Source organism: Hemicordylus capensis, chromosome 1 (assembly GCF_027244095.1).
Source record: "Hemicordylus capensis ecotype Gifberg chromosome 1, rHemCap1.1.pri, whole genome shotgun sequence".
NCBI classification, from domain to species: Eukaryota; Metazoa; Chordata; class Lepidosauria; order Squamata; family Cordylidae; genus Hemicordylus; species Hemicordylus capensis.
In genome coordinates this window covers 295,365,368-295,487,263 of record NC_069657.1, presented here as the reverse complement: position 1 = coordinate 295,487,263, position 121,896 = coordinate 295,365,368, and the positions used below count along the sequence as shown (strand labels likewise).

At 43.3% G+C, this 121,896-nt stretch overlaps 2 protein-coding genes across 16 annotated transcripts in view; both read right to left on the bottom strand.

The window, feature by feature from the left end:
* Positions 1-662: 662 nt before the first annotated feature.
* Positions 663-105,248, bottom strand: MLIP (muscular LMNA interacting protein). 10 transcript variants are annotated; one of them, XM_053286409.1, is made up of 19 exons: positions 96,401-96,608; positions 95,865-95,949; positions 92,448-92,565; positions 91,287-91,509; positions 53,404-53,502; positions 47,764-48,111; positions 44,168-45,772; positions 34,476-34,547; positions 30,441-30,506; positions 29,368-29,451; positions 29,204-29,263; positions 28,232-28,276; positions 22,613-22,657; positions 17,602-17,727; positions 16,093-16,281; positions 8,694-8,747; positions 5,513-5,675; positions 4,240-4,278; positions 663-1,262 (listed from the first exon to the last, which is right to left on the bottom strand). In XM_053286409.1, exons 4-17 carry the CDS (start codon positions 91,377-91,379, stop codon positions 5,514-5,516), a joined length of 3,048 nt encoding a protein of 1,015 aa, XP_053142384.1. In that variant the 5' UTR covers positions 91,380-91,509; positions 92,448-92,565; positions 95,865-95,949; positions 96,401-96,608; the 3' UTR covers positions 663-1,262; positions 4,240-4,278; position 5,513. The 10 variants fall into 10 exon arrangements, with proteins under 10 accessions (XP_053142384.1, XP_053142386.1, XP_053142385.1 ...); XM_053286411.1 differs by lacking the exon at positions 95,865-95,949; XM_053286410.1 differs by lacking the exons at positions 95,865-95,949; positions 96,401-96,608 and adding an exon at positions 95,538-95,618.
* A 6,266-nt stretch (positions 105,249-111,514) lies between these two features.
* The window catches only part of LRRC1 (leucine rich repeat containing 1), a 150,132-nt gene continuing 139,750 nt past the window's right edge, over positions 111,515-121,896 (bottom strand). For 2 of the 6 annotated variants that reach the window (XM_053286404.1, XM_053286400.1), the window contains exons 16-19: positions 120,780-120,869; positions 120,052-120,129; positions 117,254-117,349; positions 111,515-111,700 (exon numbers count right to left, since the gene is read on the bottom strand). In XM_053286404.1, the coding sequence (XP_053142379.1) occupies positions 111,548-111,700; positions 117,254-117,349; positions 120,052-120,129; positions 120,780-120,869 (417 nt within the window). In that variant the 3' untranslated portion in view covers positions 111,515-111,547. The remainder of the gene's footprint in view (positions 111,701-117,253; positions 117,350-120,051; positions 120,130-120,779; positions 120,870-121,896) is intronic. The other 4 variants (XM_053286401.1, XM_053286402.1, XM_053286403.1 and 1 more) reach the window with 4 other exon arrangements.

Below are 121,896 nucleotides of genomic sequence, written 5' to 3'. Positions count from 1 at the left end.
CTACCTGTAGCCAAAAATTGATGGGACCATAAAATTGAAAAAGTGGTAGAAAATGAAGATGTAAAAATATTATGGGACTTCTGACTACAAACAGACAAACATCTGCCACACAATACACCAGATATAACTGTAGTTGAGAAGAAATAAAATCAAGTTAAAATAATTGGCATAGCAATACCGGGGGATAGCAGAACAGAAGAAAAAGAAATAGAAAAAAATCACAAAATACAGAGATCTACAAATTGAAATTGAAAGGCTGTGGCAGAAAAAGACCAAAATAATGCCAGTGGTACTTGGCGCCCTGGGTGCAATTCCAGAACAACTTGAAGAGCACCTCAACACCATAGGAGCCACAGAAATCACCATCAGCCAATTACAAAAAGCAACTTTACTGGGAACAGCCTATATTCTGCGACGATATCTATAATAACAGCAACAACATTGATAATAAAATTCTGGCATCTCAGGTCCTTGGGAAGGACTCGATGTCTGGATAAAACAAACCAGTCAATAACACCTGTCTGGCTGTGTAAATAAATAAATAAATAAATAATTGTTTTATTATGTGTATTTTTTTAGTTTAATGTAAACAGCCCTGAGACACTTTAGGAAGGGTGGTATATAAATTGAATAAATAAACAAACCTGTTAAATCTACTGGAGGAGAGTAACACCATTCTTTTATTTCAGCAGCATAAGATTTACGATACTGTCAGGGGGAAAAATGATCCATGAATATTGTATGGAAGGAAGAACATTCTAAATGTGGTTGCAGCAATCGTGTGTACACAATTTGACAATGTCTTATAGCAACCATTATTTTTATGTAACTAAGCAGAATATAGTAACAGATAATATAAAACTGTCAATTGTCTGTTCTAAAATGCTTGTAACCGGGATTCAGTAAACATAATAATGATTCATGATAAATGCTTTAAACAATATAGACATGTAGTTAAACTTTATTTCATTGCAAAATGTAAATAGCAATATATTGTGCTGTTTTCTTTGACACATTCATTAAAAGTTCATCAAGCACTTTGGGAGATTGTATAGAACTTTTCCATAGTCATCTGGCATCTTGGGTTGCCATGTTCATTATCACCTTCTGAAAACAATGTTGTGTACTACTGGTATTTTGCAGTGAATAGAGAGGGGCAATTTTAAGTTGCAACATGTCAGCTCACTTTCACAAGGGTTTCATGTCAGCGTTGCACCAGCTGGTAAGTATTCTCTACAATGAGCATCTAATCCTAAGCATGTCTGAAAAAGAAAGAAGCACACATTGATTATATGCACTAGAGCTTCTCATAGCTGGTAAGTAAATCTCTCTCCATTGAAGTTCAATTTGCAGCTGTTAGAATTTATTTATTTATTTATTTATTTCATTTTATATCCCGCTCTTCCTCCAAGGAGCCCAGAGCGGTTTCTCCTCACAACAACCCTGTGAAGTAGGTTAGGCTGAGAGAGAAGTGACTGGCCCAGAGTCACCCAGCAAGCATCATGGCTGAATGGGGATTTGAACTCAGGTCTCCCTGGTCTCTATGGTCTCTCCAGCACTCTAACCACTACACCACGCTGGCTCCGATATGACTGATAATGATCCAAAATTTTATTAATAAATGCATATGAATGCTCGTATACATTTTTGATACATTTTTAATAAGGTACATTCACTACAACAAATTGGTTGAAGACTCATGTAACGTTCTGTGTAAGGTAAAGAGTAGTTTTTTGACCACATCTTCACTGCCTTGAGATATATACTTCAGGAGATGTCTCAGGATATAGAGGAGCAGCATTCCAACCATATTCCAGGATATAGAGAAGGACCATTCCAACCCTGTCCAGCATTTGCATAATCCAATCCCATTCATGTTTAGTCAGAAGTAAACCCCATTGAATTAAATGACCCTTAAGAATGCTACACCACCTTAAGTGGTGCAGCGGGAAAATGCTTGACTAACAAGTAGAAGGTTGCCGGTTCAAATCGCCGCTGCTACTATACTAGGCAGCAGCGATATAGGAAGATGCTGAAAGGTATCATCTCATACAGCGCAGGAGGAGGCAATGGTAAACCCCTCCTGTATTCTACCAAAGAAAACCATACAGGTCTGTGGGCGCCAGGAGTCGAAATTGACTTGATGGCACACTTTACCTTTAAGAATGCTACATCTCTTTTCATCCTAACAGAGACAACACTATTAACACTTGCATGCAACTGGTAAAGAAAGCTTATGCTCTCTCTGTTGGTGAGCTTCTTTCATTCCAGTTGCTTTCTGAATATATAACCAACAATTACACCCCAAATTACATAGTAAGTTTATTGTTGCAGGGTCAAGCTTTTTGACTTTTTGCAAAACTGAGGCTAGTGATACTTGAGGCATGTGACTGCTTCTGAAAGCAACTGCCTTGAATGCTCCTCTCTCTCCTGGTAAATGTGTAGTAAACAAACTGTGTGCCATTATAGCAATCCTGCTTTACTTCATTAGCTGCTATTTGTGAAGTCATCACATCACATTTTGTATATTGGGGGTAGAGAAGATGCAGGGCTCTTTTAAGCGGCAGCCAGGTGTCTCCAATAGCACCTAGTTCTCACCTGAGATTGCTAATAATTGTGGGTTGCCTGGGGAACATTCTTGCTGAACAGTGGAGTATTGGACCACTATTGATAGATTGATAGGACCACTATTGATAGGTGGATGCTGGGCCTGCTGTTGTTTGGTGTTGGATTGGGTGAACAGAGTCCAAACCCAACCTCACAATGAACAATCTAGCTGCACTGCACAAGCCACAATCTTTAATTCTCCTGCAATTTGTAGAATTGATACAACAACTGACCTATATTGTGGCACTAAAGAAATAAGGAATTGGATCTAAACTTACTTGCGCTTGTAGAAGCTCATTCCATAGTGGAAAAAGAGCAGCGCTTATTCAAGGACCCCTTCCATTCACAAAAGGAGCTTCTGTGAGGATCTATCCCAACATTTGTAAAATGTTGCTAAAATCTTCCTATGAGAGAGAGAGAAAATGTCCTCCTCATCCTCCCTCTTTCAAAGATGATGTGATGTTCTGATTCCATTTGTGAGCCATGAAACCCACATTCAAATCTCAGCTCAGCCCTGACCTTGTTCTGTACTGGATGTCCTTAACACAACCCACTATCCTCTTAGCCTCAGTCCAGTCTGCAATCCAGGGATATTAACAGGGGCGTATCTAGGGTGGGGCAGGCAGGGCACATGCCCCGGGTGCCACTTGAAGGGGGGCACCATTTTTTTAAATGATTTTTTTTTTTTTAATGGCTACCAAAAACAAAATGGCCACCACAAATGCTCAAATGTCCTCTGCAAGGCCGTAGTATCTGGGAAAAGTCAAATTCTCCATTTATTTTTAAAACTTATGTAATAGTGATGCTACAATGCATAGTAGAGAATTAGACAGGCACTTCTGTTTAGTTTTCCAAGTAAACCTCCACATAGTATTTGGGTATTTCATGAGCCCCAGCATACTGAAATTTGTAGTTTTCGAGCATTTTTTGGTCCGGCTACATCCACTGCTAAATAGTTTTTGAAATATTAAAAGATTAATGAGCTTGACTTGTATTTTTGAGCTGATATTATGGTAAAGTTATCTGAAAGGTGGGTGTCAGATGTTTGGACAGGAGGCGCAATTTCAATGCTTGCCCTAGGCGCTATTTTCCCTAGATACGCCTCTGGATACTAAAGCTGGCCTGCTCCACAGGTCTATTTGAAACATTCTTGAGATAAATATAAGTGACACATTTTGAATGCTTTAATAAACACACTATAGACATGCTAAGCATTATTAGGAAAGACTTCCACCAACCAGACATGCCAAGTTCATGGCTATGTTAGCCCTGTATGTGCTTCTGACTCTCATTGACTTGGAGGAAAAGAAAAGAACGATACGCAAAGGAATGCATAAGCCAGTCTGCTTCCTACATTGAAATAAGCAGAGAAGCCCCTGTGGGCAGGAGAGCCCTATGAGCTCATTACGCCCCTTTGGATTTCAGGAGCTGAACTGGGGTTAGGCTTTAGTGCATTACGATATGGTAAGATAGTGATGAACCACCAGGAGGGTGTCCAGTCACAAAGATCTATGTCTGATTAACATGACCTAAATGTAATATTCATTAAGCTACAATGCCTCCTATTAATTATCTGAAAGCAAAGGCAACAAATATAGTTTTTAGTTTAATTAGTTAGATTAGACACAATACCTGGGCCAACTCCTCAACCGGACATCTCACAGTGGCAGCCTATGTTGAAAAGACAAGGAAAACTTCAGAAACATAATAATAAGTACACAATACCTCAGCAACCTTGTGGAATTCACTTCTGGATAACACTATTTTGTAATTTTAAAAAGCTTTGGTTTAACGCAAGAGTTAAAGTTCTTACATTTTTCACTCATACTCCAAAAAGGATGGAAATTGCAAGTTAAGTGCACACCCTAACTTCTGCACCATGTAAGTGAAGAAACTTTATAAAGTCTCATATATTATCCTAGCTTTATAAATTAGGCTCCATGCACCCACATGTTGCCTTGTCTTTTAGCTTGACATGATGCATTTCTGCCTGCTGTGCCTGAAAAAAGGCTTCCCCAAGATGTCATAGACAGAAAATCAACAGGCCCACAAGCAGAGAAAGAGTGGGTTTTCTGGATTGCCATTTTTTACCCACTAATAAGTAATTATGGGCTGTTATTGAATACAGTAGAGAATAACTGTTGTAAATTGCCCAGAGACTGAAGTTTGGGGTGCTATACAGATCTGAAAAACTAAAATATAAATAAATGAACCAATAAACAGATAGATAGATAGATAGATAGATAGATAGATAGATAGATAGATAGATAGATGTGGTCTGGTGTTGCAATGTCATTTGGAACTGGATGTTCTCATTTGTGAATAAAAGGTGTTATACAGATCGCTAGACAACTCATAACTATTTTAGCATTCCCGAAGGCAGCCAATAGATGCACCAATTCATTTATGAGAAATAAGCAGTGGAGAATGACTTGACTAGCAAGCCAGAGGTTGCTGGTTCAAATCCCCGCTGGTATGTTTCCCAGACTATGGGAAACACCTATATTGGGCAGCAGCAATATAGGAAGATGCTGAAAGGCATAATCTCATACTGCATGGAAGGTAGCAATGGTAAACCTCTCCTGTATTCTACCAAAGACAACCACGGGGTTGCCAGGAGTCAGCACTGACTCAACGGCACACTTTACCTTTACTTTAAGAAGCCCTTAAAAATAAAGTTTTGATCCACAAGTCCATGTGCATCACCATTTACAGCTTGCATTCTGTATCTTACTCTCATCCAAAGTGTTGGCATTTGAATAATTATGCTGCTCAGGAGAGACTCAACAATCAAACACAAGACTTAATTTTAGTGACAAAGATTCCTTCAGAAATGCCTTGTCAACAGGTTAGAGATCTGTTTGCACAACAGAAGGCATCTCAACAGTAGGCATTAGCTCTGTACCTTAGCAGCTGGATTTTGCAAAAACATCCACCGGCTCCCTGCTAAGAAGTGAGTGAGCTCTGCTGGAAGGGCTCCCATTGTCTCGAAAGTTTCCTTTGCTTAGACTCTTGTTTTCCTGGTGGGGCAGCAGATCGTTCTCATTGTGTACTGGAGCAGAATGAAGCTATAAAATTTGCATTTCAAAATGCCATTATTTTGAGTACAAAGCAGAGACTTTTTGTTTTCCTTGCTTTTGAAAAAGGGAACACTAGTGTTCAGAAGTTAATTGAGACAAAAAGAGAAGGAAGACTGAAAATGCAGAACAAGTTTTCCCTAACTACTTTCTCTTGTTAAAATGGGAACACAGTAGTGTCACATCATCTCTGTCTTCAAAGCCTGCCACTTCCCATACTCATGGCTGACATTTTCTGGCCCTGCAATATCTCAGAGTCTGCGATGGGTGTCCACACCATTCAGTGTTATGTCCTTAGTGTTATGACACAATGGGTGTCCGCAACAGGCAGTCCACACCAATCAGTGTTATGTCCTTCAAAGAGTGGATTTGGAACAGTGGGCTCTATAGAATTATCATAATTGCTTCACTGCAACCAACAAGGGATTGAAAATTCCATATGTCTATAACTTAATTATTACTTACTACTACTAACTAAGATTGGTCTTTGCCACATGTTGATTTACTGCATCTGTAGGCTTCCAGTGGCATCTGGTGGGCCACTGTGTGAAACAGGATGCTGGATGGGATGGGCCTTGGGCCCAATCCAGCAGGGCTGGTCTTATGTTCTTATCTTTTTAAAAGCTCCTGTCTCAGTTAAGGATGGGCTCTTGTGCAAGCTCCAGAGCCCTGCATCTGCTTCTAAAGAAACTCTTCCTCTCTCTTTGCAATTTAAGGTGGTACAGCCAGACAGGGAGAACCTTCCTTGGACTCTTTTAGGAATATTACCTGTCAGTCAGTGCTTTCTTCCTCATCTCTTTTCAAGACCACTTGAGAGTGCTCGTGAAAAGAGATAAGTAAGCTCTGTGGAACAGTGTGGAATTACTGTCCAGGTCAAGAGAGCATTTATTTTGCAAAACTAAATTAGAAAAGTTTGAAATACAACTTGGCCAAGATAATCCAAATTGGACTTCAGTTTTCAAAACCCATTAATCCATTTAGGTTTTCTAAAACAATGCTAAACACAAATGCAAAGACATGCCTTTTAAAGTGGTGACTCTCATTCTTAGCAGGGGAAGAGTAATTGTCCCTATAGAACCCCAGCAATGTGTTTTTCCAGTGGTTGTTGTGGGTCGTGTGTGTGTGTGTGTGTGTGTGTGTGTGTGTGTTTATTTTATAGTTGTGAGGCCTTTGGGGGAAGTGAATCATCTTCTTATGCTTATTTGTTTTCTATGTAAACGTCTTTGTGAACTTGTTGTTGTTGAAAGGCATTATATAAATATTCATAAAGATGATGATAATTAATTTAAGACATCCAGGTATATTTCATGGTTTTTCCATAAACAAGCCAGCAACTAATTTAATTAGTTTTGATTATGTTAATTAGAGCACTGACACTCTGCTTTCAGTTCATGGTCACTACCCCCTTGAGTGAAATTTATATTCCATTCATGATCATTGTAAGAGCATGTGGAGGAGTATGCTTCTAAGTGATACTTCTAAGTGATACTTCAGCTGGTATTTGATAAAAATAATTGTTGAGAAGGGCTGCCTTAAAAATAAAAATAACCGACCCTGCTAGACTGAATTTGTGGCATATCTGACTTTTCAGACACTAATGATGAATATGCTCAGCAACTTCCACCGACAGTCAACAGATGGCACTAGAAGAGGATGGGCCTGGGCCTGGGCCAAGACATTCTGGGAAACAAACCATTGCTAAGAAGCAGCTTCAGCTCATCAAGTGCCCAGAGCTCTTCAGGGCAGACTTGGGGGGATTTAAACGGCGCCATTGCATAAGCCACTCCTTGAAAATGCTAAAACTTGTTTTCATTGACAGAATGAAACCTTGGAATATATACATTTATATTCAAGGTGTGTATGCTGTTAATCCATTTGTCCATCACCGTTAATTAACTACAACTTCCCTTCACACATCTGGGATGCGACAGTAATGTTTCCAGCTCACAGAGCTTTTGTCTTGGGGCTCTTTGTTTACTAAATAACCATCTCCTCAACCCCTGCCGGACCTTTCATTTGCCAAGGGGTATGGCAGCTCCTTTATGGTAAAGTGTATCCAACCTCTGGCTAGTGCGGCCTAGAGAACTGAACTCCCTTTGTTCCTCCTATGAAGAATATACAGTTCCAGACTGACCCTGTTGGAAGTTCAATGAGTAGTTTCTTATTATTAGAAAGCATCTTGGCAATAACTGTTGATAAGAAGAGTTCCAAGCTTGACTAAACTTTAGCACAGGCCTGATCTAGATGGTAGACCATGTTTTTCTGCTTCTGCCTGGAAATATTTTGCTGTTTCGAACTGATAAATAGAAAACAGTTAGTTGGGTAATGGAATATTTCAACATGGAGACAAAAGAAAGGGGGAAAATGACCACAAATGTCCAGTGCATTCACGTGGTGCATAATTCTTGGGGGACTGGTCATGTAATGTGCATAAGCATGTAAAGATTCATTCAAAAGGCAGCGAACAACTATCATCATTAAAATTATAAAAATAATTTCACAGATCTCTGAGAAGTGTGTTTGGTCCCTGAAGTGTGTTTCAGATAAACTGTCCTTGTGGCTTTCAGCTTGAACTGCGGTGATTTCTGAAATAAAGACCTGCTCTTGAGCAAGCTCTTGTCTCTGCCAGAGATTATTAGGGAAATCTATGCCTAAAACTTAGAATCTATCTTCTGATGGTGATGCTTCTCATTGAGTCAAGGCCAAGCTCAGTGTGAACCATCCCTATAGCAACAATAAATCTCTTTCATCCCTTACATTGAAACAGGATCAGTGACAAGACAGAACCCCGTTCTCAAGTGACACACTCAAAGGACAATGAAGCAGCAAATATACTATATTAAACATATAATCGGTGAATGCTGTGAACCCATCAGTTAAATAAAATGCCATTTGTCATCAGCTCCTCATCTACTTGTTTTTGCTCTACAGTGCATCATCAACAACACATCTCAAATTAGCATGCACAACCTTCATTGCATTTAGAAATGAAAAGTGCTGTACCATTACCTCTTTAGAGCTGAGTGCTTCATTTTCCGGAATAGGCACTATCGGATGAGTGGGCTGTAAACAAACGGAAATATCAGGAATATTACAGGGCAGCTTAACCAATCTGGTGGCATATAATGAAAATTGTTTGGTGTACTGGAAAGGAAGGTCAATATACTAAAAATAAATGTTCAGCCTTTACTCCTTCTTTTGATGTCTGATAAACTCCTATTATGACAAGCAAAATGTCCATTGTTATAACAGGTGGTGTGCATGGAGAGTGAGCTAGTATATGACAGAGATCTGGAAATGTGTGTACAGACACACAATGCACTCTGCGGGATCCTCAATGAAGATGGCCAGGTTACCCAGTGATGCCCAGAGGTTTGAGGAGACAGGGTTTTCTCAACAGTATTCCCAGCACTTCACTTTCCTCCCATAGAATTGAATGGGGGAAGCATGCATTCAGGGACATCACTGGGGTGGTTTGGCTTTTAAAGGGTTGATTCATTTCGCAACTCATTCCCCACCTCCCAGCCTTTTTTGTTTTTCATAAAGGATTTTTTAAATTATATGCATGTTCATGCTTTCCCTCTCTCTTGCTTTTGCAGTGATTGCTGCCTTTGGCCACAGCAGAGGTCTTCTATGCAGCTGCCTCTTTCTGGCTACCCTTTTATTTTCCCACAACACCCTGGATGTAGCATCGTTATGGAGTATTGTGGCAGGGGAATTGTGTCTGCCATTTCATTTTATCACAATATTCCGGACCAGTGCTGTGTCCTCTGGAGCTCTGGAAGAAAACAAAATTGCAGTTGCATCAAAAGTATGATGAGTTTCACCAACAGCCACTATTTTCTCCTTGAACCAATGCTGTGTTTAGCGCATTGTAAAAAATAATAATAAATAAAATGGCAGCACTATAAAGTGGCTGCACCCCCATCCCCCAAAACCACATGGGTATTAAAAAAACAACAACAACCCAACAACCAACAACACCTTTTCATTACAGATCACATTTGTTTCAAAATGAATGGGAAACAAATCAAATGTGCCCCATTTGATTTGTTTTCCATTCATTCCAAAGACAGACACCCTTATACTGTATATGCATTTGCTTATGTCAAAAAAAGAACACTCTGTTTTTGTCTGTATAGGCAGAATCACATGAGTGGAAAAGACACAAAAAATCATCTAGTTTCTTACTCTAAGGCACTGTCACATGACATGCTCCCCACTTTGTGGCCGTAAGAAGTTCTGGGACAGCACTATGGGGTTGAGTTTCCTTTGGATGGAAAAGAGTACTGAGGACTTAAGGGGACTTCATAGTATTTGCTTTTGCTTTATTTACAGATTTTCAAAGAAGACTAGACGCAAACAGGCGCTCCTTTCGGAGGCAGCATATCCCCAGACAGCTGGCACAAGTCGGCACCTCAATCGCCACTAACTCTAGCTAGAAAATATCTCTCTCTCTCTCTCTCTCTCTCTCTCTCTCTTTCTCTCTCTCTCTCATCCTTTTTCGACATTATGAAGGAGGGCTTAAAATGAATATTATAGTGAATGTGTGTGGGCCAGAGAAGGAGCCTTTCACCACAGTGCACATTCGTTTGAAGCTCCCTTGTCCATCTGAAAATGTTTACTTGCATGCACACACCTTCTGACATGGTTCCCAGCTATCCAAGCAGGGCCTGCCTACCTACAGTCTGTATGCACACAGGAACTGCTAATTGTCTGAAGGCACACAGAGCAAGAGAGGGCCTGCTGCTGCCGCCGCTGCACTTCTACTGCCCTCTCCGCACACATTCACTCTTCCCTTTTTGAACGTCCGAAGTGTTATGGTTCTCACTCAGGCAGCTAGTTTGTCACAAATTGCTTCACATGTGAGCTGCTGCTAACGAAGACTGCATAGCAGATTCATTAGAACTTTGTTCCTTTAGCATAACAGAATGTGATGTATTTGCTTTTGGTATCTTAATGGCACTGTAGATCACCTGCTGTCACAGCAGTAATCGGGAGACTGCTGAAGCATGTTTGTAATGGGAATTCTTTTCATTCCCAATGAGAGCTCTGTAGCCCTGACTTCAAGATTGATGCAAGTCTACCATTTGGCAACTGGCAAAAAAACATCACAACAAGGCTGCTTTTTGCCCCTCATATCTTTCCTATCTCATTAAATTAGTTTGTTTAATGTCTTATCTCTTTGAACATGGATTTTCTCTAGGTATTTAAGGCATGCTGATTGATTGCATCATGATACAGACACTATATTGTGTGTGCACGTGCATACACATGCATGCATCTTTAAAGTCTGCCAAATGTTTGTTTGTAATGATCTATTGTATTCATTTCTTGGCAAGTTTACCTTACAACTATTTGTAAACCAGTCTCCATCACTCATATAACATGGTGAAGGTTATGCGGAATAGGAGCAGAGGGGGAAAGGACTAATTATTGCTAAAACAATATTTCTTCAAAATAACCATAAGACAATGACATAGGATGTTAGGAGCTTAATATGGTAAAATGTTGCTTTTGCTCCTCAGCTTAGCAATATATATGTATAATACACACAGGGATAGCAGTGGTCAGTGACAGATTAACCTTTTTGCCACCCTTTAAAAAAAAGTATGGTGGCGGGGGGAGAGGAAAGTTCCCCTCCTGCCTCATTCACTTTCTTTCAAAGCCGCAGCTGCGGCAATAGCTGTGGGGAGTGGGGCAAGAGGAAAGTCCCCCTCCACTTAAAAAAAATGCATGATGTAGCTGCTGTGGGGACTGGGAGGGGGAGTGACTGGGTGGTTAAGGGAAAGCTAATTGCCTAAAAGACCACCCACCAGATGGGGTGCGGTGGTGGAGGCTGGCTTCAGGGAGATTGCGGGGGAGAGGAGAGGAGAGTCCCCCCCCCTGCTTTTTTACCTTTAGAAGCCTGCCACTCTGAGCGGCAAGCTTAGCTCCTCCCTCCCTCCTCACCGCCTCCCGCTCTGCTATAGATTGCAGCAGAGCTATAGAGTCTAGAGTGCTGCAGTCCAGAGCTATAGACTCTATAGCTCTGCTGCAGTCTATAGCAGAGTGGGAGGCAGAGCCTCAGCCTGCCTGCATGCAATCACTTAAGAGGCGGCAAGGAGGGACGAAAAAAGTGTCGGAGGGGGACTTTCCTCTCGCCCTTCTCCGCAGCTATTGCTGCAGCCATGACTTTGAAAGAAAATGAAGGAGGCAGGAGGGGGACTTTCCTCTTGCCCCCACTGCTTCTGGCAGAGGCAGAGGCATGGCAAAATTTTACCGCCATAGGAGGATGCCTCCTCTGCCTCTGCGTTAATCCGCCAGTGGCAGTGGGGGGAAATCATGCCCATGAGTCTCATTATATTATTCCATTACCCATTTTGCACAACCATTTCCTTCCTTCTTTAAGACGGGAGGATTGTACAAAATGGGGTGCTTGTGTGTAGTGCCATATAACGTTCCACATAATGTCATATGCCCCAATGGGAGGCATGCAGATATAGAGATTTTCTGCAGCATCATAGTTCAGCAACTGAACCCTGAGCCAGGAAGTCCTGGTTTCAAACCTGGCCTCAGCTGCAACCTTACTAGATGGCCACCAGCTTGGATAGCTTTAAAAGAGGTTAGACAAATTCATGGAAGACAAGTCTATCAGATGGCTAAAGGCTACCACCAAGTTCAGAAGCAGATTGCCTCTGAATACCAGTTGCAGGGAACTTATTTGTGCTGTGGCATTGATTTATATTTTGGCACGGACAATGAGCATTTTTCTAAAAGTAGGACAAACATACTTTGAAATAAATCAGCAAATTAATAAAATGTGCAAAGCCCTTTGAGTCCACTGAAGCACAATGTAAAATGCTATATATTATGTTTTTATGCCTGCTTTTGGACTACAACTCCCATCCTCCTCAGACACAGTAGCCAATAACCAGGGATTATGGGAATCGTAGTCCCTCATCTGCAAGAGGCTTGAAGTGTGCCGCCCTGCTCTCTTACTAGACATATAGAATCCTTAGAATGTTAGTGTGTGAGCCCACCCTCAAGGATCAAACTGCCAGCCTAATACTGCAGTCATATGAAGAGCTGAGCAACTTGCTGAGGGTCACTGTTGCTGGATGTCCTGATATGAGCCAGCTCTAGGTGGGTTTCCAGAGAGCAATAAACGGTGAGATGTTCAGAGCTCTTGTGCCTGATCTTACAAGCCTGATCGTACTCTCTGTACCCATGCTGCAGCAGGCTTCAACACTACTTCCCAGTGCAATCTTATCCTCTATACCAGGGCTGCACAACATTGGCCCTCCAGCTGTTTTTGGACTACAACTCCCATCCTCCTCAGATACAGTGGCCAATAATCAGGGGTTATGGGAACTGTAGTCCCTCATCTGCAGAGGCTTGAAGGGTGCAGCCCTGCTCTGTAAATATGCCAAGAGAGACCTCACACAATTTTTGCAGTGCCACCTGCTGGCCAGTTCTTGCATTTTGAGAAGATCCCATCCTTTCTCCCAGTCACCACAAACATAGCAAATGAAAAGGGGCAGGGTCTTCTCAGAATGCAAGAGCTGGCTGGTAGGAAGTGCTGTGAAGATCGTACAAATTCCTTGCTTGGCATCTGTACTGAGGATAAGATCATGCTAAGAAGTAGCACCGAAGCCCACAGACTGTGCACACTGCGTTTGAAACTTGTGGGAAAGCTTTGCACAACCTAAAGCTATTTTATACTGTTAACTTGAAACTTATTGTAATAGGATAAAGAGGACCCTGTTTTTCACAAGACTAATTTACAAAGGCATTCCCTTGGGAGAATCTTTAAAAACAAGCTTTCAGAATGAAGAACAGCTGTTGAAAAACCACTGGAAATTCCTGCATACCTTCAGCTTGGTACTTTGTAATGCTTATAAATGCTTTGTTGCTCAATGAATTCTGCTCTCTAGCGGTAGAACACACACAATGCACTGCATATTCATAGGTGCTTAATTAAGACATCCCAAAAGACAGCAGAAGGTGCATTTAAAAATACAGCAAAAATTAAAAAATGAAATAATGACTGAGATAATGCCTGGTTCTTTTTAAATGATCTTGAAAGAGGCAGTACTTTCTAAAAATGCCTAGATCTAGGCAAAGATAAAGATGAGATACTAACACCGCTGAATTATTCAGCTACTAGCCCTGCAGCTCCAGGGTATGTACAACTTCTTAATTTTCTGGAAGAACATGTACGTGTCCCATGAATTCCAATGGCATCGGAGCCCACACTTTCCTGGATTGTTTCCATAATCTTTAGTTTCATGTAATCCAATACTGGACATTGATATGACTTATTGCCACAGAACTCCTCCTTCCGTGCCTCCATATTGTGTGGGGATGTCCCCACCCTGCAATTTTCCTAATCCAAACCAGTATCAGCCAATGACATGGAGTAGAAGCAGATAAACGTAACATGTGGTGATGCAATGTCATATACTGCACTCCTAAAACTTTCAGGGAAGGAGAAGAAGCTGCCGTGGGAATGCCATTTTTGGTGGACATTATGGGCCAGTTCAGAAGATATCATTTGAACAGCAGCCCATTGCATGAAAGGCAAGGACATGCTACTCTGGCCTCACCCACCTAATGTATCATCTCAGTTCCTCATAATATGGGGGCAGAATATCCGGGGGCAGCAGACGTTAGGGGTGTGCACGGAACTGACTGGTTCAGTTTGGTTGAAGTCTGAACCGGATTCGAACTGGACTGGGCAATTTTTAAAAAATTTACCCTCTCCAGGGGGTTCCCTGAGGCTGCGGGGGTTGTGGTGTCCGCAGAGGTTCCCCCTCCCCCTGCCAGCCTCCCTTTGGTCCAAAACCAGCCCATTTGGCTGTTTTTCGAACCAGTTTTGGACCAAAGGGAGGCCGGCAGGGGGAGGGGGAACCTCCATAGACATACCCCACCACTTCAGAGAACACCCCTGGAGGGGGTAAGGGTTTTTTTAAAAAGTATTTTAAAAACACACACACACACACAAAAAAAACACCTTGCAACCCCATCCAAACAGGCTGCGGGGGGGGGGGGGGGTGTCGGTCTGGGATCGGACCAAACGGGGTGGGGTGGTTTGATCCCGAACCATTGAACTGAACTGGTTTGACGTCAAACATGTTCACCGTCAAACCTGTTTGCACATCCCTAGCAGAGGTGCATCTAGGTAATTTTAGAGCCCCTCCCGCACAAGTTAAGCATCATCTCCCTACACACACTGTGATACAGGATATTTTTAACAGGTGGGTTCTTGAAGGCACAAACAGCAACTGGATTCACAAGAATGTAAGAATATAAAACAGGTATATTTATGCAAATATGCATTAGCAAAAACATTTCAACACAGAACTTAACATGTTCCCATCCCACATATTTCTTCCCCACTCCCCCCTCTGTCTCTAAAGCAGAGATCACGGTCGAACGCCTGGTACAGCGCGGACCAGCGGCATGGCAACCACACCAACCAGGACAGACTAAAGAGGATTTGGGGGGCCCCAGGGAGTGTGTAGGCCCTGGACTTTGGCCTGGAAGTTCAGGGGTAAGAGTGCCTCTGAGGAGCAGAGCTGTAATAGAGCAGACAGCATCAAAAAACACATTGTGCCCTAAGTCAGGGAGCCACGAAGCATCCAGAGGAGCTCAGCTCCCCTGGCCAGGACTCCTGCCACTGCTGTCGCCACTGCCCTTGGCAGTTGGCCAGGCTCCTGGCTATCGAAGGAAGGCATGCATGTGGCCCATCACTGCCGCCAGCCACCTCCTTCAGTGGCTGATTGGGCTCTACCCATTCTCTTTCCATCGGCCAGGAGCCTGGCTCAAGTGGGATTCATGTGTGAGAGCACGTGCTGCCATGGGGCATGCTGTGGGGAGGGGAGAGGCCATCCATGCAGTAAACAACACTGGCCCACTCTTTCCTCACTAAGACCCCAAGAAGATCCAAACTGGCCCCCAGTTAGATGGCTTAACTACTGCATTTAAATTAGGGACTAGTTCAGTTGCCCTGGTCTCAGGTGATCATGCAAGGAACAGAATGGTGTACTGGGCAGATGCGGCTGGATCAATACCCCCTGCTTCTCCTCACAGAATGGGTCATTTGTCCAAACATGCCCAGTGTCTAATCCCACTATTAGAACAGACAGATTTGTATTCAGTAGATGGCCTTCCACAAATGACTTGTCTCTCAGCCTCAGTTGTTCCAGTGGCATACCGTACCTCACAAGGATGTGAGGATGAATAAGGATTGCAAAGTACTTTATAAATTAGCAGCTTTATCCTAACTTGTCCTTCTTAAATGTAAGCCGATTGCTGCTTAAAAGTTTATTATTACTACTAATAGTTGGTGTTGCTTTTATTTGGCTTGAAACTGTCCCCAAATATGTTTACCACAACATGAATGCTGGGAAGAGAGCTCTCTCACCTTATTATATAAAGCATTGCGACGGTAAGGACTATAAGAATTGTCATGGGTGTCACCAAAGATGGAACTCAAATGGCTGAAAGGTCCAGGAGTTAGAGAGTCAGCATGGGAGATGAACTGTGGATGTAATGGGGACTTAGTAGAAAGGTTCAGTTTAGTATGGGGAAAAGGATGGAAAAGAGATGAGTCCTGGAAGAAAAAAAAGTAAGTAAAGAGAAGGTTAATGGACTAGCAGCTCAAATTGCTTGCCGTTCCAAAGATTAATCATTCACTTGTAACTTCAGTATGGTTTTGTTGATGGTGACTTTAGCAGGTTATGGATGCACAATTTATAATTTGAGAAGACCCTTTTGAAAAGTCTCATCAGTAGGAAATCTGCTCTGTTGCCTCAAATGTTCCTTTTTTGAGTGGACACAATTGTTAGTTATCTGGATGAGGAAGAAAACAATAAATATAGCAGTATTAGGAGTAGGAGACGGATGTCTTGTTTGCAGCATGGAGACCGAGACCTCCTTGTTTCTAGTTCAAACCTGGCCTCTCACCCATGGCTTGTATACTACTGGTGAAATGCATGCAAATCACATATGGCCTTTTGAGAAAAAATGTAGAACATTTGCTGATAATGGAGGCTGCCCCCCTCCCAGGTAATTCTGAAGGATCATGTTACTGTGTATCTAAATCTGGCAGCTTTCCAGGCCACCATATATCTCTTAGTGCCGTGGAATGCTGTCTTCCCCCCTGCCCCACCGCTTTTCTTTTTGCTACAGCAACTTAGACATGGGGTTATGCTTCCTTCCAAAACTGCTGGCTTCCACAGAACATTGGTGTTAGGGACCCACTAGGCTCCGGTGCAATTGGAAAGGTGAGCCCAAATGCACAGCATGACCAGGCAGCTGTGAAATGACTTGATCCCACTGACACAGGGGCGTAACAAGGCTGGAGTGGGCCCAGAGACAAAATTTTAAAATGGGCCCCTCACTGATACACACACACACACACACACACACACACACACACACACACACACACTTACTTCACAATATATAGTCATGTGACTTGCCTCTGGGGGGGGCCTCGAGGCGTGGGGGCCCCCAGGCAGCTGCCTCCCCTTGCCTAATGGTAGTTACGCCCCTGCACTGACAGGTGGTTGCACGGTGCTACTTCCACTAGAAATAATGGAAGTATACCTGCCTGCCTGCCTGCCTGGAAGCTGTTTTGAGCTGTTCCGCAGCTGCCCCATCATGCTAGACCGTCAGGGCTGCCTTTCACATTATGCAGTACTCCTGGCAAGACGCTAATGCACACTTTCCACAGCATGGCATATTGGCCACTATTTGCATTGGGAAGGAAACTGCCACAAATCTATTTGTGGCAAATTTTGACTTTAAAAACAACAACAACAACAACAGAAAAAATGCAGAGTCCCAATAAGCAAAGGAAATCCTTAAAACTGATTCGTAATATAACTTTTAAAAATGTAATGCTGAATTAGGCAAAGAGAAACATTACCTGTTCCATTTGGAGATCACTGGTTTCTTCTAAGTACTTTTTGAATGGGTTTGGTTGGACTGGCTCCTCTTCTTTTAATATTATTTTTGCTTTCACAGTCGTTGGCCGGATGACACCAGGCTTCGTCTAGTTTGGGGGGAAAGAAGTGCAAGATAATTTTTCTCTGTTCATTTAAAAATATCAAAAGCTCTGGAAAAACTCTAATGTTTTATATTGATTTTTCAGTCTTATATATGCAGTGTGTGTGTGTGTGTGTGTGTGTGTGTGTGTGTGTACGTGCTCAGGGGAAAAATTAGTCCTGTGTGCATGTTTTAAAACTATTTAGGGTAGTGAAATCCAAAAGAGAATGCAAGGAGCTCCAAACAGAGTCCAACAGGGCTTTTCTTAAGTCGGTTCTAACCAGCCTCAAGTGGTGCCAAGTAGGGGTGTGCACGGAACCGCCACACTGCGGTCCGGCACTGGGGCGGGGGGTTGCTTTAAGAGCGGCGGGAGGGTTTACTTACCCCCCCACCACTTTCCGCTGTGGCGCCGTAATTTTTAGAGTAATTGGGGGCGCAGGATACCTCCCTGCCGCCCCTTCCCCGCTGCGGCTCTGCAAAACTCCCAGTAATGCTTTGCGCGCACACACATTGTGTGCGCGCTTCACGTCACTGACCAATTACTCTACAAATTACGGCGCCACAGCGGAAAGCGGCGGGAGGGGTAAGTAAACTCTCCCGCCGCTCTTAAAGCGACCCCCCACCCCCAATCCGAACCACCCAGGTCTGTACTGGTCCGGAGGCCTTTTCAATGGCCTCTGTACCAGTCTGGGCCCATTCCTAGTGCCAAGTGCTGCACAGCCTCAGAACTACGGGATCTCCAGTACCCAGGTGTACTTGAGGTTTGTCCACTCAAAACTGTCTATGATGGCACTGGAGAAGGTCATGTCTGTGCAGCACAGATAACAGAGGGTTGGGCTGTTGAGTGATTATTACATTTTCAGCTATTATGTGGGTGAAGGATCCACCAAACAGTATCAGGATCAGAATGATCAGTTTCATATGGTGACTCTTTCTTCTGAATTCATCTTCATGTATTGAAATCTGTCATATCCTGGAGATAAATATTGGAATAATCTGTAGGGAACATCTTTAAACAAATGCTTTACCACACCAAAAATTGTGTTGAAGACTCCCTGTAGTGATCAGCCTCTGATCAGCCCCTCCTCTCCCTTAAAGAGTTAACTGGACGTGAACCCTGTCCTGACTGATAGGCTGGTGAACTCCAGGGCTAAGCCAATCAGCACACCAGATGGGTGGGACCTAGAGAGCCATGAGGAGGAAGAGAAGGGTTCCTTCTCTCACCTCCAGCTAGGCTGGAGGTGAGAGAAGGATGGGCAGAAAAGCTTAGTGAGGAGCAATGGAGTTTTGCTCCCTCATGGTCAAAAGCCAGCCTTGGAGATTTCTCTCATGGAAGGACCTCTGCAGCTCCTTGAAAGACAGGAGGGCAGGAAACCTGAATCCTCATCCAAGATTTGATGAATTCAAGACAAAGGACATCAGGGCGTTGGCTATTAGAAGTTTAGCCTACGGAACAGTCAGATTTTGTATTAGAAACTTATATTTCTTTTGTGTGCTTTGTAAATCCCTGAAATTGTTCTAGGATTGTTTACCTGTAACATAACTAAACTAAGAAACTTAGTTTATGAAATTTATGAGACTTCACCCATCCATCCAGGGCGTTGACAAAGACTCTGTAAGCTTTTTAAAGGTGCATTTGTATTTCCCTACATCCATGTTCTTTGCAACTGAGTAACAACGATTTTTAAAGTGTGCTGCCCCAACATCACCAGGCTGTTTTCTGAAGTATTCTTGTAACCTAATATTTCCTTTACCTGTAACTAAAGGCTGAGAGAGCCTCAGACTGAAGCAGTCTGTAGCATTTTGAATAAAGTTTTTTTTCTTTTTGTTCTTTGCATTTTAAAAGCCTCTCTGAGTGGATTTTTGACTCAGAAGAAAGGGGGCTGGAAGGGGGTATCACTCTCGTGCACACATACACCCCTCAGGAGCTTGACAGCTGTTAGTTTTCTCACCACATGTAAGTTTGCATGTGAAAGGTTTTTGTATGCTTTTCCAGTAGCAAAAGCAGGAGAGTTGCCCTGGGATTTCCACCCAAGCCCAGAGGGGGATTTAAACTCTGTTGATAAGTGGGTAGTGGTGGCAGCCTTAGAACTACCAGACATACAGGAAGGTTTAAAGGGAGATGCCTTTGCGCAGAAAGCATTGAGGGGATGATTCAGTATTTTTCTTCCCCTCATGTGGGCTTGCTCTGAGACAAAGGCTGGTAATCTGTTACACTCCCCATGGTTGCTTTTTCAAAAAAATTTCATTACACAATTTAACATCTAATTCTGGCTCCAGTTGGTTGGAGACTAAGGAAGAAATAGCAGGACCTCTAAGGATAATAAATTTCAGGAGGTCGCTGTAACACCTTATAGCAATGTTTCAATTTTGCCTATGGAAAGTGTTCTATTGAGATGAAAAATAATGTACTTTAAAGTGCTTTTGCTGTCACTGTTCTACCAGTACTGTATTTCATTGTGTTTTTTTATTAGGGGAGAAAACTCAAATTCTAGAAAGCAATAAAAGTCAGTCATTTCATGATGATTCTGAGGGCAATAAAATTTATTTTCATTTTTCAAAAGACTCAAAGATATTGGATAAATACTTTTGAAGGCCTTGGATAAAAATGATTGATTCTCCCTGTTCTTTGGCAAAAAAATTCTTCTTCTCTATAAATGCCAAAGGGAAAAAATAATTATTTTATTTGCTCCTGTGTTTATCGAGCAACAAATTCCATGGACCTTTACCTCTGAGATATAACCTCTTTTATTTATATACATAAAATGTTTTGGTTTTTTAAATGCAGCTGTTTGGTATCTTCAGGCATGCCACAGAAGCCCTATTTGGGCATTATTTTAAAAAGTATAAAGGATGTATTAATGTACAGCCATCCCAAAGTGTGCTGGATGTCCTGCTCTGGAGCATAACTGACCTGCCCACACTCCTCATGGTTAGGGTGGTATTTGTCTGAAGAGGCAGTCATATAACTGTGATGGGTATCCCAGCCTGCCCATCACTGAAATGTCCTCCACCATGGTTATGGAATTTGCTTCTTCAGACAAACACCAGCTTAACTGTGCAGAGCACAGGTGGGTGGGTGTGTGACACTCCAGGGCACACTTTGGGATAGCTCCACTCACGTACAGCCTTTTTAAAATAACATCTGAATGGGGCCAGAGATTCCAGTATTTTCTTAGAAAACACTTTCCTACCTTGTGGTAAAGGAAACATCCAGCCTCACATATGTCAGACGATACTTATAAGGGAAGGTAAGAGATATACTGCCCATTCAGAAGGACAGTAATATAGGCAGGAAGTTATCCAGCCATCTTTGCTTCTGCCCCATCTCCACTTGCCCCCACACAAGGCACTTTGGAGGTAAGGCTGAATTGTGTGTTTTCAACACTATTCAATGTACTGTCTCAGGAGGATGGCCCAGTCATTCGCCATCCGTAATGAAGAAAGGAGCACAAACACTTATACCAGCCAATTGTCCACACACTTTCAAAGCCTATTTTTACACCCATACAGTCTAGAAACTTGATTTAATTATTTTTTTTAAGCTGACATTTTTCAGGATGCTGAATTCTGTCATCACTATTTTCAGCACTGTTTTTTCTAAAGAGCATTAGATTAGCCTATACTTTTCATTTTATTTCCTATCCAACAGGGCTTTGAAGTCAGAGGTGGACCGAGGTTATTCTGGATCCTGGGCCTAAGGTTTTTCAAGCCACCCCACCCCACCCCAACACAGTATTTTTAACATGACCACACTGCCCAGGACAGACTAAAAAGGATTTTGGGGCCCCCAGGGGGTGTGGAGGCCCTGGACTTTGGCCCGGATGTCCAGGGGTAAGAGCGCCACTGTTGAAGTGTATGATGCCTTTTTATAGGGTCCCTCTCATTATTTGTAAATGAAGACAAGGCACTTTAAGATTGTCAGTTGTGGTTGCATTAGTGCTCCACCCCACCCCAGTCAATGCTTTCTGCTTTATTGGCATTAATTGGGGTGCAGACAGAGAGAGGACAGAGAGATTTGTGAAGCATCACCTCACTTAATTTTTGTTTCCGGGGCAGAGGGAGAACAGAGACACTTTGGGGAGAGGGGAGATAGGGGTTATTAGATATGGCAGGCCAAGTTCAGTAAAGTGAGGGAGATCTGCAGCTCTACCCTAAAAAGATTTCTGAATGTTGCTTTGCAGTTAATAAAATGATGCAACCTTAATGCTCAGTTGCCAGACTGAGAGCAAGGCATGATGTTGTGGTTCGATTTAATTCATGGAACTGAATTCTTATGACGTTCTCAATAAGGGGAAGTTAACAACTGGCTGGCTGAATGCATACAATTCCTCACAAAACATTTCAGCAGAGTTCTTGTTCAATCTCTCAACAGGCAAACCATGCCCCAGGGTCAAGAGCACAACCAGATCTTCTGTGCTGTCTGCTGTCTGCATGCAGAACTTTGAAATGCCAGACTGTGCTGCTGCCCATGTGAGCACTATGGTGCTATGTTGCCTTGCCCTCTTCACAGCATGGAAGAGTTTCAATCAGGGCCAGTCAAAGGCTCTAGAAAGTTACCGTCAGATACCAAAACGCCAACACTGGCCCCCTGGCATGAATCCCAGGGCTCCTGGGCTTGGCCCAGATGCCGATTCTCTCTTTTCATCAAAGGACTAGTAGTAGTCATAGTAGTAGTAGTAGTAGTAGTAACAACAACAACTATTTAGAGTCTCTGACTGGGTGAGGAGATGCTACATAAATGTAGGTTTCATTCAGACCCAGTTATTTAATTTCATCTTGAGCAATGAGATTCATCTGAAGAACTTTGATTCTAAATAAGATTCTCCTAGGATTCCTCTGAAGTAGTGAAAAAGCTATTGCTTTACATGTTGAATTGGCTACACACATACCCTTTGACTCTCAGTCACTGTAGGTGCCAATAAGTTGAGGTTCGCCTGCAACAAAATATGTTCACTATCAGATCAAGTAGAGCAATCTATGTCTTTCAGTCCTATAATATTAAGAGGAATGGAACTGAAAGAGTGCAGAGCACAGAGTGCAAAGTCTGGTAGTGCAGAGTACTGAGGGTTTTTTTGGGGGGGGGGGTTGTTTGTTTGTTTAAACAGTCTTGTTTGGGGTAAGAAGTATGAACAGATGGAGCTTTTAAAAAACCCTCAAAGAGAGATTAAGGGTCAGATTTGTTTTCATTAAAATAAATTGGAAACAACCCCTCACAATAAAGACCTTTAGAGAAGCAAGTCGCAAATCAAAACTACTTCTACCAGGAATGAGAAGGACAGCAAAATATGTCTCATTTGCCTGCATATTAAATTTGTGAGGGAATGAATCAGTGTAAATGTTTAATATCCATCAACTTAAACATTCCTGAGATTCTGATGATGTTACACTCAATACCAAACTCTGCTTTTTCTGCAACTGCACAGGATAAAGTTTGAGGATGGCAGCACATAATGTCCATGGATTAATATTTCTCCTTATTAATGGCAAAGTGAATCCAAGCATACCCGGAGACTGTCTCCCCCACCCAGCCACCCACCCACCCAGTGATGCAAAATACCAGGCCTGGATCTCATGCTTAAAATACACATTACACAGAGTTCTGATATTCTTTCATCTGCAAGCTGGGCCAGGCTCAGGGGCACCCCATTGACGAGGTGAGGTGATGGCTGCAGGCAGTGCCTCCGTGACGGAGCAGTGAGTGCGAGCATCTAGATTATAAAGCAAGATAGGTGATCTGCTGAGCTGACAGGGGGAAAGCAAGTGACAACCCACCACATAGTTCTTGCCAGTAGACTGTGTGAGGAGCAACCCAGGACTACACCCAGAAAAATGCTGGTGGCACAAAGTCTCTCCTCTCATAGCTTTTATGCACTTTATGCAGCAAACACATTTGGTGCAGCTATACCAGTGTTCTACCACGATTGTCCGCAATAAACATACCAAGTGGAAACAATGGAAATAGGTGTGCCATTTTAAGTAGCTGTGCTTGCACAACCCTGCCATTTGCACAGCACTGCTGGGGCGCCTGTCACATGTGCAGCAGCGACAGCAGTGCTGTGTTATGATCCTAGGAACATGTTGCACATCATGTCGGCCAACATGTTTACTGTGGGAAATGCAGCGAATGATTGCCACATGATCTCAGTTTTATTCAAGAAAATGGGGGCAAACGCTAGCAACATCAATGATGTGCAATGATTGCCGAATTAAACTATTCCCTCAGCCAAAGGCTGTAGAGATTTCAACATGAACTAGATAACATGGAAGAAGCTTTTGAGTCCTGATACACTGATGAGATCTGAGCTGTCAGTGGCTGACCAGGAAAGAGATTTTTGGGTCATGGGTGGACAGCTCATTGAAAGTGTCAACTCAGTACCCAGCAGCTGTGAAAAGGGCAAATTCCATACTAGAGATCATTAGGAAGGGGGTTGAAAATAAAAATACGAATATTATTATGCCCTTATACAAATATATGGTGCAGTCACATTTGGAGTACTGCATACAGTTCTGGTCGCCATATCTTAAGAAGATCTTAAGAAGATTTTAGAACTGGAGAAGGTGCAGAAGAGGACAACCAAGATGATCAGGGGCCTAGAGCACCTTCCTTGTTTGTTTGTTTGCTTGCTTGCTTATTTACCACCTTTCTCCAAAATCTCTAGGCGATTCACAAAACCAAACGCAATAAAAACAAAATAAAACAAACTATTAAAACAGCAATTAAAAAATTTAAAACATTCAAAGATTACAGCAATTAAAAAAATTAACACATTCAGAGATTACTAAAAGTCTGACTTAAAAGATGTGTCTTAAGGGCTCTTGTGAAGGCTGATAAAGATGTTAAACCATGAATGTCTATAGGGAGGGCATTCGACAGTCCAGGAGCGACTATAGAGAAGGCCCACTCCTGAGTCACCGCCATATGAGATGATGGTATACGGAGATGTACCTCTTTCAATGATCTTGATGTGTGGTGAAGATCTTGCAGAAGAAGGCACTCTCCCAGGTAACCCAGTCCTAAGCCATTTAGGGTGTAAAGGTAATTACCAGCACTTTGAATTTTGCCCAGAAACCTATTTGCATCCAGTGTAAACAGGCATAACATGTTATCTCCGAGACAACCCAGAAATCAATCTAGCCACTGTATTTTGAACCAAATGAAGTTTCAGAACTACGTACAAAGGCAGCCCCACATAGAGCACATTGCAGTAGTCAAGCCTAGAGGTTACCAGAGAGCGCCCCACAGTTCTGAGATCATTATCTTCAAAGAACAGACACAGCTGTCATATCAACGAAATTGATAGAAAGCGTTCCCAGCCATAGTCTCAGCCTGAGAAACCAGAGTGAGGTCTGGGTATGAATCACTCTCAAGCTACATACCTGTTCCTTCAGAGAGAAGGCAATCCCATCCAGAACAGGAAGATCTATCACATCCCTCAAATGACTCCTTACCATGAGTACCTCCATCTTGCTTGGATTCAGCTTGAATGTCATCCAGTTCTTTACTGACTGTGGGCAGGCATTTAGGGGGGCCATGCCATTTTCTGATGACGATGACATGGAGAAATATATTTGGGTGCCATCAGCATATTGATAACACCCTGTTCCAAACCTCCTGATGATCTCACCCAGCAGTTTCATGTAGAAGTTAAAAAGCATCAGAGATAGGTTGGAGCCCTGAGGGACATTGTACAATAGCTCTCATTTCAGAGAGCAACACCATATGAAATCTACCTGAGATATAGAAACGGAACCATTGCAAAGCAATGCCACCTATTCCCAAATCCCCTAAGCAACCAGAAGGATACCATGGTTGATAGTAATGAAAGCCACAGAAAGGTCCAAAAGAACCAACAGAGTCATACTCCCTCTGTCCATTCCCTGGTATAGATCATCCATCAGGCTGACCAAGGCTGTCTCCACCCCACAGTCCACTCTAAAGCCAGTTTTAAATGGATCTAGATAATGAGTATCATCCAAAACTGCCTGGAGTTGAGGCAAGGCTACTGCATCTGGGGCATTTTAGTTTGAAAAAGAGGCGACTGCGGGGAGACATGATAGTGTTGTATAAAACGATGCATGAAGTAGCAAGACTGGACAGAGAGAAACTGTTCTTCACCTCTCACATCACTAGAACCAGGGGTCATGCCATGAAAGAATTAGCAATATATTTTTATTTTTTGGATTCATACCAAATTTTGCATTCTAGTCTAACACACATGGAAACTAAAGGCCAAGCTGGATGTAACATGGAAGTTATTTGGCACTTTCACCATCTTTTACTGTCTCATAAAGCAGCCACCAGGGGGAGCAGTTTTGATTGGGACTGTGGCACGGGAGGAAGGTTACCTCTTTCTGGTTGCAGATTGCCTGACTTAAATCTCGTAGCTTTGCGGGAGAGTGATTTGGATGGGGCAGGGTGAACGAATTTGACTCCCTCTCCAACTGTCCCATTGTAAAAAAAATTGTGAAATAATTGGTATCAGGCGCTTCAAACACAAAGCCCCTATATCGTGTCCAATTCAGCCCTAATGTTCAATGGAATTGTCTGTTTATTGATAATACATTCACACTAAATTAATTTTTACCATTTCTGCTACACTCCAGATCCCTTCAAAGTCAGTTGCAGACAGAAGTAAGTGCTTCTGCTCCTGTCTTTTTAAATCTTCTCTGCCAGTGTAAATTAATCCTGCTATTATTCAATCCCTTTGGAAAGTACCAGCACAGTAGGTTCAGGGGAGAGCAGGAGCAAGGCCCCATCAGGAGCTTTCCCAGACAGCCGGCTTTATCAGGGTTTTTCTGCTAGGCTTTACTGCCAGTTTGAGGTTGCTCCCCAAAACCAACGCAACAAATGGATTTTTTAACCCCAGATATAAATCGGGCTATACTCTAATGTACGATGAAAAACCCAAATTGTGTGTGAAGTGCTCCCTGGTGTCTCACAAAGACTTCAGGGTAAATTGGGCTGAGATATGAATGCACTCCCTCCATTCCGGAGGAGTTGCGAATTAACAGCTGGGTGTGAAAAACTTCCAGGGCATTGCATGCCTCCTAGAAAAGATACTGGTGTGCTTTTTAGATATGTCTGAATTGTTCAGTGAATCTACAGTTAGGTTTCACTCTGTACTAGAGTACTGTATGTTGAAACTAAGGCAGATTGTAGTATCTGCAATCTTCACTTAGTGTAATTGTTACCAGGCCCATAGCGTGGTGTATACGTGCCACACCAAAAAATTATCTTTCCGCTCCAGCCTCACTGAGTGTTTTCACTGAACATTTTATAACCTGCCTCCCCTGACTTCTGCAATCTCCCCCACCCCCACTCTTTTTTTTCTTTTTAGGCTGGTTACAGGCCTGATTGTTACTCAGTGAAAGTGCTTTGTTAGGAACTCATGCAATGTTTGTGTTTGCCTGGAATTATTGTATGTGAATACCACAAATGATCTTACACACTGCAGTATGAGCTGTTAGCAAGTTGGGGAACCTTTGCTTGTGAACTGTGCTTGGCACCTTTTTACTTGCTCAACACAGCGCATGAATTTGAATGTGACTGGCAAATGAATGAATGATTTTCTATCTTACTCTAAGAAAATGACCTTGGTAGACCTGGGAATGAAGTTGTCTTAATCCTGTGCTCATGTGGCCTAATCAAGGTAAAGGAGGGAAAAGTACAACTGGTACCTGCTGGCATCGTCTTCCCAGTGGAAGTATTCCAACTAAGCTTGAAGAGGTCTGCTACAAATGTTTGCTCTTGGAAATGCTATGACAGAGTAGAGATGAGCAATAAGATTTAATGGCCCAGTTGCTAATGCCATCTATCTTCGCTCTCCAGAGAAACGTTTCTGTCATTTACTTTGGGAGGCATAAATGTTATTTCCACTACAGTGAGTAAAGTGATTTGAATAATCTTGTTACTAAAAAATATAAGATGTTATGGTCAGTGCTTTATTCCTAAGAGAAAGAAATGCTGGCATTCAAGCCTGCCTAGAAACACCACCTCCAGATCTGGAAGTCCTTTTCCCTACTCCCTAATTATATGCGGAGACTTGCTGTAGTTACCCCAGGGATGAGGAAAATGCACTCTGTATCTGCCCAGAAATTCTTCCCTCTATTCTTACTTGATATTATTGCAGATGTGAGAGCAGCAGGGAACACTAGCCCCCTCCTCATCATATAAGTCTCTTACAATGCATTGGGCAGAAAATCTTAAACTGGAGAAACAGCAAATTAACCAAGAATTGACTTTAGTTACTGATCCACCTAGAATGGGAGTTTTCAAGGCCTTCAGGAGATCATAGAGACTCAGCCACTCACATAGACCTCTGCTACAAAAGTGAAATTGTTCCCTCCAGTTCTCTCACATGGCCTGTCTCATCCTGCATCCTTCTCAACTTACCTCTTAAAGAGGGAAAACACAGAACACATGTCCCACGGCTGAGCCTTGCCACTGAAAACAGATGTCAGGACTGAACTCAAACACATATCAAACCCACCGTTACGATGGTACTTACAAATTTTGTTTTCCGTCCACCTGGTCTCTGGGAAGCTGTAGATATCTATAAGCAAATAATACAAGCAGCAAGGGTTAGACAGTTTGGGCATGGGTGGGCAAGCATGCGCAAATACACACACCCCCCCCAAGTGACTTGCTCCCCACATACGCACACTTTTTTTTTTCAGAAATGTAATACATGGGACATAGTTTGCCCACCCATAAATGTACATTACCCCTTTTTTGCACCCCTGCCCCAATTTTCTTTATGGTGCTCCACTATTTAGTGTGCATGTACCATTATGCTGGGGGTGGGGGGGTTGTGTGAAATTCCAACAGTCCAGCACTTTCCCCAGGAACAGACATATACAAGTTTTGGAGGGAGAGGACTGATGCAAGCATCACTCCCCCGCTCCTCCTCCATGCCTGGTCCACTGCACAAAGAAGCCTTCAGCACAAGGACACTGAAGGCTTCTTGCAGACCCACAAAGCCCCACTAAAAGTAAAGGAGGGCTGTACGTCATGTAAGAGCCACTATGTTCAGTGCAAGTACAGATATACACTTCCTGTCTGTACCCTGCATTTGAGGGGTTCTGTACCCAGGTTCAGTTTTAAATTGAACACCTGTATAGTCATTCACACAGACACATGAACATGTGTACAGATACCATTGCACAGATACGTTGTATTGTCTAAATGGGGCTTAAGGTGAAATCTGTTTCTTTATCACACATTAGCTTGTTTAGAATGCAGTTCCATTCATACAGTGCTATAAAAACCAGGAAAACCTGGAGGAACAAGAAGAGGAAAAAAGTTATCTTCCTGTCTATTATGCTTTTTTAAAGAGGAAAAAGAAGGGTCACAATGCTTATTAACTGTTTTTGAACATGGTTGGTTGGTTGTAGTATTTTAAACCAAAGAAAGCTATTGACCCCTGTGCCTGGGTTAGATTGCATGTACCGAATATACACAAGCAATAATATTCTCTTACTTTGCCTATATCTGAATCCAGTACACTCTGCAAAGAGCTTGGAGAAGAATCACATCGGCGCTAAAAGAAAATAAAAGTTGAAAATTGCAGTTGCTCAGTTATAGAAACTGAGTGGGTGGGTGGGTGGACTATAAAAGCAAAATACTTTAGCTGTACTTGTGTACCATAGACAGGGGGTCCTGTAAGACTTGATCAATAGCAGCACAGAGCTCTTCAGTTTGTTGCCTCAGCTGGGCAGGGGAGCACACCTACAAGGGGTTGAAAAAGAAAGGATCAGCTTTATTCTCAACATCCTAAAGGCAACGTTCACATTATCTCTTATTTTCCACATGGTCTATTTCTCTTACTACTGGGAATGGATTGTACCATGATTATTGCATTGCATGTCCTGCCTTGATGATCCCTTCTCTTCTGAGGTCTTTTGCGCAGTCTGTAGCTCCCTGTTAAACTTACTCTTGTGCTCTTTTACGAAGTGCAAATTCCCTTGTGTAATCAATTGCCATGCCCTTGGGAAACCCAAGAGATGGGTTTCCCTCCTCCATTCATTCTCTGCTCCTTCTCCATATTTCCTGCAGTTTCGTCTTTCTGTCCTTTCCATCTTCTCACCTCCGTTTTAACTCAGGGCAGGATGCAGACAAGCATGCCCACTGTTGTGTGCCAATGGACACTCCATAATGTTAAGCACTTGGGTTGTTCTTTTTTTTTTTTTAACACAATAGCATAAGTCCCTAATGGACATCTTGATGCAGTGCCCCCCCCCCCCCACAACAGAAGTGGCTGGTGAGGCTGACAGCAGAGAAAGGCACCTTTAAAAATAAATTAGCTGATGCTTACCGGTATTACTGCAGCACGTCGAAACTCTCTCAAGCAGCGGCGCTCTTCCCGGTATCCCAGATACCAGGCAGAACACCGCTGTTTGAGAAAGTGTACAAGTGCTGTGATAATGCTGGCAAGCAGCTGCTAATTTATTTTTAAAGGTGCCTTTGGTTGGACAATGTTTAGACTGCCTGTTTGTTTTTTTAAAGTTACTTTATTGTTTTTAAATTGATCAGCCACCTTGAGACCATTGTAGTGAAAGTCAGGACACACATTTAAGGATAGAGTGAAATAAATAAACTCAAGCATTTATCCACTATGGGACAAGTCTGAATTTAAAAAGATAGTACAAACAGAGACATAAGCAGAAATGATGTGGAATGCTGTGGAGGATTAATGATCGTGAGATTCTTAGAATCACCTCTGAATGTGTATCCAAATCTGAGTCCTCACCCACTCCTTCCATCTTGGTTGGTTCATCAAGTGCCTAGAGATCAATTCAAATTATTTTGAGATCAGAGTAGGACTGAAAACAATAAAATAATACTAATAAGTTAGTAACTATAATAGACACACAATTTGTGATGCTTTCCATTCTTTCATTTTATTTCCATCATTATATACAAACCTGGAGATGGCCCTCCGGCTGGCTAAATATCATACATGAACCAACTCCCCTGCCCCCAAACCAGCTTCTGGTTTTAGAGGCTCAAACCCTGTGATTAAACTCACCCTATGAATTTAAGAGTATGTGCATTTCCCCCACATTTATTTTGATTTTCCAGCCTCCCTTGTTATATAAAGCTGATTTTTCTCAGCCAAGGTGGCTTAGAGTCAAGACAGATTCTTTAAGCACAACCCAAGAGAGTGGAAATATCCGTTTAGATTTCTGATCATTGGCCATGCTGCATTTCTGGCGCAGTGTGCCCTCCTGTCCTCTAGAGGGCGCACACACACTGATGCTTTGCTTTCTCCTAAAGCAAAAAGCACTCCTAAGTAGTGAATGATTCCCATGATTACTTCAGGAGCTTTTTCAGAAGGTGACTTTGCCTCAGTGTTACTTTGGGAGAATGGATGTGTGTTCACATATTGGCCAGATTTACCCCAAAGTCCATGTGATATTTCAGAGAGTACCCATGATTCAGGTTTCCCCCTGCATATTAAAACCTAGCCCAATATATGTCCAGGGTAAAAAAAAAAAAAATCTTCTTTTTGCAGAATATCTGTTAAGCCCCGAACTCGCAGTAAAGACTCACGGTAAACCCACGGTAAAGTCTGCTGTCTGAAAAAGCTCAAGTCATCACAGCGCATCACACATACTTCTTATCTCTAGGTCACATGTTCAAAACACATACTCAGACAGGACAAAAATTAAGTCAAAACAGACTTATTGATCACCGTGGCTTGCAGCCATAGTGAAGACAATACACTTCTTTGGAATCTGGCAGTCTTATCCATCAGATGCTGTTTCACCTGTTATATCAGTGGAGAGGCAAGATAAGCAGCACATGCTAAAATTCTTGTTATTCCCAACTGCTAAATAAACAGACAGGCTTGATTTTGGCTTGGAGATCTTTTGTTTTGACACAGCAAGCTTAATTATCCCAATATCCTGATCCTCAAGACTCAAGGGCAAAGGAGGAAACAGACAGAACAGCCATTCAGAAAAGTTATGTTGCATCTTCAGTGTTTAACTCTGCTTTACATGTGTGTGTCTGTGTGTGTTAGATGTAATAAGGAAGGAATAAAGCCACCCATTCAAAGCTAACAGGAGTGGCAGCATTTTTCTATGCTTCATAAATAATTCTGTTAGCATAATGATGATATCAATTAATACACAAGCAAAAGCCTTGCACAATCAGCTCTCTGTGCCCTATAGAAAATAGCTACCTAGCTGTAACTCATTAGCAACACTGTGAGACCAAAGAAAATCTCTGTATAGCAGACAGAAAGTCCTTAGCAGCAGAGGATGACCTCTAGGATGCAAATAGCATATACAATTTCTCTAAGAATGATTCCAGTACCTTGCTCTGATGTTGTCTTTGCTAAATCCATAGCACTGGATATTTAAATGTTTCAAGGCTACCAAACTAGCATTCTATGCAAGTGCTACATTGATTATTCCAACTGTACACAGTACATTCACTGTTACTTTGCTCATAGTTCTCACACATTCCACAAGTGACTTGCGACTGGTTGATCCAGTTGTTGGAAAGGAAAGGTTGTGCCACCAAGTCGGTGTCGACTCCTGGAGACCACAGAGCCAAATGATTGTCTTGGTAGAATACAGGAGTGGTTTACCATTGCCTTGTCCTGTGCAATATGAGATGATGCCTTTCAGCACCTTCCTATATCGCTGCTGTCCGATAGAGGAGTTTCCCATATTCTGGGAAACACACTAGCGAGGATTCGAACCAACAGCCTCCTGCTCTCTAGGCAGGTTGCTTCCCCACTGTGCCATTATGTGGTTGATCCAGTGGTACTGCAACAAAAACAGCTTATTTTATGCAATAGATAGCCTTTTCATTGGAATGGATCTACTACAGACAACAATGGGTGTTTCTAGACACCAAAACACTCTGAAAAGTTCTTACCACCTCCCCAGGGCATTCAGATGATGTCATTGGCCATCACACAGTTTCACAGTGCTATCTGTGGGCCATTGGCTGCCAATCTGTATATCTCTTTCAATCTCTTTCAGCAACTGAGGAATCATTTACAATGGAACATTGATTACACAAAGAGTCACAGCTAGGATGTGCATAAAACCAGTTTTGCCAGTTTGGTTTGAATCCACACTGAATTTGAACCGATCCAGCTCCATTTTTTATTCTGGTCAAACCAGACAGTCCAGTACGACTGCTGAACTGATTCAAACCAGTTCAGAGCAATACTGGTAAAGGGAAATCCAGTAGGATCCCCCTTTACCAGTAAAGGGGCAGTGGGGCTTCCCTAAACCTAGAGGGGATGGGAGGGGAGTCATTTAGTACTTACAAGTACTAGTGGTGGTGGCGGCTGCAAGGGAAGCAAGTGGGGGCAGCGGTGACTCCCCTCACTCCCGTCCTCCTCCCCCAGTGTAGCCAGGGCTTCTGGCAGCCTGGTTCGAGCCTTCTCCATCCTAGTTCAGGCCTCTGCACATACTTGGAGGACACCAGCAGCCCTGGCTACTCTGAAGGAGGCCAGTGGTGGTGGTGTGGAACTGCCGCAACCCCCACTGCAATCCCCGCCACTGCCCCTGCGGCTACCACCGCCAATACTTGCAAGTGTTAAATGATTTCCCTCCTTACCCCTCTAGGTTTAAGGAAGCCCCCCGGTCCTTTACTGGTAGAGGGAAATCCTCATTGGATTTCCCTTTACCACCAGAGTTCCAAACTTGTTCAGTTTGAACTCGGATCAGCCAAGGCCGGCCAGGTTTGACCATGAACCTGTCAAACCGAGCCGGTTCAATGTCCAGCCTGGCTCAAACGGAGGCAGCTCGCACACCCTTAGTCACAGCAGTCTCTAGGTAAGTTGAAAGTAGTGGCTTCAGATGTCTATGAAAGTATCCTTACTTCTACTATTACTATTACTATGCATATTTATATACCAATTTTCAACAAAAGTTCTCAAAATGGTTTATACATGAATTAAAATAAAATAGTTCCCATTCCAAGGCAGACAGCAGCAAAAACCACTGAAGTAATGCTGTGCTGGGGCTGGTAGGGATAGTTGCTCTCTCTCTGTGCTAACTATAAGAGAATCACCACTTTATAAGATGCCTCTCTGTTCAGTTCTCAGGAGCCTTACAAAAAGATTTTGAAAGCGAATTCATACCCATCTGATGTCAGCCAGTCAATTCAGTTTATTGCTTGGCCAATAAAGTTAATTACAAAATTAACACACAAAAAGCACAGCATTCTCAGGCCATGCTGCCAAGCTGGCAGCCGTGACACACGGACACTCTCAAACAATGCCACAAAGCCAGATAGTGGTGGCAGGTGTAGGGCTGAAAAGAAGTGGTGCATCCCAGTGTGACAAGGAAGGGTAGCAGCAGTGGGCAGTGGGATAGCACCCATTGTGATGAGACAACCACTTTACTCGGCCTCATAGAAGGGTCACCCATGTTTGCCTTCAGCTACTACATTGCTGGACCCAGAAGGAAAGGGTTAAAACACTCCTCTACCCACTTTGGTCTTAATCCAGAACAGGCCCTGTGCAGTTATGTGTATTTAAAAACAGACAAGCAGTTCCCAGCAACACAATAGGCATCTCATCTAGCTTGGTCAGTTCTTATTGAGGCCTGGTGGACCATCACACGACTACTGGGCTGCATTTAGCTTTTGCGGTCAAAAGTTAGGAAGGCTTGAAGGAGAAGCCAGTCTACAACTTGAACTATTTCTACAGGCAACTCTTCATTGTGAAATTAACACTAAGATTTCAATATATTTCAACATTTATACATTCTGAGCAAACTAACCTTCTGCTCCAGGAGGAGTGTGTTTGTAGGGATTGCAGCAAAAGCCTTGTAGCTTGTCTTGATCTTGTGTGACTACAAATTGGAACCAAAAAGAAGAGAGACTGAGAAGAAGAAACATATGATGCCATCAAAGATAGTTCATTTAATTCCTACTATAACTGTTGTTAGTTCTAACAGGAATTACATAGAATATATCACATCTATTTCAAAAATAGTACTTCAATACATTATATACATACATATGTTTCACATCGAAATCTCAATGAAGTCATTTGTATATGAGAGTGCACATTGTGCTTATTTCAGGGACTGGATTCACACCTGCATATACACAGCAAATATAATCCATGCAAGCCACATGATGAAATATTTCCTTTTGCCTACACAGGCAACAGGGCCAGCAATGAAGGCAACTCAAGTTAGGTACCAGTGAGGATCATTTTTGCAGATCAACCAAGAGAACTTCTGCCTTCAAGTTACTTGGCACTAACCTTGATCCAACCTGGTATTTTGGTAACAATACAAATGTAACCGAGAAGAGAGGGAGGGGAAACTCACTGACGAGTGTTTGTGCCTCTTCTCTATTTCTTGATTGCACCTGCCTTTCCCAGCTCTATTTACAAATCAGTTTAAGGACCAGAGTTGATTAACCCAATCTAATGGGAGCTTTTGGTCCACTCAATTTCATTCGTAAGATAACCCAAGCATAAAAGTGATTTCTGAGATCCTTACCCTGGGTATACTCTTGTAATTTTCTTGGCATGTGTGCAGTCTAGACTACCAGTTTAACAATGTGCTAGTCCTTCTCCCCTCATACAAAGAGCTTCATTTTAGTAAATTTGTAAAATATGGGATAGCATATCTGCCCCCTGATTCCCCTCTTGGTAGTGCCAATAGCATGATTTAACTAGATGGTCTTAAGAACATAAGAACAGCGTTGCTGGATCAGGCCCAAGGCCTATCTAGGCCAGCATCCTGTTTCACACAGTGGGGAACCCACAGGCAGGAGCTAAGGGCATGCCCTCTCTCCTGCTGTTGCTCCCCTGCAACTGGTACTGAGAGGCATCATGCCTCCGAGGCTGGAGATGGCCCACAGCCACCAAATTAGTAGCCACTGATAGACCTGTCCTCCATGAATTTGTCTAAGCCCCCTTTAAAGCCATCCAAGCTGGTTGCTATCACCACGTCCAATGGCAAGGAATTCCATAGATTAATTATGTGCTCTGTGAAAGAGTCCTTTCTTGTGTTGCCTAAATTTCCTGACCTTCAGTTTCATGGGATGACCCCTGGTTCTAGTGTTGTGTGTGAGAGAGAAAATTATCTCTGTCCACTCTCTCCACTCCATGCATAATTTTATATACCTCAATCATATCTCCCCTCAGTCGCCTCTTTTCCAAAGTAAACAGCCTCAGATGCTGTAAACTAGCCTCATAAGGAAGGTACTCCTGGCCCCTGATCATCTTGGTTGTCCTATACTGCACCTTCTGAAAGGCTGTCAAGTTTCTTAAAATATGTAGTGGTATCAGATGGACTCTAACAGAGATTGAGGGCAGTCCCACCTCCATTCTTAGAAGCGCAACAGGGGTACCTGGGGAAAGGCCCCAAATTTCCCTAAGGAAATTATTCTGGACTATTCCTAATTTCTCACTCACTTTCACATTCCACCCCCAAATCTCTGCCTCATACAAAAGCTGCAGAATTACTTTGCCCTGAAATATTTTGAGTGCAGGAGCTATTAATTGACCCCCTCTGGAGAAGAAGAATTTTTAAATGACCCCACTGTACTTCGTGCAATTAATAAGGCTGCATTAAGATAGGCTATCTTAAGATTTCTGAAAGGAGACACCCAAATATTTAAAGGAGGGGCATTGCTCTATTTGCTGAGTATTAATTGTCCATCTGTATTTGATTCTACTGGTACCAAGAACTACCACTTTTGTTTTATTGTAGTTGATCCTCAACTTCTCTTTGCAATAATTTGCCCATCTGCCGATTCATAATCAGCATTCATCTAAGCCTGATCTCGACACAAGATATAAGTGCCATATCATCAGCATACATCAAGATCAAGACTTTGAGCTCATGAAATGAGGGCAAGAAGAATTTCTGAGACTCCATGTCCTGTCCTATATCACTGATAGAGATATGGTACTGCTAAATAAAAAGGGAGCCAATAGACAGCCCTATTAGACTCCTCTGTTTAAAAAAATGAGGTTGGATAGTGATCCTTGTCAGCCCTCTCTCACCCTGGCCATGAGATGAGAGTGCAGTTCAATCAGTAACCTGAGAAGCCATCAGTCAATGTCAGTCCTCTTAAGCTTTTCCTGCAATCAATAGTGTCAAAAGCTTAATTGTAAACTGCCCTGAAACATTTTGGAAGGGCGGTATATAAATCAAATAAATAAATAAATAAATAAATAAATAAATAAATAAATAAATAAATAAATAATAAAAGCTGACAAAAGGAAGTGAGGATGTGGACAAGCTGCTTGGGGCAGTGAGGCCTACCACCTGTTCTCCGGATCCTTGCCTGATTTGGCTGCTTCTATCTAGCAGGGAGATTGTTGGAGATGGCCTAGTTAATATCATAAATGCATTGCTGAGGGAGGGGAGGGTGCCCCCTTGTTTGAAGGAGGAATTGATTAGACCACTCCTAAAGAAGCCTTCTCTGGATCCCTTAGTGATGGACAGTTACAGGCCAATCTCCCTTGGTTGGGCAAGGTGATTGAGAGAGTGGTGGCCAACCAGCTCCAGGCAGTCTTGGAGGAAACTGATTCTCTAGATCCATTTCAAACTGGCTTTAGGGCTGGCTATGGGGTTGAGACAGCTTTGGTCAGCCTGATGGATGACCTTTACTGGGGAATCGTCAGAGGGAGTGTGACTCTGCTGGTTCTTCTGGATCTCTCTGCAGCGTTCGATACCATCGACCATGGTATCCTTCTGGATTGCCTGGGGGAGTTAGGGATAGGGGGCACTGCTTTGCAGTGGTTCCACTCCTATCTCTCGGGTAGATTCCAGATGGTGGAGCTTGGTAACAGTTGCTCCTCAAAATGGGAGCTGTTATATGGAGTCCCCCAGGGCTCCATTCTGTCACCAATGCTTTTAACCGCTGGGTGAGGTCATCAGGCGATTTGGTGCTGGGTGTTATCAGTATGCTGATGACACCCAAATCTACTTCTCCTTTTCATCTTCAGGAAATAGCACTCATTCTCTAAATGCCTGCCTACAGGCAGTAATGGGCTGGATGAGGGAGAACAAATTGAAGCTGAATCCAAGCAAGACGGAGGTGCTCATTGTGGGGGCTCAGAATCTGAGGGATGAGTTAGATCTCCCTGTGCTGGATGGGGTTACACTCCCCCAGAAGGAGCAGGTGCGCAGCTTGGGAGTATTCCTGGACCTAGGCCTCACTCTGGTATCTCAGGTGGAGGCCATGGCCAGGAGTGCTTTCTATCAGCTTCAGCTGATTAGACAGCTGCGTCCATTCCTCGAAGAGGATGACCTCAAAACAGTGGTGCATCAGCTGGTAACCTCCCGGCTTGACTACTGCAATGCGCTCTGCGTAGGGCTGCCTTTGTACGTAGTCCGGAAACTTCAGTTAGTTCAGAATGCGGCAGCCAGATTGGTCTCTGGGGCAACCCAGAGAGACCATATTATGCCTGTTTTGAAACAGCTACACTGGCTGCTGATATGTTTCCAGACAAAATACAAAGTGCTGGTTATTACCTTTAAAGCCCTGAACGGCTTAGGTCCGAGTTATCTAAGAGAGCGCCTTCTTCTACATGATCCCCAACACACATTAAGTTCATCTGAGGAGGTCCATCTCCAGTTGCCAGCGGTTCGTCTGGTGGCGACACAGAGGCGGGCCTTCTCTGTAGCTGCTCCTGGGCTATGGAATGCACTCCCAGCAGAAATTCATAATTTGAGATCATTGCTGTCCTTCAAGAGAGCCCTTAAAACCTACCTATTTGGCCTGGCCTTCCAGAGTTTTAAATGATTAACTGTTTTAAACTGTTGCCCTGATTTTCAGGGCTTTTAGCTGTTTTATTGTGTTTTAATAGTTTGATTTTAATTGTTAATTAGTTTTAATTGTTTTTATCATGTTGTGAACCACCCTGAGCCATTTTGGAAGGGCGGTATATAAATCTAATAGATAGATAGATAGATAGATAGATAGATAGGTCAATAAATGCAACATAAAGGTGATCAAAGCCTTTAATGATCAAAGCCTTCAAGGTGATACACTGATCTATTGTGCTGTGACCCCTATGGAAACCTGCCTGCTTTGGGTGAAACAGTTTCATCATATCTGCCCAATCCTCCAACTTGTTTAAAAAATGTCGTGTATAATTTGGAGGATACATCCAAGAGGTAGAGTTGTGTGAGCCAGCCATTTGGCCAGCTCGGTTCGAATCTGGACTGGATTCAAACCGGCCCAACCCAGTCTGGGCTCGGCCAAACTGGGGTCCAATCCAGTTTGGCCATTGAGCTGGCTGAGCCAGCTTGTGGGCTGGCTCGGGGCATGTACTTGCAAAGAGGAGTCTGGCTAGCATTCCCCTTGGCCAGAAGTCCCTCTCCCTCTTACAAAGAGCTACATTTTAGGTTGCTTCTGACAAAAGAGCTACATTTTAGGTTGCTTCTGACAAAAGATGACACACCAATTTTGCACCCCTGCCTTTCCCCTTCCTCTCTTTCTCTTCTGATTTTCTTCCCTAGCATCCTGGGAAATTTAGTTAACAGTGTCAAACTACAGAAACTCTCAAGGGACAAATTTAAAACATTTATAAGGAGTCAACAAGAGCCATAAATGTTTGGCAGCTGTTTTGTTAGCATTGTACTGAATCAGGTCAGTCATAATAAACATGACATCATAATGTGTTTGTTTTATTTTATAATCTCTTGTTTTCCTTCCTGCTGTCTGAATACATGCTTGCCAATGTTCCTTTCAACAAGCTGATCTCTTCAAAATTTGGCTCTAATGAGAGGTTCTGCATTCACAATTCATGAGAGCAATTTTCAAAATATCAATTTCATACAATTAAAGTGTCAGTGAGAGACGTACAATAAACATACTTGTGTGCAAATTAGCCTTTAGAGTCACCTCAGATCAAACATGTAGTTCTGCTGTTGATTTTTCTCACAAACATACATACAAGGGGAATTATGATTATTGACAATAGTTATATATGATTTTTCAACAAAAAAATGTTCTCAAAGTGTTTTTCATCTCAAAAGGAATGAGTAAATGGTACCCTACCACAAAAGTGTTGGGAATTCTCTCTGGTAAGAGATACCCTTCTATTACAGCAGAGTGCACAGAGGCCAAACACAGCAGAGTCTGCCTAGGCATGTGTGTATGCTGAGAGTAAATGAAACTTGGAGCCAGTTCATAGTTTCAAATCAATATAAGGAGTCTTTATTGGTGAACTCCATTCTAGATAGTAAAGTGGAGAGATAGGATCTCTAATCTATCTATGTAGCTGGATGCAAAGGGATGGTTTCTGTATCTCTGCACACATGGTGCAGGGAGAGAGGAGCATGGGTGTTGCAAAGGGGAAGAAAGGGGAAGAGGAAGAGAGGAAGGAAGGCAAGCAGGCAGGCAGGAAGTCCCTGAGGGTAGCAATCCATATATCAAAGGGATAGATATGAGCCCCTGGTGGCGCAGTGGTAAAACTGCTGCCCTGTAACCAGAAGTTTACAAGTTCGATCCTGACCAGGGGCTCAAGGTTGACTCAGCCTCCCATCCTTCCGAGGTCGGTAAAATGAGTACCCAGAATGTTGGGGGCAATATGCTAAATCATTGTAAACCGCTTAGAGAACTCTGGCTATAAAGCGGTATATAAATGTAAGTGCTATTGCTATTGCTATAGTATCAGAGCAGTAGAGAAGGGATGACCAATGTCTTGATCCCTCTAGCCCTCTGACTCACTAGTCTGTCCCCCTCTGTCATTGAGAATGAGACAGCGCAGAGTCCTTCACTTCCAACAAAAAGGGTCTCCAATCTAAGAAGGAACACAACAGAGATAGCCTGGGAGGGATGGGTTTACTAGGGACATTTGCTCTCCCTCTGCTAAATGTAAAAGAACAACCATTTTGAAAGGTGCCTCTTTGTCCAGTTAGCAAATTTAGGGTAAACTGCTGGGGTGGGCAATGAGTAAGTGTTTCTACAAATCCACATATTCAGGATTCACAGTAAGGAAGCATCAAAATGTAGAAAGAATAGAAGAGGAAGTGTGAATTTGCAACCATTTATTTGTCCAGAATGCTGTTAATTCCCTGCCTGATTGGGCTATTTAGCTCAATGTTGCCAACACTGCAATGCCAAAAGCAGCAGGGTGAGAGGGAAGCATACAAAACAGAAACAAAGACTGGCTATTTGGTTTTTCAAAATGCAGCTTTTGCACATATGAGCAAAGGAAGCAGTCTTATACCAAGCCAGACCATTGTTCCATCTCGCTCAGGCACCTTTTAAAGTGGTGATTCTCATATCTTTAGTGGGGGAGAGCAACTGTCCCTATTGAGTCCCAGCACAAAATTCCTTCAGTGCTGATTGTTGCTGGGGTCCACCTTATATATATTTTTTCTTTTTTAAATTGTGAGCCCTTTGGGGGAAAGGAACCCTTTTCTTTTTTAATGTAAACCACTTTGGGAGCGATTGAAAAGCGGTGTGTGCGTGTGTGTGTGTACTTTCATAATTGCATTGTCTACACTGACTGGCATCAGCTCTCCAAGGTTTCAGGCCCTATTTAGAGATGCCAGGGATTGAACGTGGGATCTTCTGCATGTCAAGCAAATGCCCTAGCACTGAGCTGCAGTTTTCACCTACTGACTGGGTGGGTATGTTAAAATTTAAAGTGATGTAGGCAATTTCTTGAACTAAGCTATCATTAGGTGTGAGATAGGTCGAAGCAGCATGTCCAACCTCACCTGATGGGGGCAGTGATGATTCCTACTAGTCCAAACAAGGGCCAGCTAGATTAGCACAGGCAGCGTAGATGGTGAAACACAACATGGGAATCCATGAGATAGGCTCCTTTTTAGTCTCTTTCCAGCAATAAGAGAGTAACATCACCTTGAGTTCCCTCCCCACCCCCCTCAATCTCACACTTGGGAAGGATAGCTTGAAAACATTCATTGCAGGCTTTCAGTTGAGACCATGAGGCTGTTCTCACGAGCAGCCAAGACCGGGCTAGGGTAACTAAGCCCGTGCTTGGCTGCCGGTGGGAACCGGCCGGGAGCCAACTGGCTCCCAGCAGTGCCTCAGCAGCAAACCCGCCTAGGGAGTCTGCCTCTTAAATGAGGTTAAGGGAGCGAGCATTCCCTTACCCCATTTATTTGACTGTGTGTCAACGCCAGCTGCTTTCAGCCAGTGATGGGTGCCTGAGCATCTCTGGGGGCATCCCCACAATGCTCTGCGGACTAGTGCAGTGCATTGTGGGATTTCTAGGGGCCAGGATTACACATCCTGGCCCCTGCGCTGCCAGGGGCAGGGGTGTGACCAGCACACCCAGCACCAACAAGATGATCATCTGCGCGGGAGGTAAGCTTTCCAAGCCTTCCTCCCCACCCGGCCACCCTCACACTTGACCATGAGAAAGGTCCCAATATCTTTATAAACTTTATTGAGAGCATGATAACATGCCAAGGATTGCTTGCCTTCCCCTGCCCTTTTCACCCTGTTGGCAGAGCCCTAGTCCTTGTCCTGAAATAAACAGGCTGTCACTGAGAATATCTGGTGGTGCATCACCCCCCATCATCTTGCTGTTCTTAATCTTGCAGAGGAAGTCTTGAAAGCTGATGGTGATGATGGTTAGAAAACGAGGTTAGCTTCGGAGCAGCTGCTAAATGGCTGTAGCTATCCAGTTTCAATATGGCAAACGAACGCAATTGTTGCCAAATGGCTAAAACTTTAAGACATTGAGGGTCTATGATATTTTGTGTCATTTTGTTGATGCGGGGATCACTCCCAAATCAAAATACCTGGAAAAACATGTTGTGAGTAGGTAGTACATTAATCTTACCACATCCAGAGTAATACACTACAGCCTTGATCGGCAGCTAGTTTGCCGGGGGTGGGGCACGGGGGAGATGGGCCAAGGCCCCCAGAGTGCTCCGCTATTAAGCCCCCTCTTCTTTCACTACAGTGTTGGCAACAGGGGGCCACACACCCTCCAGCTACCACAATTTGCTCCTAAGTCTATAGTTGTTGAAGCTTTACACTAGTTATTTGTATCCTTGTTATTTCGATTGGGCCACCCATGTCCAGGGTGCTTTACAAAGAATGAGAGGACATGCCTCTGTCCCAAGGGGCATGCCGTCTAGATATACAAGGGAGTTGACAGCAGAAAAGAAGGGAAATGGAGGCAGAGGTAAGCGGAGGAAGAACATGCAATCATTTCAATGACACATTCTTAAGCTTAGTTAGAGCAGAGAAAGGTGGCTAGGGGCTTGTGCCAAAAGCTTCATGGAAAAGATGGAATATGTAGACCTGATGTGTGAGAAAGCCTTGAGCTACTTTATATATTCCTTTTACAAAAATCGATAGGGGTGTGCGAGTGTGTATAAAAGAAACAGAGATGCCTGCTGTGTGCCTGCAAAACCAATTTAAGCGGCATATACAAATAGCATACAATCTTATCTTCCTCATCCCTTGTAACAGTGGGGTGAAAACAAGAGCAGCATACCTAGAATTATTAACCTTCTTTAATCAGATGCTTTTTGCTTGCACACTTTATCACAAAAAGAGCATCTGTAAGGAGATCTGTAAGGAGAGCTGATTATATGTAAATATTTATAACCAGTAATACAACTGCTGCATTTTAAATTGGAGTTAATTAAAACTGGTCTCTGGAATCAACCGCAATGTCAGTCCCCAACAAAAATAAGAATTATTCATTGACAATGTCTGTAAACCATCTCATTGTTTATGCAAGCTTAGATTGCATTGCAATCAACGAGACTGAAATGTGGGATTGCGGCCCATACACTACAGCACGTGGTTCAGAAAACACAGCCACAAAATCAACACGTATATTCTGAAATGAATTAATCCAGTACGGATGCCCTCCCTGGTTCTTTCTTCTCACTGACAAACCAATGCAGATTAGAACGGTTATTCTGCTACAAACAAAAAAATGAAGGAAGAGCTGGGAGGGAATTCTCCCTTTTAAACTAATCAGATTGTGTGCCTTTAAATAAAGTTAGAACTTTATAAGCATGCTAAAGAGTAATCATTCAATGTTAAATGTCTTGAAATTGAAGTCTTATAAGTAGCTACTTCTGCAACTTGTTAGTCACATGCGAGTTGAAAACCTATAAATACAATGACCATTCCAGAAGTTCATGTACACCCAGATTCACATCCTTTGCGCATGTGCGGATCCCCATTAATTTCTGGAGAAATGCAATTTATATATGCAAAAGAATGCTGATATCGTTTCCATCCACCGGAAAAAAATGGGGAATCGTTCTGGTCAAAAAAGCTTCCCACATGCATCGAAGCCATTGTTCTACATGTAGGCAGCCCTTCTTCCCAAAGCACATCCTTGAACACATTGCTAGGCAAGGTAATGATGCTTTTGCAATTTACATTTTTCTTCCCCTGTGCTGATAACAAATAAAAATAGGCACCACTTTCCTGGACCACTGAAGACAAGAGAAATAAAAGAACAGAAGCAAGCAAGCAATTGGAGTACCTTGGGAGTCTTATTGTCAGGGTCAGAAGGCAGAGAGAAAGAAAGGGGTGAAGTCAGCTCCCTGGATCTTGACAGCAGTGAGCAAGGTGAGTGTGCCATGGGAGGAGATCTAGGCTGGGTTACGGTTGGAGTCCTCGGTCTTGAAGAGGCAGGGCAAGCTCTGTAGCTTGAGTGAACTGAGGAGGAATTAATCTGTGTTGAAAGGGGCTTAACATTATAGTTTGGACGTGAAGGTGAGGTGGCATCTGTATGAGAAAAAGGCCAGTGAGCTGAAGGAGCTGGTGAATGGGTATTTGAGTTTTTAACAGAGACTTTTGGCAGTCGTTCTCTTGATTTAGAAGTTGGGTGTTTTAAGGCTGGTGAAAGAGAAGAGCCTTTTTCTGAAGTGGGGGAGCGTGTGTTCCTTTGGTTAGGAGCAGGAGAAGACACTGGGAAGGACGTGGCAGTAAACGTGGGAGAGTAGCTATGTACCCTCTTGGACTTCTCAGGCCCTCGGGTTCTGTGGGCAGGAGAACAGACCCCTTTGGAGGTTATTAGAGAAGAAGCATTCCTTGGGGCATGGGGAGGTAAGGAAAAACTGGGCAGTTTGGGCTGTAATAGAGGAGACACCACAGTTTTTCTATAGGAAGAAATGGTGGGTGACAAAGGGCGTAATTTGTCAGGAGAACATGCCCGGGCATCAAGGTGCCATTTAGGGGACAGGGACCTGATTCCAAGAGTAGGACTAGACTTTGAGTACCGGTCCATGTGATTTGGCGTAGTAGAAAATACTGAAAGGTGAACTTCATCTTGGCCTGGAGAATCAGCCCTAATGCTAAAACTTGAGACACATTTCTTGGGAATTGGAGGGGTTGTTTTAAACTTCTGGTCTGTTGTGGGGGTTGAAGAGCCTAAAGAACTGGGAGACAATGTGGCAGGACAAGAGTCAGGAGAAAATGGCCTTTTGGGAGAAGATGCTGACTTCAGAATAGCAGTCAAAAGGGAGAGCCTGGTTGGCACAGGAGATCTAATTCCAGACTTCAGAAGGTTTCCACTAGATGACGTTTGGCTACAGGGGTAGTTTATGCTACATATGGTTGAGGAAGAACCATGAAAAGGAGAAGAAAGAGGCTGTGGACTAGGAGATAATAAGTGTGTTGTGATATTCATAGGGACTGCAGACAACACAGTAAATCTCTTGGAAGGAGGAGGAGAAAGAGCCTGAGGGGAGGAGCTCTGGAGACTAGCTGCTGAACTGGGAGCCTGTGGAGGTGAGTCATTATTTGGTAAAAGTGACCAATTGGGTTCTGATATTTTGTGAAGATTGCCAGCCTGGAGACTACTGGGTAACTGTGCACTGTCTGAAAGGCTGTGAAATGGGAAGGGAGGTCTTTTCGTTATGGAAGAAGGTGAACTGTAAGAAGCAGTAGACTGTATATAGGTAGACGACTGCTGTATAGAGGATCCATTGGAAGACTGCCATTGGCTATGGGATTCCTGCAGAGAAGAGGCTTGATGGAGAGAAGGAGCTGAATCAGGCTCTACTTTCAGGATAGTTGGAGAAAGTAAACAGGTAACAGGAGACTTATGGGAAAGATGACCAGAGGTAGACAGAGGAGAAGTTAACTGGAGGGGAACAAAAGAAAAAGAGATGTTATTCCATTGCAGAGTAGAATCCAAGGTACTGTCAAAATTATGGATCTTACCTGCACATTCCATGACATTTGTTAGTAAACACTGTGATTTAACAGCATAACACCTTTTTAAAATCATCAATGTTACATAGTATGGTGTTGCTAAGTGATTACCATTTTGCATTAAACAATCTGTGAACATAACTTATTTGTTGATGTTCAGTTTTATTTACATTTTTAAAAAGGTATCGGGTTTTATATGTTCCATGCTAATTTGTTTCATACCTTCACAAAAATAAGAAACATTAGCAATGTCATTGGTAGCTAGCCCATATAAAGCAAAAGATGCCCAAAGTTCTGTATTTTTAATAGGCAAATTCTGAAATTTTGATTACATGAGCAGACACTTTATATAAGATGGAATTGCAAGTTGAGCTAATAGCTGCAATGCTCTTCATGTACAGAAATCAATGGACATATATAAGCATAGCTCTGTATGGGACTGCAGACTCTGGGTACATTTTTTAGTCCCATTTGGCCTACGTTTTCCCATTTTCTCTTATGAAAACAAAGGCAGCTTTATGCAATTCTCTAACAGCAAGTGCACTGGAATACTGTATAACTATATAGGCAGTGCAGCAAAATGCAGGCAGTTCAGCACCACCCATGCTGCTGCATGTGTCCCAAGCATTGCCTGCACTGTTGCATGTCCAGCGCTGACTTAAAATTGTGAAATCGAACATGATTGGGCCAATTTGGACAATATGTCATCCACCAACCCCAGCACACACAATAGTACTGTGTGCACACAGTACTAGCACACAGTACTTTTAACCATCTAGCGGGCTGGAGCACCTTTCCCTAATCGCATGAGGGGGCAGTTGAACAGCTCTGCTCTTCTGCATGTGCTACAAATGCTCGTTTAATGCCTCACCACAATATTAGAGAAATTAATAGAATCCTGAAATCTGTGTTAAGAACCAAAAGACAGCCAGCAAGGACAAGAAGCAGAGATGAACTAACAAAACAATTCAGCAGAGATTCCAGAGTGTGACACAAGCTTGTCACACTCCTTCTACTTTTATCCCACAGCAACTCTTAGGGTAAGACAGAGACTACCAATTAGAACTTTTAGATTTAGGTGCATTCAAAGTGAATTGTATTTTTATGTATATTTTTGAACCTATAACTGCAAAGATTTTTTTAGGTTGAGCACAACTAAAAACATGCATAGAAGCCCACAGACATGATTATTACTCAGTCGAGTCCATTTCATTTATTACAATTCCAGCCTGCTTGTCTCAATTACGAGACAAGTTCTTGCTGTCTTAGAGGCAGCTTGCGAATCCTCAGCACAACTCCAAATGGACCTCCAAAAGTCAGAGCAAGTGCTTCACACTTGTCAGAATTGCTATACAGAGGCCAGTTTTATGCAGGAAATTGTGCAGATCCCATATGTGGATATTAACATGTGATGACCCTGCATATTTGTACATTCTTCTGTTTGCACATACTGAGAACCAACTGACACATGGCAGTCTTCATGTGGGATTATTTTGCACATGGAACTAGGCTTTGTAGGATTTCTAGGGAATCCTGTAACATGTAAAACAGCTCTGTGTAGAATGGTCAGTAAGGGAAAATACTGCTTCAGCCATAATAAAGCAAACAATTATGCTAATATTCTACACTGGTTTTCATAGCTGCAGAGCCTCACCATACATACAAAGATGTTGTAGTGGACTAAAAATTTTGCCCCATGCCCTTTGCCATTTTTTTCACTACACCAGCCTCCATCACATAGCTCTTGTTAGCTATAGAGGTTCACAAAATATAATTCATAATGCAGTGGGCAATACACAGAAATGTAACCAAGAGCAATACAGATGAGCAGAACTCTAGAGAGATGACACCCCCCCCCTCTCTCTCTCTCACACACACACACACACACACACACACATACACACACACAAATTGTTATACCTGAGATGGTTGTTGTTGACTGGCAGGATTGTGGGGAAGTTCAGTATGTGATAGCTGTGGATCAATCATCTCTCTTCTTGATTTGCCACTGGTAGACATGTATGGTGTATCTAAAATCTTGGATCTTTCTTGCCCATAGCTATTGCCTACAGTCGCTTTTTTGTCTTCATCTGAGTCCGTAATAAAGACAAATTCAGCTTTGAAAAGGTCATTTGCCTCCATTCTCCCTTTGATTGTGTTAGGCTCTTTGGGCTGGAAATGTACGTGGCTACTCTTTGTGCAACTGGTAGCTTCACCGTTTCCCTTGTTTCCGCTTCTTAAGGCCTGGCTTTCGGAAACCGCTTCAGCCTATAAACAAAGAATTTAATATTATACCAGTGCTGCTTAGACATTGGCTCCAGCAGCTAACCCTACAGCAAATAAAAGAACACGATGCCTAAGGCCTTGGGCATTAGGAAAGAATGGGAGTGTCAAAAGAAAAGAAGGGGGGGGTATCGTTTAAGTAATGTGGTTTCCACTGTTAGCATCACCATCTTTCATTAGCACACTGTCTGATGCATGTGGCCCGATACAAGGGAAGACATTTTGCCCTTTCTAGCTGCAGATGAGAGAAAAACCAGATAAATGATTCACATGATATCAAGAGCAATACAGAATTGGGGCAGAGGTAGGTGCAGTCGAGCAGAAAGGACTATGAGGCCCTTTTAAACCAGGCGTGATAAAGAGCGGATTCTGACTGTGGGATACACAAAAACAAACAATGGCTCCCATGATTATCAGAGGGACAAATCTGGGGCAAAGCCCCATAAACATCAAAGGAACAAAAGGGCTTCAAACCAGAACATTCTCTGAGCAAACAAAACCAAAGGATTTGCTGTTGGGGAGCTTGACTGTACTTGCTAAATGTAAGCATTTTCATACAAAGAATCATTGTTTGTTACAGGGATTCATTTCTGGTACTCCACACTCTGGTCTTTAACCCCTCCAGTGCCAAAAAGAGGCACGCTGTCATTCCAGAACTAGAGGGTGGAGACTGTCTCCTACACTCTACAGACCTAGGCCTGGTTCAAGCATAATTCAAAGCCATAGTTTAGCATGACAGGTCCAAGCTACAGTGAACTTTGATCTTGCACGCTGCCCAATTCCATTCTCTGCATGAAAGGAGAATTAAAGCTTCTATTTATGGTTTGGAAGAAACCTCGGTTACTCATTTTATCTGAACACAGGAAGCTGCTTTGTTCAAATCACATTTAGTTTAGAAAATCTGGATTTTGAAACATGGTTAGGAACATAGGAAGCTGCCATATACTGAGTCAGACCATTGGTCTAGCTAGCTCAGTATCGTCTTCACAGATTGGCAGTGGCTTCTCCAAGGTTGCAGGCAGGGACGTAGCAAGGTTGGTGTGGGCCCTGACACAAGATTTTAAAATCCACCCCCCTCACTGAAGCTCAGCTCATGAGGTAAAGAAATCTTTAATGAGGCTAAATAGTGGTAACAAAAAGCACAGTTAAATTATAGATATAGATATAGAGATAGATATGGATATAGATCTCTCTCTCTCTCTCTCTCTCTCTCTCTCTCTCTCTCTCACACACACACACACACACACACACACATAGATATATAGAGAGAGAGAGAGCACCAGCACGGTGTAGTGGTTAGAGTGCTGGACTAGGACCAGAGAGACCCGAGTTCAAATCCCCATTCAGCCATGAAACTAGCTGGGTGACTCTAGGCCAGTCAATTCTCTCTCAGCCTAACCTACTTCACAGGGTTGTTGTGAGGAGAAACTTAAGTATGTAGTACACTGCTCTGGGCTCCTTGGAGGAAGAGCAGGATATAAAATGTAAAAAAATATATATATAGAGAGAGATATAGATATAGATATAGATATCTATATTTTAAAAAAACACCTATGTGCCACAATAGAACATCATCCTAATTTTTTTTTTAAAAAGGTTTTGTAAATTGTGGACGATGCAAGTCATTTACTGGTACTAGAGAAAGACAAGTATTTATTCCTGTTAGATTTGAATTGGCATTTTGTGTAAATGAAGTATTCTTTAAAAGGATGATTTCTATAGTCAGTATATATATTCCATAAATGCATAGAAAACAGAGATTCCCACAGAAAAAGAAACATGTTAGCCCTCTGTAATATTTCAGATAAAACCTGTCACTTTTAGAATTATAAATATTATTGGAAATTAAATACGAACTCATTAAGGTGAGAGAGAAAGGAACGGGAAGATACAATAAATGCCAACTAAACCATTGACCTGAGTTTGAAATGTAATGAAGTCTTCGCTTGTACCTTCGGGAGGGCAGGGAGGAAGTTGCTAATGCCCCATTAACAGCTATAATATCCTGGTTTTCCTAACTGTTTCACATTAAAAGCCATTACTTTTTACTAACCTAACTCAGGGGCGGGGAGGGGGAATATAGTGTCAAAAATAACCCTGAAGTTCTGTCAGGAGACAAAAGAATAGGTCCTCTATTACTTTTAAAAGTTCACACGCCGCTGCCTCTGTTAAAATGCTGAGAACAGCCATACACAGACCATGTTGTTGCCTCTCCCTGCCCCCCACAAATTATCCACTTGATGAAAATGCAAATGCAAGGATGAAATGCAAATAAACTGGAGGCTCTCTTGAATGCAGTAATGGCTTTTGTTAAAGCACAGTTCCAGGTGTCCCTTTTGGCTGTGGCAGCAGCACCAAGCCCCCTCAACTCTCCCACACCTCGAGAAAAAGGAGGAAGGAGCCTGCCAGAGCCAGCGCTCACCTGAGGAGTCAGGCTCCATGTCTCTCCTCCTCCTCAGCACACAGCAGCCAGCAGCTGCCCTCCCTGCCTACGAACAAAGCAGTGGCCAGACACTTAAACCAGCAGCAAGGTGGGAAGCCGGGAACAGTGGCCTCGATAAACGGGGCGTGGGCATCCCTCACACACAGCAATCTCTCTTGCTTGCTCACCCAGCTGATGCCAGTTGATGCGCCTTTCTGCTTCCACGTGCAGAGGGCTCTGACACATCACGTGTCCATCCGCCAGCCAATGAGAGCCCTGAACGACGCCAGAGGAGGCAAGCTGGATGGGGCCAGGACAGGGTCGGGAAGGAGGAGCAAAAGGAAGATGGAAAAGGAGGGAGGAGACTCAAGAGAGAAGCGAAGGAATACCTCCATAACACCAAAGGAAGGGTGGGTGCTGGGGAGCCGAGACGATGATCATGTGACTTGCCTCTGGGGGTCCCTTGAGGCAACGGGCCCGAAGACAAATGTCTCTCCTTACCTAATAGTAGTTACGCCCCTGGCTGCAGGCAGGAATCTCTCTCAGCCCTATCTTGGAGAAGCCAGTGAGGGAACTTGGAACCTTCTGCTCTTCCCAGAGCAGCTCCATCCCCTAAAGGGAATATCTTGCAGTGCTCACACTTCTAGTCTCCCATTCATATGCAACCAAGGCAGACCCTGCTCCGATAAGGGGACAAGTCATGCTTGCTACCATAAGACCAGCTCTCCTCTCTGATGTGCAATATAGAGTGCGTGAGTGAGTGAGTGTGTATATTAAATGTAGTTTGTTCAAACCATAGTTTGTTCCCATATTTGACTGAAACAGGAAACTCAGTTTGTTCTAAACTGGAAACATAACATTTAAATCTCCTGCCCTCACATACAAAAGAGAAAAGAAAGAGCAGCTATGGCTTGTATCCATAACCCTAAACCTTATTTGCATGTTACATCCAAAATGGTGTATTTTTGTGATTGGGGTATTTATGTGATCTTTGCCTTTATTTAACTTTCCTTTCTGCTTGCAGCTTCTGCACAACAGGTTCTTCCCCACATTGCTTCCTGCACTCTTCTTCTATGTATGTCATATGCTCAGACTGTCCCTATTTATTCAGTTGCATGATGCGAGTTGCAGTCCAACAACCTCTGAAGAGCCTCAAGTTGGCTACCCCTGCACTCAGTCATGGATAAGTGCTAGGTGAACCAGCCTAAGGGAGCCAGAGGCTCACATACACTCCCCACTCCTCATATCTCACCAGAACGAAGGGCTGAGAAACCTCTTCACTTGAATAACAAACCACAGCTCCCTTTTATGGCACTCTGGTTTGTTAACCGACCATAATCAGAACAAGGCAAGGTATTCAAACCAAGATCAAATGATGCTCTGATTTCCTGGCTTGTTGTAATTAGTCAGTTATAAATCCAAAGTTCCCCAAGTTCATTCATAACAGGGGCTTGTGGTTTGTTCTTCAAGTGAAAGCCAGCGTGGTGTAGTGGTTAGAGTGCTGGACTAGGACTGGGGAGACCTGAGTTCAAATCCCCATTCAGCCATCATACTAGCTGGGTGACTCTGGGCCAGTCACTTCTCTCTCAGCCTAACCTACTTCACAGGGTTGTTGTGAAAGAGAAACTTAAGTATGTAGTACACTGCTCTGGGCTCCTTGGAGGAAGAGCGGGATATGAAATGTTTTTTTAAAAAAAAGTAAAATAAAAGCAAAAGCTTTCACTCTCTTAGGTGAAAGCAAATAGGAGAGGGGAAGCACACAAGCCTATGGCTCCCTTGTGCTTATTTATGTTGTGCTAAGCCATGGTTTAGCATTATGTCTGAACCAAGCCAGTGTGTAAGAGCTGAGGTTCAGACAGCAATCCTTGGTATGAGAACAAGAGTGTCACAAATAAATGCCTGTTTTCATCTAGGGAACACTAGGAGGTACAGTATGTTGTTGTGTTTGTTTCCTGTTGTGCCTCCGGGCTCATATACCCCTTGTCCACCATGCTCCTCTTATTCTTTGCCCTGCCTAACAATGCCTTTTAGGGCTGGTTTCCCCAGAACATGACTCTTGGACAACATTTCGCGCTACCTTTTTATGCAACGCCTTGGCTTGGCCAGTCTCTCCTAAAACTAAAGAACCCTTTGCTTGCTCATCAGCCCTCACCTCTTGCCTGGGCGCTTCTCAGAGGCATCTGGTGGGCCACTGTGAGAATCAGAATGCTGGACTAGAGAGGCCTTGGGCCTGATCCAGCAGGGCCTTTCTTATGTGGGTCTTATGGCCGTCGGCCTGCTTCCACAACCACACTCCTAACAATACAGACTTTCTCTGCAAGCCCTGATCCTTCCAGGAAGGGTGGCACTACCCCTTTTCCAAAATGTAAAAAGAGTGCAATAAAATAGGCTGCATGACAATGGCAGGCTCCCCTTCCGCCTTCGCATACTGCTCATGATACCGTGCATAAGGAACCACATGCATATGCCTGCAGATATGAAGGGCTCCCACTCTATGCAACTGGGGGCCCTTCAGAAAATGGACTTGCACAGGAAAGGGGAGGGGTTTGTTCACCATGCTGCTTCTCTCATAAACAGGCACATTTATTGAACTATGTCTGAATGTCTGAACAGGGCTACTATGTTTCTCATACTGTACTCACTCTTAGAAGTGAAAGTTTTCTAACAACAAATGGAAAGGGAGGGACACCACCTAATTCAAAACAATCCAGAATACTCTTCCCCCCTCCCATATTTACGATATATAAAAAAACATCATATGAATTACTATGATTTACTATATTTTTAAAAAAGTATAAAAAGGTGAGTGTCCTGCTCTGTTTCTTGCAATTGCTTGGCTGCTCTGCAACCCTTACCTGAACTGTTGTCACATCATCAGCAATGCAGAACTGAGTGGGCAGTTTTCCAAATGAAGGAACAAATGTGAATCTCAGGAATCCAGATTCAGAAGGAATCTACAATATAAATATAATATAGGTTAACAAAGACAACACATACTACTGCTTTATGGCCCAGCCACCCCATGCCCATTTCACTGCAGCAAATCATTTTCTCTGAAGAATCAGTGTAGGCGCCTTTCACATGGACATTTTTCTGTTGACCTTTTCAAGTCTATTTTTACTTCTTCTGTCAACCCAGGTTGAATAGGTTGGCCCTGCCCATGGGTGAAATAGCCAGAATATGTCCACAAACGTCTTCCTGTGGGCGTTGCCTTTTAGTAGATGTCCTACTGGTGGCCACACAGGAGATGTCCAATTGGTAGCCACTAGGGATGTGCAAAATGATTTGGGTACAAAACTATTTGTACTCAAATCTGGCTGATTCAGGTGATTTGTGGACAAAACAAATCATCCCTGTGCTCAGTTGCCCAGATTCGGGTGCAAATCACCTCAGATTCGGACCCCAAAAATTCAGAGATTCAGATCTCCATTTTTTGGCCAAGATGGGTTGGGTGGTAATGCCCAATGGGTGGAAGCTACCACCCACATGGGCAAAGGGATGATTTTTAAAGAATTTTTGAAGTTGGCACGTCTTTAAGCTTTTTCCCATAGGGAATAATGGGGATTCCAGCAGCCTTACAACTACACATGGGAGGTACCAGGGTGGCCCAGAGTGGGTTGTGGTGGGTGGTAGTGCCCAATGGGTGCAAGGAAGCTACTACACATATTTCAAAGGAATTGGGCCAAGGGGTGATTTTTAAAAGATTGTTGAAGTTCATGTGTCTTTAAGTATTTATAGGGAATAATGGAAATTTCATCCACCTTAGTTTATAACTCCCAAGGGGGTGGGCACCAGGGTCACCCAGAGCGGGTTGTGGTTGGTGGTAGTGCCAAATCGGTGCAAGGAAGCTACCACCCAGATTTCAAAAAAATTGGGCAAAGGGGTTTGTTTGTGTTTTTTTGGTTTTTTTAAAAAATGAAGTTGGCATGTCTTTGTGGCAGATTTGGGACAGAAAAGGGAGTCCGGGGGCAGAAGAGTGGGTCAGGTCATAGTGCCCCAATGAGTGCCTGCTACCACACAGATTTCAAATAAATTGGTGAAAGGGGTGATCTGAAGTTTGCATGTCTTTAAGCTCCCCCCCCAAGGAATAATGGGGTATTTCAGCAGCCCCATAACTCTACCTGAGGGGCACCAGGGTGGCCCAGAGTGGGTTGTGGTGTAGTGCACTTAGGGTGCCAACCACCCCCAGAATGACAACCCCATTGGGCACTGGGTTTTGTTGTTTTCAATGTCTGAGGTGTTCTGAGAGTAGATTCTCTGGTAGGAAATGAGTGGATTCTCACTTGAACCCTCGGGTTGAACTTGAAGTGATTTTTGAAGCTGGTCTGAAAATACTGGTCCTGCTAAAGACCTAATATAATTCATGATTATTATATTTATTCATGGGGCGGGGGGGCACAAAATGAAAGCCAAGGCACACTAATCAGCTCACGATAAGTAATATGTGATGGCTTCCCTTTGCTGAACTAAAGTCTTTCAAAAAGTGAAAATTCACAGTATTATATTATATTATATTATATTATATTATATTATATTATATTATATTATATTATATTATATTATATTATATTATATTATACACACACATACACCATTGGATGCGTTTGCAATTTGCAGAACCATTTTACAAGATATGACTCCTTAAAACATCTTTATCAGTTTAAAGGTAAAGGTAAAGTGTGCCATCAAGTCAATTTCGACTCCTGGCGCCCACAGAGCCCTCTGGGTTTTTTTGGTAGAATACAGGAAGGGTTTACCATTGCCTCCTTCCATGCAGTGTGAGATGATGGCCTTTCAGCATCTTCCTATGTCACTGCTGCCCAATATATTACCATCAGGGATTCGAACCTGCAACCTTCTGCTTGTTAGTCAAACATTTCCCCGCTCTGCCACTTAGCCACTGGCATATTAGAAATTGGTTAAACAGAGATTTTTCAAATAAAGGTTGCAAATAGATACTTTCACTACCCCTTAAAAGATGACAATTTCACCATTTATCCAACATGATTAGATCCAATTCAAAAAAGCTCTACAATTTAGCAGAAGGTAACTCAATTATCAAACATTAAACATTTACGTTTTATTCAGAGTTATCAGGGAAACTTTGATGAAGGGGAATTATCCACCTCCAAAACTTCACACGTGTCACACTAAAACAGAACCTTTCCAGACTCTAAATACATGTGTGGAGAGTTGCCATACAGATACTATAAGATTCTTCTGCAGGGCATTTTCCAGATTATTCTCTGCAACATGTTCGCAACGTGTCCGCTAAGTGCCTCTCCAAATTGCCCGTGCTTCGACATCACGGCCGCTGCACTGTTAGCAGGGTGCCATCCATATTTCCGATGCATTGTTTCTAATTTTATTGATGCGTTTCAGCCCTATAACGTGGTAAATGTGTTGCAGTAAAGTTAAGTAGCTGTATTTTCCCATTTTTAGGAGGCTTGTTCCATAGTTTGTGCATTGCAATGTAGTGTAGTGTGGACAGTGAAGTGAGTGGGTGGACAGGGACGGAAGGAAGGACAGAAGGAAGGATGGAAGGAAGGAGGGAGGGGGACAAGCTTGGGGTGGAGGGGAGCCACAGAATGGGGTGTGTGTGGGGGTGTGGGGGTGTGTTCAGCCTCTGGAAAGAGCCCCACCTTCTGCCTGCCTGCCTCCTTCTTCCGCAATCTTGTTTACTGCAAGGAAACGGGACTCCCCCGCACACACACACTTTGTTTACAGCAAGGAAGCCCAATGTGAATCATTCACCAGCAAGCCTGCAAACTGTTCTCAATGCCATGTGATGTGGAGGTCTCATCCTGCAGTTCAAGGATTTGTTAATATCTAAAACCCCTCTCCGTATATGATTTGTTTGTTTGTTTGTTTTTTGCTCAAGTTCTTGTGCAAATGCACAATCACTTTTTGTTTTCTTAATATAAAGGCAATAAAGGATTGCAGTTTGCGCCATGGTGCTCCCCCTAGTGGTAGTTTTGCACAAAGCACCCAGGGAATCTGCTATCTTCTATCTATATAATTAATTCTCTTAGCCAACCGGATTCATGGCAGAACTTTTGGCAGAAGTTCCGGAGCGGCAGGGAGTTTGGTGGGCGGTGAGGTGGCAGCGACGGGCCCAGCCACGTTGGGGAGGCAGCACCGGCAGGCCTGGCTACATTAGGGATGTGGTGTGGCAGCGGTGGGGAGGTGGCAGCAGGGAGTTTGGGCGGGCGGTGAGGCGGGGATGGGCTTAGCCATGTTGGGGAGGTGGTGGCAGCGGTCCTGGCCATGGTGGGGAGGTGGTGGCGGTGGGCCCGGACACGTTGACGAGGTGGCAGCGGCGAAGAGGCAACAGTGGCGGGCCTGACCCGGCCGCCAGTTTGAGGAGGCAGCTGGGCCACCAGGAAGAGGAGGTGGTGGAAGGAGGGGAAGGGATGGGCCAGCTTGAAAGCCGGCCAGAAACTGCAGGTTGGGAGCTGGGGGAGAAGCGGGCTGGCCGGCTAGCACAGACGCCCCGGGGGAAGAGTCAGGGAGAACTAGGGGCGCAGACGCTCTGCACAGGGTCTGCTAGTTTATTTTTATTTTTAATTTTTATTTTATTAAAACATTTTTATACCACCCAAAACTTACGTCTCTTGGCAATTTACAACAAAATAAAAACAAAATAAAACATTCATTAAGACAAAAATGGGGGGGGGCACACACATTACAACAATGTAAAAATTTAAAATAATATTTTGAAGCAGCATTAAAACTAATTAAAACAACATTAATTAAAAGCCTGGGTGAAGAGATGTGTTTTTAAAGACTTTTTAAAAGCTATCAGAGATGGGGAGGCTCTTATTTCACTAGGGAGCTTATTCCAAAGCCTCAGGGCAGCAACGGAGAAGTCCCATCCCTGAGTGGCCACCAGACGAGCCGGTGACAGTTGCAGACGGACCTCTCCAGCAGATCTCAGTGGGTGGTGGGGTTCATGCCGAAGAAGGCGTTCCCTTCAGTACCCAGGGCCCAAACTGTTTAGGGCTTTATAGGTTATAACCAGCACCTTGTATTTTGCCTGGAAACATATCGGCAGCCAGTGTACCTCCTTCAATTCAGGAGTTATATGGTATCTCCGAGATGACCCAGAGACCAGCCTGGCTGCCGCATTCTGGACCAGCTGTAGTTTTCGGACTACGTACAAGGGCAGCCCCACATAGAGCGCATTACAGTAATCCAGTCTGGAGGTTACCAGCAGATGTATCACTGTTTTGAGGTCGTTCACCTCAAGAAACGGATGCAGCTGGCATATCAGCCGAAGCTGATAGAAGGCACTTCTGGCCACCGCCTCAACCTGGGACACCAGGGAGAGGCTCGGATCCAGAAGGACCCCCAGACTGTGTACCTGTTCCTTCTGGGGAAGTGTGACCCCATCCAGAACAGGCAGATCAAAATCATCTTTCGAGTTCCGACCCCACACAATGAGTACCTCCGTCTTAGTCGGATTCAGTCTCAGTTTGTTATCCCTCATCCAGCCCATCACCGACTCCAGGCAGGCATTTAGGGAGGCTATGCCCTCTCCCGATGATGCTGACATGGAGAAATAGATTTGGGTGTCATCAGCATACTGGTAGCACCCAGCACCAAATCTCCTGATGATCTCTCCCAGTGGTTTCATGTAGATATTAAACAACATTGGAGACAATATGGAGCCCTGGGGAACACCATACAACTAGTTGGTGCTAGTTGTGTTTTTTTAAACTTCCTCACGTCATTCCCTCCTGCCATTTTGCTTGTCGCTTCTTACCCCACCCGCTCTCTGGGTTTTGGTTTGTTAGTTCCTGCAGCAGAATGGAATTGGGTGACAACATGGTAGTGGAGGTGAGCAATATAGGGGGTAGGAGTGGCAGCAAGGGTGGCCCTCCACAGCCCCATAGCTCACAACCTTCAGACATGGACACCCAATAGTGGCGATGCCCCTGTTTCGTGGGCCAGAACTGTTACCCTCATGTTAGCTGATACAGGGGCATAACTATAATTGGGCAAGGGGAGACAGTTGTCTGGGGGCCTACTGCCTTGGGGGGGGGAATAGGCAAGTCACATGACTGACCCCCAGCCGCGCACCCACCCGGGCTTCCTTCAGTTGTATTCATCCTCCAAAATCGATGTGAGTGTTAAGAACTGGAGCTACCAGAACAGCATGTCTTTCTCTGGTACCATTAAATGACTTGCATCGTCCACAATTCACAAAACCTTTATAAAAATAATTTAGGATAATATTCTATTGTGGCACATAGGTAGGTAGATGGATAGATAGATAGATAGATAGATAGATAGATAGATAGATAGATAGATAGATGATAGATAGATTTTACTATGCTTTTTGTTACGACTTTCAGCCTCATTTAAGATTTCTTTACTTCACGAGCTGAGCTTCAGTGGAGGGGCGGGCATTTTAAAATCTTGTCTCTAGGCCCACTCCAACCTTGCAATGCCCCTGAGCTGATATAAGGGTGATACACCTATCTCTTGTATTACTCCTTTACTGCCATCATACCTCCTCCTGTCTTCCAATGATAACTAAACCACAGCTTCCCGTTACATAGGACCTTGAGGAATTGTGACTTCTTCAAATCACACAAACCTGGATCAAACCACAGATTCAGGACAGGGTAGAGGCATATGGTTGTCCCATGTCATTTTGCTGAATCAGGCCATCACGTAGCTATTTTGAAAGGGAACACCATTGTTTGAAAGGATAATCTGTAAACCAGAGCATAGACCAGTTTACAAAATCTGCACACAATGCATCTTGCATTCTTGCCACAGGAAAAGCGGATTCTATTAAGGATAATCCCTGCAAAATGGACAAAATGTTCTCTCTTATGGTAGCTCTCATTTAGCAGTGAAAAAGCAACTGATCATATCCAGTCCTAGCAGAATGTCTTTCCAGTGGCCATTTGCAGGTGTCTCCCTTGTATTTTCTGTTCAGACTGTGAGCCCTTTTGGGACAGGGAACCATTTTCTTATTCTTCTTTCACTCCTCTTGCTTTGCGAACATTGTGTTGAAAAACAATATACAAATGAATAATCATAATTCCTACAGGATCTTTTGAGCTCATAGAATTTCTTCTGACAGTGCCAACACAGAGAATCATTTGGTGGGAATATATTGTCTATAATTTCTGAGCTTGATCAATGAATAATGACAGACAAGAATCTAGGATCCTGCTCACAAACCTACACAGGAAAAATTGAATTGTCTATTATCTTTATTTGCTAGCTGCGTGTGAGGACACTTCAAAACTCAAAGCTGTGAGTCAGTGCTGTATTTTGCAAAATACAGCAAAAACATTACTTTAGAACTGGTCTTCAGTCTCACTGAGTTGTTTATAGAGTGAAAAGGTATTTGGTGATGATCTAATCCAGTTTCCTTCGTCTCAGATGGGATAGCCTATATCTCTAGAATCTCTATGCCTACAATATGTATGTTAGAACAGTCAAAGGAGATTCCTTTTCAGCTTCTTTAACTGCTCATTTAATACTCCCAACTTGTAAGAAATAATTCCCCGCATATTGAAAACTAGTGAGGCTAGAATTCTTTTCCCTAAGGAACTAGTTTTCTACTAAGAGGGAGCTTTTTATGTGGAGAAACAATTGATAATTTGGGATGTTTGATGCCGCTCTTAACACTGCATACATCAGAATTCAACTGATCGGGCAGAGGGGGGGATTGCATACATCTGGACTTGCTTGCAGATTTGGAATTCTACAACTGGCTAAAGATTTCACAGGTCTGACAGTGTATAATCTTACAGGCTCATCCATATGGCTCGAATCATGTCATCAGAAGAAGTTAAGCAGCATTCCCAATCCTCAAAAAATTGGAGGACAGCAAGGTGCCCCTGCACCTAATCCATGCTGACACAGGGACAAGAATCCCACAAGGCTAGTTTATCATCGTTGCCACAGGGAATATTCTGAAGAAATAACTGTCTTTCTGTGGGAAATTTTAGTCACCCACGGTATGCTACAGGCTTAAATCAAGAGCAAAGGCAGCCGCCATCCAGATGATGAACTCTTTGTTTTCATGGGGCCTGCATCTGCAAAAATGTAACTAGGGATCAGGCGTCCAAGACAACAAAACTTTTTATAAGCTTTTTTTCAAGACTGACTCTCTTTTTGACTTCCTAACAGCAATACAACAGGTAAGGACAAACCTTCAGCATGTCTACTGGGAAGTAAGTCCTATTGAGTTCCGTGGGCTTCATTCCTAGGAGTATGCTTATGATTTCCACCTTAAGACCAATTTTTTCTACTAGAAGTAACAATATCATTATCTAATTTTTAAAAAATGAATAGCAAAATGGTATAGAGCAGGTTTCCAGTCAGAGAATAAGGTCATTCACACGACCAGGCAGGCAGGTTAGCGGGCAGGGAAAGCGTTAACCTTCCTCCCAGAAAGGCATTTGACCTTGCTGGGAGTGTGGACTGCGCTCCCAGATGATCTGTGCTGCATGGGTGCCGTGCGGAGTTCTTGAGACCAAGATTTTATTTATTATTATTTATTATTAAAACTTTTATACCGCCCTTCCAAAAGGCTCAGGGCGGTTTACATTAAAATGTCACATTACCTTAAGATGATGCATCCCAGCCTCCGGAGAGCCCACAATGCATCATGCAACATGCGCAATGCCATAGGCGATTCCCCCGGGAGACAGGTGCTCTAGGCCCCCATTTCTGTGTGTGGTCGGAATGGAAGCCCCCCCAAGCTTGCACATAAGTAGGAAGCCAGGGTTAAAGGAGTGCTCACCCCCTTAACCTTAGTTAAAAGCCAGGCTAAGAAGTGGGGCGAGGCAGTGCTGCCCCACCATGATAGCAATAGCAATAGCACTTACATTTATATACCGCTCTATAGCCGCAGCTCTCTAAGCGGTTTACAATGATTTAGCATATTGCCCCCAACATTCTGGGTACTCATTTTACCGACCTCGGAAGGATGGAAGGCTGAGTCAACCTTGAGCCCCTGGTCAGGATCGAACTTGTAACCTTCTGGTTACAGGGCAGCAGTTTTACCACTGCGCCACCAGGGGCTCTGGACCCAATCCCAGCAGTTCTCATGCACAGCCTAACAGGCTGGGCTTCCTGAGCCTGGGTTAGGCTGCACATGAGAACAGCCTCAATAATTAGAACAGTTTCAACCTCTCATTATAGTTCAAATTTTCATACCTGTTTTCTGTAAAGTAAGTTTTGAGAAGAGCTTCCTTTCACATCTCTTGCCCCAGAAAGTTCTCCATGGCTGATGGTTGGAAGATGCCCCCTCCCACCGCCAGCCCCAAGACCTGAACGACACACAGCTAATCAGCACAGAAGCCTTTGAGAAATAATATATCTTCAACTCCTTAAATGAATGCTCTAGAGATTCCTTTAATAGGATATTCTGGGAGTAGGCAGTTTGTGTGGGCACAGGAAGAATTTTGGATATAAAGACTCAAATTGTTCAACCATCCAGTTATTAAAATGTTACAGTGACTGCACCGTAATTTCAATGAATGATTTCTATTAAGCAAAAAAAATTTATACTGAAGTACTAAGATACTTAAATCTTAAAATGTTTATTTTCTTAATATTAATTTCTGCATAAATTGCAGAGTACAATGAATATGCTTATTCCATCCTGGAGAGTTTTAGATGTGACTTTAGTTAATTCTGTCCAATATACATCCAAATGACTAAACTGGAATTGTTTATGCCTTATCACACTCTCGGTGTGTGTGTGTGTGTGTGTGTGTGTGATCTCTCTGGGTAATCTGAGTGCCCGTGGGAGTTTTTTGCCAGGGTAAAAAGCAACTCAATCAGGATCCCCATAGATTGGGACCATGGCAGAGGTTAGGGTTCAAGCCCCCTACTCCCTCCCACACACTGTGGTCCTGATCCATGGGGAGGGGATCTATCTGGCTGCTGTGGACTAAAAATAAACTATGCCCAGCGTGCTTTAAACATCACCTGTAGTTTGACACTCAGCTACACAGATCATCACATCGGCATAGGGACTTCAGTGCATTCAATGGGTTGAGCTACCCACAAAGTCTTCCCTGGTTCAGTCCAATGGTGGAAAAACCTTGTGGGCTTCAAGTGTATACTGGAGCTCACAGTCTGATAACTGCAGTGTATATAAATGTGCATTTATGTGTGTGTGTGTGTGTTTGTGTATTCTATATTCCTGAAGTCTACATCAGGAGCTGAGTTTTTCTCCTGTTTCCAAGCTCATATATACAGTTGCTCATAAGTCGGAAAGCATCTACCCAACTATTAGCTAGAAGCCAGAAGATAAACGGCATAGTGCCACCTGCATTAAAATCCATAAAGCAACTGTGTTTGGGTTGCTGTGGAGAATAGACAACAAGAGATAGGGATGTGCTAGCTGGCTCAATTCAAACCATGGTTCAAAACAAACTGTATCAGTTTGGCCAGTCCAAGTTCGAACTGGACTGGCCCTCAAAGGGATCAAACACCAAACTGGGCTGAACCGGTTTGCAGACCTGTTCGGTTATGTCCTTCTAAAGGAAAATCTGGCGAGGATTCCTGTTTATAAGTAAAGAGGGACATTCCCTAATGTTAACGCCAGGAGGGGGATGGGATGAGAGAAAGGTACCTTATTCCAGGTACATCAACAGCAGTGGCTTCTCCAAACTGCCCATCAGCCTTCCAAATGACAGCCCAGGCTGGCTGCAGCCAGGTTTGGGCCTCCACACATCCAAGTTAGAACTGGACGAAGCCTGGTTCTAAACAAAACAGTTTGGTTATATACTTGTAAAGGAAATTCAACAAGGATTCCCTTTACAAGTAAAGAGAAGCATTCCCTAATGATAAAGGTAGCTTATTCCAGGTGCGCTGGTGGCAGGGTCTACTCCAAGTCTCCCGCCAGCCTCCCAAAGGACAGCCCAGACCAGCTGTGGCCCAGTTTGGGCCTCCATGCATGCATGGAGGCCATTTTCGTGACATCCAAACATGCACAGCCATTTGCATCATCACACAAATGGGCTCTGTGCATGTGCAGAGCTCACACAAATGGCCTCTGCACATGTGGATGAGAGAAAGGTACCTTATTCCAGGCCATGGCAGAGATATTGGCAGCAGTGGGGGGCAGTGGCAGGGGCTCCTCCAAGCCCCCCTGGCCTCCTGAATGACAGCCCGAACCAGGCCACAGCTGGCCCAGACTGTCATTTGGGAGGCGGGGGGCGGGGCTTGGATTAGCCCCTGCCCTGCCCCCCCTCCACCACCGATGTCTCTGCCACCATGGCCTGGAATAAGGTACCTATCTCTCATCCATCCCAGCTTTAGGATTGGGGAATGCCCCTCTTTATTTGTAAAGGGGGATCCTTGCTGGATTCCCGTTTACAAGTATATAACCAAACTGGCCCGCCAATCTCATTATTAAAATGTTACAGTGACTGCACCATGATGTCAATGAACCAGTTCAGCCTGGTTCGGTGTTCAAATCAGACCAGACCCGACTCGGCCGGACCTCAAACCTGACCGGGCCGGTTTGAATCTGGTTCAAACTCGAACCAAACTGGCAAAACTGGCAGCACGGACATCCCTCCCAGGAGAAGGGGGAGCATGTTGAGTTTTGAGGCAGCGGCAGTTTTCGAACAGGAAATATGTGGACATTTGTAAACATACAAACTAGCCAGCATCCAAACAGAAATGAGGGGCTGCTCTCCTTACAGATTGAGAAAGACACAAGCAGTAGTGGATTCAGTCCCCAGTAGTTAAGGGAGGGGTTTTCAACCTTGGGTCTCCAGATGTTGCTGGATAACAACTACCATCATTTGCAGCCACAAGTGAGATTATGGAAGCAGGAGCATGGGGACGATGGAACAAGAGGGATGAGCAGCTACACCTGATTTCTGACCATAAGAACCCAGAAATTTCACCACTGTCAGTTTGGCATTATGCTAACCCAACATTTAATTGGGACTGATAATCTAGGATTGGATCTTAGGTTGCATAGCTCGGTTAAATGGCTGCCAACCTGAAATCAGCAAAACATTTCCAAGTTCTTATTCTTGAAAATGGAGTCATGAGATTGCTCTGAAACACGTCTACAAGGCCCAGGCTACACAGGGTCTTACAAAAAGGAAACCTACTAGGTTTTGACACCAAGTAAAATCTTAACGTATCTCTAAAAACTAGATGGCTTCAAGGAATTTGCACCAGACCATGACAGCAATATGCAATCTTTAAAGAAAAATGAGTTTATAATAAATTATTTATCGTGAAATCAGAAATGTAAATACAGTCCCTTGCCAACCACGGGTTCTACCAACCGCGGTTTTGAGTATATGTGAATAGGAAATGGGGCAGTTCTTGCCAACCGAGACCCGAGTTTCTGTGGTTGGCAAGTTTTTTTTAGTGAGGGGGGTATTCCCCCCCCAAGATTTTTTTTGGGGGGTTAGAGGTTGGATCAGCTAATTCCTCTTGGTGACCCTGCTGTCCCTTGCCAATTTAAAATGCCTTTGAGTGATTGGGGGGGCGGGGGGGGTTCAAAAAAATTTCCAGAGGTTTGATCTGCTCATTCTTCTTGGTGACTCTTGGCAATATTACAGGATTTTTTTGGTGATTTTTTTTTTAGCATTTGAGGGGTAGTATTTTCTTGGTATTTTTAATGTCTTTTTGCAGTCATGTTTCTCCTACCCCCCTGTTTCCCATAGACTTTAATGCCTCACCAACTGCAAATTTGCCAACAGCCAGGTTTGCCAACAGTGAGCTTTTGTCAGAACGGAACCCTAGCAGTTGGAGCGGGATGACTGTATGCTAGTACAATCCTCACTTATTGTGCACAACAATACATGTGGTGCTGCTTACTGGAAAGCATCCAACATTTGAAACAACAGGTGAATTCTTCCCTCCCAGCTGTAATGGAAAGGACATCTTACCATAGCTCACCAACATAACATGGAGAATCTCCATGTACCCATCTGATGTGTACAGACTCTCCACATTATGCCACTCACCTACATGGTACAGCATTCCTATTTATTATAGGTGGGGATACAGAATTTACTACCAGGGTGCCAATTTTGCAAACTGATGAGAAACACAACATATTATCTGGTCCTTAAAGGAGCTCAATTGTACTGTCTTTTATGAAAGACTAGTGCCTACACCAGACATGTTTTCCTCTGGGACTGGATCTTTTCCCACCAGTCTTCCAGACCTGAAATAGCAGATGGACCCTGTAGCTCTCTCTCTCTCTCTCTCTCTCTCTCTCTCTCTCTCTCTCTCTCTCTCTCTCTCACACACACACACACACACACACACACACACACACACACACACTCTCACGTAATATAGTCCAATTTGGGTAACCAATGTCATTAAAGATGAGGATAAGAAGCAATAAGGAGAGGAGGAATGGTATATTTCGGGGTAGGTGGAGGGAACCCATTTGCCTTGAGCCCTCTTTGGTCTCCTTGTGGGAGCTTCTTCCTTGAAATGTTACCCCATATGACTGAGATATATGTCTCTATATCAAGCACCCATGTGGTGGGATAGATCAAATTGATTATTGTTATCCAATCAACACCCTCCCTCATTAGGGGCTGCCCCTAATTGCTTACACACACACACAGAGCGCAACTGCATGAGATAGCAACCCACACATGAATGCTCAAGTGTGTAAAGGGGGCCTTTATCTTGTTGACAACTTTAGCCTTTGAAACAAAACAAAAAATATGTAGAGAGGAAGAGCTATCCAAGGTACTAACCCGAGCTTGTACACTGCTTTACAGCTTCCACACTTTTGATCAAGCATTTGACATATCTAACAAAGAACACTAATAACCTGCATTTCTCATTTATGGCTGAGAACAGACCAAAGTAATTTGTTACTTTGGGATACTGCCTCAATGAGAAACCAAAATGTCATCAAGTAAGGACTTCAGCTTGTTTCTCCCAAAGCTGCATGTATGTTAGGAAAAGCCATAGCTTTAAATAAATAAATAAATAAATAAATAAATAAATAAATAAATAAATAAATGCTAGTTTCACTGCTATTTTCATCTGAAGCTTTTTGGACTTGGTTGTAGATATTAATTGTTTTATTATAAGCTGCTTCAAAAAGTTTTTGAAGAAGTGGGCTATATATCAGGTTGATGGAGCAAGCAGACTTGGCCAAATATAAACTACGCCAAAATAATTTCACACAAAAATTATCCCAAATTGTACATACTTTTTAATAATTGCAATTTGGTTATATATTAGTTTGAAGCATGAATTCTAGTACCCTCTTCCATTTAGACTATCTCCAGCTTGCTCTCAAGCTTGGTCCTACCCAGAACTCCATATATGCTATGGAGTGGACCCAGATTTCCTGTGTTCATGGGCTTGCCCATTTACTTCAATGAAAGGAACATATGAACATAAAAACGGCCTTATCTGAGTCAGGCTGCTGGACTGGTTCACCTAGCTCAGTATTCTCTATACTGAGTGGAAGCAGCTCTTCAGTATTTCTGAGATGGGTCTTTACCAGTCCTACTTGGGTTTGAACCTGGGACCTTATTTTTATGTGCATGCAGAACAGGTACATGGAGCTGTCCTAAATTAAAATGAATGGGAATACTCTTGTAGACAGTGAGCCCTACATACACACAACAGAGCTCTTTCCCACAATAGGGCTCTAGTCTGAGGGAGCTCTTCTTGTCCTCTGCTCTTTTGAATTAATTTTACTTTATTTACCGAAATGGAGGAGGAGAAAGGTCAAAGAGTCTGTGAAAGTAATTCTGAATGTTTCTGAAAGTTTTAAAATATTAGTACTGCCAAAGGTCAAATGAAAGCATTCACTTGTTGGATTCCTCCATTTAAACTAGTCCGCTAACTCTGATTAAAGTTGTTTTTGAAGTGTTGTCTAGCTAAAGCTTGTTGACTATTTCTACTCTAGTTTGGTCATTTTCTAAAATAATGCTTACTATATCAGTAGTTAAATAGGCCACATTAAATTCTGTAATTCTATGAGGAGGAATTCGAAGTGCAGCAGTAAAAGCTATTAAAGTGGAAAGGAGTAATTTAAGAAGCAAGTTTCCAAAAACTGAAAATGGAGGCAGACTTGACTTTGTAACCCTTCTACATACATGCTTAGGGCTAAATCCAGCATAACACTTTGTGCTCACCAAAACATCCCTTTGAGAGAACACTCAGGACTTAAAAGTCTTTTTTCATTTGATGCTAACAACCATTCAACTGAGCTGAACACATTTACACAGGCAGTAGGCTATTTGAATTTTGGGGTGGGTTTTTGTGTTTGTTTGGTTTGGTTATGCTAGTTTTAGAAAAGCCATTAACAAACAAGTACCTGATGCAGAAGAGAAAATGACTTTCCTCTTCTGAAGTGACAGGAACAATTACCATGTTTGCACAGATTCATGTTTCTTATACATGTATATACCTAGTTGTGTATCTAAGGACAACTAAATTTATTCTAGGGAAATTACTTTACAAGTGGGGGGATTACAGGGATACTAGGGGAACATTTTCCCTGCTGCAGAAGTTTTTCCTTCTGACCAATCAGGGAAGCAGGCAGTTATCCATCTGGTAGAGTGGTTTAGGTTGACTAGTACCAAGCTAGCAGGCATGAAAAACAGGGATGTGCATGAACCATCTGACTGCCAGTTTGGTGGCAGCAGTGGGGAGTTACAGTTAAGGGACCAGGAAGGTGCTCTAGCCCCCACCACCACCACCGTGTTTCCCCCACTGGCACTGTGCCCAAAATTGTGGTGCGGGGCAGCAGTGTACCTTCTTGCCGCCTCGGTTTTCATCAGAGCAGAAGTGGCTGGTGCATGTGAGTGCCACTTCCGGTCTGACGTTTACGTGCATTGATTTTGGGCACAGTGCCAGTGGGGGAAATGGGGCGGGGGGTGTAAAAGCACCCTCCTGGTCCCTTAAAGATAACCACCACCCAGCTGCTGAACCATCTGAACCACCAGACCTCTGAACCAGTTCGGCAGTCCAGAAAAGGACCGCCGAACTGGTTCAGGCACATCATGAATCAGGATAGTAAAGCATCACCACTTAGTAACCCAGAGAGGTACACAGTGTCAGAATGCAAAGAGTTTTCAAAAGAAAAAAACTATGGCATTCTTCACATGCAAAGCAGCAAGTAAGGATGGGAGAGCTGCCAGTTCCCACTTTTCCAGTCTAAAGCTGGAAATGCAAGGCAGATAATGCTGGTCCCCTACTTCAGCCCGACATTGGGCTGATTCAGATGAAAGGCATTGTGCAACCCTACAGGCAATAACGTTTGAGCTGCTGATATGAACAAGCACAAAGGACATGATGTCATGATGTTGGAACATCCTTTAATTGTGTGAGAGAGGAGATAATCTGGATCACCCCTCTACATGCACTGGAGGTCAAGCCGGTTCACTCTCGAGCTGGCCCGGCCCTGTGAGCCAAACCCCACTGGATGGCTCAGAGCCAGTTCCAGGATTCTAAGGTGTTTAAAAAAAAAAAAAAAGGACTCACTGCCAAGTCTGGGGATGCTTCCACAGCCATGCTGATGAGGGTGTATCTCTGCCATCTTCCTCTCCCAGAACCAGCCTTCCCCTGCTCGTTTTGGCCTGTTTTCAGGCTCTTCCAACCCTTTCTCCAGTGCTGGTGGAGATTTGGAGGCCACTGCATGTGTGGCCTGGCCATTTGCATGGCCTGGGGAGACAGGGCGCATGAGCAGCAGCCTCCAAAATGGCCTCCGATACCGGAGGTAGGGCTGGAATGAGCCAAACAAAAGGTCCAAGGGCCTTTAAAGAGTGGGGGAGGGGAGGCAGAAACACCCCTGTGGCCACGGCAGCCCCCCCCCCAGACCTGGAGGGCAGTTCTTTTAAAAAAATTAAACCTTAGAATCCCCGAATTCAAGCCGAGGGTCTGTTTGGGAGGGGCACAAAACTGAACATGCCCAGTTCGGTTCAAGTCCAGTTTGGACTCAAGCCGAGCAAACCGGTTTTGTGCTCACCCCTACTGCAAAGCTCCATTTAAACATTCAGATGATCACGCACGATTAAAGGACATGTTGAGAAACTCATCAGCACATTGTTTAGTTACAACGGGGAGGACATGTTCTAGTGTGGCCCTGCCTTAATTGCACATAGTACAGCCAATTATTGTGAGAGGAGAAACGGAGGATTAATTATGAAAAAACAAAGGTGGTAGTCTTCGGCAGCAAAAACATTAAGCACAGGTGGTCAATCAATGCTCAACTAATAGAGCAATGCTCTTCTTTTAGGTACAGGAGGACCTCTTTAATTGTGGGACCGGTACTTGTAGTTTCGCTTATCTGCAGTTGGGTAATTGGCACCCGACCTCAAAATAGGAGTTTCAAGTAGCAAAAAGGGGTTAAATCCACATATCTGCAGATCAGAGGCAGCTGGAGATGACTATGGATGTCATTTCCGGCAGTCATTTTGGGCATCGGAGCCATTTTGTGGCTCGTTTTGTTTTTTAAAAGTCCAAAAATCATGATTTTTCTTGGGGGGCGGGATTGATTTTGGTGCCTATGGGTGGCATTGCTGGAGTGCCGGAGGACCGCAGACCACAGTAGAGCACTTTATTTTGTCTTTCCCCCCCATTTTGGCCCATTTTTAGCACAGTTTCCCAGCCTCCAGTTTCCCAGCCTCCAGTAATGCAATCCCAGCGATTGCATTGACTGCAATGACCCAGTACTTACAGTTTCCTTAACCCTATTCCTTATGTTAGGAACCTTATTCCTAACCTTATTCTGTTCCTTATGAGAACAGAACCCCCACAAATACAGAGATTTTCAGATACAGAGATACACCTGTATTTGGGTGTTTCTTCCATAAGACTCTTGTATGGAAGGCGCACCTTACCATTGCTCTAACAACTGCCCAACGCTCTGTGGGGGCTATTTTAAACTTTTGCTATTCCAAAGGATGGCAGTTAATAGCTCCTGCACTCAAAATATTCCAGGACAAGGTGATATCACAGATGCTGTATGGTGCTGAGGTCTGGGGATGGGATGAGAACGTTACTGCTCAGCTGGGAATAGTTCAAAACCATTTCCTAAGGAAAATTCTTGGTTTGCCCCAGGGTACTCCTGCTGCTTATCTAAGAATGGAGGTAGGGCTGCCCTCAATACCCATTAGAGTACATCTGGCATTGCTAATGTATTTTAATAAATTAGACAGTGTCCTTGGACATCATTTAGTTAAATCCTGCTACTTGTATTATATGGGTGGGAATCATAGCACAAACTTGCAGTCCTGTATTTTGCAACTGTATTCCTTGCCCTTGGAAGAGGAACTTAAATCTTGGAGCAGAGGAAACATCAGCAATTGGCTCCTTGAGCGGGATGCTAGCCGACACCCTGCTGTGGTGCAGTCCTCAAAGTTTTCATCTTGGTACTGCCAATATAAGAAACATAGAAGTTTCTTGCAGTACCTGGTTAAGTTCACCTGTGCACCACCGAGGAAGGCATTTACCATCTTATGCCTTCAAACCATGCCTACAGCACATCTTGAAAGTAGATTTTGCAAACTCCTAGTGGAGCAGCATCTTTGCCCATGTGGTTCAGGACAAGTGGAGGGCATTATCCGATGTTATCCAAAACAGCGCAATACAGTCACCGGATATTGAGCATTGGTTGTTATAGTGGAGTTGAAGGCTGTTCCATGAGAGGGAGGGAAAGTGGAGGTGACACAGTTAGGCCACTTGTGAGAAAAATGAAAGACGACAGACAGAAAGCAAAAGCTGGGAGACCCTAGGGTAAAACTGATCAGCAATCTCACATCTGGAAGCAGACAGGTCTGAGTGCTTAGGCCAGTTATAGGAATTTCAGATAAAAGAAAAGGCAAGTCAAAGGGGGAATTCCAGAGGCTCAAAAGATATTTATTATTTATTTATTTATTTATTTGATTTCTATACCACCCTTCCAAAAGTGGCTCAGGGTGGTAGGAGGGCAGGCATGCTAATATTTGGTATGGAGGGTCATGGGAGCAGGGTGAGTGAATCAAGACTACCAGGTGTGGATCAGCACTACCAGGTGTGATTTACTGAACTAGACATGCCAGTTCAGTCAATGGTCAGGAGTTGCTATGACTGTATCAGGGTGGAGTCAGGTTGGTCCATTAGGATTCTGTATTGTCCCAGGTCTCTTGCTTGCTAGGATAGCAGTTTGGCCCCATCAGAAGTGTAAGAGTTCTGGGTACATCCCTACCTATCCCAGGCTCAAAGCACAAAACCTCAACCTATGTGAGCATCTTGCTTGCCTGAAAGTGAGACCATCCCTCAAAAAATAAGTCCTGGTGCATACAACAACCGTCTACGAGGCGAAGGTAGAAGCTAAATTCCAAAATGAGGGAAGTTCTCTGGCAACAGAGCACACACAGCAGGGCAACTTTCAACGTTCACTATACCACCAACCAGTGTTCCTTCTAACAGGGATTCCCAGATGTTGTTGACTACAATGCCCATAATCCCTAGCCAAAGGCCATTGCAGCTGGGGATGCTGGGAGTTGTAGTGAACATCTGGAAATCCCTGTTAGGATGAACAGTCCTACCAACTTAAGTGGTTTTCCCTTTACAGAAAGCTGGAATTGCAATTTGTGAAGAGGCTATAGCCCTCCTTGGAGATTCCCAGGCTTCCCTCCCTGGACAGGAGGCAATAAATCTATCTACATATAGTGTAGAAATGTTCATTGCTACAGGGCAGAGCTAACATTATCATGCTGCCTACTGAGGGCAGAAATTGGTTGGCTTTGTATTTCCTTGCTTTGGGAAATTTAAAATTGAGCTTTATGATATGTAACGTAAGTGATGTCACTTATTTGAAGACTCTTCAGTGAATGCCGACTTCCTTAGTACGGCTGCTGTGTCAGTTCAGTCAACTAGAGTGAGTCATGCAATAGTTGTTGTGACTGGTATCAAGTTCTGCCACTATTCTTAGAGTTCCACACCCTACGGTGGAAGGTGTACATGCTATACTGTTGATTACTCATATTGATGACCCAGTGGGTAACATCAAGACAACATTCGGTTTCTACTTTTCCAGTTTCAGCAAACAACCCTGCTCCATTCCTGGAAACAAAGCAATAAATAAATAAATAAATAAATAGACAAAATATCTGAGTGATGCAGATTGCTGTTTGCTTCTCTTAAATATTAGACTAGGAAGATAAGTATATAGAATGTAAACTGGCAGGTTCCAGTAGCTTTCTGCCACAACACTTCACAAAACTCATTTGGGAACCAAGCCAAAGGTACTTCTGGATTTCACAAGATGGGGCATAATCCGCTTGAAACTTACTTTACAATGGGAGAGGTTTTATACATGTTGGTTAATTCCAGCTGTTAAAATCTATGAAACCTAGACATGCTTCAGGGATCATCCACATACTGTACAGTGAATATCAGCCATCTTGAGTGCATTTGCTCCTTGATAAACCAGTTCTTTTGGCCTTAGCCAATCTTCTGTTATTTGTCCACAGCCAACTGCCTATGTTTACTCAGAGGCAGCTTGTGCATTTCGGCTCAGAAGTAACTGTATCCAATTGGGAAAGTGTGCATAGAATTTGCAACTATTGTTATTATCTGTCAAGGAGCAAATACATTCAGGTTTTGGTCCATTTGAGGGGCTTGGTAGAAATATTACCTACTCCTTGTTTAAAAAAAAAAAAGGTCTAATGGTCATGAGCAGCATACTTGAAGGAGAGAAAAAATGAGACACTGACCATGGTTCTTTAGCAATACTGTGGCATTGCACTAATATGGATTGTACTGAACTGTACAGCTGTTTATTTGAATATCTGTGAATAAACTCTGGGTATGAACATTTATTAGAATGAATTATACAACCACTTTAAAGAAAACAAGTAATCCAGTAACTCTACAATGCACTGTTTATAATCCAGAGTGCAGTATTAACGTTCTGGCCAAGGCTAGGGATCTGCGTCTCTTGAATACATCCCGAAAGGAGGTGTGTCATATTTCAAGGAATGACTCCTGCGTCTCCCTCGGCAGTCATGTGAGAAGAACAGGACAGCCTGTTTGCCTCTGAATCTCTGAATGTGCTAAAACCTCCCATGCTGTAAAATGAAAGGACAGGACATTCTGGTGTATGTCTACCGCATGGGAAGAGTGGCCTATTGGGACTACAGCATGGGAAGAGTTTGCACATTCAGAGACGTGTGCATAAAGTACAACTAGATAGTCTTTTCCTCCAAATCAGAAGCCACAGTTAACAGTGGCTGACACCTAGATTAATTTTTTTTATTATTATTAATTTATTCAATTTCTATACCACCCTTCCAAAATGGCTCAGGACAGTTTACCCCTGAGTAGTCCTACTGAATTACCCCTGAGCATTGCATTAACTCTTGAGTAGCCCTATTGAAATTAGTCTTGGAGTAATTTCAGAGCCTAGATGTCAGCCAGTGTTTTTAAGACTTTGCCCAAACATTTGGCTTGTGAATGCAGAATAATCCAGCCAAAGAGAAACATTTTTAAGTCCCATTGATTTGCAAGTGTTCTGTATGAGCTTAAATCCTCTCTGTTGAAATTAATGAAATATAGATGTATTTTAACTTTGGCTGATTTGTGCCCATCGGTTCAACCCAATGAGAGAGAGAGAAAGAGAGAGAGAAAGAGCGCATGCATGCTTGCACACCATCTCATTCTTCTCATTTTGTGTCAGGGAGGATCTTTGCCCTTCTGCAGAATGACAAGAATATTCTCCTGAAATTTTCCTGGAAAATATTAAGTTATTTTAATTCAAGATAATGGATTCTAGATATTTCTATATTTTTCCTCCTGAGACTATAACTATTTTGTTTCATTAAGTTTAAAGTGGTATTTAATGTTTCTTATACTTGATGTAGGGAATGGCTGTGATTGTGAACCACCTTGTGAATACTTTGATCAAAAGGAGGGATATAAATTAAATAAATATTTCTATGCGGCTATGCTGCTCCTAAATATTCTTAATTCTGCTTCTAGGTGAAGTACAATGTGCACAATCTTTTTGTTAGGGGTAACTAAAATCAGTTACAGTATTAAGATCTTTCAAAATGGCAGGATACTAATTATTGCACTGCTCGGGAAGTTTTGGCTGATTCTTATTGCTCTGTATTTTCCATCATAGCCTCCAGAGCAAACCACTTGAAAGCTGGGTTTGATCAAACATGTACTCGTTCCCTTTAGTCACCATGCTTTTAGCAAGCTTCAAAATGCATGTTTATCAAAACCTTGGTAGTCTCTGAGCCAAATACAGGTCAGAACTCTCATTACACCAGCATGTAATGAAATGACAAAATCAGAGGCGTATCTAGGGAAAATAGCGCCTAGGGCAAGCACTGAAATTGCACCCCCTGTCCAAGCATCTGATACCCATCTTTCAGATAACTTTACTATAATATCAGCTGAAAAATATAAGTCAAGCTCATTAATCTTTTAAAATTTCAAAAACTATTTAGCAGTGGACGTAGCCAGACCAAAAAATGATAGAAAACTACAAATTTCAGTATGCTGGGGTTCATGAAATACCCAAATATTATGTGGAGGTGTACTTGGAAAACTAAACAGAAGTGCCTGTCTAATTCTCTACTATGCACTGTAGCATCACTATTACATCAGTTTTAAAAATAAATGGAGAATTTGACTTTTCCCAGATACTCTGAAAATAATTAAAGGATATGCAGAGTAAACTGTGTCACTGCTTGGAATATATTCTAGTCTTTCAGAAAGACAGTTAAAATGAGAGAAAGAGAGCAAGAAACTCCCAGTGGGCCTTAATACTAAGGATTTCACACTGATTCAAAGACAAACTCACCATTAATAACCATATTATTAAAACACCACATTTAACTCACTTATCATAAGAAGCAAATTAAGAGCAAATGAATACAATCCTAGCTCATAAGCTTCAGCTCAGTATTCACAAGCCCTGATTCTCTATACATAGTGCCAAACTAAATATGTGTACAGTGACTTATATTATATTAAATTATTATTTTTTACCTGTAGCCCCTTTGGGGAGCTTCCTATAGGCTGTGGGGGGGGGGTCTGCAAAGGTTACCTCTCCCACCGCTAGCCTCTAGGGCCTCGCAGAGACCATTTGAGCATGTGCAGTGGCTATTTTTTAAAATAATTGTTCTTTTTAAAAAATGGCTGCTGAAAACAAAATGGCCACTGTGCATGCTCAAATGGCCTCTGTGAGGCCTGGCACGGCCTAGGGCCTCACAGAGGCCATTTGAGCATGTGCAGTGGCCATTTTGTTTTTAGTGGCAATTTTTTTAAAAAAAAATAATTAATTTTAAGAATTGGCGCCCAGGGCACGTGCCCTGCCTGCCCTACCCTAGATACGCCCCTGGACAAAATGGATCCAGCTGTCCATTCTCTAAGGACCCTGAGTCCCTGCATATTGGAATACAATTCCCACCACCAGTCACAGTGGCCTATTGTGACTAAGGATGATGGGAGTTGTAGCCCAGCGATATCTGGGGACCCAAGGTTGGGAACTGGAATACTGTAGAACTGGGAAAGGTGCAGAAGAGGGCAACCAAGATGATCTGGGGCCAAGAGAACCTTCCTTATGAAGCAAGGCTATAGCATCTGAGGCTCTTTACCTTGGAAAAGAGATGACCAAGGGGAGACATGATCAACATAGATGTAACTATAGGGGGGCAGGGGGGCACGTGCCCCGGGTGCCACTTGGCAGGGGGCACCAAAAAGTGCCCCCACCGATTTGCTGGAATTTTTTTTTTGGCAGAGCAGTCCCCCTCCCCCAGTCCTGGCGCACACCCCCCCATTGGCATTGCTCATCCAGCACTGGGCGCCGTGGCGTCTTCGTAGTCCAAGTCTCTGACTCTCACTCCCCGGCACGCCCCGCCGCCCCGCGACCAGTAGCGCATACGTCGAGAGGAGGACACACACCAGAGCAAACTTCCTGAACAACTCCCTCTTCTGAACAACTTCCTGAACGCCCGAACCAGTTCCCCTTTTTGCTCATTCAAGTCCTTCCTCCCCTATAATCTAACCACGTTTTAACTGAAAAGGTTCAGGGAGGGGGAGATGGGGGGATGTGGAACCTTGGGTTCCACATCCCCCCATCTCTCCCTTCCTGGACTTTTTCACTATGTAATGCAAGCTAATTTAATTATATGTCATCATCAAAATGGATTAGCTGTTTCAGCCCATCAGGAAAGTCTAAACCTCCACCGATTTAATTAACCAGACTGAAAATCAGATGAACAGAGAATGTTTTAATGAAAGGTGGTATATAAATTTAACAATAAGTAAAACTATCATTAGGAGCAATTAGCGATTACTTAAACATTGGTGCTGCCAAGCAATTTGTAAATAAAACTAGAAGCCCTTTGAAAATAAGCTGGAATTAATTGTAGGTTGGGCAGGGGGTGAAAGTATATACTTCTAAACATTTATTGTTACATTTATATACCACATTTCATTAAAAACAACCCCAAAGTGGTTTGGTTTTAGTCATGGATTTTAATTTTAATTGCTCTTTTTGTCAATGTGATGAAGATTAGTTAAATCTGAGTGGTCTTAGGCAACCAATGTTGCATCTGAAATGCCATTTCATTTTTTATTGTCATAAATACTCTCCAACCAATTTAAATAGCAAAGGTGTATATTATCGCTTTATTCAATTGCAGGGAATCTCAAAAAAGCAGGATTTGCAACTAAGGCAGTGCATATCTTCTCTAAAATGGCCCTTTTATAGTTTTTCTAACTTTGAAATCGTAACATAAAACAAAGCATAAATGCATAAATGCTTCCCCCTCCATTTGAAACCTTTTCTGGTGTAAATAGCGTGCGGTTTTGGAAAAGGGGAGTCTTTCTTTAACAGCGGGAGAATAAGGAGTCTTTAGCACTATCACCCTAGTCCCTCGAATTACTTTGGAGTCCTTGGTTTTCATTTTGTTAAAATACAGTCACTCACAAGGGAAAGTCAGGAACAGAACCAGGGCGTGAGGGAGGGGCATCATAATCATAATAATCATCATTGCATCATAATTCTGATGTTTGAGATACAAGCCAACTTCACAGGGTTGTTGTGAGGGAAAACCTAAGTATGTAGTGCATTTTGAAATTTTTGGTAATTTTTGTAATTTTTAAAATTTTTAAAATAAAAGTTTTCTGAAACATGTGTGTCAGTCAGATGTATGTTGGGGGGGCGGCGGTAGGGGGGTGGGGCGCAATTTCAGTGCTTGCCCCGGGCGCCGTTTTCCCTAGTTACACCTCTGATGAGCAAGGTGTATAAAATTATGCATGGAGTGGAGAGGGTGGACAGAGAGAAATTTTTCTCCCTCTCTCACAACACTAGAACCAGGGGTCACCCGATGAAACTGAAGGTTGGGAAATTTAGGACCAACAAGTGGAAGTACTTTTTCCACACAGTGCATAATTAATCTATGGAAGTCTCTGCCATGGGATATGGTGATGGCCACTAGCTTGGATGGCTTTAAAAGGGGCTTAGACAAATTCATGGTGGACAGGTCTATCAATGGCTACTAGTCTGGTGGCTGTGGGCCATCTCCAGCCTTAGAGGCACAATGCCTCTCAATACCAGTTTCAGGGGAGCAACAGCAGGAGAGAGGGCATGCACATACTGCTTGCCTGTGGGCTCCCCTGAGGCATCTGTTGGGCCACTGTGTGAAACAAGATGCTGGACTAGATGGGCCTTGTGCCTGATCCAGCAGGGCTGTTCTTATGTAACCCTATAAAGTGGGTAATGAGAGAGTGGATGGGTGTGTCTCTTTTTGCACTTCCAGAGTAATGTCCAAAAGGGAAGATATGTGAGCTCTACATGCATTTGATGCTCATGCATAAGTGGTTTCTCACCTCAGATGTTTCACTGGAAGCATGAAACACAGATACCTGAGTCACCCATGCATCCAGGCCCAATACACCTTCTTCATGTCTGAATCCATCAGAAGAGGAGTGGATGGGCCCCATTGTTATTTTCTATTAATGAATTCTCATTCACTCCCTCTGCATCATCATACATTCCAGGTTTTTCCACATCACATTCCTGATTCCTTCATCTCTCTCTCTCTCAGTGAATGCCCAAATGCATACCCAGGCTCCACCTGAGAAGACATCACACAAAAAATCAGTGCATGGTTAAACTCTGGCTCCAACCTGGCTCAATGTGCTTTCAAAATTCAACAGTGGACCAGTTCAGATGAACCTGAATCCTTCTCTACACACAAGGGGCATGGTGAATGTAGAGGAGCAATTTGGATGAACACCCCTCACACACAATTAAAGGATGTGTCAGGTTGCTGTGGCTCATCATTTAGAGACATTGGAGAAAGCATCTTCAAGCTGTGCCCCGCCCCCATCCTCCTTGTATGTAGTGGAAGATGTTCATCTGACCCAGCATAGAGAGAATTTCCTGCTTAGTAGGTCAGCCTACAACATCCCAGTACAAATTAGAAGCATTCGCTCTTCTTTGTCTCTGTGCATTAAACAGAAAAGCAATGGCCATTGCCATCACCTTCCGCAAAGGGTGGTGGTGCTACATTAGGTCAGAGCACCTCATTCTATCATCCACTAGAAATAAGATACAGTGGCCTCTAGTTGTTAATGAATCAAGTTGCAACATATCTATCACCTCATCAAAGTTCGTTGCCAGCTGATAGTATGTCAGAGAAATATCAGTTCAAGCAAGCCAAGAGTGTCTGCTGCATTCCTAAACTCTGCCAGAAAGACTCAACATCTTTAAGGAAGGTCAGTGCTGTTGCCTCCATATCAACAATGAGAGGCTGATATTAAAAGTAGAGAAGTGCAAATCAATTCGAGTCAAACCAATCTGAGGTCAAATTGGGGTGATTCAAGTGATTCGAACTCAAATCAAATTGCCCCTAAAATAAAGGGCCTGATTAGCATTCAAATTGAATCAGCCCTGATTAACTGGGTGCTGCTTGGAATTTTTTAAAATTTGGATATCTTATTCTTGCTTGTAGCCACCCTCAGTGGCTTTAATAACTGGGGCGCCATGCTGATTCCCCCCCCCAGTTGTTTTTTTTAATGGTACCAGCAACCCCCATGGCCACAGTAATCCCTTGCCCTTTGCCTTCCTTTGACTTGCCCCATTGTTCCTCGGCCCCCTCAAAAAAAACCACCCCCAAATAAAGCCTGGTTATATGTGTGTGTGGGGGATTTAACTTTTCTACTTCTGTGTGTACACCACAGTGCTACAAATATTGCTGTGTGTGGCACACAGAGCATAAATAGACCACCCCTGGGTTCACACACCCTTAAAGGTGCTTCTTCTCCCTCTGCATCAGAGTTAGGGCTTTCTTTCTTTTTTTAAACCAAAGATGTCTGGGATGGTGAGCAGCACGGTCAGGGGCAGAGTGACTGGGGTGATGCTGCTGGTCATGGTGGGTGACAGTGAGAGGGGTCTACTCCCCAGGAGCCTGGTCCTGCATCGCAGCCACCTGTGGCTGCTGAGGTAGAATGCAGGGGTGTGGTCCTCCCATGGAAGAAGCTCCAGGGAAGAAGCTCTTGCACGGCAGTGGAGGAGGAGTTGTCATCGGCTGTTAGCTCTCTCCATCCACCCCAATCCCCATTGGCACTACGGCCTCCCCCACCCCTTGGCTGAGACTGAGGAAGATCAGGAACTACTTCCACTTTCTGGACTTTCTCAGCCCCAAAAGGCAGTGGTGGTGGTGGCCCCCAGAATGAACCAGCAGCCCCAGTACCACCACTTGCACCCAAATGGCCCCGGTCCAATAACAGCCTGGTGTGGAACCACTTTGAGCCTCATCATGATAACGCTTACCATGCTGCCTGCATCCACTGCAGGCAATCGGTCAGCAGGGGTAAGGACCCTAAGCATCTTATGACAACAGGGATGTTTCAGACCTTGCAATGGCATCACTTGGGGGTCCATTCACCAGCAGTAGGTGTGGTGTGCCCTTGACTAGTGGTGAGGTACCTGCTCCTGTTCCTAAGCAAAGGAAGTTGCCTACGCAGTGGGTGCAGTCAATGGGCAAGTGGTCTGGTTGCCCAAATCCTCATGGCCATTGGGGAGATGCTTACTTTGGATGCCCAGCTATTCCAGGTGATGGAGAACACCAGCTTCCACCAGCTGCTCTGGTTGTTTGCCCCAACTACAACATCCACTTACACACCACCTTTAGCAGCCAGGGAGGTGGCCTTCCCTATACCAGGTGTGCATGGAGGCCTCATCGGGCATCTGACACCAGCACTTTACTGCAGATCTGTCCCAGTGGGAGTCACACTGCTTTCTTGTCCCTCAAAGCACACTTGTTGGGGCAGGAGAGCAAGCGGACATCTGCTGCTGTTGGCCTAGCCAGCACCTCCCACACAGCAAAGCACAGGTTGGCTGTGCTGCATGTGAAGGTGCTGACCACACAGTAGATGAGCTGTCGGTGGCCATGGATTACCAGGTGATGGATGTTCTGTCCGGACAGCCAAACCTTTTCCAAGGGTTCACCAACAATACTGCCAACATAACAAAGGCAGCTGAGCAGGGTCAGTTTGTTTCTTCCCACTGCATACTCTGAACCAGATCATGTGGGATGAGCTTGGCCTTCCTGGAGCTGCAGCCAGGTGGGACATCCCCACTGTAGGAGCTGGGCATCATCCTGCTGCTGCCATGGCTGCTCTTGTGGAGAGGTGCTGCAAGCTAGCAGTTTCCTTCCACCCAAGTGGAAAGGGTAGGTAGATCCTCAAGGAGAGGCAACTTGAGCTCTGCCTACCTGAACACCTGATCCTTCAAGATGTTTCGACATGGTAGAACTCCACCTTTCATTTGCTTCAGCACCTGCGGGAGCCCTGGCAAGGAAGTGTGGCTTGGAAGTGTATGACCTACCCAACCAGGAATGGGCACTCCTTTCTGAGGTTGTCTTGGCATGTGAGCCAAGATGATAGAGATGATAGACTGATAGATGAGATGATAGACTGTTGTCCTGACCCATGTGTCAGGCTGTCAGCCATATCACAGGACCAATCTGCCCCCATGTTATCCAGACACAGGCTGGCTGGCAGGGATGTACACTGGAGAAGAAAGAAGACTTGTTCTTATGGTAAGAATTAGGATGTGAGTTTGACAAACTTGGCTGGCTCAAGGGCTTGCCCCCGGCTTGCCCTTGAGCTGAACCAGACCCAGTTCAGCTCAAACTTGAGCTGAACCCCTCCCCTCACCAGCCGGTCCGGGGGTTCTAGCAAACATGTTTTGTTTTTTAGAAACTCACCACAGCTGCAGGAGGTTCCTCCAGCTGGTCTTCTCCCTTTCCCCACCAGCCTCACCCCCCACCCCCAGTCTCCAATTGGCCTGGTTCTGGCAGTTTTAGTCCATTTTTACCCATTCTGGGCCTTTTCACACTGGCAGCCATTTTGGAAGCCGCTGCGCATGCGCACTGGCCATCTGCATTACCCTGGTCAATTGTGGGATCATAAAGGCAGAGATAAACAGGAAAGAAAAAGAGATCCTAACTGACTCCCTCTACTCCCAATGCCCCTAGTGGTCATTAGGTTTCTGGTGTAAAAGGTCAACGCCATATGGAGCTGGATCTCCAACATTATTATGCTCACTTTGAATTCAGAGAATTCAGCATTAAGTTCCAAAAATCTGGTTTTGATTTGTCTGAACTTAATTTTTCTCTGAACTTAAACACAAAGCAAGTATTTAAGAAGAAAAGTGATTGTTGAATGCCTAGGCACAGTTCCTAGTATGCACTGCTGATGCCTTTATCAGGATGTCCAGAGACTTTTAAGCATCCATAAAAAGGGCAACTTTTTTAGCATGACATTGCTCTTGATATATGACATGAGTGGATTTGAAGAGGAGCTCAAACCCATCTATGTGTCCTGACCCAGGTCTAACAAGGCAACAGTTGGAGGCAGAGCTTGAAGAAGAAGGTGTTTGGAGGGAGCCAGGAGCCCCGCCCCCACCCCTTCCTGGAACACAGAGTGGTTCGGATATAAAACAGGTTTCTGACTTGGCCTTCTCCTCCTGAGTAGATGCCATTAGAAGGGAGGCACCAAATGGCCAGGCAAGGATTTTGCTTGGTGTTCAGCACTGGCACAGTCACCGCTGCTTCTGGGGTTGTCGGGACAATGGACAGGGTTCAGAGGACAAAATAGGAGCCTTTCTAGGGCACCAGATCCCCAGAACTCCAGCACTCCTCTAAGGGAGCTGCTGCAGGAGGAGCAAACTCTGCCTGCTCAGGGTCCATTGGCTCTAGGAGGCTTTTTCAGTAAGTCCAAGGACCTTGGTTGAGCCATTTTTCTCCTCCTCTGAGAAGGTCTCCAGTGGGTCCTGTCATCAGTTATTTCTGAATGAAGCTTGTCACTCCTCGGGGGGAAAGGGGAGATGCCTTTGAAGTTACTTGATGCAACATCAGATATGATTTCAATGCTATGCCATTGTCTCAAGCCAAATGAGAGTCAGTGTAGTGCTGCTGCTGGACTTGGCTCTGGATTCAAATCCTAGTTTAGGCTGGAACTTGTTAACCTTATTCAGACATTATGTTGCATATGTGCACAGACACCAGTAAATGTACTACTGTACGCTCCTTGCACATGTCTGAATAATTGTGCATGAGTACAGATCTGTATGTGCATACACTGTACACAAAATGTATGTGTGTGGAACATAATGTGTGAAAAGGAATATATTATAATTACTGGCTCTGTCCAGCAGATACAATCTGCAAGCAGATGGTCAATAGTCCTCATGGAGTAACAAACATCTAGACCATATCAATCTCTCTCCACACACTTGGCCAGTAAAAACATTGTATATGAAGCAGCATACAGAGTCTTCTACAGCTCCCACATGAATCTCTAGATCAGCTGACCTTTTTTGTCACCATTCTCCACCCTATACAATGAATCAAGGACTGACATCCAGACTAATGAAGTGTGGTGCAGTTAATGCTGAGCTGGTGCTATAGGGGATGGAAGATTTTCATTTATCTCCCCTTTTCCCTAAAGCCAACTGCTGAAAATATGACCCTGAAGGCTGCACAACTCTTGAGGACAAATTTTTGGAACTCACAGTCTCCTTCAGAGAAGGGGAAATGGACATAAATTGCCCATCCCCTGTAGCCAGTGCACCATCGCCACACGTGAATTCCATTAGGCTGGATGTCGGCCAGGAATATCTTACAGGATTGTGGTGCAGAAGAATAAGATATAGACTGCAAAGCACTTTGCAGTCTGAATTTAAATTTCTCATGGTTAAAGTGCTGCAATTAAATCTACCTGGGGCTGCCTTTGAAGAGAGTTCAGAAACCTAAGCTGGTCCCAAATGCTGCAGTCAGACTCTTAAATGAAGACTTGCAGCACAGAATAGCTGAAGCAGTTTTCAACCACATTGCTTGCCAGTTTGTCCAGGCAAGCAATATCAAAGCGCTAGTGCTTATTACCTGTAAAGTCCTACATGATCATAGGCCAAGAGCCCAGCCTTCCAGTCATGGAAAAAATCTCTTCATGCTTACAGCATGTTTACAGCAGTGTTTGCAAACACTAAGATTATTCAGTGCAGAGGTGAGGCTTCTGAACACACCAGCACCGAGGCCAGGCTTGTGGGTGCACTCTTGGGATGCTGTATGCAGGTGTAGCACCTTTTAAAAAAAAATCTCATTTTTTTAAAAAAAAAATGAGGGCTCATGATATATGAAAGGCCATGAAGATGAGTTTTGTCTCATCTGTCCAAAGGACATTTTCCCAGAAGCATTGTGGCCTGTCAATATGCATTTTAGCAAATTCCAGTCTGGCTTTTTAATGACAAAACTGGAGCTTTTTGGCAAGTCACATCAGCTCTATGTCCACAGATGAAAAATTAGGCTTTCAAAGAAAAGAACACCATACCTGCTGTGAAACATAGAGGAAGCTCGGTTATGTTTTGGGGCTGCTTTGCTGTGTCTGGCACGGGGTGCCTTGAATCTGTGAAATGAAATCTCAATGAAATCTCAAGACTATCAAGACATTCTGGAGCAAAATGTACTGCCCAGTGTCAGAAAGCTCTGTCTCAGTCACAGGTCACGGATCCTCCAATAGGATAATGACCCAAAATACACAGCTAAAAGCACCCAAGAATGGCTAAGGACAAAACATTGGACTGTTTTGGCCTTCTATGGACCCTGATTTGAATCCTATTGAACATCTATGGAAAGAAGTGAAACATTCAGTCTGGAGAAGGCACCCTTCAAACCAGACACAGCTGGAGCAGTTTGCTCAGGAAGAGTGGGCCAAACTACCTGTTGACAGGTGCAGAAGTCTCATTGAGAGCTATAGGAATGGCTTGATTGCAGTGATTGCCTCTAAAGGTTGTGCAACAAAATATTAGGTTAAGGGTCCCACCATTTTTATCCATGCCATTTTCTTTTGTGTTATTATTTGAAATATTCTGTTGCATCAAAACCCTAAAGCAAAGTCTGGTTTTTGTTAAATGCAGAATAAACAATGATGGGTGCCAATTACGTTTGTCAGTTTCAAGTTATTTCAGAGACAATTGTGGGCTCTTCTTTTTTCGTGGAGGGGTACCAACACATTTGTCCACATGTGTATGCTTAATTTCACCAGCTGCACCCCACAGCTCCCAATTTAAATTGCCTGGGACAAAGGTTTGACTTTTCCCTGCCCATGTAATCCACATAATACAGCCACATTCTACAATCCCACCCCAGAACATAGTGGGGTTACTCACTGCTGTGATTTAGTAAATACACATACACACACACACGGCCAAACACCCTGTTTAACGACTAATTTAGTCCCAAGGGGTAGTCTCCTTCTCTCCCAATCCAGAGATTTGCTGCAGCATCAAATATATGTTTAGAATAAGAGACACATATATACTCACTGCTGGCCCAGCCCAACATGATGCTGCCCTCATGTTGTGGTGACGCCCAGCAGCGATTCCATCATGAATGTTTCGGACTGAGGTGCCAGACAGTAACGTGATCTCTAAGAGCAGTCTATTTCCATTCCTCCCTGTGGGTATTATATTGGCAAGGGAGCCTGACATTTAGGTATGTGAAACACAGTGCACAGAGAAGACGGAAAATATTTTTACTGCATGGACTGTATGTAATAAATGTCAGGCTGAAGATATGGTACTTTAAGTCCATCTCCCTTTAATCTGACCATCTTATCAGTCGTCATCCTCCTCTTGCTTTGCCAAAGAAACATGATTGCAAAAAGATTCTGTTTGGCAAAGCTGACTCTCACAGCAGTTTCAGCAACAACACTTTTTGGAATCTAAAAGCAGAAGGGGAGGAACTCTTTTTTGAGGGGAAAACAGTAGACTGTTATGACTGTTACCAACAAGGGTATCCTCTAGCCTTGTTCATGGGCACTGCTGACCTTGGTCTTGCCTGACATCTCATTTAGTAACTGGGAAATAAGGTGTTGTCGGAAATATTCAGGTTTATATTCTAAATATAAATTTACTAAATTTACTAAATTTGTGAATTTTCTTTTAAGCCCTGAATTATTTGCCCACAACCACAGGAAGCCAGTTGTCTTGTCAACCACACACAGCCTGGCAAAAAGCCTGTTAATAGTATGTGATGTCAACTTAAGATCTAGTTGGATAAAGGCCCAGTTCACAAGAATAGGAAAAGGAAAACCACCATTTTCCTTCAGGAGAACACATTTCTTCAAGAGAAGTGCATAGAGAAGAGGTGCTATTATATCAGTTGTTGCATTAGCCCCATTCAGACATTGTGAAAAAGGAGCTCCAAAAGCTTACCAAAAGTCCCATGCAGTAAGCATGAGTCCATGCAGAAGTCTGATCAATCACTCAACTCTCCTGATGCATCCATCCCTCACGCTTACAGTGTTCAGCTGAAGAGGTGAATGCTGTAAGCATGATGGTGGGTGCTTTCGTGATCATTAAAGCACCAAGCATGGAAGTGCCCATCATCACGCTTACAGCATTTGACTCTTCAGAGGAATCCTGTTAGCATGAGGTCCATGTTGGGAGAGCTGGATGGTTGATGTGCAGGGTGGGACTTCCAGAAGCTTTTGAAGGCTGTACCTGAGCACAGCCTCCTTTATACTTCTTTATTTTTTATTTCAAAGCTTTTTCAATGACCTTCTTTAATGCACAATAAAAGCTTAAACGTTTAAAAGTTTAAAAACATTCAAAAGTTTAAAATTGAAAAAATAAACCACAGATGTATGAAAATAGCAAACATTTCGAAGTAAGTCATCATCCTCAGTGCTATACTAAGGTGGCTGAGTTTTGTTCTTAAATACAACTCCACACCATGATTCAGCTAAAGAACTGAAGGCAATCGACCAATCCTGTGCAGCTCCCAATATCACATACAGGGGGGAAATTATTTATTTATTTATTCAGTATATTTATTTATTTATTCAGTATTTATTTATTCAGTATTTATTTATTTATTCAGTATACCACCCTTCCTAAAATGGTTCAGAGCATTTTACATTAAGAACACACACATAATACAATAATTTTTTTTTAAAAAAAAACACCATTTAAACCAGATTAAGATTAAAATTTAAACTAGATGACATCAAAAGCCAGGCTAAAAAAAATGGGTATTTAAGGCTCTTCTGAACGCCTCCAAGGAAGATAATCCTCTTATGACCACAGGGAGTGTGTTCGACAACCCAGGAGCGACAACTGAGAAGGCCAGATCCCAGGTCGCCACAAGATGAACTGGTGGCACTCAAAGATGGACCCCTCCTGATGATCTCAATGAGCAGAGGGATCTTGTAGAGAAAGGCCCTCTCTCAGGTTACCCAGACCTAAGCCAATAAGGGCTTTAAAGGTAATAACAAGCACTTTGTATTTTGCCCAGAAATATATTGCCAGCTAGGGATGTGCACGAACCGGTTCACAGGCCATGTTGGAGGCCTGCAAACCGGTTCATTTGTCTGGTGGTCTAGCGAACCGCCAGCGGGGGGGGGCTGCTTTAAGGGCGGGGGGTTGTACTTACCCCTCCCGCCGCTTTCCCCCCTCTGGCGCTCCAGTTTTTGGCAAAATGTTCGGGGCAGCAGCGTTCCTCCCTGTCGCCCCTGCCCCCTTGTTCTCCAAAACCAGAAGTAACATGGGCCCATGCACCTGCCGCCGCTGCACGTGTCACGCATGTCACTGTGACATGTGCGGTGCACACGGAGGCGGCAGGCGCATGCGCCCGTGTTACTTCCGGTTTTGGAGAACAAGAAGGGGGCAGGCGCGACAGGGAGGAACACTGCCACCCTGAACATTTTGCCAAAAACTGGAGCACCGTGTGGGGGGGAGCAGTGGGAGGGGTAAATACAACCACCCCGCTCTTAAAGCAACCCCCCTGGCATCGGACCGCAGCTCCGCGGTCCGTGCACATTACTATTGACAGCCAGTACAACTGTTTAAGAACAGGCATGTGATCTCTCCGGGATACCCCAGAGACCAATCTGGCTGCCGCATTTTGAACTAACTGAAGTTTCTGAACTATATACAAAGGCTGCCCTAAATAGAGCTCATTGCAGCAGTTGAACCTGTAGGTTACCAGTTGGTGTAGCCGTTTTCAGTTCATTCTCGGCAAGGGATGAGCAGCAGAGTTGTCAAATCAGTCACAGTTGTTAAAAAGCACCCCTGACCACTGCCTCAACCTGATAGCAATAATGCCTGATTGGGCCTATAATCTCCATGAACAAATGTTCTGAAGGTGGAAAGAGGGAAAACACAGTGACAATTTCTATAGCCAGTGTCTCTCATGATCATGTGTGGTATGCCATTGGTGATCATCTCAGTCCAATGTTATGCAGGTAATAATAGTTCAGGTGTTTCCTAGAGCATCCCCCTTCTTCCACATGATGATGCACATCCAAAGGAGACAAAATCCTGGTTCAAATGGAGTTCACTGTTTACATGCTCCTGTACATTAGGAGGCTTCTGGCAGCATTCCAGACAGAAGCTGGAAACCTTCACTCAAGAGGAGTACAATGCAGTTGAAGGAAAAGATGTGCCTGAATATTAGAGGTAAGACAGTGCATGAAAATGGTGCTATCCTTTAGTATTAATTTATATCATTTCTAATTATTTCACTACCAATTACTTCCTAACTCAGCTGTATTTGTGAAGCATTGTGCATGAGATGAGAGGATAGTTTTGTTGGTGGATGGCCCACTCACAAATGGAAGTCATCACTCATTACTAGCAGTGATGAACACTGATGTGGGAACCAACCTTTCATCAACACATTTTGAATTTTGTCAGAGTATTAAATCATGAGCCACCTAATGGCAAAGCGGAAAAGTAACTTGCCTAGTGAGCAAGAGGTTGCCGGTTCGAAGAATCCCTGCTGGTATGTTTCCCAGACTATGGGAAACACCTATATTGGCAGCAGCAATATAGGAAGATGCTAAAAGGCATCATCTCATACTGTGTGGGAGATGGCAATGGTAAACCCCTCCTGTATTCTACCAAAGACAATCATGGGGCTCTGTGGTCTCTAGGAGTTGACACCGACTGGACGACACAACTTTACCTTTACTTTATTAAACGTGACCTCACCAAATTGCTTAATAGTGTACTTTCCAGAAAACATTACTCAAAAATGGTTTTAGGTAATGTTTGTTAAAATGGCATGGGTAATCCCCTCCCCCCCCAAAAGTACTATTAACCTCCCAGACTCTGTTTTTTTAATTGTGCAATGGCAAAACTGCCACACAAAGAAGAAGTTTGAGGGATCCTATACTGATGCCCAGTAAGCCCCTGCCCAATTTCACCTGGAGGCAAGGCCACCACACCAAGTGACTGCAAAGGGGAGGGGAATCTGAAAGCACAGCAACTACCGTGAGCCAGCAACCTGCTCCTAACAGGACCCTCGCTTTAAGGGACATAGCTAGGGAAGTTCCCATGAAAACCCTCCCCTTGAACAAGGGGAGACAAATGTCCCTGAAGGGGGGAGGGGCAGGGGCTGCTGGCTGGGTGATAACTCATTCTTGATGTTGTATGAATATATGAGTGACTGTAAGTAGCTTGGTATGTGGGGGTGGGGAGAGAGAGAGAGAGAAATTGTCTGCATGTGTGGGGAGTGTGTGATAATATTTGCATACAAGCAAAGGAAAGGTCATGCTGAGAATAATTTGCTTTTCATCATGTCTTTACTGTCATCTAGAGCAAAGCGACTGGGGGAAGAAGTAGAAGGCAGGGGCGCCATCTTCCTTTCTTGTCCTAGGCCCCACTCCAACCTTGCTACACCCATTAGCAATGCCCCCTTTGTATCTGGTTACTTTGTCTTAGTCTTATCAATGTTCCTTTCACATGTGAAAAGCATCATGTGAATGAGATTTACATCTTCCTATGCAAATCAGAGCTGAACTAGGAAAAAAAAATCATTCACCATCAAACCAAACTTTTCATGGTCTAAACAGAACCAACCCAAGAAAGTAAATCGTTTGATTCCCTGCATAAGTTGTTGCAGCTCACAAAGCCAAAAAACAAAACCCAGATCCTGACAACCAGCCATCAAGTAAACATTAAATCCAAAGAGGGTTTCTCAGTCCGTCCTATGGGTGGCAATGGCCTTATTCCTGGGTCACTGGGTTAATTAGCCTCTGTGTAAGGAGCAGTGTAGAACAAGATGATAAGGGAGAAGGTAATCTTTAGGCCAACCAATATAGACAACACTGTGTCACTGGACTCCTTTAGTGAAGCATGTGCTTTGCATGGTTATGGATAGATGGTTTTATTCACTGCAGTGGGGTGGAGAATGGAATGAAGAAAATTAAAAGCAAATAAAAACTAGGAAATTGTCACTGTGGAGTAGTAATAAAAACTGGTGCCTCGATAGTATTGCCTTCGTACTCTATTTCTAATTTGTCACTTCGTACAAATGACTGCCAGCTTTTATTTTAAAAAATACAGCTTATCCATTTCAGGGTCAAGGGTAACGTGGCGCCTTTATGCCAGTAGGGAAATAGCTTTTGGCATAAGTAAATGCCATGTATCATTCTGGAGCTGTATTCAATAAACATTGCAAACAAAAGTGAAACAGTGATTCTTCAGCTTCTTCTCCTCAAGTTCTGCTCATTATTCATTATCAAACATATATAGCACACAGTTATAAAACTTCCAGAAACTGTAGAATCAGCTTTTAAAAAAATACTTCATAATGAGATCTTTATTTGATCATTTTAGCAAAAACAAACCATGTACTGTAAAATACAGAAATGCCTCTAACATCCCATCATTCCCACTGAAAGATAATTGCATAATTAATTTCAACAAACTGTTATTGAACCTGTTAATCTCCAAGGTCACTGACTTGAGGAAGTATCAAAATAGTAACGGGAATGTCTTTGCTATGTGGGAGCTACTTTGCTTTTCTTCCTTGCCTTGAACTCCAAGTTAGTCAATTGTTCTAAGGTAAAACACATCCTACCTTCAGCTTTTCCTTCCAGAAAATGTCTCTTGTTGAGGTTTCTCTCTCCTGTTTTCCTAACTCCATCTCCATGAAAGAGACAGGCTCAGGCCCCGTGAAGAAGTCACTTAAACTGGCTACATGTTAGACACCACCACAGTACATACTCAAGCTGTGAGACAGAACTGTATCAGGCTGTCCGGGTGATAATTTCTTGTTAGCTAGGGGTTTCCATTTATAGACTTAGAAAATGCACAAATAGAAGCCCGGCGGGAAGGCAGGCAACTGGCTTCAGATAACAATAAATACCATGTTGGCATCAAATATAAGTAATGCATAAGTTGATTAACATGAGCTCTATCAGCACAACAGGATTTTACTACCTGGGACTCATGAAATAAGCTCTGCTGAAGGATTCTCTGGTGAAACTGGAAGAATCGTGAAGGTACATGCTTGAGATAAAGGTCCACCACCATCAATCAAATGCCACCTTGTAGCTTCATTCTGATTGCTGTTGCTGTCATATGGGATATGTGCACATCTAGAATGCCTGTCTCCCAACTACTCTTTCAAGTTCAGAAGGCAGAATGGGGATACAAGGGCTTCCTGCAGGGAAATTGAAGGCAAGTGTAATCATGCAACAGTGGAGTCCTCTTAAAGTGCTGTCAAAAACCCCACACCCTTTAAAAAAAAAATTAGGTGAGTTGAAACAGGTTTGGACTGTTTTCAAGGGCACCTTCTGAAAAGCAAACCCTGTTAAAGGTTCAGGACATCGGGTGCATTGATCCAGAGGGTTGCACAGTACTAGCAAAAACTTCCCCATATCATAGGCATGACTGGCCTGCTATAGAGGCTGGATGGGCAGCCACCTTAAGTGGCAAATTGGCAGAGGCGGCAGACTGCCCTCGGGCTGTCTCCACCAGCCTGCAGCTTCCCCCCACAAACCTTATCTGGCCCACTCACTGCCAGAGCTCTGCTCTCATCCCACTTCAGGCATTTGCAAAAAACCAAAGGGAAAAGTTGCACAAGGGTGGAAGTGGAGAGCAGAGCTCTAGGCTAGAGTGGAGATGCCAGAAAATGCTGGAGTAGATTTTTATAAAATCAGTAGCAGAAGAGAAGGAGGGTGGCAACTGTGCCAGTTCACCATCTAGTATGTTAAGGAGGAAGGTGGAAGACGGGAGACCTGCCAGGGTGGCAGAGGGGAGCAACATACTGTAGAGCCAGCCAGTGTGGTGTAGTGGTTAGAGTACTGGACTAGGACTGGGGAGACCCGAGTTCAAATCCCCATTCAGCCATGATACTTCCTGGGTGACTCTGGGCTGGTCACTTCTCTCTCAGCCTAACCTACTTCACAGGGCTGTGAGGATAAATATAACCCTGTACACTGCCCTTATACATTCACTATAAATGTAGTGAATACAATAATAAGCAAGCAAGCAAGCAGGATTGTGGCCATATTAGTCAGTGAGTAACAAAGCAAAGATCCTTTCATACCTTACAATGCTATGGCTGCTAATATACCCACATACACCCATTAAGCTTACCTTTTATTTATGTGTTATTACAATCAGAATGAAAATCTTCCATGTGGTTACTTCCCTGCAAGCTGTGTTAATTTATCCATGCAAATACATTGATTGCAGTTTCATGAAGGCAGGGGGCCTATCAAAAGAGCATTTTGAAGTGACTACAAGTGTGGTGCTGAACAAAGCCAAAGTCATCTATCTATCTATCTGAAACATTTAATATACCGCCCACTCCAAAGACAAAAACATGCAAACAAGGCAACATTAAAAATTACATTCTAAATTAAAAACTAAAGTAACAAACAAAAAACAAATAGGTAAACTACAGGGCAAAAGCCTGGTGAAAAAGAAAAGTCTTCAATAGAGATTTGAAGATCAATAAGGAAGGGGCTAAACGAATCTGGAGGGGAAGAGAGTTCCAAAGAAGTGGAGCAGCAACCGAAAAGGCCCTTTCACTGGTCCGAGAGCCCCAAACCACTTGGAAATCAGGGACCGACAAGAGGGCCATCTGTGATGATCTAACCGGATGGGATGTAACTGGATGGGAGAGGCAGGTCTGTAGGTAGACAGGCTCCAAGCTCCGCAAGGCTTTGAAGCTCAGAACCAGGGCCTAATTAAAACTTTCCAAGGTAGTGAACAGAGGAACAAGATTCATTCTCAAGGTGCTCATCTCTGATTATTTGGCCAGATATACAAATGAGATGTATGTTCTCTCATCAGGGGTGGATTAATCTTTTTGCCGCCCTAGGCAGCCAATGATTTGCTGCCCCCGGGACAAGATTAAGGGGGCTTGGGGGGAGGGAGGGAAAATTCTGTTTTTTACCTTTAAAATTGCCACTGTGTAGTGGCAGAGGCTCCGCCCACCTCCTAAAAGATCAGAAGAGGTGGGGTCGGGCACTGAAGGACGGCGGCAAAAGAGGTGCACACACAAGCCCGACTTACTTGCAAATTACACAGAGAGGGTGATTTCGGGCCTCTGCGCATGCGCACACATATAGACAAGTCAAGAAACCAGAGCAACATTTGAAAACCAATGCCTGCATCTGTACAATTCTCTGGATAATGCCAGGTACTTAAAGGTGGCCCTTAGAAGAAGTTAAATTTTGAACAGATTGTATTTTCATAGCAGGGCAATGCCTCATTTTTTAAAAAAGATCACAGTTGCACACTTAAAACTAAAAATAAATTAAGGAGTGTTGACTGAGAAGAGTTAACTGTCCCCACTGCCACACACACTTTGCAAGGAGTGGGAACTTACTAATAAGTAAGGAAAACGTGGGTGCCACAGTTCCACTCAGGAATGGTGCCACTCAGGAATGCTGTGTGACTGAACAAGCAGCAACTATTTAAAGCAGTAACAAACCTAAAAGCAGAAGTCACTTTAAGGTGAAGAAGCAATCTACTAATTAAAGAGCCAGTTATAAGGAAAAGTGGGGCCTTTGCTGAACAAGACATCCTTCAGAAAAATATATATTCAGATCTTGTACATGTGGATGGCCATTCTATGATTTTTAGAGAGAATATAGCACTTAGTTATATTTTTAGAGGGAATATAGCACTAACCCCTGCTAACTTGGCAAAGAGGCACCTTTTAACGTGGTGATTCTCTTTATTTAGCAGGGGGAGAGTAACTGGCCCTATCCACCCCTAGCATAGTACCTCCAGTGACTGTTGCTGGTGTCTATCTTGTGTTTCTTTTTAGATTGCGGGCCCTTTGGGGATAGGGATCCATCTTATTTATTTGTTATTTCTCTGTGTAAACCGCCCTGAGCCATTTTTGGAAGAAATAGAAATCTAATAAATAATAAATAATAAGTTCTGTATGGAACCATCATTTTAATTCTAATTTCAGATAATTGCATAAAAACAATTTTATTGCAATATTGCAGCAGTGCCAAAGAGCCCTAGCATGGAAACAATCTAAATCTAAGTCTTATGAATAAACAGAATGAATATTCTTCCTATTACCCTTTCCTCTGCCTCCCTCCTGTCCCTCTTTTGCCCCTCCTGTGGTGAATTTTAGAGCATTGTGGCAGTGACCTATAATCTGGTAAAGCACTATGCACCATAAAAATAAATAATGTTTAATTTTAAGCATGAGAACAGACTCCATTAAAATCTTAACACCACCAAACCTTAAATCCCTTAATTACAAAGTGTCCCATTCCTTTGCATTTGCATGACCCAGAATGAAACGTTTGAGAGCAGGTGCATAAAATATCAGTATATACAAAGCCTTTCACCCAGCATAGGACACAGGCTCCGATGTCTAGTTAGCTATAGAAGAATAACCTGGCGGCAGTTCATGGCTGATAAAGTCAGGAGTCCAATATTAGCAACTCTGCTGGGTGGGGGCCCATTCCCTGGCTCTGCTAGAGATTCCAAGGTTCACAACAACAACACACCCACTGGTTGCTACACCAACTAGAGCTATGCTGCCTTGGAAGTGATTCACAGCAATGCTTTGGGAAGCAGCTAGCAGCAAGCACTGCAGCAGAGGCATGTCCACTAGCAAGAACAACCTCTCTATGAATGTTACCACACACACACATATCACACACACACACACACACACACCACAAATTAAGTCCTGTATTTCTGTCCAGGCTGGCGACTGGCTTGCTGGTGCTAATGAGGTGTGGTGAGGCTGCCTCCTCAAGTGGCCTGTTAGCAGAGGTGATAAAGGGCTCCCTGTATTCACTGTCTGCATTGGTCACCTCACCACATTTCTGATAACTCTTTCTCCTTCCACTCTCTGGCTTTTGAAAATGCAGAGGGCAGGGGCCAAGCAGTGGAAGGAAGTGTGGAAGAGTAGGATCGCCTTCTCCAAGTCAGAGTACAGTAAAAGAGGAGGAGAAGGCAAAGTGATGAAAGCAGAAGCAGCAAGAATGGGAAGGGAAATGAAGGGAAGGGAAGAAGGAAGAGAAAGCTTCCCCTCTGTTGGCAGGGAATGGGAGGAAGAGTACTACAAAGTGGTATGGTGTGAGGCAGGGCCACACCACAGTGCCTCAGGCATGGTTTAGCTTTGAGCCAGACAGATTTTTCTACAGACAAGAATAAGGTTCAGGTGATATATCAGCTCAGAAAACAACGTAGGACAGACTTTACATTAGAGGAGCAATGTGGAGGTCTGTTTCCCCAGTTCCATCCCGTAGTGTCCTGCTAATTGGAATCATGTGCAAGATGCTGACATCATTTGATCATGTGACAGCATTGGCCTAAGATGCAGTAATCACATGGCTGCCACCATCAGGTTCAGCTCACCTCAGCTTGCTTTCTACACATGCAAGGCCCAAGAAACTTGATCTCTTTGAATATCCACCCATGTCCCACTATTCAAAGCACAGCTCACAAACTTTTAACCTGTTTTTTATAGTATTTCTCTGCTTGTTGCTAACAGGTGGGCCTTGTTATTTGCAGCAGTTCAATTCTCACCTATAGGCACGAATACGGAAACCACAAATAACGAAACCTTGAGTCAATGGGAATTGGGCGGGGGGAGCGGTTAGGTTCCTTGAGCCTAAAAAAGAGAGAGAGAAAGGGGATCAAGCATAGTACCTTGCTTTCCAGGCCTCCAGCTCTCCAGAAAGCCCCCCAAAACCTGCAAATCCTCCAAATTTGAGATTTTTTCCCCCAAAAATAGGATTCATTTAAAGAGTCACAAAATGGCTCTGTTCTGCAAAATGAGTGCCGGAAATAACACTGGAAAACATTTCCAACCATTCAAGAGCAGGGCAAAGGTGGATTTTGCCTATTTTTCAAACTGCAGATAAAGAAACTGGGTCTCTATGACCCAACTGTGGATACGTGATATGCGATGCCGGGATATGCGAGTAACAAGGGCCACCTGTCATTTGCTTTGCTGTTTTTTTAAAAAATGCTCTGAAGTCTAAAATTACATGCTTAGAGATGTGTTTAAGGCAGGCACATCCTCACTCCCCTCTTTTAAAAACAAAAAATTTCAATTTTACCTCACCCTCCGCTTGCTGTGAGGTAGGGTTGCTACAGACGAGCGAGGTAGGCCTGGAGGAGGTTTGTGAGACCAGTGTGCTCAATTATATCTCTGCCCCTGCTGCTGCTGCTACTACAAATATTTGAACTACAGCTCTGGACCAGAAGATGGCTTGGCTGGTGCCAAGCCAATAGCCAAGCTGAATGATACAGCTTAACCCTCTTCATGTACAGAAAGTGCACAGTCAGTGCTAATAATATGGACCAAGATGGAACATGGTCTGACTCTGTATAAGGCACCTTTTAACATGGTGATTCTCTTTATTTAGCAGGGGGAGAGTAACTGGCCCTATCCAGCCCCAGCACAGCATCCCTCCAGTGACTGTTGCTGGTGTCTTTCTGATGTTTCTTTTTAGATTGTGAGACCTTTGTGGGGAGGGATCTATCTTATTTATTTATTATTTCTCTGTGTAAACTGCCCTGGGCCATTTTTGGAAGGGTGGTATAGAAATCAAATCGAATAAATAATAATAATAATATGTTAATGAGGGAGGCCAGAGTTACCTCTTCAGACATACGTAAAAGCCTTTTTATTCTTTCCCTAGCATTTTTAAAACTAACATGGTAAATTTTGAGACCATACAATACTTTTATTTTTCTCTTTTACTACTATGGATTTTCTGTTTTGGTTGTTTTATATTAATTGGGTGCCTTGCGGGCAGAAGGTAAGGGTTTTGGTCACACAGATGCCCCCTGCAGCTCCGCCTGATAAGATGAAGAATAAGGTAAAGTTGTGCCATCGAGTCGGTGTCAACTCCTGGAGACCACAGAGCACTGTGGTTTTCTTTAGTAGAATACAGGAGGGGGTTACCCTTGTCTCCCACACAGTGTGAGATGATGCCTTTCAACATCTTCCTATATCACTGCTGCCCAATATAGCTGTTTCCCATAGTCTGGGAAACATACCACATTAACCCCTGCTAACTTGGCAAAGAGGCACCTTTTAACATGGTGATTCTCTTTATTTAGCAGGGAGAGAGCAACTGGCCCTATCCACCCCCAGCACAGTACCTCCAGTGACTGTTGCTGGTGTCTGTCTTGTGTTTCTTTTTAGACTGTGAGCCCTTTGGGGACAGGGATCCATCTTATTTATTTATTATTTCTCTGTGTAAGCCACCCTGAGCCATTTTTGGATGGGTGGTATAGAAATCAAATAAATAATAAATAATAATAATAATAATACCAGCGGCGATTCGAAACAACAGCCTCTTGCTCACTAGACAAGTTATTTCCCCGTTGCACCATTAGGTGGCAAGATGAAGAATAACTTCCCCAAAATCTTGGAGATATTTGCTTAGATATTCCGAGATGTTAAATAACCAGAGGCAATCTGCGACAATAATACATTGAAGAAAACTTTTTACTGTTTACATTTTACATCACCTATTTAATATCTGAGCTATTTCCTTACAAGGTCCCTAGATAAGAGAAAAGTGTCTGCCTTCTTATAAAACTGTGCTAGTGCTAAGACCATGTTAATTTGCTCAACTGAGCAACAGAAGCAGACTCTGCATTAGAGAGAGCTCGCTTCTTGGAAATCTGGGAGTACAGGGTGCTTTCCAGTCTGCACAGGAGGAAGTGAGTTAAAACCCGACAGCTAGCCCTTACGTTTGGAAGCCAGTTAGAATGAGCTCTTCAGATATTATACCACTTCCTCCTTCACTGAGACTTTGAGGGGAGAGAGAGAAAGAAGAGAGCCAGCGTGGTGTAGTGGTTAGAGTGCTGGACTAGGACCAGGGTGACCCGAGTTCAAATCCCCATTCAGCCACGATACTAGCTGGGTGACTCTGGGCCAGTCACTTCTCTCTCAGCCTAACCTACTTCACAGGGTTGTTGTGAGGAGAAACTCAAGTATGTAGTACACCACCCTGGGATCCTTGGAGGAAGAGCAGGATATAAAATATAAATAAATAAATAAATAAAATAAAGGAGGAGGAGAGAAAGCAATCCCCGCTCCTGGATCTGCACACAGGGCACTTCCCTGAAAAGAGGAGGAGGGGGTGGGTGATTGACAGCTTTCCTTCACCTCCTCCCTTCCCCTCATTGAATTTGCACATGGGCAGCGGACTTGTGGGGGAGGGGGAATGGTGATTGACATGCACACACCTCTAAAAGCAAGCTACACTTCTACAGCTGCAATCCTGTTTATTAAAAATTTATTGTATAGCGCCTACTCCAAAGACTTTTTAATTTAATTTTATTTTATTTTATTTTATTTTATTTATATACTGCCCTTCCAAAAATGGCACAGGGCATTTACAAAAATGACTCTAGGCAGTGAACAACAACAATACTGATAACAATTAAAAATAAAAATAAATAGGTTTTTTTAAAAAATTAAAGGGCAAAAGCCTGGCAAAACAACTAAGGAGGGAATCCTTAGGAGTCCTATGCACTCGTACTTAGGAGAAAGCCCATTGAACTAAATCATTTACTTCTGAGTAATCCCAGCAAGCCTGCAAATTATTCCCTAAGCTGAGAAAAACAGCTACTATTTCGCGATGCACAGACAACGGGTTAAGCCTGAAACATCAAGATAAGATCAGAAAAGGGCTGTGGCTATGCGAACTGGCACCCTCCTGTCCCCGGTTGCAAGATGGTGTCAAAACCCAGATCAAAAGAAGGCTGCAAGACTGCAAGCCTATACATCGTGAAGGGGCCATCTGGGAAAGTCCCTAGTTGTGTACAAATAGCCTGGGCAGGTTTGCCAGCTCTGAAGCTATTACTGGAGATTTCCCCCTCAATATTTTTCACAGCATCACATCATTAAAAGTTTTAGGATTGCTTTCAATAGTTATCAGAGATTGATGCCAGTTCCTAGAGGCTCCAGGCCAGTCCTGCAGGGGTGTCAACCTGAAGCCTAGGAGAACTGCCAAGATAAACAGATGGCTAAAGAGGCAGAAACAAGACAATCTCTTTCAGGGGAATGATCTAAGAACAACAGCTTATCCCAATGCTTCCTTGAAACTCAGCTGATTGTTATTAAACCTCCCTGTAAATCCTTAGGGCTGAACTAGCTGCAACACAGAAGGGCCAGAAGTAGGATTTCCCTGGAAGCAGAAGTAGGATTTCCTACAAGCAGGCAAACATCTGCCACACAATACACCAGATATCACTGTAGTCGAGAAGAAAGAAAAACAAGTTAAAATAATCGACATAGCAATACCAGGGGATAGCAGAATAGAAGAAAAAGCACTAGAAAAAATCACCAAATACAAAGATCTACAAATTGAAATTGAAAGGCTGTGGCAGAAAAAGACCAAAATAATCCCAGTGGTAATTGGCACCCTGGGTGCAGTTCCAAAAGACCTTGAAGAGCACCTCAACACCATAGGGGCCACAGAAATCACCATCAGCCAATTACAAAAACAGCTTTACTGGGAACAGCCTATATTCTGCGACGATATCTATAACAACAGCAAAAACTTTGACAATAAAATTCTGGCATCCCAGGTCCTTGGGAAGGACTTGATGTCTGGATAAAACAAACCAGTCAATAACACCTGTCTGACTGTGTAAATAATAATAATAATAATAATAATAATAATAATTATTATTATTATTATTATTATTATTATTATTATTATTTCCCCCAGTGAGGCACTACCTTGGCGTGGTTGTGGGGCTTGCGTGCTTTGAGGAAGGTGAGAGCTATGCCAGAGGTCCAACCATACTGGACAGGTCTCACCAGAGGAGCCAGACAAAGAGTGCCTCTCCCATCAACAATATGGTGCGATGTAACTTAATACATCTATACCGGATCGGTCATCACCCGGGTCAACAAGGACCGCACCAGGTGCTGGAGTCCTTGGACATCTGGTGGCAAGTGGGCAACAGGACTCAAGATCTTCAGTTGAGCAACCAGGGCTGGAGACTGCAAGGTTACTGGAAGAAACATCGCTTAACCGAAAAAAATATACGAAAAATGTCAACAAGGAAATAATGATCTGCTATGACAAGTCTAGTCCACCTAGAAGAGGTTATTTAAAAAGAATGTACCAAATTTGGAAAGAGAAGCATCCAGATACAGAAATAACAGAACAAAGGCTAGCAGAGCAGAGAAGATTCATAATAAGAAATAAAGTATTCACAGGAGTTGAGCTGGAAGAACTGCAAAGAGCAACACAGACTCAAGATATGGAAGAAGAATAACCACCAACTGAAGCAGTTGCTCAGGCGCAGGTGGAGGAGGTTTTGGAAATCGAGGATGCCACTATTGCTGAACTGTTTCAAAATCAAAACCGGGCAACCTCCCCTTTGCCTTCACCTCAAAAACCCAAATGCCATTTAACAGAAAAGCAACAAGAACTAAAGCAAAAAATAACTGAGCACATGAACCAAACAACCACCAGGGTTCGACTTCCAGCTCTAAAAACAGTTGCCAAAAAACAATTTACTCAGGCATTAAAAGATGTCAATGCTGCACTTGCAGAAATAACAACCAATAATTTGCAAGAAACAAACCAACTAATGTAGAGTGCAGCAACAATAACAACACAAGAGCTTGGATATAAGATCAATGGACCTGTAAAAAAAGAAAGCAGTACATCACCTAAATGGAAGATTAGATTAGAAAATAACATCTCCAGGCTCAATCAGATGCTAGTAAATTGAAAGATATGAAAGACAAGAAGCTGAAGAATGAAAACACCAAACAATATCTTATCCAAAAACACCACCTAGATTCAAGGAAAATTAGAGAAGTCCTGGAAATAATAAAGCAGCAAATAACAGCAGTGTCAAAGAAGATTAGCAGGTATGAAGCCAGAATCAAACAACACAGGCAGAATCTCCAATTCCAGTCGAATCAGAGACGTTTCTACCAAAGCATAGAAGGAGAAACTGCAAGAAACATAGAAACACCAAATAAAGAAGAAACAGTGCAATTCTGGGGGAAATTATGGGTCAATCCAATAGATTATAATAAAAAAGCAGGCTGGATGAAAGAGGTCAAAAAATGTAACCAACAAATGCAAGATCTAATCATAACACCAGAATTAATAAGTGAAAGAGCAAAGAAAATTAAAAATTGGACTGCGCCAGGCGACGATGAACTGCATGGTTTTTGGCTTAAACACCTAACAAGCCTTCATAAACAACTATCAAAACAGTTCAATCACATTTTGCAAGGAGCTGATATTGAACAATGGCTAACAACTGGGAAAACTCATCTCATCATGAAAGACCCAGCAAAAGGTGCACTTCCAAGTAATTCTAGACTGATAACCTGCCAGCCAACCATGTTCAAATTATTAACTGGAATAATAGCAGATGAAGTGATGCAACACTTATTAACTAACAAACAGCTTCCAGTTGAACAGAAAGGAAATTGCCCGAACACCAGAGGCACAAAAGACCAGCTGCTGATTGACAAAATGATTTTAGAAAATTGCAAGAGAAGAAAAACCAATCTAAGTGTTGCATGGATTGACTACAAGAAAGCCTTCGATTCATTGCCTCACACATGGATACTAAAATGTTTAGAAACAACTGGTGTCAGCAAAAACATTCAGATATTTATTTAAAAAGCAATGAGCATGTGGAGTACACAGTTAACAATCAATGGCGAGACACTTGGACAGGTTAACATTAGAAGAGGCATTTTCCAAGGGGACTCACTATCCTCTCTGTTGTTTGTAATCACCATGACCCCACTTTCACAAATACTAAACAAAACAGGCCTTGGATACCAAACATCTAAAACATCAAGTCAAATAAACCATCTGCTGTACATGGACAATCTGAAGTTGTATGGAAAGTCCCAGTCAGAAATCAAATCACTGCTAAACACTGTCCGTATATTCAGTAGCGATATAGCAATGGAGTTTGGACTAGACAAGTGTGCTGCATTAATAATGAACAGAGGGAAAATAAGAAAAACAGAAGGAATAGAACTGCCCAATGGAAGCAAGATCAAGAACCTGGAAGAGAAAGAACATTACAAATACTTGGGCATTCTCCAGGCGGATAACATTGCACACACTGAAGTTAAAAGAAAAATGGGGAGTGAATACATCAGGAGAGTTAGAAAAATCCTCAAGTCCAAACTCAGTGGCGGGAACACCATACAAGCCATAAACACCTGGGCTATACCTGTTATCAGATACACTGCAGGAATAATAGACTGGACCCAGGCAGAGCTGGAGACGCTAGATCGTAAGACCAGGAAAATCATGACCATCAATCATGCCCTGCACCCTCGCAGTGATGTAGATAGGCTATACCTCCCTTGCAGCTCAGATGGAAGAGGAATGCTGCAAGTCCATCAAACACTAGAGGAGGAGAAAAGAGGCCTTGAAGAATATTTAAGGGACAGTGAAGAAGATGCACTTAAAATGGTCAATAACGAGAAACGATTCAACATCAATGAAACAAAGCAGGCCTACAAGAAAGAACAAGTCAAGAACCGAGCAGAAAAATGGAAAAATAAGCCCCTGCATGGTCAATATTTGCACAATATAAGTGGAAAATCAGACATCACCAAGATCTGACAATGGCTTAAGAATGGCAACTTGAAGAAAGAAACAGGGGGTTTAATACTGGCTGCACAAGAACAGGCACTAAGAACAAATGCAATAAGAGCAAAAGTCGAAAAATACACAACAAACAGCAAGTGCTGCCTTTGTAAAGAAGCAGATGAAACCGTGGACCACCTAATCAGCTGTTGTAAAAAGATCGCACATACTGACTACAAACAAAGGCATGACAAAGGTAGCAGGGATTATACACTAGGAAAATTGGCGGGACTATAAAATTGAAAAAGTTGAAGAAAATGAAGATGTAAAAATATTATGGGACTTCCAACTACAAACAGATAAACTTCTGCCACACAATACACCAGATATAATTGTAGTCGAGAAGAAAGAAAAACAAGTTAAAACAATAGACATAGCAATACCAGGGGATAGCAGAATAGAAGAAAAAGGACTAGAAAAAATCACACAATACAAAGATCTACAAATTGAAATTGAAAGGCTGTGGCAGAAAAAGACCAAAATAATCCCAGTGGTAATTGGCGCCCTGGGTGCAGTTCCAAAAGACCTTGAAGAGCACCTCAACACCGTAGGGGCCACAGAAATCACCATCAGCCAATGACAAAAAGCAGCTTTACTGGGAACAGCCTATATTCTGCGACGATATCTATAACAACAACATTGACAATAAAATTCAGCCATCCTAGGTCCTTGGGAAGGACTCGATGTCTGAATAAAACAAACCAGTCAATAACACCTGTCTGACTGTGTAAACAAGAAATAAATAATAATTATTATTAAATTTTTAAAATGTAAAAACATCACAGAAGACCCTCTTTCAGTTTGGAGACACAGTGCTGGGGAAAGGAGTGGTTACCCTTTCACTACACACACACTCACTCACACAGAGTGCACACATGTGTACATACACACACATATGCACACAAACTCATCCAATAGATTGTCCCCAAAGCTATGGGGGACAAATAGCAGCTTCTAGAGGTGCACCTAGGTAATTTTGGAGCCTGGACCTAGAGGCCTTTGGAGGCCCCGCTGCTCACCTGAAAATTAAGCATCATCATGCTTGGTCAGGTGACCACACCACACAGGACAGAGGATTTGGGGTCCCCCAGGGCTGTGGAGGAAGTTCAGGGGTAAGAGCTCCTCTGACTGCTTGAAGAGCGTGCCATTTAATTTAGGGAAATAGGGAGAAGGGTTGACTGCATACATATCCTTGCCACAGTCCCAACCTGAATTGGGGGATTTTGAAAAACAACAACATACTAGTTTGTTCACAGATCTCCCGTATCATGTCTAATTTGAATTAAGTGGTTGTTCTCACCCCTAACAGACAAAGTTTGTTGTCTTCAGATGAAAATGCTGTTCCTACTGGCCAGTTATTCCACTGCCAGAGCTTACACATAACAAAAACGAAACACCTAGGTATGTAGCTCAACTCTCCTGGATTGTGTGCTCTCAGTATAATAAGGCAAGTATATTTGCTTTATACTGAGAACGAGTTTTCACTGTGGTGATAAAGCTGGGCCTGAGTTGCTAGACCATTTCAGACTGGTCGCGGGGTGTGTGTGCAACAGAGACAGTGTGTGTGCGAAAGAGAGAGAGAGAGTGTTCCCATCTGAAGTTTTACATCCCAGACACTTCAGGGAGAACTGGCCCAGTACTGTCCAGCAGAAGAGAGGTGCCAGGGCTCAGAATACTTAGAAATCTTACTAACCTAACCAGGAAGCAGGACTGGTGCCAATAATCAACATGCTTGGACCCAAAGGCCCACTACTGGTTCCTGGGACCACCTCTGTGTTATAGTAACACAGGTGGAAGAGCAACACTCTATAGGGGGAAGAGCAACTATCTCAAGGCTCGGTAGGCCCCTTTCCAAGGCCCCTTGAAGGCTGGTGGTGTCTTTGCCAGGAAGCCCTGTTCTCAAAGTCCTGAGGCTAGTATTTGGTTAGCATGAAGGAAGAGCTGTCCAAATATTCAGAGACTTTTCCTTTTTATTACATCACAATCACATGGTTCAAAACATGGTCTCGGGCTGAGGCCTGATGACCTTCTGCAGAAATTAAGCCCTTCATACAATTGTATCCAGATGGAAATGAAACACTCCGAGTTTGCCTGCTGTTATCGTCAGAGTTCTTACCTTTCAGCTGACATGGAATCTGAGGGCGAGGGGGAAGTTCATCTTGCGAGGGATCACAGTCCACATTCCTATAACAGCAACTGCTGCTGTCACTCCATGGACAATACTGCTTGCTCTGTAAATGCCAGATACTATAGAGGAAGATGAGATAAGGCACATGAAAAGAGAAAACATTACACACAGGATGGCAGACCACATATTAGGCTCACCTCTAGAGAGCAGAAGCACAGGAACTGCTGAGTGGCAGATAGTTGCAATATATATTTCAGAGAGAAGCCACTATGGCTTTATGCCAAGCCTTCATGGTGGCTGAAAGATTTCCCAGTGTGAAATATGCATGTGTTTGTTACCACCTGATGATTAAAAGGCAGAATAGTGTGCAAACAAAGGAAGCAGTTTGAGCATATTTCAGTGCAAGAGGCCATACCAAAACGGAGAGTGTTACCAGACAGCCTCTCCCCCACACCCTGCTCCTATTTAGGAAATTCTGGCTTCCTGCAGAAGGCAATGGAAACAAAACATGAACAGGCATTTGGTGCCAGGAGGGAACTAGCCTCTGCTTGGATTAAACAGCAGTGTCATGCAAAGACTAAACCAGCACAAAAATTGCCAGGCAAAAGGTGATGCACCCCACACTGAAGCTTGTGCATTCTTAGTGAAGCAGGAGTTTCTGACACAGCAAATGGCCTTTAACATTATGGATTCCTTGAGGTTAAAGAGCCTCTGAACCATCAAAGCACACAGGAATGCAATCAGATGGAAGTCCTGCATCAGTTATGCCCATTTGGCACAACAGGACCCTTTTGTTCTGTGTTTCCTCTGAATAGCCAACACCACACCCACACACACCCTCTTAAAGTCCAAGACCTGGAAATTCCCCTTTGTGTACTCAAACCTAATGTTTTCCCACCTTTAGGACTCTGCAGAGGACAGGACCCTGTAAAATATCATGTCCCCCAGATACAGGTGTGCAAGTTCCTGGGAGACATATTTGCCGTCGAGGGAGTTTGGTGGCACAAGTTGCTTACTACTGCCCCAGTGCATACAGCCCCCTACCTGGCTGTATGCACTGTATTCTATAGCCGTTTCCCCCTAAGTTCCTAAGATGAGTCACTGGGTTGCCTTGAACATTCCTAAGACTGTTGTGAGGGACTTGACTGCCCTGGACATTTGGAACACGGATTCTTTGAGTCACTGTCTGCATGGGCTTGCCACAGATTATCCTTTTGCCTGACAACCTCTAGACTCACAAGTGAAGTCTTAGAGCCCTTGAGGTTTGGCCATTCCGGTGAGGGTTGAAACCTTTGCCTGACTGCCTGGGAATCCCATGGTTCCCGTTTCCTAGCTGTGACCATGTGGAAGGCCACAGATCTTTAACTAGAGATAACTAGAGATAATTTATATACCAAGGTGGTATACAAATTAGATAGATAGATAGATAGATAGATAGATAGATAGATAGATAGATAGATAGATAGACAGAGCAACACCAGCACCTTGTTGCCTCTCCTTGCCCTTGCTTTGGCAACACTTTTGTGGTATGCCCCAAATCTTCCAGTATAGGGAAGTCATCCCTTTTGGCATCACACATGAAACAGCCTTTATGCTGTCCTCTACTGCTGCGGGGTGTATTTCTGCAACATGTAAAAGCTTTCTTTGTGGTTGTTGGAAAGAGGGCATTTCTGATTCCCAATGTTTCTCTGCAAAAATAAAAATAATGGGTAGTAGTCTGGGAAGATACCTTCTCCTACCCTGCCTAGACCCCCGTCTAGCATCTCTAACCATAAGGAGAGGAGCTGGTCTTGTGGTAGCAAGCATGTCTTGTCTCCTTAGCTAAGCAGGGTCTACCCAGGTTGCATATGAATGGGAGACTACATGTGAGCTCTGCAAGATATTCCCCTCAGGGGATGGAGCAGCTCTGGGAAGAGCTTCTAGGTTCCAAGTTTCCTCCCTGGCATCTCCAAGATAGGGCTGAGAGAGATTCCTGCCTACAACCTTGGAGAAGCCACTGCCAGTCTGTGAAGACAATACTGAACTAGATAGACCAATGGTCTGATTCAGTATATGGCAGCTTCCTATGTTCCATAAGACTCTTTGCAGATAGACAGGATCTTAGGCCTATGTAAAGTCTTCTATTAACACAGGTAGTCACCATGGTTAAAGTTGTTGGAAGTGAAGGACTTTGCACTGTCTTTTGTCTCAAAGACAGGAGAACAGACTAGTGAGTCAGAGGGCTAGAGGGTCAAGACATTGGTCATCCCTTCTCTACTGCTCTGACACTATCCCTTTGGAATGTAGATTGCTACTCTTAGGGACTAACTTCCTTCCTTCCTGCTTTGCACTTCCCCTTCCCTTCTCTTCCTGTTCCTTGCCCCAAGCTCCTTTCCCCTCCACCATGTGTGCAGAGATGCAGAATCCATCTGCATCCAGCTAGATAGATAGATTAGAGATCCTAACTCCTCACTTTCCTATCTAGAATGGAGTTCTCTAATAAATATCACTTATATTGATTTGAAACTATGAACTGGCTCCAAGTTACTTTACTCTCAGTATACACGCATGCCTAACTAAATTCCGCTGTGTTGTGCCTCTGTGCACTCTGCTATAATGAAAAAAGGTTTCTCTTACCAGAGAGAATTCCCAACAAAACTAAAGTAAAGTAGCACCGTCGACACCTGATGACCACAGAGCCATGTGGTTTTCTTTGGTAGAATACAGGAGGGGTTTACCATTGCCATCTCCCTCCCGTGCAGTATGAGATGGTGCCTTTCAGCACCTTCCTACATCACTGCTGCCCAATATAGGTGTTTCCCATAATCTGGGAAACATACCAGCAGGGACAAACCAGCAACCTCTTGCTCCCTAGGCAAGTTACTTCCCTGCTGCATCATGTACCCACAAATTAACTAACCTACCTTGATTAAATGCCTGTTCTGAAGTAAACTGCAATATGCTTGTGCATTGTCTTGATTGTACAGAAGATCAAAATTTAACAAAATGCCACAGAAGAGAAAAGGACAAAATTATGCTTAGGTTTATTTTTGCGTGTTGTTTTGTATTCTGAATGAAGTAAGGAAATAGCAGCATTAGCACATTCTCTAGCAATTTTGTGGTTCTTGAATTAATGAAAATTAGTTCCACTCTCATTTCTACAATCACTTCACTTCAGAAATAGTTTTAAAATGATGGGGAAAATGGTGAAGGGCAAACAGCGAGAGAGGAAAAGAGCTTTTCTCATCTTTTGTGTTTTTAATCTTTTCACAATTGCCAAGAATGATTTGCCAACAGAAAAACAGCACTGTTCTAAGAAGTGTCAGAATGCTATTCTGTCCCTGCAAGTCTTTTAAGACAACAAATGCGATGAATATTTAATATAACACTTTTCAACAAACTCTCCCAAAGCGGTTTACATAGATACAGTATAAATAAATAAAGATGGCTCCCTGCCTCCAAAGGGCTCACAATCTAAAAAAGAAACAAAAGACAGACACCAGCAACAGCCACTGGAGGGATGCTGTGCTGGGGATAGAGAGGGCCAGTTGCTCTCCCTCTGCTAAATAAAGAGAATCACTTTCAAAAGGTGCCCTTTTTCTCAGTTTGGAATGTCAGCTTTTGGTAGCCGAGTCCAGTCACTTAAGGTAAAGGCTAATTTCTATAGCAGCTGGCACTGTCACTACTTGTGTCCTTCCAGAAACTGTGGACCGCAAACCTTAAGTTATTCAACTCTCTTTTAATACTGTGGAATGTACATACGTGCCTTCCCACCCACACATTAATGTGCATACAGCATCTTTACCTTCCAAACAAGGCTTATGTTATAATTATCTATAACAATGTGTGATGCCAAATAGTCTTGATGATTTAATTAACAGTATTCAAGAGAACATATCCGCTCTGTTATTTATCATCCCAGTCTTGCACGTGGGGAAAAACATAAGGTTCAACCTTCTGGTGAAGGGAAGACTTAGCTTTTTAATACAAATAAAAACAAAGGAATCAATTGAATTTGTTTGAAAGCTACTTCTAAAATCCACTGAAATGTTCAGCCACAGATAAAAGAAGATGTCCCATAGCCCCAGTTCATAGCTCTAAAGTGCTTTAGGCAGTCACAAAAAACACCATACGAGAAATGCTCAGAAATGCTTGTAGAAATGCAAAGCTCTGGTCCAATCCTTTTCTTGCCATCTTCCCGTGAATGATAATAAACTAGGCTTGTTGAATTTGGGGTTTTGAAAGGCCTTTTTCGACACCAGCTGCAACATGCCTTGAAGTTACACACCCATCAGCAAGGAGTACAGGTTGAAAATATTTCCCTCCCCTGACAGAGGATGAGAGGCTAGAAGAACCCGGGAGCTTTCCAGATTACACACTACAACAGTTTCACTACGTATCTGCTAAGTGTGCTTCCATATTACCTGTGTTGTGACACTGTAGTGCCGGTGCAAAGTACCATTCACATATCTGACGCCTTCTTTCAGGTTTTATCTTTGCGTTCCAGTGCTTCAACGTTGCATGCACACTGCAAAACAATAGCTGTATTTTGCCAATTTAGGAGGGTTGTCCTGCTGTTTCCATGGTGTAATGTGGTATAATGTGGAGGGTTCATTCAGCAATTTGACATTTCAATATCTTAATCTCCTCTCAGCTTTTGAAACTATGCTTTTTTAAAAAGAAAATGTCTTGGGTGTTCTTGTGCAAAGCTGCAATGGTGCACCAGTGCAATTTCCTTTTTATTTCCTTTTTGCTCCATTCTCTCAATGTTAAACCCATTTTGCTTATATTTCTTTTTCTATTTATTTCTGTTCTTCCTTTCCTCTTTCAGCCTCAGCCAGTGAGTTTTTTAATTAGTTTAAAAACTAATTGTCAGCCATGGCAAGGAATAGTTAAGTTTGCGCAAACTAGAAAAGACTGCTCCCCCTGCTGGTGGATTTTTGCAAAGCCACCAATACATTTTTTTAAGCCTCATGACATCATCATTCCCTACCTCTTCTGTGACTTCATTGGCCCAAAATGGGGCAGTAGGGGAGAACAGAGAGCACATCTTACAGGGAATGGTCCCTGCCTGGGAAGACACATTGTTATGGGTGGCAGTACTAATGGCCACAGCTGTACCACAAACTACTACTAAGAGAGGAGAGCTGGCCTTGTGGTAGCAAGCATGACTTGTCCCCATAGCTAAGCAGGGTCTGCCCTGGTTGCATATGAATGGGAGACTTGATGTGTGAGCCCTGCAAGAGATTCCCCTCAGGGAATGAAGCTGCTCTGGAAAGAGCAGAAGGTTTCAAGTTCCCTCCCTGGCTTGTCCAAGATAGGGCTGAGAGAGATTCCTGCCTGCAACCTTGGAGAAGCCGCTGCCAGTCTGTGAAGACGATACTGAGCTAGATAGACTAATGGTCTGCCTCAGTAAATGGCAGTTTCCTATGTTTTTTTCCTACTTCCAAATGACTTCCACCCTTTATTTACCTTTTTAATATGATCCTACGAAGCCGAAGCATTTTACACCGCCTCCAACCGCTGTAGAGCTCTCAGTCTGGAAAGTGCCTTGGAAAGAATCATTTAGACTATGCTGTACTCAGGTGGGTTAGAATGCTGGGTGCCTGAATGGTGATAAGCATTATGTGTACACTTGCTTCTACACCCCTGCCCTTCCTGTCTGAACTGTGCATTTGTAAATTGCATTTAAAATGCTGTGGTTCTCTTATCTCCAGAGGAAACTGGTCCTGCATGGGCCGTAATGAATTTATAACAGTTAAGAAAAAGGGAATGCAAAATCATATTGTTCAGGACTCACAGTTAAGTTTCCTCTAAAAGAAACATGCCTCATAATTGTTAAATGTGGTCTCCTTTATATTGCTGAAGTGGGTTGTATACTTGCCCACTGAAAAAACCACCAGTAATTGGTTAGCCTGGAGAATAATATTTTATTCAGGATAAAGCTAACCATAACAGTTAACATTTAAATCGAAGAACTTTTAGTAAAGATGGAACTTTGGCATAATACAAAGATGATGTATTATGAGGTGAAACAACAAAGGGAAAATCCATTTGCAAAACCCTATAAAAATAAGTTATCTGTATGACAATATAGCTCATATTAAAATGCACTTAAAGTGATCTTCTGAATCTCTTCATTGGTAATTTGCCCATAAGTAATTGTTTGCAGTTGACTCTTGAGTTTTCAGCTTCATAAATCCCAGCCCAAGTAAAAGTTCAAAGCAAATGGATTGTAACACTTGTAGATTTATCTTACCAAGGGAAATTCAACTCCACTTGATCCATTAAGCTATGAATAAAGCAGAGCAGTTTGTGAACAAAATGCAGAGCTAGGTGGCCAGATTTGGCTTTAAAAAAGCCAAATTCTGGCTTACAGCCCATTTGACCCACAAGTATACCCCTTAGGTCTGGCAACTCTGAAAAGCAGAAAAACAAGAAACACCATGACAATCTCTTTTTTTTTTTCTAAAAAGGATATTTTATTAAGGAGGGTAAAAAGCATTGTTTAAACAGTCTGAATAGAGATGGCCTTCTGTATTCTCTGTCTCCTCAGGCTCAAAGTAATCAGGGTCTTGTGTCAACTGGTCAGTGTCTTCATCGGAAGTGGAAGGGCGTGTTAAGATGATTCGAGGTATCTTGGGGACAATGGAAGAGTGCACAGAATTAAAAGAGAAAAGAGGCGATTTACGCAAGAGAAAGTAAAGTAAAGAAAGTAAAGCTGAGATGAATTAGCTCTCAAAAACACTCTTAATTTTTTTCCTTTGCAAATTTTGATATCAAATATTTTCTAGTCTTTGAATGCTCTCCAAATGCTGGGCCTCTTTATTTCACACCCAGTGGACATTGGGCAGCATTTACAGCACACTTTACATGCAGTGATACTTGGTACTGGACATATGGCACACTGGGGGCCAGTTTGGAGGTACTGTGAATGGCCCCTCTTTAGTCTGCAGGTACATGCATATTCTCCCCTCCAGGAGCATAGCAGGACCGCTGGCGGCCTGTGTACGGCCACCGCCGCGCGTCCCCGCTGACCCCGCCCCTGCATCTGACGTCAGACATGGGGACGTGGTCTGGCTGAACGGAGCTTGGAGGCTCCGTTTGGCTGAAAGACCTTCAGTTAGTCTTTAACTGCCGAAGGGGCCACATGGCCCCTTCGGCAGTTAAACGAAGGCTGGTGTTGCTTTTGCAGCCCATCCCAGGAGTGGCTCTTCCCTGCAGGGAAGAGCCGCTCCTGGGCTGTGTTGCGAAGGCAGGACCAGTCTTTTAGCTACTGAAGGAGCCAAGCGGCCCCTTCAGGAGCTACTTAGGCTGGCGCTGCGTTCGCAGCTTTGCCCAAACTCTTATCCCTGTCCCACTCATTGCCTCCAGATTGGCCCTATTGCCAGGCCTGATCTGTGCAGTGTGCTTGGCTGCCTCCAGATACAGACGTCTCAAGGTCAGACTTTCTTTATATTTTGCCCGGCTCCCAGATCCTTGTTTAGTGCTTGGGTCCCCACTCTTGCATTTATTTATTTCATCACCCCTCGCTCTCTCCCTCACCCCCCACTCTCTCAAATCCAAAGCTGTTCTCCAAGACCATTTCTCTGGTCTGCCTTGAGTAGACCTAATTCCAATTTCAAGCTTAGCCTCTTCATGAGCTTCAATTCAGTCCTATTGGTTTGTTAGTGTGGCTAATTTTGTGAGTTAATATTGTGCTATTGCTAATCAAGATTTCTTTCCTGTGCCCGCAAACACCTAAATAAACCTGATTCTATTTTTGAACTTCAAACTCTCTGTCAGTCATTTCTGCGACTGAGAAGCTTTGCACAAATTAATTCTACAATGGACTGTTCACTTTAGTTTTGCTAGTTCCCCACACAAGCCCAAATGTATTCAGGGGTGTTTGCCAATTCCCCCAGGAGCAGCAGCATTAACAAAATATAGATAATTCCTCCACATTGCAAAAGAAAGCGCTCAACCAGGAGCGGCTCTTCCCTGCTTTTGCAGGGAAGAGCCGCTCCTCCTGGCTGGCACTGCAAATGCAGTGCCAGCCTTTGTTTAGCTCCCAAAGGGGCCCTGCGGCCCCGCTTGGGAGCTAAACTACCACCCCCGCGTCTGATGTCAGATGCGGGGGCGTGTCAGGGCCGCGAATGGCATCTCCTGATTGGGCAGGGCCTGGGTTCTTTGAACCCGTTCGCCCAATAATAGCTCCGCCCCTGCTCCCCTCACCTGGAATGCTGTTGCCTAATCATACAGGAGAGTGGCAGTTCATCATCTGCCATGCAGTTTTAATACTACAGCAGTAATAAAAGCACATGATTAGGAGATGGGGGGTGGGACATGTACATGCACATAATCCTCCCAAATGCAATTAAAGGGGCCAGTCAAAGTATCATCTGAACCAGTCCAATGGTATATCACAGTGTTTGTCAATCTTCTTGTCATCAGGAAATAAATATGGAGGATAAATTGTTACCGGGCTAGCTTGTTTGAGGCCTCCCAGGATCACCTCTCCACCTGTTTTGGAGCTACTGGCTTGTAGTTTCCACTTTTGCCTTTTCAGAATTCACGAGATCATGGGCTTACCATTTGGTTCACATGAGCTAACTCATGGGGTAGGTCACCTGGCACATAAGCCTGGGAAAAGGTGGCTCTGGGTCCAGGTTTAACCTGAGACTGCAGGACTATCCCTGTGCTCACCTCTCTGATTGCCTTTCAGGTGGGGAAGCCGAAGTAGACAGGTGTTAATTAAGCACTATTCTTCTAAAAGAACTAGCCAAATACTCTCCCCCTGTGCTGGCATCAGATCGTTCAACCCTATCACCTTCCCAGGAAGGGATAGATAAGAGGTAATAAGCTCATCTCCTTCTCTAACAAAAGTGCTAATGGGAAGCAAGCTTGTTAAACATTCCTAAGTCACTCCCAAGGTTTTCTAGAAACATGAGATAAGCTCTGATGCTCCATTTCACTTTGCCCTACAGAGGTTCCTTAACCAATTCACCTCATTGTGTTGGTAGAAGCACACCCAGCAAACTTGAACAGGATAAGGGTGTACTCCTTTGTCTATCTCAGGGGTGCACAACTCATATGCCTCACTGGGCTGGAACCAACCATGTCTTGGTGTGCAGGAGCCGAGATCAAATTTCAGCACATTAATTATTACATTAAAATAAATTAAATAAAAATATTAATGAATATGAGGAGGGTTGGAGTCAGGGGGAAAGGCGAGGGCAAAGAGGAATTATGTCAGTGGGCTCCAGCCCTGGGGAAGATCTGCTCTTAAGCAGCCAACTTGATTCAGCAGCTGCTGGTGGTCAGCAGGATATACCAAGAACTCTTCATATCTCCTGCTGTTGCAGCAGGATAGTCCTATCTGTGGGCCAGCAAAAAAGACTCTCCAAGGCAGAGCTGGCCCCTGGGCCTTACATTGTGCAGGCCTGGTCTATCCCTATTGTTGCCTTTGTCAACAGAAAGGTTTGGTCAGCAGGCTGCCTCAGGGCAAGATGCTGTCTGTTTCTAATCAATCAGTGTGTCCCCTTCCACCGGTTGTGTGTTTGTATGTTTGGGCATTAGCTGCTACACCATCTTGCTTTGCCCAAACTCTTATCCCTGTCCCACTCATTGCCTCCAGATTGGCCCTATTGCCAGGCCTGATCTGTGCAGTGTGCTTGGCTGCCTCCAGATACAGATGTCTCAAGGTCAGACTTTCTTTATATTTTGCCCGGCTCCCAGATCCTTGTTTAGTGCTTGGGTCCCCACTCTTGCATTCATTTATTTCATCACCCCTCGCTCTCTCCCTCACCCCCCACTCTCTCAAATCCTAAGCTGTTCTCCAAGACCATTTCTCTGGTCAGCCTTGAGTAGACCTAATTCCAATTTCAAGCTTAGCCTCTTCATGAGCTTCAATTCAGTCCTATTGGTTTGTTAGTGTGGCTAATTCTGTGAGTTAATATTGTGCTATTGCTAATCAAAATTTCTTTCCTGTGCCCGCAAACCCCTAAATAAACCTGATTCTATTTTTGAACTTCAAACTCTCTATCGGTCATTTCTGCGACTGAGAAGCTTTGCACAAATTAATTCTACAATGGACTGTTCACTTTAGTTTTCCTAGTTCCCCACACAAGCCCAAATGTATTCAGGGGTGTTTGCCAATTCCCCCAGGAGCAGCAGCATTAACAAAATATAGATAATTCCTCCACATTGCAAAAGATTCTAGGGCACATTCTAGGATGCACACTCAGTTCACTCACATGGGGCAATGTTTGTCCTTACCAGCACCTAGTTTGAATCAAGTGTGCTTTTGAACACTTCCAACAATCCCTTGGGGCTCTTAATTGCCAAATAGGATTAGCTGCAGAGAACAGTTATTCTGCTCACTGAGGATCCCCATACTCTTTCCAAAAAAGGGGAGGGGAGCCAGGTTTCCTGGGAAGATACTTTGAAAATCACTGCTCAGCCATTTGTGGCTGGGGATTATGGGAGTTGTAGTCCTACATTTGGGGACCTAAGGTTGGGAAGCCCTACTCCAGGGTACCTTTCCCCAAAATACTTTGCCTATACATAACCATGTTTTGCCAGGCAAGTATCCCAGGCAATTTTAGTTTCCCAAAACAAGTAAATTCAGCCAATGCTTTGTGACAGACCTGAACTTGACACTTTACCAAGAGCAGCCATTATCCACACCCTAAGCCCTGCTAACTGGCCAAGAGACCGCTTTTAAAGCAGTGGCACTTGTCTGTTTAGTAGGAGTAGAGCCACAGCACAGCATCTCTCCAGTGGCTGTAGCTGGTGGCTGTCTCCCTCTTTCTTTTTCGATTGTGAGCTCTTTGGGGACCAAGGACCATTTTCCTCATTCCTTTTTGTTGAAAAGCACAACCCTACCGATTCCAGATGGGGTGAGCTGAACGAGTACCCTGTTGGCTACATCCCACACTGACCCATGGTTGCACTGTTATATTGTGCAGCAAACCAAGAGAAACCACACCATCTGCACCATCATCTAAATATCCACCAGCTGCAATAGGATAAAATTGTTCCCAGTGGGGGAAAACAAGAATTGGAACACAACTGGACCACTATAAAAATCATTCATATTCTGAAGTAGGTTAATTTAATACCACATTACTTTTTAATTAGGAGATACTATTTCTGATATGGTACAATATGTGTGTGTCTTATAAGATCTCAAATAATGGTAAATGTGATTATCTTCATGCACACATTTAAACATGCCCCTCATAGATGATCCTCAATAGTACTGAGGAGGAGCTATTTTTCATTTGGCCTATCCTCTTTATTCAGGATAGGTCTACAGATGGCTATGAGTCATGACGGCTATATGCCACTTCTACATGCAGAGGCAGTATGTCCTAGGGATGTCTATACACTGACATTTCATTTTACTAATAGTAGTAATTGGGTCATTAGCCTAAGGCATGTGGTGCTTCTTTACTAGTAAATATACACGTGTTTGACATTTAATACCAGTGTCCCAAAATGTAAGGAATTATCCATAAATTTCAACATACACTACGACAAATCAGGAATCAGAATCCATTAACATAAAACAGAATTGCAGTTAAAGAGGAGTTATGTTTTACATTTTGTTCAAATGCTAGAGCAAATCTGCATTTCAACTTTTGAAAAGGAACTTTGCAAAAGTTCCCTTGCAAAAGCAGTATTACTAAATATTCTGGAGATGAGCTTCAGTGTGTGTCCAGAGCATGTCCTGCACTGCTAGATAATAAACTGCTTTGCTTTTAATTAATATGCAGTTTGCTTGCGGGTTGGGGGGCAGAAGATGAATGAATGAATTAATTAATTATTCATTCATTCATTCATTCATTCATTTATCTATCACATGTACAAGCACACACATTTTTAATACACACACACACACACGCAGTGCACATAATTGGAATTATTGGTAAATATATTGCTTATCCTTCAAAGTCTAAAACGTATCTGCAAACTTTAAGATGAGATTCCAAGGTAACACTGACATCTGCTGGGTTTTTTAAAAATCAGCATGAAAACCAGAGAGAACTTAAAATCCAGGTGCCAGCAAAGGGATCAGAGAGAAAAGTAGGCGGTGGGGAGTGGGGAGAGATTTAACTATACTTTACAAAAATTCAGTGGTTAAACATTTATCTTCAAGTACTGTTGTTGTTAAAGCATCACTGATTTCACCCTCCATCGTTACTTACTGTTATTACATGGTTTATTGTCTGAAACGGGCCACTTTTAGATGGTGTCTCAACAGGACCAGAATCAGGTGTGCTGGGTTCTGACATAAGGGCATCCTTTTAAAAAAAAAATAAAGCAAACAGCTAATTTAATTCTTTAGGAATTGTTAAAGTGACCAAACTTGTAACTATATTTTCTCTGGCCCAGACAGAGAAGCAACTTGTAACTGCACTGTTTAGGCACTGAGGTTATGCACACACTCAAGCTCTTACTGGAGACTTTACACAGCCATCCCGAAATGGCTTCTGCGCATGCGCTGAGATCAACAGGGGCGGAGTCGCGGGGGCAGAGATCAACTGAGCAGTGGGGGAGGAAGCAGCCTCCCCACTAGATGCTGGATTGTGAGCCTCCACCCCGCACTGTGTTCAAGATACCGCCGGCGGCTAGATTTGCTGCTGGTAAAGTGAAATGTCCTGCCCTTGCTGCTGGGCAAAGGATGGGAGGGGAGGTGGCGGCCCTCAAAGGGAGCCAGGCAGCCCTGGAGCGAGCAGGAGTGCAGGTTTTTTGAACCTCTGCACTCAGTTACAGCTCTTCCCCTGCACTGCTCCCTGCTGCCATCTGAGCAACACAACCACTGTTCAGCAGAGCCGCTCTTCCCCTCCTGAACCCCTCCGCCTACAGTACTCTGTGGAAAGGGCATGACTGTCCTTTCCCCATTTCCTCTTCTGCTTCATCCCCCTTTCTCGTTACCAGCCCAGCAGCAAGCAGGCAAGTTGAGTACATTGCAGCCAGGCAAATCTTTTATGTGACAAAGGAGAAGGCAGCAGTTGGCAGAGATGAAATCAAGCGGTGGCAGCGACTGCCGCCATTGCATGAAACAAGGGGGAAGCAGCAGGATTTCGCAACCTGCCTCAAGTGCAGAGTCTTGGACCTCCACGGAAACTGGGTTTGGGGGTGTTTTTTTTGTTTTGTTTTGTTTTTGTTTTTTAATGTACAGAGCATGAGCCCTACCCTGAGGATATGACCCTTTCCCCAGATTGCTTCAACACAGATTTTTGTGACCCGTGTAAGGGTAGCAGCTTGCCCTATGCAAATGAATATTTCTATCCCAGCCCTCCGGGGCAACTCTGCGCGGGGTGACTCACAACAATAAAACAGTATAAAATTAAAAGCAACACAGTGAAACAGGTAAAACACTAGACTGTATACAACAAATCATTTGAAAAAACCCAACAGACTGTACTAAAAACATTTTTAAAACCTCTCTCAGCAAATGAGTTTTAACATCTTTTTTAAAAATCCTAAGGGAGGGAGCATGGGAAATACATATTTATCTTACTTGGGAAAATGTGCTTACACATTTTTTTCAGCCCATTACATTGCTTCGTCTGTTAAAAGTACCATCTCATGGAGCTAAAGACATTGCATAAATTTATAGAGCAAGACCCCCAATTCGGAGAAAATCCATCATGCTCAAGTCCTATTGAAATCAACAATGCTTACATTAGTTGCTTTGTTCTGTTGATTTTGATGGGAGTTGAGGAGGACTAGCATTCTCTGGACTGGGCTAGAAATTGTATCTTTTGCTTTCCTTTCTAGTTACATTTATGCACTCAACATGAACAATTCTATAATGTTGTACTGAAACACTGAGTTTGGCCTATGCGTGGCAGTGGATGGGGACATTGTAAAATCTCATTAAAAGAATGTCCACAAGGGAACAGCAACTCTTTTTCAGTTTGGATGTTTCCCAATATTTTTTTTTAATCCGGCAGCCCAATTAAATTAACAACAAATTGGACACTCTAGCCCCACAACACAAACATACAATGTGTTATTTTATGCGGCAGCAAAGTTTCCACATGATATTTATTTAGTGCGAGCTACAAAAGCGAGACATTTAAACTCCCCGCTTTTGGAGCTAACATGCGGAGGTAACATAGGAGAGGAGAGCTGGTCTTGTGGTAGCAAGCATGACTTGTCCCCATAGCTAAGCAGGGTCCGCCCTGGTTGCACATGAATGGGAGACTTGATGTGTGAGCACTGTAAGGTATTCCCCTCAGGGGATGGAGCCACTCTGGGAAGAGCAGAAGGTTCCAACTTCCCTCCCTGGCTTCTCCAAGATAGGACTGAGAGAGATTCCTGCCTGCAACCTTGGAGAAGCCGCTGCTAGTCTGTGAAGACAATACTGAGCTAGGTAGACCAATTGTCTGACTCAGTATATGTCAGCTTCCTATGTTCCTATGCTTCATAAAGCACCAGGAAGGATACATCATTTTCAGTGCATTATGGGGTGACTCAGCTCAAAAGGTGGGGAGTTTGCTGCTCTTGGAGCTGACTTGGAGCAAGTCAGTGCAGCACTTTGCCAGTGTGCCACTACCCACTAGAGCAGGGGTTCTCAACGTTGGGTCCCCAGATGTTGTTGTACTTCAACTCTCATAATCTGCAACCAAAGGCCACTGGGGCTGGGGATTATGGGAGTTGAATTACAATAACATCTGGGGGCCCAATGTTGAGAATCCCTGCACTAGAGTGCCTTGCACACTGGTTGGAAACTGCATTCCAGCAGGGTGTCTAAACCAGTTGGAATGTAATACTAGAAAAAGATAGATCACAGCTAAAGAAGCTGGTTTTGTAATTCATGGTTTTTGCCTATCACTGTATGTTTGACCAAATGGCTGCTTAGCCATTAACACTATTAATACTGTGGATTATTAAAGGCTATTATTATAAGGTCTTTAATAATTCATTTAGGTTTCAATAACAGAATTCAATTATTGCACAATAAAATTGAAAAATGAAACCCAGAATTCTGTACCTCCAACACTTTGTCTTCTGATTTTACCCCTGTCAAGACAACTGGGCTGTCTTTGGATACATGTGTTATTAAGATTCCCTGAAGAGAAAGAACATAACATTTTAGCCCCAAGAGTGTATCACATTAGCCAAATTTTAGAAAGTGAGTAGGAAGAAGCTGCTTCTATGGACATGGAAGCCAATTATTTCAATTGGCTCATAAACAAAAATTAAACCTTCATGGGCTAAGGTCAAGCAATAAATGCTTTGGATAGAACCAATTATATGGGAAGGAGTAACGGGATTTGTGCATATAAATAGAAATGGTCAACTCTCTCTACACACACAGTCCCAACAGGAAGGAATAACTGTAAACATCAGCAGGTGGGATAGAAAGTAGTTGCATTAATGTGTAAGCCTCAAGTGGAGTCACCTTGAAATTAGGTGGGAAATGACATTTGCAAAAGCATTTCCGACATGTAGCTCTTGGGAGAGAACTCTATTCACATTCCATTTCAAAATAACCATGATTTGCTTTCTGTCACCTCACAAAAGGTTGTTGCCAGTTCTATTATTCTGGGTTTCAGAGCAAGACAATCTTTAGCAGCACTCTCTCATTAAGACTACTATCATATGCACCATAATGACTTCCAAAGAGACTATGACAGGATAGGACTAGCTTCAAGTGAACAACGATCCCAGACTCTCTCAAAAGGATTAGTTGGTAAATGTGTGAGTAATGAAATGCACCTCATCGTTTTCTTTACATGGAGATGACCCCTTTCCACCAGCAATGCTAATACCAAGACTCCCCATTTGACTGCACACAGTAATGGTTATCTGGAAAAGAATTATAATTAACATTGAATGGTCTCTTAACAAGTAAACGCAGTACCTTATGCATTCCATTAGACAGGCAACTACCAATGAAACCCATGCAGAAGAAAACACGCATGTAGTACTACTTAGCTGAACATGAAGGAAGTACCCATAGTGTCTGTGCTTCAGTAATTACACCCCTTTTTGATCATGGCCACATACAATCAGAAGGATAGCTTGTGCTAGTCCATAATGCAAGCGGCAGTGCAATTCAATTAATTCTAATTTCAAAATGCATACTTGGCTATGATCCCTACACCACTGAAAGTGGCAAGGAATCAGAGAGAGCCCATCAGCAGTTCTGCTCACCCAATCCCTCCAAAGTTGACCCCCCCCCCACACACGCACATTTTACCTCTAGTTTCCCACATCTTGTGAATTGTGATGCATTGCAAAGCAACTTACTCCTCCTGCCCTGAAAATTTCACTTTTTTTTGCAAAACCAAGAGCAGCTTTATTTTTGGATGGTGTCAGAAATGTGTGTCTAGTCCAGGGATTCTCAACCTTGGGTCCCCAGATGTTATTGGACTTCAACTCCCATCATTCCCAGCCAAAGGCCACTGGGGCTGGGGATGATGGGAGCTGAAGTCCAATAACATCTGGGGACCCAAGTTTGAGAATCCCTGGTCTAGTCACTCTGAACAGACTCCATATGTGTGGTATTAATGGATTACTGAATGAATTGCCATCATATGTCAATTTAAACTGACAATAAGCAAAAATGATATCTTCTTCCAGTTCAGATGCAGTAAAAACTGGAACAGTATGAGACTATAAAATGTGCTTTGTTTTCATAAAAGCTAAGGGGAGCCAGAGTTAATGTTGAGATTCTATAATCAGCATCCTCTTCACCAGTGGAACATCAATGTCACACACACAATAAATTGTCTGAATGTAGATTTCCTGAAGCACATGCCCTGTGAAGTTAGCTTAGACAAGAGGAAGCCCTGAAGCAAAAGGATGATGGCAAATGCTTATATTAGCTGTT

Coding starts and splice junctions, on each gene's coding strand:
- MLIP (XM_053286408.1), bottom strand. CDS start 78,493: ATGGGGCCCATCCACTCCTCTTCTGATGGATTCAGACATGAAGAAGGT. Junction 29,264..29,367: donor TACAGGACCCCCTGTCTATG/GTACACAAGTAC, acceptor ATTTTCTTTTAG/CGCCGATGTGATTCTTCTCC. Junction 28,277..29,203: donor TGGATTCAGATATAGGCAAA/GTAAGAGAATAT, acceptor ATTTGCTTATAG/ATATCTACAGCTTCCCAGAG.